This window comes from Rhea americana, unplaced genomic scaffold, assembly GCF_003343005.1.
Source record: "Rhea americana isolate MKP2758 unplaced genomic scaffold, rheAme1 scaffold_9, whole genome shotgun sequence".
Classification (NCBI taxonomy): domain Eukaryota; kingdom Metazoa; phylum Chordata; class Aves; order Rheiformes; family Rheidae; genus Rhea; species Rhea americana.
This window is the reverse complement of record NW_028187088.1, coordinates 9,330,858-9,468,640: the sequence shown is the minus strand read 5'-3', so window position 1 is coordinate 9,468,640 and position 137,783 is coordinate 9,330,858. Positions and strand designations below refer to the sequence as shown.

Sequence of the window (137,783 nt, the reverse complement as noted above, 5' to 3'; positions counted from 1 at the left end):
AGGCCATTTTCTCCTATGAGATAGAGGCCTATCCAGGATAGCAAGGAAAGATGAAGCAGTCACCAAATCAACTTCCACAGGAAGTTTTAAAGGGACTTCTTCTTGTCCCCATCTTTCTCCATCCTCTCAGTRAAGACTGGGAAAGGGAGAAAGTAGTCTGAGGGGAATCTCTCTGACCTCAGGGTCTAGTTTGAATATCTGGCTCTGAATAAGAGTTTTCTGAGTTATGTCCATACTGTTCCATCCAGCGATCCTTGCCTATGATCACCATACTGCACACAGTCTGGTTCCCTCCCTGGTTCATAGCTGTGGTGAGCCAACTGGTTTCCCCTAGAAGGAAGCTAAAGTACAGCTGACATTTACTCCATGCCCCCTCCAGGCAAAGAGATTGGACATGGTCTAGGTGACTCTTGGTTCTCTCTTTCAGCACTCTCGCAGATGATGTGTACTCCCACATGTGCCATGCTGTACGTCGGAATGCACAAGCGGCTTCAGCGTGCTCTGAAGACAACCTGTTGGTGGCTGTGGTACCACTCCCTCATWGTTTGAACTGAAAGCTTACATGTACACATGGCCAACAGTGACCACAGTAGGCCAAGGCCGAGGAGGTGTGCACATAGCCAGCATGCTCCAGAGGCTGCAAGCTGCTGGTCTTCGGCAGCTTGGGTATGAGCTAATCCACCGCACTGCTTCAGGGGCTGCGGTTCTCCTCTCAATGGAGAGTCACAGGCCCCAATTTAGTAAGGCTCCTCTGTCACAAATTTGGCTCAGCTCTCCCAAATAAAAAAGTTGTGATTGGTCTGTGAGTGAGAGTATAAGCCAAAGCCTTATGAGGGAAGAAAAGTAGGAACAAAGACAGAAGTGGAATTGTTGGGTCTGTTACAGTTGCTCAAAAACTGAAGAGAAAAATACTAACATGAGAATCTATAAAACCCTCAGAAAATACAAGCAGCAAGTCAGAAGATGACTGACTTCTTAGAGAGATCAAGGACTAAACGTTCCACAGAGCAATCAACAGAGGCCAACACTTCCCTGTGCAATTGACTTCGGCCTGGTGGCAGACTTGTGAGGGTGAGGAAGGGATGTGTGCATCTCTTACACTTCTCAGCAGTTACTATTGGTCTCAAAAAGAATATTCAGGGGGCTGTATGGTGGCTTACATCTGTATAAGTGCCAGAGATTATTAAAATCTGGACTCCTCACATCATCTTTTCATGTGGTTTTATGCACAGTCAGTTGGTGGCTTTGGTACTCTCTTCTCTGTTTCTACCTCTGTAGTGGATAGTTGTTTAGGAGCAGGGCTCTTTTTAATATTTCTTCCCTTGATTTTGTTTGGAAGTTCTTTTTAAGTTTCAGTCACATACTRGTTCCCTTTGCCCACAGGTAGACTAGACTATGAATCAGAATTTCCATCCCAGAGGAATTGTTGATATTTTATCACTTTTGAAATAGTATTTTGAAAAGTTGAAATGTTTTATTTTAGCATTTTTAATTGAAATAAATTGTTCTAATGTTCCCAAATTAAAACATTTGTTTGGCTGAACTCAGCTGAAACTTTTTACTTGAAGTCAGTTCAAGAAGAACATACCTCTGCCAATGGTGCTGCAGGTCACTGGCTGGCCGCTCGCTCTGAGATGAAGCTATAGTGTGCTAGGTAGGAGAAATACAGGGTCATATAAAAGATCTTGGCCTGTAATGGAGCATGAGAAATACATCACGAATTCAGACATAAAATAATTTTCAGTGTTTAAGTAGAATGTATTTCTGAATAGTGGATCATACCCTATAGCCTCTCTATCTGGCAGATAGGGTCCACTGGCATGACAGATGCAAAGGAAGAGGATATTCCCACCCAGAGGGGAGCAGCGCTGAAAGTCTAACAGTGCTGTCTCCCCAAGGTAAGTTTATGGTCTGCAAGAGAAACTGAAACCAGTGCTGCAAATTATAATGATGGTAAGTCTGCTTTTCAGCTTATGTTATCAGTTCTGAGGCGGAAAAAAAAGACTTGTAGATGGTAAGAGTATCTGATTAGCTATTTCTCCCATCTCCTAATCCTTCTCCAGCTACTGATCATATTGATTCAATGCACCATGCACTGGTGCTGAAGTGTTTCCTTCTACTCCATAAGTCCCTCTCTCTCCCTCCACCCCATTTGGTTACTGCAATCCTACATAGCAATTGAACAGATATATTGGAATGTTTATGATGCTGTAAGCATACAATAGAAAATATTTCAGTTTAGTTAATAAGATAGGCAGTTTATTTAATGGGATGATTTTTATTAAATTGGGAGCAATGAGTTCCTTGTTTATGAAACAGTACTATTTGCCACATATTAAATACAGAAATTTCTACCAAGCATACCTGGAATATGTACAGTAGAGGSATACCTTAAATTATATTTGATTACAACATTCACAGACAGAGCTAGGCAGGAAGAAAAGGTTGAGGTTTCTGGTTGGCAGAAACCTCATAAAAAAACTAAAGAAAGCAACCAAACCAACCCTCTCTTTCTCAATATCTTAACTTCTTTTTATGACTGTGGCTAGTGGTGTCCCCCAGGGCTCAGTACTGGGTCCCATCCTGTTCAACTTTTTTGTCAATGACCTGGATGAGGGAACAGAGTGCCTCCTCAGCAAGTYTGCTGATGATACCAAGCTGGAAGGAGTGGCTGACACACCWGAGGGCTGTGCTGCCATTCAGAGAGACCTGGACATGCTGGAGAGCTGAGCGGAGAGGAACTTCATGAGGTTCAACAAGGGCAAGTGCAGGGTCCTGCACCTAGGGAAAAATAACCCTAGGCACYAGTACAAGCTGGGGACTGACCTTCTGGAGAGCAGCTCTGCAGAGAAGGACCTGGGAGTGCTGSTGGATGACAGATTGACCATGASYCAGCAATGTGCCCTTGTGGCCAAGAAGGCCAATGGTCTTCTGGGATGCATTGGGAAGAGTGTTGCCAGCARGTCGAGGGAGGTGATCCTGCCCCTCTACTCAGCCCTAGGGAGGCCTCATCTCGAGTCCTGTGYCCAGTTCTGGGCTYCCCAGTACAAGAGAGGYATGGAGCTACTGGAGAGAGTCCAGCATAGGGCTACAAAGATGATCAGAGGGTTGGAGCACCTGCCCTATGAGGAATGGCTGCGAGAGCTGGGCCTCTTCAGCCTGGGGAAGAGAAGACTGATGGGGGATCTTATCAATGTGGATAAGTACCTGAAGGGAGGGTGTCAAGGGGACAGGGACAAACTCTTTTCAGTTTTCCCGTGTGACAGGACAAGAGGCAATRGGCAGAAATTGAAGCACAGGAAGTTCTGCCTGAAGGTGAAGGGGGATTTCTTCMCTGTGAGAGTGATGGAGCACTGGACCAGGTTGCCCAGAGAGGTTGTGGAGTCTCCTTCTCTAGAGATCTTCTAGGCCCACCTGGATGCAACCCTGTCTACCATGCTCTAGGTGACCCTGCTGGGCAGGGAGTTTGGACTAGATGACCTCTAGAGGTCCCTTCCAACCTTACTGAGTCTATGAAAATAGACTTTAAAATCTAAGATAGTTCTTTCTTGCTAAATAAAATTAGCTCTGTTTGTTAGGAAAAAATGTCRTTCTTTGGAGTAAAGGAGGGGGAAAATGGAATAAAGTGTGTTTACATAAGGAAAGAGATTAAGGGTATGTGACCACTCTCTAATAGTGACACTGCTATAGGGGTCTGCATTTGCTGTAACAGGGCTACTAAATGTGCATGACTTTGCTTACTAACTTGTCTAGAAGAGCATCAAAGACTTACTATCCCTTGAGACATTCAGATTATTTTTCTCTCATTCCAKAAGGAAAAAATTAATTTCTGAAAGTTCTTGTAGGCATTATTTCTGAATTTTTAATAACTAAGCTGATCCAGGAATTCCAGGCTGTGAAGTTCCTAACCTGGCCACAACTCCTAGAATATCTAAGCTGTCCAGCATCCTGAGCACTGGTACGTAGGAGCTGACATTTTCAGGCTCTGTGGCTCTAAGTTCTAGCATCTATTAGAGTCTCTTTCTATTTTCACTTCTTCCCTGAATTAAAAAACTGTTGCTTTCACAGTAGTAAGCCTAAAGCCTCTGAAAGCCTTGACTCACCCTGGAAGTCAAGGGTAACCCCAAGCCTTCAGGATCCCTGCTGTGGAGCTCAGAGCTGAATAGTGACCAGCACCTCAGCTTCTAGGAGCATCAGTACCAAAAAGAAGGTGAAAGCAGTACCACAGCTTTAAAAACCTATTTCRTAGGTGGAAAACTAAGGCACTTAGCAGTTAGTCTCAGGTCATAGAGAGGAGAAGAGACTTGAATGAAAGCCTATGAAGTAACTGGGGCACTGTAGGCCACTACTTCCTTTCTCTGTAAAAGTTGACTCTCGGCTGTATGTCAAAAACTTCCATACTGTGATTAATTGCTATGTAACGTAATATCACATGGTACAGTAAGAAGATATTCAATGCCTTTGTGCTATATATAATTCTCAAAACTAAAACTAACAGAATCACAGGGAATACAAAACAAGTTTCACCATTCCATTAACAACTTCTAAGTATCAGTCTTATATTATATTGAGATTCTCTCTCTGTCTTTGAAGATCATATGTAAAAGTCTTTTGAAAAATTCAGCAATGATTTTCAGCAATGGCTGGACTATAGGGCACCTTTTAAGTTGGTAGACACATCTGTCAATCACGGCTGGTCATTCCAAGGGACTACTAGGATGAGAGCAGAAATGTTTATGGACACATGCCAATAAAACATTCTTTTCGAATGCCAGCATCTAAGTCACAATGCAGACAAGCAGCACAGGCTAGAGTAAGGTGGCATGAAGAGCATAACAGTATATATCGAATTTGTGCCACTACCAAGGAAAACTGATTGAAGATTTGGTACATTCATCCACAGCATCTAGAAAGTTTGTCCATGACCATACATCATAAGTTTTATTTGTCGGATGGTCCAGAGAGTATGAACTAGAAAGAAACAATTTTTATGGATACTTCAAAAGAGAAACTAAATGACATTACAAATCTATTTTTGTTTAAAAAAAGAAGAAAATCCAATCTTGTCAAGAAAACTATGTATACATCATTGGTAAAAATGTTGAATAACAGCCCCTAGCTTGTCATTAAGCCTGGACTATGTCAAATACATTCTTGCAGATGGGAAATAAGGGATAACTGGTGACATGTAATGTACCAGAAAACAAACAAACAAATAAACAAAAAGAACAGAAATTGACTCAAAATTTTCCAGACAAATTTTGATAAGAAACACCCTTGTCTCTGCTYTTCTCCCTGAGCTCATCATGCATAGTAGAGTCTCACTGGACAGCAGAAATGATTTGTCCTTTCCCTACAAGATGATCACCAAATTAAAGAGCTAATTCCTATAATGTGTCCTTCAAGCAGCACACAGAGAAGTTGAAGCCCACGGAAAGCCTACATTGTGATGGCAAAGACACAGGTCCTCTTAAGGCTGGGAAAGGAAGTGATGGGAAGAGAGCAGGAAGTAAAGAGAGGGGGTAAGTTTCTCTAAGGCAACTAGCTACAACAGTTCAATTAATTATAAACTGAAGAAAGCAATGAATTGCTATAAGGCAAGTTAATCTCCCATATTATTGTAAAATACAAAAGACACGGCTATATGTTTTTTAGCCTGCACTRTACAGATATCGTAAGAAAAGTGTGCCACCTTGTGGGAAAAAACAGAGAATAWCAAACCATTCCTTCACATACTTTACTTAAGGAGTTTCCTCCAGGTCGACATGTTACATGCAAACTTATTTTCAACAGCCATCTTTCCCTGCCTTCACATTCGTGCTTCTTCTGTTGTAGATTGTGCAAAATGAAGGGCAAGAGCCTCACGTACAAATGTTTGAGGGAATATGCAAGATGCCACTATCCAAAGAGGAAATCTGCAGCCTGAGCACAGAAGGATCAAAACCTTCAATAGCCCTGCGTAGCTTTCCGATCCAAAGACATATGCTCTTTCTAGTTCTCAGGTTGAGAAGATACACTGAGCCATGAGATTTACTGCTGAAAAACTCCAGAATGCTATATTTCTCCCAGTCAGCGTGGACTTCTACAGCAGGCTCTCTCTTACCTGAAATAAATCAGCATAGCCTAGCTAACTCAAACAAAACATCCTGGGGCATGTGTTTTTCAATAAAATAATATCCAAGTTGATCAAAAGGAACAGAAAGGAAAATTAAAGGAAAAGGAGAAACTCAGAAATACTTTCAGAACAAAACTTGTATCATCAAGGCCTCAGTCTCTGTGATTTTTGGCAAACCAGGCAAGACTTCATATCCAAAAGAATTTAGTGATAATAGTAGTACAAAATGAAAACTAGACAATAACAAGAAATGTTTTGGTCAGAGATCAGATGCTCTATAGCTAATGTTTGAGTCATTTATATAGATTGAAAAAGTGACTTTTTTTAAGCAGACATTTGGACATCAGTGTAACTGGACTGCAGTTGCTCAAGAGTCCTACTGCTAGAAGCACCGTGAGGCAGAGAAGATAAGAGRAGTGTGGCTGTGTGGGGAGAGGGCATAGGGCTAGAAAATGAAGGCAGGGAGGGAGGTTTATCTAGCAAAGAAGAGAATAGGTAGTAGAAATTAATGGGCGGAAAGGGCATAAGTATCTGAAGGGAGGGTGTCAAGAGGGGATGGGGACAAACTCTTTTCAGTTGTCCCAKGTSAAAGGACAAGAGGCAATGGCAGAAATTGAAGCACAGGAAGTTCCGCCTGAACGTGAGGGGGAACTTCTTCACTGTGAGAGTGATGGAGCTCTGGACCAGGTTGCCCAGAGAGGTTGTGGAGTCTCCTTCTCTGGAGATCTTCAAGGTCCACCTGGMTGCAACCCTGTCTACCATGCTCTAGGTGACCCCGCTGGGCAGGGAGGTTGGACCAGATGATCTCCAGAGGTCCCTTCCAACCTTACTGATTCTATGATTCTATCCTTTTCTCCTGTTTCTCTTGTGGATTTTGTCTCTCCCATGCTGCTGGGGTGACTGCTTTCACCTCTGGCAGAGTCCATCCAGGGCCCTGCTGTCATGGAGCTAGCTCAAATCCACCTCTGTTAGCTTCACTGCTCACAACTACCTCAGTAACTCCTAAAACATGAGGCTAGTGATCTCTTCACAGCCTAGGCCTCTCAAGCTGGACCTTCCCTTTGATAGGAAGAAGTGTTAGGTGTATCTTATTAGCAGCCCTACTTTCCCATAGACATTTAAGTAACACAAAATATGAAAGAAAATTCCTCTGACATGAATATAAAAAAGGAAAACATAGATTAGAACAAAAAGTATAGCATAAAATCCTATTTGGGGCACATATGCTTTAAAYTGAAAAGTGACTGAGGGATGACAGGCAGTGAAATGAAAAAAGATATTACAAAAAAAAAAAAGAATTATTGGAAGTCTTAATAACCAACAAAACATGACCCCTTTTTTACTGTTTGTAAGGTTTGACGACATCTTCCATTGTTATTAACCGTCCCTTCAGATACAACAGCATCAAAGATATCAAATGGAGAATTTTAGGTTTGGTTTGTTATTTATGCATTAAGCCTGTCAGCTACAAAATAAGGAGAATGTTCAGCATCAAAACAAAGAGCGGGTTCGTGATATGTGTCTGAAATGTTTGGCAGAACCTGTTTTGAATGAGATCAGATCCAAGGTGTAGGCCCAGATAGACATTACTGGACTTTAAGTTCAGGTGCTGAAGTATGAAGCTTAATTGCTYTGTCTTCCCTGGAAATCAACAAATCAATCCCTGGATGGGCTCCAGGGAGTGCTCTAGTTCTCACGTACTCCAAACTGCTTTTGAAGGTCATTAGCTCTGCTGACAGACCACAGCTAGTTAGGGACTTCAGTTAAATGCCTGAAGTTAGGCAGGCTGCTTCAGGCCTCTCACACTTCACTGTGGTCTTGCTAACACTGCAGCGTCGGTTTGGAGTAGTAGTATAGTTTGGATCCTCTCTTTGATTCACAGTATACTTTCAGTGCACACGATACACCATTCTGGAGGCCACAAAAGGACATAAGCCAGGGACTGGTCCTTATGAGAACTTCAGTCTACTACATGTCAGGAAAATTCGGTTCAGGAGACCATCCAGTCTCCAGTTCAAAGTTAAACTGCATATAGTATAGATAGAAGGCCCCAGCAACATATTCTTCAACCTATTCACCTGCCCTGATCATATCAGATTGTTTTTTAACTTAGACATTAGCATGTGTTTGCTGCTGCAGCCGYGAAAAGGGGAGAGTAAGCCCAGAGAGAGCACTGAGCAGACACAATTATACTGTCCCCAGGCTGACTCACATGGAGATAGCTCAGCAAATATTTTTTTGCAGAGTGAATGCCAAACATCACACTGTCCCCTCAGTTTTGTCAAAACATGTGTCCAATTTGTCCAATATCATGCCTCGGGCCRTGGAGCCTGGTGTGCAGGGAAAGCTGGACCAGGGCTGGCAACAAGGCTATGCACAGTTGCAGCCTTTATGTTCTGGGCAGATGCCAAGACTCTTGCTGGTGTAGCTTCTAGTAGCATCAAAATTATTGGCAAAGGAATGCAGCAAGGCTTCAATAAAAGAGCAAATGGAGTCACAAAGGTAGGATTTGACATTRCTATTGTGTAGAGAGAGAGAAGTAGAAGAGAATCAAAATCTACACTGTATTGCAAGAGGCTTTTTTTGCACAAAACAGATGTGTTAAATAAGTATATGCTAATCACATCATGTCATTGGTGAGCTTTATTTAAGAAGGCACAAGCACTTTGTTACATTCATTGGAGTTTCCTTTGATGGCAGCATCAACTCCAGTGAAGGAAAGAGGATTGTTTATACTTGAATAAGAGCCTAATTTGGCCAGCAGCAACTTCATATTCCCAGTACTGAATGGCTTCTTTGTCAATTCAGAACAGATATTTCATTGTATCCTGGTTTCTTTTTTATGCACAGCCTAACCAGTGTCTTAAAAAATTGTGATAACATTCTTGTATATTTAGCACAAATTGATCCCTGTTGGTTTTGACTTTTCTAAAAATATAACTCATATTTAAGTTTTGATTAAGAATCAACTTTTTCTTCCTGTAAGCCCTAACTAAACAGGGACTTTGTAGTTATTCACTGACATCAGGGAGTCACTGACAAGCAGTGGCATTGCTGTAGAGCAGATAGAAAGATTTATGGAGAAAARAGGATATTTATACAAAGGGAACCCATCCCTCCTTCTGTTGTCATAGACTATTGTGGGCCAGTAGGCGATGTGCACTGACGATACCACATACCTCGTTTTCCTCTTTGTTTCTCCTGGCAATGGACATTCTACTGGCCCCTTTCCCACTCCAAGCTATTCAACTTGAGACAGCTCCAAGCCACAAAATTGAATCCAATTTGCAAATTTAACAGAGTTTGGGATAAAGTTTTAGTCCCGTATCTAATTAGAAGGCTGCTTCTCATAACAGAATCACTTCTTTCAATAATCTAAAATATAGCTTATGCTGTTGACAAGTCCACATATGAATTAATTTCAATGTTTTTTATTTGTCTTTTCAGTCTAGTTTGGACTTCCAAAGGGAACTGATACATAACTCTACAGATATTTGCCTCCTCTGACTTTCAGCTGGACTTAGTGCWTTATTTCCGCAGGAGCCTTTCCTCAGGAAATTCCCAGCTGGGTGATTTTTGAAGGCTCACTTTCAAAGCAACTCATCTCTTCTCTCTGCTCTATCTCTCTAGGAAATCTCCCTTCAGCTCTTCTCAGTGACAAGCTCCATTTGTGTACCTGGTTGCTTAAAATAAATAAATAAATTAATTAATTAATTAATGCTGTTTCACATGGGATGTGCCATATTCCTTCCTACCTCTTTCCCTCCATGCACAGCCATGCAATGAGGTGGAGGAGGGAGGGTATGCTGGCTTCCYCTGGCTTGCTCTGACACTGCAAGCRGAGCCAATTAAGGTCCCAGACATACATAAAGGTTTGTTAYTAATCGCCTTAGGTCAGTAGGAGCCTTGGGGAACTGCTAGCAGGTGAAGGAAAGAAGCTATTGTACAGCTGAAACCCAGCCCCTAGAGGTTTTAGATCAGAATGACAAAACTCCTGTGCTGGCATTTATTTTCCTTTTTTTTTTCTTCTTTTCCAGAAAGAAAAAGTAGCTGACCTTATTTCAGATCTTAAAAGTTTTCACAAGCCACAGCACATTGTGTAATAAAGATTTTCACTGCTCTTCACTGATGATGGCATCTGTTTTCCTAACCTGGATCTAGCTGGTGCTGGGCYATGTGCTAGGGATGAACCACACAGGCAGTTTTCTGTCTCTGGCCTTTCAACAACGTCATTTTTAAGAAATAGCCCACTGTATTTTCTTTGGCTAACTTTGCCAGACTGTCTTGAGATTTCATTTTTTGCCAGATATTGCAATCAAGAAAAATCATATTCTTCACTGGACTAACTTTCCTCTGTGAAGAAAGCAAGCTCAGGGCCTATGCATTTCTAAGGACTGAATGTTTTGTAGGATTTGTGCTGAAAATATGTGATGGAGTACTTTTTTTTCCTGAGATATGTATGTTATATGGACACTGTTATAATGTCACATATCTACACCCAAACCTCTGCACTATTTATTGTTGTTCTGTGCTATATCCCAGACCACCTCAGAGATCACAGATTATTGTATTTCCCCTATTAAGAGAGAAACTCCTTGCAAAATTTCTTGCCTACTGTTGCTCCTTATTCATTGCTCTTTCCATACTTCCTGATGGTTCAGGTCAGCCTGATTTTATGAGAATAAATGCATTCAGCTATGCTTTTGGTGCCATATTTTCAGCAAAGAGAGAAGAAGTATTATACAAATCCTCTTACTAACTAATGACAAGAGTCAGCTTGACTGAACCTCAATAGCCAGTCCAGATCAGGAGCTAGGGTAAGGGATGAGTCTGACAGAAAGCTGTAAACAAGCACATATTTAAGACATAATTGACTTCAGTGGGAGTCTGACCTAAGGAAGGGCTTCTGGAGTTGGCCACAGCAATTTAAATAATGCAAGATATCCTGGTCGGTTTCCATACTTTCAGTTAAATTTTAGATTTAACCCAACTTTATCAGAAACACTTTCTCTCTACYGAGAAACTTGTTTGGGGGCAATGGGACTGAGAAAAAAATATTCTGTGGGCATCCACTAGTCAAAATGAGCTGTGATCATGATTCTGATCAGCAAATCTCTAAGTTGACAGATTTCTCTAATCATCATTAAACTCTATACCATTTAATCAGATGAAAATAAAATGGGACACTATTCATTTAGGACTGAACTGTATTTCCTCAATGACTAGGACAAAGGAATGTACAAAACACCCTCAGCAAGTTTGCAGATCACATCAATTTGGAAACGGTGAATAATCCATTTGCTGGAGGGCAGAGCTGCCGCCACAAGATGGGAGGATGGGCCAGCAGGTTGCTCATGAAGCTATGCATACTTTGCAAATGCAGTGTTGTCCATCTGAGGTGGAATAACCCTATTGAGTGGTACAGGCTGGGGACTGACTGGCCTAKTAACAACTTTACAGAAAAGGATCTAGCAGTTTGGGTGCATGACAAACTGAAAATGATTCAGCAGTGCATCCTTGCAGCAATGAGGGACAGCTACATACAGAAATGGATTGCAAAAGCATAGCCAGTAAGTGGAAGAAAGTGGTTATTCCCTTCTCAGCACCAGGGGGGGACTTTCAGGGCATCCCAGGACACAAGAGAACAGCAAAATGGAGAGAGTCCAGACCAGGATCAGGGGGCTGGAGCACATGATATAAGGAGAGGCTGAGGGAACTGGGCTCGTTCAGCCTGCAGAAGAGAARGCTAAAAGGACATCTAGTTACTGTCTTCTCCTACRTACAGGGAGGCTGTGGGGAAGATGGAGCCATCCTCCCCTTCAGGATGTGCAACGAATGGCTGCAGAGCCACCACTGCAACATGGGAATTTCCAATCTGACAAAAGGAAATATGCCTTCCCCTGAGAGCAGTGCAGCACAGGAAAGGGTGTACAGAGAGGCTGGGGAATCTCCATCTCTGGAAATAAATGTAGAACTTTACTAGATAAGGCTAGGCTTTGGAACTAGCTTTGAAGTTGTCCCTGYTTTGAGCAGGAGGTTGAAAAAGATGTCCCAAGGTCCCTTCCAACCTTAGTTTTTCTGTGATTCTATGATCTCATCATTTTTAGATGAGGAGGTGCAGAAGTCTAAACAATCAAGTTACTCCTCCGTTTGTCTGACTTCTTAGCTGTCAAAGTGTTGATGAGTCTTTTCTGTTACAGAGGARTCACACGAACACTGAGAAGACCAAATGACTCCATTTCCTAGATAAAATRTCATGCAGAGGAAATGCCTCTTTTACCAAGGTACACTTTGCATAGCTRGAGATTCTCATTGTGTTTTTGAGAAGGTTCCAGTGGCCTCTGGAACATGGGAGATAGATAGCCACAAACACAGGAAATCTCATGAACTGTTTAAAGCCGCTTTCCTCATGACAGCCCGTGATAGCAGTCATAAGGCCTATTGTAAATATAAAAGTTATTAATCATACTCTCCAGCCTAAAATGATTGCCTTTTATTGCAGTCATTGACRGGCTAATAGTGCTACATAGGACTACTGTTTGATGGCAAACCTGTACAACCCTTCCAACAGTGAAGTAGATGCTTTTTTACGGCGCAAAATGACCTTAGTGTTCTGTGTCTGTGCTGATTGTCTTCTAGGGGCAAAAGAAGTGATTCTTGAAAATACAGGGGTGTAGAACATTTTCATCGTTCTCAAAATGAAATGAAGTAGGTTATGATAAAACTTCAAGTGTGGATCTTCTTAAGTGGTGTCTCAGATGCTACAGAATTGGACAAAAAGCTGAGATGTAATAAATTGTTCCATGTGAGACCATTTTTTCCYTATGTTCCTTTTGTGTTCTGAGGATAGTCTGTTGCCTGCCACGTACTGTCATGCTGTTAGTCTAATAATTTTTTTACAGTGATATAAAAGAAACATCTTAAATGTAGAAACAAAAAGGGAATATTCCCATCATTGCCACAGATCATAGYCTGAGATTAAAGTGATTTATTTCTTTTTAAATTAGAGGGCTTATTTGTTGTCATATAAACCTTGAATCGCAGCAAAGTTGAATATTTACTGGTCCACAACATTGAGAGTAAGTTACACATTATAAATAGCTGAGTCAATCTAACAACTCATCTCAGACCAAAACAGGGAGAGGACCATCTTGCTTCCTGCTGCAACTGCTTCCAAGTGAGTGACATTGCCCCCCTTCTTCTGCCACTTCCGGCAATTATTTTTCCACCTTTTGCTGAGCCAAAGGAGGCAAGGTTTTGYTCCTCTGAATACACAACGGGTATGCAAAACTCCACTAGTCAGGGTTGAGAGTGCAGCTGAGACTGGGGTATGCAGCCTAGGAGAGGAGAGGGAAGAGAGACCTTTCCATCTCAGCRGTAGGTAGGTATTAGATCAGCTTAAACCTTACATATAATTTCATCCTTAAAAGCCATGGTTGTTTTATTCTGTAAATCACTTGGAGAAAAATCTTTTATTKTTTTTTGAAGTGATTCAAGCCCCTTGACAATACTGTCATAGAAAGCATTTTAGTGATAAACCTTTACTGACACAAACTCCACAGCAAATGTAGAGCAAAACACAAATGCAGATCAGCAAATAAACCAAAAATGGTCTTTCTCTGGCAGTGAAGTGTCTATTTGTTTCTCACTAGTTTAGTATCCTCTCCAATTCTCCCTCCTTTTTGTGATTTAATGGAAAGCAGCCACCCCTGATCCAGGCCTGTTGCTTTTGTGTTTGATGTGGTAGAATGAAAAAATGTGATTCAAAACAAAATCTTTTTTTTTTTTTTTGATAAGTGATTTCCTATTTTTTCTCCTTTAAGGCTCATCTGCATTCCAGGCCTGTTTGTGCTCACAGATGCTTCCAGAAGGTATGTTTCACACTCCTGGTGTACTGATCATTTTAAAGGACCTTTTATTGAGTTAAAATACAACAGGAAAAAAGATCAGTGTATAAAAGAGCAATATAATAGATTTGTTTTTCTTTATCTATGTAGGTGGCACTGAAAGGAACAATGGCAGTAGGCTTGATAGTGAATGTTTTCAGAAGGAAAGGTCAGGGACAACGATATCAAATTCTCATGAAAGTTCARTTTCAATAAATGAAGTAATAGAATGAAAGAAGAGACTGTATCTGCTGTCCAGCACCCGTAAACCCTGCTGTGACAATATTCAGCACTCCTTGTCTTTAGATCTTGAACTAGCTACCAAAATGTTTACATGTTTTGCCTATCCTCTTCAAACAACACTGAAAAGGAGAGAAGCACAAGGCTTGAAATAACTATTCATTCTTGATTTAAAATAATTATATAAACATAAACACAGTGCAAGTCTGTAGTAATCTTTTTAATGACTTTTACATGGGGAAGTCCAGCATGAGCCTTTTCTGTGTAACGATGTCAAATCTCCACTCTGTGAATGGAAGAATTGAAGCCTAATGTCTGTTGTTGCCTTTTAGTACTTTTAATTTATTTTATACATACATATATATTTAAAATATATACATAAATCTGTGAAAGTACTTAGTCATTTATTTTTTGTAGGCCATTATCAGTGTCTTGTAGTGTGATGCAGACAACTACTCTGAAGTTAATGGGCTGGACGAGCTTTTTTCTTTGCATTGGTTTCTCATGGAGAGCTCATCTTTCTGCAATGTTAATTGATGCTGAACCTCAGCCTTTGCCCCAGCCTATACACAGCGGGGCTGAGCTCAGAGGAGCTCCATCCTAGGACTTGCCCATCTGCTTGTGGATGGGGGSTGACATTCAAATGCTGCTAATACAYCTGTTGGCTGTTAAGGTGAAGTTACAAAATTCACAAAATAGTGAACCCAGTCACTCTTCTGTGTGAAGAACTGTTAAGTAACATTGCTGTRTTTTACCGAGTGGTCACTCCAAATCAAACTAACTTAATTCAAGGGGAGCTAACTAAAGAGCACTAACTCCAACTGTTACCGAACAAACAATTTCTAAATACTCAGTACCTGAAAAACAACAACAAAAAGTATACTGAAAAGATACTTAAATGAGAACTTAACAAGACTGCCTRTTTTGGCTGAGCCAATCAGTCCAGAATACAGAACCCGTAACTGCTCCAAATGAAGAGGCACGGAAGAACAGTATGCATATGTGCCTTGCTGTGGGAGACAGAGAATAGAGGGACTCTTCCAAGASCTGATTTATCTCATAACATTGCAAATGAAACTGAACAACACAAATATTCTCGTTTTCACAACCTGAAGAGAATTCTGCTGGGCATCCCACACAAATGGTACCGATGTAAGAAGAATRTAGCTTCTGGAATTGTACAGGTTACAGAAGCTCTTACCTAAGCAAAGCCATCTCCTAAACAGGAAAAGACTTCTAGTTAACAGACCTGTAAGATTTACTTCTAAAAGTAAATGTATCTAGTTTTACTATGACAGATACAGAGGCACTATGGAATAACCTGAGGGTGGCAATTTTTAACAACGTACCTCATATTTGTTTGATGAAGTTATAAAAGATTGCAACAATTTTTATGAGTATATTGTTCTACCTTAATGGAAGCTGAGAAAGACATAAGCTGGAAAAATGTGATGATACTCCAGGGAGAGAGATGGGAGAGGAATAAGTGCAAAGACTGTTTTCAGGTATCAAACCACAGCAAGACGTCTGCTCTGCCAATGTTGATATCAGTCACCAAAAAGCTGCAAAGCTGAGGAGTCCTGCTGGGAGAAGTGTGAGATGGTCACAAGATTTTAAGCAGTCTGTTGTTACCCAGAATTATCTAAAGGAGATGAGTTCTAAATGCAAGAAATAGCAAGTCTTAGGGTGCCAGGTAAGGACTGACTAGGGTGCCATGTAAGAYTGACTAGTTTCAAGGGGTTTATCCTAAATATTGTGTTTTAGGGAAGCTGTTTGTCTACTGAAGATCTCTCAGAGTTCTTGGAGATAAGAGAAATGCATTGTCGCAGCCTGGCCAGACCTGCTGAGACAACTGCAGCTGGTAAAAAGAGGATTGTAGTACACAGACCTGGCAGAGAGCAGAAGAACGTGGTGCCTCCCTCCGCACACAGGYATTTAGTGGGATGTGATGGCTAGGAATGGTGAGCTGGGAAGGTCAGTGGTAGCAGCCCTGTGTTCATGCTACATTTCACTGATCTACTTAATCCTGAAACAACGTGATTGTATTTAAACTGCAAGCACTTTCACGCATTTATTCTTTTTCACATTTCTCTTCTTACTGCTGGGTTTTCACATCCCTTCCATCTTCAGCYGCAGTTTACAGATACTGGTCTAAACCACAGCAGGACAGGCAGGCTGAGCTTGCTCTACACCTCAAGAAACAGAGCTAACAGCATTTCATTTGTCATCTCTAAGGACCTATGTCCCAGGAGCACCCTGTTCCCAACCTGTTATGCTTCGTGCTTGTTTCTGTACTTCCAGCCTCACCATACAGCAGTGCAGCACTGCCAGAGTGGGCACCGGAGGTGGCTCTGTCCCAGGCAGGGCTCTGGAGCGTGCTGCCATCCACGGGCATGGGGCAATGYACAGGGCAGTCCTCCCACTTTGACTGAGGAAGAGGAACAAGAAAAAATCTTGGTGTAATGGGGCRATAAGCTAGCCCAGGAACCCGCAAGCCTCTGGCACAGATGAGGATGGCACTTAGTATGTGAGTTCTGCCTCCTCCTTCCTTCTCCCCACCCCCCCCCAAAAACAAAAAGAAAAAAGAAAAAGCCCATTTCTCAGCAACCTGTCTTGTAGATACTCACTAATAATAAGTTGGTACTCCTTCCRTTATAGAACCTCACTAACAATTAAAAGAAAAAAAAAACACAAAACCTAACTTCTCTGGCYGTTACAACTGTTCATTAATAAGCCAGTGCCTTTCCCTTTGTATTTGCTGTCTAATGAAGCCCTCCTTTTCTTCACTAAAAGTATCTAAGGTAGGTTCTTCTTAAGGTGGTAGAACTACTTTCCTTTGTATGAGGATTTTAACTCTTTCATTGCCTCATTGATTACGCCTGTGTGGTCCCACTGACCAGGAGCAAGTACAACAGCTCCTCAATTTTCGGGTTTTCTTCTCACTTTTTACTCCTCTTTTCAGCACCTCAACTATACTTCTTATATTATTCAAAGATATATAGGCACCTAGTTCCCACTGAAAGCAATATGAGTAAGGCTGTAAATAATGCAAAGGASCTGACTAAGCTCTCTGAGGCAGGTGTTTCTGGCTCTCTGCCTACAGAGCTTAGGACAATAGAGACCTGATGTTAAGTTTGGATTGCTAACCTGGCTGTAACAGCAAAGATAAAAAACATCCCTTAACATTAGGTGGGGGCTTATCAACTACTACAGTTGTTTTTGTTATGAGCAGAGGCAGGGAGAATTGAAAGGACTTTTAAGAACATTTTAAACAATAGCACTTTTTTCCATGATACTAACCCATGAGAAAATAAACAACTATCCCCTCAGGAACGAAGTACAATATTAACAAAAATACATTTGGTAACATGTTCATAAATAAAGCTACAGACTGAGGACTGCTGATTTATTACATGTGTATCAAAGAGCAATGCCTCTGGGAAAAGCCWGGTCTATTATGTACGAGCTGGGCAACTCTGGGCATGTGTGCAAAGCCCTGTTGRGCCCCATGCACAGGGCCTATACTGCAACACTGGAACACTTCCAGTGCGACTTCTTCTYGCACACGCAGAAGATCTTGGCTTTCCCAGCCAAAAACAAGGGGTGGGCATCAGTATTTTAAGCTGCTAAAAGAAGTAGAAACAGTCCTGGGTGTAGGAACTGGAGCCTTGTCTCTTTGAGCTTCCACGTTGCTGTTAAGGCAAAGTAGACTGGATAGCTACTACTTTATAAAGTAAACGAAAGGTTTCGGCACTCACTCTTTTAAGCAGGACATGTATTTGTACTTCTTCCTAAGTGGATTCAGTGCAGATTCAATGGATTCACTTCCTCCCCTTTCAATCAGCTGAGGAGTCATCTGCTGTCTTTCTCTAGCTCTGTGATAGTTCAGTTACTCCATGCAAAATCATTCCTTCAACAAAAAGGTGACTGATGAGGTGACTAATTCTACCCAGTCAGATTACTCTGTTGGAGCTTCTTCAGGTAGGTAGCAGATGCTGAGCACACAAGTTTTGGACTTAAGCACCTAAATTCCACCTTATATGTCATCATCCTTTTGCAGATTTGGACTTTTAAAAATGTAGGTTCTTGTGCCCACAGAGTAGAAGGRTTTTCAAAAACTTCTTTTGCTCTTTCTCTGCATATTTAGATACCTAAATACCTTTGCAAGTTCAGCCTGAAGTAACCTAAACAGTTCAGGCATTCCTTCTCATTTGTCACACAGCTCATGACTATCTGAAGTCTTTGATCTTCTAGGCAGAATATCCRGCACACTGGCATTAAACTGAAATTGGGGAACTACAAAGTGTAAACATTYATGCAAATTTATATGATCAGGACACTTGTTTAGGGCTTTCTTAGGGTGAGGAGATACAATGTCATCTCTGGAAGAGCAAAATGACTTTTAACACCCTTTGTCTCATTTTTCATGAAAAGGACAGTGGGTTATATCACTAAGCAACAAGGAAATTAATATGATTATAATCTATTTCTTGATATATGACTAAAAAAATACACAGAACAGCTGAAGCCAGGGAGGCCTGTGAGAAGCCTTGGAATAGGACAGTATTCTTTAAACCATATGCTTTAAATTGMCCATATTAGTTAAATTAAAAACTGATTAAGTTAATCTGGTATTTACTCTTCTATACACACAGCCTATTCTTTCATCCCACAGAAGTATGAGTATGTACCTCATGTACCCTGCATCATCTCACTTATTTAATGATTCTCCAGAAATTCTTGAAGTCACACAAGTACTAAAGTCTGGAATAGGCACTGAGATAGTCTAATCTCATATTTTAAAATTTGTGAATAGCATTAAAGGAATGATTAACAGTATGCTAGAGCCTTTTTGCAACACTAGATTCATAGAATCAGAAAAATTAAAGTTAGAAGGGACAAGGGACCTTGGGACATAATCTAGTTCAACTTCCCACTCAAAGTTAGAGCAGGTTACTGAGGGCTTTGTCTAGTAAAGTTTTAAATTTATTTCTAGGGATGGGTAATTCTTCCAGTGCTGCAGCACTTTCAGGAGAAGACATTTTTCCCTTTGTCCTGATGAAAATTCCTGTGCTGCAGTTTGTATCTATGGCTGTTCTTTGGCCATTCGCTGTGCACCCTGAAGGGGAGAATGGTTTCATCTTCCCCAAAACTTCCCTGTATGTAGAGAAGTAACTAGATGTTCTTTTAGCTTTTTCTTTTGCAGGCTGAACGAGCCCAGTTCCCTCAGCCTCTCCTCATATCATGTGCTCCAGCTCCCTGACCCTGGTCTGGWTGCTTTCCATATTGCTGCTCCCTAGTGTCCCAGGATGCCCTGAAGGTGAATACAGTCTTCCAGATGTGTCCCAATGGTGCTGACAAGGGAATAACCACTTTCCTCCACTTGCTGGCTATGCTTTTGCTCATGTTGCCCAATATACACTTCAGTATTCATCCGATGTTTTTGTTTTAAACTAGCTAGATTGGGGATTTTTTTATTTGTCTTGAGGGTTGATAATTCAGTATTTCTTTGCCACGAAAACTGAAGAAACACTGTTGATGATTGGTTTTATTTTCATATTAAGGGAAGCTAAGTTCTCAAGAGAATACCAGTTCACTGCAGTTTAGGGATTAGGGGAAAACATCAAATATTACAGATAAAAATTATGAGAGCTGGCACCAAGAATTGTCCGCTACTCTAGATCCTGTAAAAAGGAAAAGCAAAATGCACTTTGGAAGGAAAATGAAATTGCGTTTGTGTTTTTAAAGGTGCCATTCAGCCACTGTGGATGCCATTTGATCTAAAACAACAGTCTCCCCTAGGATGTTGACCAGTCAAGCTATTCTGTGCAAGGGGAAGAGTGATATTGGCTCCTGACACCAGTTCCATTGCTGGAAAGTCAAAAAACATCAGGAGTCCATAACTGTTAAAATTTGTCTTCACTTATCCTTTGGCCCACAAGTGATATTCCTTTTACTGGAAACTGCATCAAAACATCAATACTCACTACGAAAGAAGGCTAGGAAGAATGAACTAACAAACAAAAGGCCTATCATGAGGTTTGGACTTCAGCCCAGCTCTTCTTATGAATTCAGTGTCCGTTTTTCCTTACTAAAAATGGAATAATCTCTTTTTTAATTCATGTTCATTTATCGCTTCTTAGACGGTATCTGAGAGCCTCAAAGGTGTAGTTTTATAGTGACTCTCATGATACAGATCAATGCTGAAGACATAAAACTGAGATATAAAAGGACTCAGCCTTGTCTTCCTCTAACCTCCCAGCATGCCACCTCTTCCATGCTCTTTCCTGCAAATCTTGATGCTGAGGTGACGTTCATAGTGGTCTTAGCTCTGCTGTGCAGCCCCAGTCTTGCTGAAGAGCCCCAGAATAATGATATATTAAAGACAGTGCAATTTGTCTGAAGTCATATGTATGGTACCAGTCCACTGCGTGCATCATCACAAAATCACCATTCTTTTGCAAACTCGATATGTAATCTTTGTACAGTTTGTTTATATGTGTTAAATGTGAACTTTGTTTACTGAGACTAGTTGCTATCAAGTTTCCTTAAGAAACTGTTTCACTTACTTTCTGTTAATCTTCTTACYTTTTTCTCATTGCAAAACACAAAGTAAATTACCACAGAAGTTCTAATACACCAGAAATGCGTGACAAATTATCTTTCTCTCTTAATGTAGTTAGCAATTACAATGCAACAAGTGAAAAAAAAATACAGGCTATGTATTTTGTGTGTGAGCTACCCAAGTATATGAGCAGCTAATTAACTTGAGAGATTAAACATAAGACATTTACAACTTAGACAGTGTATATAGCAGGGAAAAAAATACAAAGAAGCACCTATGCATGCACCTGATGCTTGCTGCTGTTTCTGTACTCAACTGTTTCTACTCTTAACTTGTCTGTATTTGAGTCAGAGATCAAAGCAAATATTAAAATACTACACAACTAAATTACCAAATAAATGAAGAAGAGTTTGACCTTTCGCTCAGTTGTAGGAGCTTGTAATTAAGACGTAAACCTATAACAATGTCTTCCTGGAACTCTGAAATTGCAAAACAAGCTTTGCTGAACAAGCCAGTTGCCATTATAAGCAGAAACAATACAGTACAAACAGTCCTGGTGTCTTCATTTATCTTTCATCAAAAAGAATGCTCTTTTTAAAAAAGTATGTGATTATTTATGATTTTATTCTTTGCAGAAGTGGCTTTGCATTAAAGCACTGAAGTCTTGATAATGAGACAAAGCTTAATGAGGTGAATTAATCTTGGACTCACTGTCTGAAAGTACCCGAGTGGCAGTTAAGGCCAGGTTTGTTTTGTATAGCTACAAAACATTGTGCAAACATGATGTAAGGTATTATTCATATGCAGTGACAGAGCTTTATATTCGTATATTGCTCATATTGCTCAAAAATCAAGAACAAAGGCAGATTAAGAATTTGTGTGCACCCAGGTGATTTCTATGATATYGAGCTTTATCCTTTTGCTATACTATTAGGAAGGCCACCTTATGTTTGCCTGTATGGTCATAAGACTATGCTCTGAGTCTCAGTGTCCTCCTTATACTTCCATTTCAAAATAACACATGCAGGACTATGTAAGTTCCATTTAAGTAGTGATATTTTTTGTATTTATAAAGGCTGAAAGGTTTTCATAGTGAAATCTGTCCGGCACATGAGTTTAGTTTTGGCCAGGGGTGTTCTGGTAGATGGTATGTTCCTACTGTCTTTAGAGTTGCTTCATTTTGGTGAGAACTTCTGGTTACTTGGAGGATATAAAAGGCAACTATAACAATGAGAACAATTAATTTTGAAACAAATTTAGAAGAGACTTGGTAAATTCACCATAAATTTACATAATTTTACCAGGACAGAATAGCTAAAGATGTAAATCAACCATGAATCAATGGAGTAAACATGGACATCAGTGGATCCAGCTCTGTGACTGATGCTTTGCCATAGCTCGTTTTTTTGTGATTTTTCACATTTCTTTTGATGTTTTAATTGGATTAATACATTTGAAGGTGACCATTTTATTCCTTTTATTTCTAGTCTCTATCCACTCGTGTGTTCTGAGTAGGCTGTCRGTACAGAGGTTCAGGGGAGTGGAAAATAGACTAGTGTTGTTGTGTGGCTGCTTCTGGAGTGTTTACATACTGGCATTCAGTAGATCAGGCTGTACCTATAACACCCTGTACTTTGTTATATAGCAGTGTGAAGGACATACTAGAATATTTAGAATTAAAACAAGGGGCATGTTTGGTCTGAGGGCAAAGTGTCAAGAGTCAGCTGGAAATGCAATACTAGCCAGTTAAAAATGAGAACACTAGTGTATTACTAAAAGTTCAGTTYTCTTTGTAATGACTTGTTTTTCAGCTAGTTTTTAAATTGATTTTGTTATTTCCTTTTGTTTCAGAATGCATTAACTTTTTAAACTTTAAACCATAATCATTTCAAGTTTCAAGTTTTAATTAAGGTATTCCTTGGAAATAAGAGGATCTTCTAAAAAAGTTTTAATATGTTTTCAAAAAGTGTGATGAAATGTGATACCCAAACAGCACTCAAATAATTTTTTCTCTTTTTCTCTCATTTTTCCCCTTCTGGCTTTAAACTGATGGCTTGAAGTTTATTTAAACTTTGAAATAGGAGGAACATATAACTTGTAAAAGCTAAAAAAAGTCTTGATACCAAAACTGAAATAAACTTTAAGGAAGTCCTAAAGTCTATAACTATCTGTAGGTTAAAACCTACTGTGTAATTACATAGTAGATTTTAACCTTCTGTATGTAGTTGTAGTAGATTTTAACCCACATAGTTACAAAATGTAGCATTCAAATGCAATTTAATTCTTAGCTGTATCTGTGCTTAAATGGGAGGTCCAGTCTCTTTATTTTCGTCAGGCTTTGAAATTCCAGAAAACAACAAGAAAAAATGGACAAAAATCCCATTGTTGTTTTCTACATTTTGGGGTAAGTAGAAGTTGGTACAAATTTGCTTTGCTTTACTACTAAATGTTCTACTATTAGGTCTACTATTACAGGTTTGCTTTACTATTTACAGTATATTCCTAGTTAAATTCTACAGCTGAYCGAGTGCCAGGGATCAGTGTGGGCCAGCTGCCTGGAGCTGCAGCAGAGCAGGGACCTCGCTGCCCAGGCCACTGGGCCGTGATGGTGACTGGGCTCAGCCACGGCCCCACGGCCACCAGGGAGCCCCCAGGCCCATCTGAGAGGCCATCCCGTGGCAATGTTACCCATGTCCCATCTCAGATCATGGATATGAGCAGCTGGAGCCCTGGGAGAGTAGTTGCAGAGCCCATGGGTGTGCTCTGACAGAAAGAACAGGATTTCCTGCTCTTCTAGTGTCAGTGAAAGCTCAGACTGAAATCTTGGCCTTCTTAGGTGAAAYTATGTCTAATTAGCTTTGTCCTCAATACTGCCAGGATAGCTTTCTCTGCATCTAGAGAGAACCAGACAGCTTTCCATAAGACAAAAGAGGTTTGCACTTGAGCTCTGATCCTGGGGACRGGATGGTTACATTAGATTTAAGTCTCTGCTGATCAAGCTCAGACATGAAATGTTAGAGGAAGCTACCAAAGATAACATTTACATAGCAACATCAGTAGTTCACCCTTTTTTTGGTAGCAGACATCTTTCCCATTGAGACATGCAGGAAATATTTTTACTGTTCAGTGCATGATCACCTGAGTTACTCTCTTTCTACCATACAATTTAAGACTTGCTTTTATAGATTTTTCACAGTGTAGGTTAGTTCCTTATTTCTTAACCTTTTCCATTTTTTCTCCAATTATTGGTCTTTATACAACAATACTTTAGTTCTGATTATATGTAGCTTTCATATATGGATATTTATGTGACTTTCACCCTGTAGGCATAATTCTAGTCTCACAATCAGTCATATATTGRAACTTTTCTTCCTGGAATGAGGAATTATTTGCCCTCATTTGTTGGACAAAGCATTCTAAATACTGTAATAAATAAAAATCAACAGCTAGGCAAATAATGGACCTCTCAAATGTATTACAGAGGTGTTTTCCTTCTTATGTTTTTGAACATGCAGTCTACATAGAAAAGGCTCCAGGCCCAGGCTAATGGTTATAAGGCTGTAAAGAATATAATATTAATTTTCCTGAGAAAATTTAAACAAAATGTAGCGCATATCAAACACCAACATACCTTCCTAGTTGACACAAACACTAAACATCAATRATCTCATTTGCTCACCACAAATTGCTAATTAAAAAATAATCTATATAATGCTTCCCCATTAAGAACAGACAGTGCATAGGATAGGACTGCTAGCCTTCATGCCAAGTCTGAGGTCTTAAAAATTTGATTTCTCTGTGGGAGGAAGAAGCATGCTTTTTTTCTTGACTAAACACAGCTTTCCCGGTTTTAAAAAGGGAGCTTCTGAGCCACTGTGAGACATCTGTCTGTGGTCTCCTAGATGACCTGCCATGGTGACGGTAAGAACATATGCTGTGTGTTTCCTTTCCAGGTGTCATTGACACTGCAGAGCACCAGTGCACAGCTCACTTCTACAAGGAGTTTCTGCACCTCCTGTCCCCTGTCTTCCCTCCCTGCTAAGGGGGAAGAAACTTCAAAAAGCAGAAAGCAATAGGATAAGAAAGACTGGTATCCAGCATGTCTTTCAGGTCCTTTGGTTCTACCACTGAAGAGCTACACCTGGTAGTGTAAGTAGTAGCCCATGGTCTTACATGTCTGCTATAGCAGAGTATAGCATCTGCAGCTCCTTCCCAGCTAGTTGCAGGAAAACTGTCCTTTTTGGGGATGGGAGTGGAAGGTGAACCGTGGAAAGAGGACTGAAGCTGCGAATGTCCTTCATAGGTGTCTCTTCAGCAAGGAAAGGAGATACCAGCCCAAATYCGAGCACAACTTGGGCTATAACCTCCAGGCTTAGAACACCTCTAATCCAGGTCAGAGGCTACTCTGCCCAGAAGCCTATTTTAACTGTACAGAGAGTGTTCAGGCCAAGACACAGCCACAAGCTAAATAAAAYACATTTTTCCTTTCCCTGTCACAGTGGTGAGCACTAATTTTAAAAGTATGTGTTCACTATAAGCCTGACCAAGAGTCTGTTGGGCGTCTTCCTAATGACTTCAATAATCTTGGGTGGRGTCTTGGACATTTTTAAAATTACCTTCTTCTGCCAAGGGGCCAGCTGCTTCCTCTGTGTGAATGTGTGTGCATGTGGGAGAGCGATGGTAACAGGGAGACATCATTGGCACATACCTCTTCACTATCTATCCTGTAATTCAGTAATGTCTCAGCAGACTGTTTAGTAAGCCACAGTGAACCACAGACAGTAGGCACTTGCAGGTATTCTAATTTTGAGTAAAGTAATGAGACTTGCATTTGAGCAAGGAGGAAGGCACAGTAAACAACTACAAGTAAACAGTTCAAACCCACAAATTTGGCATTCGACACTTGGCTCCCAAGACAGCAATTCACCCCACCCCGTGGCTGATATCAAGACAAAGCATGACACTGGGTCGCTAAAAGAGGAGACTGTAGGACAAGGAGGTAGAAAGAGCTAAAAACAACATGCAGAGCAACGGTAGCTGCTGGAGAGAATTTAAATCCTTCCTGTTTTGTGGCTGCTGGTTGGTGGACACACAGGGAAGCAGTCTCTGCTTTAGCATCTAAATGTCTTATCTCTTTTCTGGCAGTCAGACACCGAACATAAAGTTTCTCCCCATTCATCTATCCATAAAGACATAACAGCTCTCTTGCAAATCCTGTTCTGTGATGAAAGTGGGACTTCTCTTATATGTAAGGGTTCCTTGCCCGAGAGAGTATTTCAGGACCAAGCCCTAGTTTACTAGGAGAAAATTAGAATGACRTCAGAGCTATTATCTCCCTGGGACACATGCTTGAACCCATTTATCTCCTAAATTTCTTTCTGYTTTCCAACTAAAGACAGCAGGACATGGACATCCCCAGAGGGAGGGGGTGGAGGGAATGAAAGAGGTTATTGTCACAGAGGCAGTAACCTGCAAAATCTGTAAAGCTGCCTTCATCTCTCCTTATGCTGTCCAATGCCTCAGATACTTAGCTCAGCTGTTGGTGTTTTCCATTAGGATTACTGTCAAAATAAAAATAAAAAGGGAAGATAGTAGCTGAAAGAGAGGAGGAAAAGAGAAGAGATCAACTATCTTTAATTTATAATTTCAAAAAGGATTATGTTAAATGCCTTTTTTATGCTTCTTCAGTTGCTAACATTTACATTCAAACTCACTTTCATACTTGCCAGCATCTGCTTTAGCATAATCTTCCTCCTTCTCTCTTTCCCCAGTTTTACTAAAATGACACAACTGTTAGAACCAGCTGTTAAAGATACAGTGTCACATTTYTCTTTTCCCTGGATGCTTGCAAATGCCAGTATTATGCCAGCAGACAGCAGGACCCTTTAGAAGAGAAATGTATATCATTTTGTAAACCTCCACACATCCCGGTGCTGCTGTTTTATTTTAATGTTCAAGACATTACCTAGGTCACAAAAGGAGGTTACGCAGTAAWGAACTGAATAGTGATAAACATTGTGCATTCAGAGATTGCTTGGGCACACTCATGGTCTGGGGGGGGGGGAATTGTGTTATGACTTTTCTTCTATTTTTTTTAAGTACTATTAGGTTTCTAAACTGCCTGTGAGCACAGGACGTACACAACACAATTATTATAACTGCAATGGCATCAACCTGTGCTTAGGCAAAAATTGCTTTACATTATTTCTATATCCAACAAGTCCTGCACCCTTAGTGGGCACCTGGCATGAGACCTGTTCCAGAACAGAGTTAGCTCCAGGACAGTGAGTCCAAAAGTTTCCCAGCTGAGCCAGCCTGATCAGCTGAAGAGCCGTGAAAGGAGGCCAGTTAGGAGCCCAGAGATTTAATGAGGATACAGAAATGGAGGAAACCATGCTGRTGAACCTTGTCCTCATCCTCAACCACAGACCACAGGCTTCCCCAAGTATCTGGGGGGAATGGGGATGCTGATGGCCTAGTGAGGCTCCCGGCAAATCTGCTTCTGTAATGGACAGTGGAAATGTCAGGCTGGGAATGAAAAGCAGATTTTTTACACATGTATAATTTGGTGCTGCTATTACTCTGCTTTAAATGGGTGAGTCTTCATTTCTGGTTTTGGCTCAGGCAAATGCTAGGGGTCAGAGTCCAGAGCAAGCACTGAAATGAGATCAGAGAGAGGAGCCCAGAGGTGGGATAGGAAAGATGAGTTTCACTTCATTCAACTTTGGGAATCTCTAAGTATAAAAGTACATATGAGAAAGCCATCTGCATTCCTTCAGTAGTCTGTGAATAGTCACTTTGACTGCGTGAGTCTCTGACCCACAGAAATTTAGTGCAAAGAGTGGCTCCACTGGGCAAGCAAGGTTCAGGACTCCTGTGCTTTGCACTTTATGTTAAAAGAGAATTTCTGGATTTTTTTTTTACTCCAACCACGTTCTTCACTCTGGCTCAAACCCTTTCTTTCATGTTACGAATACACATGCATTGCTAGGAGGTAACATCTTTCTTTTTCCACATTTCCTTTGCTGTGCTCTATTCTTCCTTTTACTATCTGGCCTGCAGCATTGCAGCAGCAGGACTATTCTTTATCTTCCACTGTTACCGAAAACTGGAATAACACCGTTACACCACTGCACACTTTCTTGACCATCGTGCTTCTCCATGAGAGCAGTGTAAGACTTTCCAACCTCTGCTGCAACATTTAGTCTCGCTATGCCAGTAGTGTAGGTCACTTGCCACCAGCCCTGGTGCAAAGGGTGGGTGGAGCTGTGCAAGAAGACACCAGAACTCTGTTGATGGTACCTGGCCTCTAGGCCTGATGCATTTGTTCTTCTTGCACTCTGGATAGCGATACCTCTGCACCCTCTCARTGCTGAGCTCTTCCAGGCAGAAGATATTGTTATAGATATAAAYTCTACTTGAGGAAATCTGAAATATGAAGCCTGGTTTGAAGACAGGATGTCAAAAATGTGTGACCATAAACATATGAAACAGAGATAGGAATTAATTTTGCATTAATTTGTATGTTTCTCCAAAGAAGATATTCATAAAACCTGTATCTATAGATAAAAACTCACTACCACTTTCTGCAGAGCCTAACATAAAAATTTGGCTCCAAGAGAAGCCACATTGGAACCATTTTTTGAACTGTCTGCATAATTCCTATGAGGTTTCTGGGCTCAACTAACAGAAGTATTAAATCCAATCCAATCTTGGTTTGGATTTTAGTACTCAAACATCACTTACTCAAGTTTGTTAAGCTTAGCTTTGCTCATTGTATCTCATGTTATAGGGGCATAATTAATGCTGAGTGGAAACCAGGCTTCTTGCCCTGCAAAACCTTTTCCAGTATCAAAAGTGTTCTGCTTGTGTCAAGACAAATCCAATAACTTTCAGAGAAGGAGATTTTACTTCATTTCTCTTCTTTTGTTAATTGGGTTTCACTCTGTGTAAATAATTATTCATTAGAAGAGTAATGAAGGTGTTATCCACAGATCTAAAGTTCAAATGGGATGTGGAAAAGCCAAGTTTGGGTCCCTGCCTCAATTAATATTAGTTTACTTGTAGAAAGTGGAGTACCAACAGCAGAGGAACCTAAGGAACACGAACTCTCATGTAACYGATAAATAGATACAGCTCTTATCTCAGATGTGAGAGTTATAAAGGTTTGAATCTAGATTTTGCGTATCTTGGAGCAAGGCATTACAAGATTTCATTTATCCATTGAATACTGGATGTTCTCTCAAGCTTGACCAACAGTTCCCTTTGGACTTAGAAATGTTTCCTCCCACAATAGGTACACGTTTTCTTCTCTACCTGTGAAAATTTCCATTTCATCTAACTGATGTTTTGCAGGAAGAAATACATTCATCATATTGTTCTTTGCTATCTCTAAACTCAATCTCATTGATCTTCTTGCTTACAGAAGGGAGACAGTCCTTTCTCCTCTCATAGTAGTACAACAATCTCCATCTGTAAACAATTCTCTTTGTTTTAGCCACAGGTGATGTAAAAAGAACAGTGTCAGTCTGGCCTCCATTACAGTTTTTGCTATTGTGTGCTGCAGAAACAGTTGGGGACAGTTGCGGACGATAATAATGTTTCAAGCTCCACTGAAGTAAAGTAGCTTAGCAATAGGGAGTTGTTCAACTTGCGTCTACGAGCTAAATCTCTCACTGTGGCCAGTACCATTAGTTCATGGGAGATTTTGTGCAAGTCTAGAAATAATTGGACTGTTCTTTTGGTCTGTTGGCACTTGATGACTCAGCCCAAGATGCAAGGAGCAGCTGATACAAATTTTCTTGAATGACAAGTGCAAATATAAGAGATGTAAGATCTCTGCCCCTACAAGATATTCCATATTACCATGCTTTGCAGATATGAAAGACATTTTTCCTTCTCATGGAGGGTACTCCTCTAAGCAATACRCTGTCTTTCTCCATATGTATACACACACACACACATGGATATACACTAATATACACATATACGTAATTCTTCAAGGAAAAAAAAGGAGTTGGGATTTTGCTGTTTTTTCCAATATATTTGCTTTCAAGCTTTTACACCAAACTGAGAAAGGAAGGAAGAAAGAGCACTTCGAAAAGAAAGTAGCCCATGCCTTTCCTAGCACTGTGAAAGGTAATTTGGGTACTTTGTCCCTCATGTAATCTGCAGTACACAGTCAAGAAAGCTTGGCAGATAGAAAGAACCATATGCTATTAATTTTGGCACTTTGTGGATGCTAGGCACAAGAGACGCAGCCAGTTCTCTAACAGGTCAGAGAAACACAGCAGGCTGCTGCAACACAAATTAGATTTTCCCCTGAGGCAACACGTCTGACACCATTTCTCCTGCCTTTGCATGTGAACTGCTCCTGAATGCCTCCCTTGTGCTGGGGCTGGTACTGAGCTAAATGTGGGCCTGGTGCCAATGACTACAGTCCTATTAACTGGAATAAACATTAACTTGAGAGATTATGGACATCTCAAGTGAGGGAATAGCCTACTGTGTGTATCCATTATTTTTCTGGAGAAGGAGAAAGGACTTTGTTGTGCCTATTATTCACTCACAGATTCTGTTTGGTTTTCTTTTACTTCTATTTTTTTTTTCCTTTTTTTTTCTTTAGGAAGCTGTCGTTTTTGAAAACAGCTACATAAACATACTGAGCCAGTTTCATCACCACAGTGTAGCACTTTAGTTTGTGGAGCAGCGTGGTGCTGGTCAGCTGCAGACTGCTGAGGAGAAGGACAAATCCTCAGCATTGAAGGACTCCTCGGGCTGTGCAGAATGGCCAGGAAGTTTCCATCTACATCTCCCCACAGCTCATTTACACACACAAGGAGAGAGGATGTCCTGGGAGCCTGAGTAGAGAAAGGGATCACAGGAGAAAGAAAGCCTCTTGAAAGCTTCAATAGTTTAAAACATTTGTAAGAGCTCTTTTGCCCCCATGAGTTGAAAGTTGTTCTTTCACCATAACTGTCACCATACTGGACAGATTTTTAGTCATATTCATGAGCTGTTAAATCCACAAGCTGTCCTTCCTCTGGGAGCAAAAGATGCAATCTAGGGCCTTAAGGTGCTATTTAGTTTATTACTGTTCATCAATAAAAATCATGGTGCATGCAAAGGAAATAATGTCTTGAACTGTCACTCAGCACTTCATGTGTCATGGTATGTACATGGTATTGATTTCTAGTTTAGTCTGTGCAGCCTGGGCCATTTAATTGGTCCTGACTTTCTTCCCATTTCTAGCCTGCATGTGTTATTTTGTGTCCTGTCAGTARAACTGTGTGTCTCAGTTCTAATCATTATGATCAAGTTGCTGATTTCCAAAAGAGAGCTGAGGAAAAGCCTAGAGAAGCGAGGAGTTAGTACCTGCTGCCTTTCGTCTGTCCTTACACCCTTCCAGACCTGAAACAGATTTCTTGATTTTCAACTTGAAGGATCTGTTTTTTTTCACCCTCTAAGGCTGCTAAACAAATCTGCCTGCTAAATATCCSTGCTGATTAAGTCATTTGACAATGAATTGAGATGTGACCTCCTTGAATAAAATAAAKTAAAAACTCCTTTATCTTTTTTCTWYGGCTTTGTGGCTCACTGCAATCAGAGGCAARGTATGATGGATTGACTGGACACCTGAAGTACCTCAGAATCCCAGCAGAGGTGACAGTTCACATGTATGATATGGCATAGACARTCTCCAGCCAAAAGATTTTATGGTCTAAAGAGATAAACAGAGGAGAAACAAAGGCAGCATTGCCTTCCTTTTTCTACACATAGGGAACCAAGACAGAGAAAAGTCAGTGATTTACTCAAAGTCTACCTTTTGCCTGAGGCCTGCATCCTGCAGAGAGAGAAACTGAAAGGTCCCAGAAATCCTCTCAAAGGCCTTGGCCCCAAAGTTGTTCTCATATTGGAAAACCTTCTACTTCAGAAAATGATTTATTGCTTCTCTGGAGGCCTGACAGCCAAGAACACCAGCAGCATAGAGAAGTAACTATTGCATCCCTGAAGGTCTGCACATGAGCTGTAGTTCTGCAGTGCCAGACACACATCAGGCCTCCCAGCCTTTCGGATTTTTTGACATCCTTCATCCTCCCCACCTGCAAACTGCCACCTTGATTTAAGGGGCTTATTTAGGCAACCAGAAAGGAGAAAGACTTGCTGTGCAGCAGTAATACAGCTGCTTTGTAATTTCTGACTCTGAAGAAGCTTGGTGGGTTTGAGGAAAGATCATATTGCAGTGGGGAATGCTCAGTGTACACATTAGGAGTTTATCTCTAGGTTCCTATTTTGCTTTGCAGGTCACCTGCTGTGCACCTTATTGATTTGYTCTTGTGCCTGCTGGAGGGGAAAGGAAGAGCTGGATTGCTCCACTTTTTCAGCATGGAGAGCAAGGGTTATAGTTGCACTAATGCTAAACTGGAATAAACAAGCAAGAATGTGAGTGTGGTGCAAGCACTGAGCAGAGAAAATTTTCACAGCAGGAAAAGCTGAGAGTGGGTTTGAATTTTATTACGGGTCTTTTATCTTGATCTGCTCTGTGTATCCTGATTTCATAATCTTCTCTGCACCCCTATTTTATCATCCTCTTTATATAATCTAGTCTCATCCCATATATAATCCAACCTCATCCCACTCCCATATCTCTTTACACAATATCACTTCATTACTCTCCACCTCTAACACTGTCGCTACATAATCCATCTTCATTGTGTTTCTGGTCTAATAGTTTACAAATCATTAGCCAGAGCATTTTGTTCACTCTTTTCCTCAGGACATTTCCACAATTTCAACAAATTGTAATGAATCTGGAGCCATGTTCTCAACTAAAACAGAAAATTTGCAGAAAGCTCTGGTCTGACAGTTCTTGGTAATGCCTCATGGTAATGAGTCTGTATTTATCATCTGGTGTTTCTCTCTGCTCCAGAGATGGCACTAGTTATTTTGATTTTTTATTGTCAACCTCTTATTTTTTAACATTTCATGGCTGTATTTCCTGAAGAGGCTTTTTTATGCTGTTCTGAGGAATTAGTTATAAATCACCTCCTGTGAATGTTGACTGCTGTGGTTATTGACTTTATAGGCTGAAAGGCAGGAAATTCTCTGAATAGTTGACCTTATTTTATGATTTTAGCAGTGATTTGTGACACAGAGTTCTTGTCTGCTTCATTTCAGGCCTCGCCCTACAGTAGCACTGCTAACAGCATTTTCTCTTGCTTAACTGCAAGTCATGGCCTTGGTGTTTGCGCTGGCTTCACGCCAGTGGAACTTACACTGAGGGCCAAAATGCTGCAAAGAAGTAGGCTTCCTGGAATCTTTAAAAAGTTTAATTTACCCAGAGGATGGTAATGCCATACTCACTAAGGACTACATCCTCATCGGCTGATGTAAATCGGCATAGCTGCTTYTCTCAAGTGGTGCAACTCTGGTGGTTACATCAGCAACTACCCAGCTGCACAAACGAAAATTGACAGTCTATATTTTATAAGACACAGGGAGAGAAAGAAGTCAGACTCCCATCAGTCACTTTCCATGCTAACTTATGCTGACTGCTGTATCCCCACGCTCCTTCCTCTGCAGGCTGGTGTAAGTACCACCTCCTTGACTGATACTTGAGGAACTGAACTAAAAAAAATATAAATAAAGAAATAGGGCTTGCATTTTCTCTTCAAAATTTTGGGCAAAAAAGAAATTGTAATTCTCAATGTTCGTATAGTGCTACATGCATAGTGTTTTATGAAGACTTGATTCAGGAGCGGCCCTGGGTCAGCTTTGCTATGCTTACTGTGAGCATGCTTGACTTAGCTCCCAAGAGCATTCACAATCCCAGTTTTTGTTTCTAGGCTATCTGTACAGTGCAGAGTCTGATGTCTGAGAATGTGCTTCACATACATGTAGGCTGAAATACAGAAAATATTTAGGCTGGTCAAGAGGAAATACTGAGGAGAAAATGGCATATTAAATTTGGTATCTCTTTGGAGAAGTTATTTGTCTCTGTTCAGGTTCATAAACATGAAGCTTCTCCTAACTTTTGGGCTCTAAAACAGGAGGAGGATTTCTTCTTAGTTAGTTAGCTAGTGTACTTGACTAGGATTCAAAAACTTTTTTCGAATACCTCTTCTTCCTGAGGCAGCTTGAATTTTCGTCTTCCATATATGAGCCAGGTGTCTGTCCTTCTGTTTATTTTCAACCAAATGAATTCTACTTCTAAGTAAAAAAGATGGAATACCAGAGCAAGTGGTAAGGTGTGAGTGCCTCCTGTGTGAGTGCCGTGGCCGAAGAGTCATCTTCACTTTCCTTCCCTCTGCCGCAATGAATATGTAGTTCCCTCCTGTAAGTAGTAATAGACTCAACAACAGAGCTGAAAAGCTCCATCCCAGAAGATGCCGTAATTTAAGGTTTAGAATCTTTTTCTATGATAAATATGCACATCCCCTCAGGCAGAGAAAGGATCTGAACCAAGGTACCTTATAAAGCAGATGAGTTTTCAAACAATCAAATCACAGAGCAAAAGATGTGTGCCCTCTGCTCTCTGACTTATTTTATGCAGAAAAAAACTGAGATGTGCAACATGAGACTTGAGAAGGGACATTTACAGTCATCTAGTTTAGTAAATATTTTGTTTGAAATATGAAATAGGAAGGGAGCTGTTCCATGTTTCTAGGGTAGAGATGATGATACAAACATTTAAGGAATTTCACAGGAAAAGCTGAGGCACACAAGGAATTCAGACACCTGCAAAGCTGCATGGGCAGAATCTAAATATTGAGTTTTTAAATGTAAGCCTGTTAAGAATCCATTCAGCATTCAAGTGCCCTTGTGAGCCCAGGCAGCTAGCTCAAGATAGTGAGAGGACTGTGGGACAGGAAGGCAACTGAAAAACACTTCAAGGTCCCTTCCAACTTACAAATCCAGGGTAGCACTGTATGGCAATGTAARGTTCATACTGTCCTCTTGCAAGGTTCAGTGACACTGTCATCTAAACCACTATTGTAAACTGCAACTGAGAGGCTAGCAAGAGTCCTCACAAATAATGGGATTCAGCTGCCATTAATCTGGTTTTGAAAAAAGCTTCTTCTCTTCCCCCAGAAGCTAGCGTACAGATATTTTGTTTGTTTTGTTTATTTTGTGTTTACGAGGATGGTCTTGCAGCAGATACTTTCTCTTCTTGGTATACAGCACTATTGCTGTATGATCCAGCAAGACCTAGCAGACCTTTGACATTGGATCACCCATTGCCTTGTTTTCCTTATTATCTTTTTAGATCGTAAGTTATTCTACACAATGAACTACTAAAAGATGAAATACAGGGTCTATTCACCTGAAGCTTTAGTCACTCCCCAGCATGTTGTGGGAAATACAGATTTTTACATGCCCAGCCTGCTGGAGAATAGCCAGATGACAAAAGTTGTCTTTTCTGTATGAGAATATCCATGATGGGGAGGAATGACAGCTTCTGAGCACCACCACCAGCTCTCTACTCTCACTGTGCATGGACCACAGAAAGGCAGCTGGAACCTTCCTTGTTCAGCCTTCATCAGCATAGATATTGGTATGGAGGACCAGATAGAAGGCTGCTCCTGCRGAGTGGAGTCATACTGCTGAGAGTCACAATTTCACCTCAAACAAACTGCCAGAGGCAGAAGCTGGTCGCTCCTTTCCCGTGCCTGAAAGATTTCACATGTTTTGGAAAACTCTCAGCACTAATATCTGACTGGCCCAYGTGAATAAATCCTGTAGTTAATTTTCAGTTCTAAATTTCCAAGAATTGGCAAAGCATGGATATTCACCTTCAGATCACTGTGACAGTGTCCATCATTACACTGCTTTAAAACTTGTATATTGACCAGCTTGCAGACAAGCTCTCAGCCTTCTGGCTTCAGTGACATAGTACACTTTCTCAGCATACACCTCTTCAGGATGAATATTTCACCATAAAATTCTTCCGCTTGATACTTTCAAAGTAATTTAGGAGTGTTTAATATTTATGAACAGTGGGAGTTTCTATGCAGTTTCAACCTTCATTATACTTACAGTGATTCAAACCTCTAGCTAAGGCAGAATTTGCCTTGAACTGGAATTGGACTACTATGTAATAAAATACAGTCAGTAGATGAATAGAAGGTGTATAGTGAAGTGCCCTGAGCATATTTGAAAGTTTTATCTCCTGATATCTTCCAGAGTTTTTTRTTTTGTTTTGTTTTTTAACAGGGAGGACTTGACTTTGTGTGCGTGTGCATCCATAGATGGCCATTTACACTTCTTGAGGAGATGTCACAGAGGAAACATTATTTTACATGGGCCTGTTACATATATAGCTGCATTTCCTGTAAGAAAACAGATGTTAGTACATCATTCACAGCTGTGATGTCAAATCTGCTCTGCATTTGGGGTACACACAGAGAGGCAGGCAAAACTAGAATGCTCAAAAGCTGCACTGGGGAGTGGAGCCTTGAACGACAGCTGGGGAGAGTTTCAGGTAACAGAAAAGCTACTAGTGAAGCTCCTGTAACCAGGTTCAGATTATGGAAACATAGGGAAATACAGAAAAAAGTGCCCATAATGTAACTTCAAAGCAGCACCTCCAGGGTCTTAAAAAATGAGAGGTCTGGCATCACTTCATACCCTCATATCCCTTTGACCTTTATGCCCTTCATGGGCAATGTGCTCTTGGTGACCCTACTTGAGCAGGGGGGATTAGGACTAGATGATCTCCAGAGATCCCTTCCAACCCCAACCATTCTGTGATTCTGTCCCTGCTGTTGTCCCTCTGTTGCTCCTGCAGTGCTTGCTCTTGGATGGGAGGTGGATGTGAAGGTTAGGAAGGAAATTCCTGGGTTTCTTCTCCTCTTCCTTTCTAGATGGGAAGTATGGCAAAGAAATGGCAATGATTAAGCAGGGCAATTGTGCTGTTGCACATAGCGAGGAGAGGAGCCGAGCCATCTGGCAGCAGTCTTTCTGCAGAACAGTTTTGACTCTGATTTAGAGGGGGATGGAGCTATTTTGGCCTCCTTCATCGTCACTTATCTGCTGCTCTTTCCTGAGATGTAAATAATGAAGTGATACAGTCTTGCAGAAGATTCCCCTTCTACCCGATAAGCACTACTAAAAATGTGTTCCTTAGTTACCCTGTAGGATTTTGAGTTTTCTTATTATTTCTTTCATTTCTCAAGTCATCAATGCACATTCTAAGCATTGTATTACTTCTGCCTGGTTTGCCTGGCTTTGAAACATCTTCTTCTCAAACCCCTCTGACACTGAAGATCTTCATATGAGAGTAGCTAACTGATGTAGTTAGGATAACAAAGCCACATATATCCACTATGTTGGCTTGCCAGAAGGCTTGCATTAAAGTGGTTTACAAAACTAAAACGTACTCCTCACACCCTACTAGTAGAGGCTTTTCCGGCAAGAGTTTTTTCTTCCAGTTGGCAGACCCTTACCCCCTTATTACTGTGCAGCTTTCACTTCCTCAACACATATATGTCATCTTAGAACTGACCTTCTGACGATTTGATCTACCTCCTCCAGAGAACAACTCATCCCATCCTAAGTGGCGTATCTGAGCAAAGTAGGATTAATAGCTCTCTTATAAGTAGAAGTAAGGGCACTCTCACTTTCTCTCTTGCCCTCCCTAGGAAACTTATAAACTAATTTACTCCAGCTCCATAACTTCTGGACTGATATATTTGAGTGAGATCAGTCCCACTCTAAGTTTTAACCTCGTATTTAGACCCACCCCTATGGTAGCAGAACAAGTGTATAGTTAGAGAGTTAGTTAGCCACCCTGTACTTTAATTATACCTTTTGCCCTCTCGTTGGCATGTAAAGTCCTCTGTCACATTCATGTGCCATTCATATGGGAGTAACCTAAGGCAGTCTGCCTATAGGAAAATCTGTATACATAGGAAAAGAAGCAGAGTCGCCTCAGGCAAGACTACCTTATTTGACCCTTCTCCTTCCTTTACAGCTGGTGTTGCCTGAAGCTGGTATTCAGAAGAATGAAAGGGYTGTAGTGTAGGCCAGAACTTGGCACGAGGCAGACAGGAGCTGAACAGGTTCCTTCCATGCATCACTACTAGTTCCCATTAATCCTGAGCTATAGTGCCCTCTGTCACTCCAGTTCTTCGTCTTTCCTCTCAATTTTGCTATTTATACCTTTTGAGCTGGAGTTTCCTCTCGTATATGCCAATTTTATACCAGTATAAATTCACTGATGCCAGAGGATTTATTTCTGCTCTGCATGTACCTATAGAAGAAGAGAGTTATATTCAGCACAAGTTTCTAGGTACCCAATGGTGTATTCCTTGTCCCTTCATTCTGGTAAATGCTCTTTGTATCCTTATTTTTCATCCATCTGTTCCAACATACAGCTAACTGCCTTTATTCCAATGCACTATTCCCACAAAGCACTCTGTGGTACTCCTCAGCCCTGTCCTGAAATTGCTATCAGAGCTGCACCATGGACCGCACGTACTTGCAGCTCCCTCCAYGCTGGGTTCCTCTTGGATAAGCGATGATAAGCATCATCTTCCTGGGCACAGTGTCAGCGAGGAGATGTTTATCAGTAGCCTTTTTGTTCATGCTCTTCATATTCTGTCTGGGTTTTGTAGATTATCCTTAGGATTGTTTAGTTTTCCCCATATTAGTACTGAAGAGAGCCAGTTAAGGATTTGGACCCTGCTGTGCTCTGCCTGGCCAAATAGAGGAAAAGGCCAGCCCTTGTCTCTCTGAAGAAAGCACATAGAGCTGAAGTCTAAGCGCTGCATTATATGTTCCTAATAAAGGAACGATTATATGAATCACAGTAGCAAAATGTTCTTTCAGTGCATATTCCCCACTCCCTGTCTTAGGCGTCCAAGTGTAGCTGCACATCATTCCAGAGGACACTTTCAGCGTAGACGCAGGTTAATCTGTAGCCCCCTGTGTTACAGAGGTGCAGCCAATGACCCAGTGCTCAAGTGCATCCTCTAATGAAGTTTCTCGTGGCTGTTTATTAGACAAAAATGAATTCCAACTGGCCCATGTAACAAATGAAACTCAACTACAAAAATGTAATGATATTTATTCTCACAGCTGCCAGCAAACTCACATGCACCATGAGTCATTCCAGATGTGGATAAAAACAAAGTCTGTCTGTGAAAGTAAGTTTCCTGATCCCGAGGAGACTTGGTTTGGGAGAGGAGCTGTACTCAGAAGAACAGACAGGTTCCTCTTTCAAAGGGGGAGGGGAAGAGGAAAAGTCATTTATATTCCTGAAAAGAAGAGAGGTAGGAAATAACAGATAGTATATAGTTAGATATACTTATTTTAAAGAGAAGGATGCATTGGAAGACTTTGCTGCTGCTGCTGTTCTATTACAGTGTTCATGCCACTATGACCTACAAATGGAGCAGAGGTAAGATTTAAACGTGAAAACCTATTTAGGGGAAAACTTTGAGTATATAGAATTGGACAGAAACTATATTTCATTATACTTTAATTTGACCCTCCCAAATATGAAATTCTTTTTTTCTATTAAACATGTGCTTAATTAAATAATTGTATAGACAAATAGAAAATATATGTGCATAAATGCATAAAAATAAAATTATAATATCAATATATAGGAAAAAATCCTAAGAATCAAAACTCTATTCTTTTCTCACTTTTTCCTTTCTCATTCCCTCTTTTTTTTTTTCTCTTTGTTAATAAAAATTCCAGGTCATGAAATCTCAAAGTAAAACTCTTTGCCTGTCACAAGTGGCATGATTTTCTGTTCCACCAGGCAGATATCTGTTAATTGTAAATATGACAATACTTAAAGTGTGCAAGGTGCCTAACAATGCCCAAGAATCTACCCTGCTGGATTTGCACACGCCGCATAGAGAAAGCTACTAGGTAATTATCAGGTTTCAGCTGCCAATATGACAACATGTGGTGGTGATATATTTGTATTTGAGTGGGTAGCATCAACCCATGAAAAAGTTTGGGCTATTGGATTGCATAGGAGATGCTTGCTTAAAAGCTAGTGATGATATCTTTTCCCTTTTCTTTTCTTTATTCTATCCTCTAGTATTTGGCACAGGTTCTRTAGCTGCTGGGTAGAGCTTCTGGAAATGGAGAAAGGAAACCTCCCAAAAGATTTCTTTGGGACTAATACAGAAATTCACAGAGTTTCAAAGGAACTGGAGTCTGCTAAATCATCTTCCACACACACAGAGTCTCACATTTCTTACTCATTATGGCTAGTTCCTTTCAAATTTGTGCTTTAGATTTGGTTTGGATTTTGTGAGGGGAGGTAATGACTGAATGGAGTTATGCTGCGRCTGTAATAAAGTTTAATTGTTCTTTATAGTTAGTGGGGGCTTGCTGACAGGGTACTGACCTGAGATGCAGAACAGCAGGCTCTTTTGCTAGTTTTTCCACCAGCTGCTTGGATGATRCTGGATAAGTCACTATACCTGCACATGCTTTATTTTTTGGTGACTATATAATAAGAGTAGTGGCACTAATCACTGTTGTAAAACCCTTCAGTTCTGTAGATAGGAACTTGTCTTCCAGTGATGATACCTAAAAAGGGGAGGAAATYATAACTACATCTGTATGTCTGATACAAATCGTACCTTTTGGGAGAATGAGGACACTTTATAGATAAAGTGGAGAAAACAGAAAGGGTTCTATTTTCATGAAATTATGACCTATTTATTTAAGGATGTTCTTTGTTTTTCCTAAGTTACTCATTTTAATTAAACAACAASACAACCCTAAAAGAAATTCATGTAATTATTAAGGTCCAATTTTAATCACCATGAACATTTAAAGGGAAAATCAGAACTTTATTCTTCCCTTTGAGATAATAAATTAYTTTAAAAATAGAAACTCTAAAGCTTGTTTTAGCGGACTTAGAGGGAGGAGGAGATTCATTCCCTGTTGTGATAAGGAATTCAGTTTCCACAAACATTATGCAGAGAGATTTGCTGAGGAAAGAGCAGAACTTCCTCTCCACAGCTACTTGGACTCTTCAGCTGCTCTTAGATGCATGACTCCTCCAGCAATAGTTACTTCAGAGTACCTCCGCTCCCCTGAAATACCCATGTGCCAGCCCAACCAACCTCATCCTATTCTGCAGCATTTACAGGGCAAACCCTCCATTCTCACTTATGAATTGCTTAGAAACCCAGTAGGAAATTTGAGTTCTGAGGCCCAACATGCTGTTCTGCACACTCAGAGCTCTTCAAGCAAGGGACTTGTGGTTGCATTACAACTCAGCCCATTAAGTCTTATCCAAGTCTTGACCTGAGTTTGGACCTGGAAGAGTAAGGACAAGTCAGCATCTGGTCTGATAGAAATGAAATATAAACCTCCATATCATCTTCATTTTAACTAGTAGTCCATACTGTTTACAAAAAAAAAGTAGGACAAAAGGGCCCATTTTAATTACCGACAATTGTGGTTTGTTTGTTTGTTTTTTAACTGTAGAAATGAACAGTTGACATTGGGTAAAACWGTCTAGATTTTCCCCTTTTCACTAGGGGGCCTCAGGATGGCCTTGACTGTCCAATCCTTGTCAYAAAGTATTTAAGCTTTTGCTAAGARTAAAGTCACACCTGAGGAAAGATGAACATGGACTTGCTGAAYAGTGAGYGGGAACTCCAGTATGCCACCTCCTGTTACCTTTGTGAGCATCAGTAAAYGGATAAAAAAAGTATTTCTAGCAGGAAAAAGAGATACTTCCCTTTTTACCCTTTCCTAATACACAACAGTTTGTGTTAAAAATGACAGGGATTCCTAATCTGCTTAGATCCAGCTGTGGTCATCAATCCAAATGTCATAGATAAAGCTTGGGTCTTAGGAATAGACTTATTCAAAATAACACAGGAAAGATCTTGATTGGTGGTGAAATTATTTTGTTTACCATCTCTGTTTTCCTCAAGCCTCCTGTGGCCTTAACTRCATGGTTTTATCTTCCTGGATTTTGTGAAACAAGTGCCTTTCGAGAAAATATAATGTTAGATGTCTAATGAGTGGCATCTCCATGTGCCATGTTACAGGTGAGGTGATATTTATTCTGAAAGRTCCAAACAGGAATTCCAGACCTTTATAGACATTTGTCCTGTAGAAAACAAGGGAAAAATAYTATTCTTTACCACAAAATAAAAACRAACAATCACTGCTGTGGTAACGTGAACCAATGTCACTGCTTGCCACTCAGTTGCTTTCATCAAGCTACTCTGATGAGCACTGGCTTGATGAAGAGAAAAGTTAGCCTCAGATCCACATTCTAGGAATTGCTTGCTCCSTGTGCAGAAACACTAAAACAAGACTTGTTTAGTGCATTTCTTCTCTGCTGGCTGTAGTTTATTTATGAGCTTCAATATTCTAATAAATAGTACACAGACAAGAGCATGCTTGTTATTTGGCTGCTTGGAGAGTGAATATGCAATATGATTCCTTGTGGCTGCRGCTTCTTGGAAAGCAGAGAAGCAGATGAAATTGTATGTTCACCTGTCAGTGGGAGCTGGAGAAGGAGAGGATGAAAGGCACAAAAGGAGAAGGCAAAACTCTTCTCACCCAGCTGTGAGATAAGTAAGGAGGCAAAAGGTAATGTAGCCACTGTATTAGCACCACCAAGGATTCACACTTTGAGAATGGCTGTACTGGGCCTTTCAGTCCTCCAGTTTTACTGCAATCACATCTAGATCTATCTTGTCCACATACCTTACTTYGTACCTCTTTTCCAGTGCTCAGTGAAAGTCAAGCTGTCATTCCATAATGTCAAGGGAGTATTTAATTTTCTTTAGAGCATTTCTGCAGAAGGAATTCCTTGGATGAACAGGATACTTATTCTCCTTGATTTCCCCACGGAAGCATGAACCTTAAGCATTTGCTCTAATGTTGAGGAAACAGAGCTTGGGAATTTGCTGGAGCAGCTGCTACATGAGCCACAAACTCTGCAGGCTGTTGCTGTTCATAGGCTCAGCTGTAGAAAGCTGATAGCTCTCCAGTGTCAAGGGAAGGGACTATGGACAAGAGAGGAAGTCAGACTGGCTGATGCTGGAAAACCAGTCAATCATTTTATGAGAAACCAGTGTTTAAGATCTGCTATCTCTGATCATTTACTACATGCAGACTGCTGGTGTGGACAAAGGATGAGTTCCTTGGATGTTGGGATATGCACTGCACACCCTCATCTTTTTACATTATTTGTTTCTTTCTTAACTTATCACATATTGCACTGTTACACCCAGGCACTCTCTTCTTTAGCAACTTCTAGGCTTCACTGCTGACAGTATTGCTTACTTAACACTTTCGYTTTGGACCATGTGAGTGAAAGGAGTATGGTCTGAAGACAACATGTAATTACTTCACAAGTGGTCAAACATATACCCACAGCTGACCTCTAGGATACCAAGTCACAGTTCTGGCTTATCTAGGGCATGCTGAGATTTGCAAAGGTCTGACCCAAGAATGAAAACAAATTACACTAGCTGGACCTCGTACAAAAACTTTTTAAAATGCAACATCTATTTAACTTATTTTAATTTCCATAAAGTCATTGTTTTCCAAGTTGTAAAATATGTATTGAACATAAAACTATGAAAGATGTGAAATACTACAAAACAGAGTCAGCTCTGTCTATGCCTGGCTGTGTAAAACATGTTTCTTCTTATGGAGAAAATATAAAGTTTTCCTGCTCGCTGACTCCCACACAATCACTTGGAAAATTACCTCAGCTGCCCTAACTTCCCTGTTTATTGAATCCATTCCACTGGCACCACTGGAGCTGCACCAGCAAAACACTTGATCTGCTCTAGAGGTTGTTCCCATCTTCCTTGACTCTCTTGTGCGCTAGTTCTTGAGAACGCATGTTTGTAGGCTGGAGTCTCCTGGTTTGTAAGCTCATTTGTATGGTACAAATTACTATACTATGTATTACAACAGTACTTGTAAAGAGAAAGAAGCATTGCCTGAAATAGACAGGGATTGAACTCAGGGGTATTAATCTCAGGATGGCCTAAACAAGACAGCTTGTATGCCTATGCTTTCATTTCCTGAATTCCTTTTATAAAGAGCTGTATAAGAGAGGAGAATAAATGTACTTCCTAGACCTAGACAATAATCTCTTAAAAAACAAATTGCCCCCAAACTGTAAGAAGTAGGAAGGAAGGTTTAGAAAAAAATAATAGAACAAAGCAAATAGATTTGTTTTCAGACAAGTCTAGAAAAGAACTGAGAATTAATGAGCTAAGGAAGCAACCAGGATATCTCCATGGCACAACAGAGCGTAGTGCTGAGACGATGCAGCCAGTGCCAAGGCAAGCACAGAGCAGGTCCCAGGCTCTAGCTGAATTCCCAGTAGGGTGACGGTCATGTAAGCATGGTATAAGCCCAAGGGAATAAGTGCTGCCTCTCAGCAGGGCTGAGTTGGCCTGAAGCCACATGGACATGGTCATACAGCTTCTGGTCTGCTACCTCTGCCCTGTGCTTCAATGAGTGGTATAGAAACGGCTGTCCTGCTGCATGTGACAGATCCCTCGGGCATCAGCAGTGGTGGAAGTCTGAAACTATAAAGTTATTGCAGGAAGACTAGGGCAGCAACTGAAGAGAAACTTGAAAACAGATTAAATATTGGTACCTGTTAAAGCTGCTCACTGTCATAAAAGGTAGCTGGAATATCAATATCCTTGAATGCATAAAATAAATACCCAATATGGTAGGGCTGTGATTGTGGTCAAAATCCTTTCTAACATGTCCTGACTCCTCAAATGTGCTTTTAGGGGCATATTTAATCAACTTAATCTGAACAGAGGATGAACCATGAATCAAAATCCACAGTAGATAAGAAAGATATAAAAAGAATATTTTAAAAAATCAAAGTTTGCTGTTTTAAAGGGGAATGGTGGTAAACTGTGACGGGAACAGAGTGGGGACAGACTAGAAGTTCTCTTGTTTCAGTTTAGATCAGAGGTGGAAACTGTACTCTGTAAAAGCAGTCCTGCTGTCAGCAAGAAAGGATCTTAGAGATTCCGAAGCTCTTTTCACAACAGGAAGCAGCAACAAATGGCTAAAGCTAGGAGCCAGCATAGTCATAAATTAGTTGAAAGAATTAAAAATTAAAAGAAAGGGTCTAGATAATTTTCATGAGAGCTGGGAAAGCAACATTAGAAAAAGGGGAAGACATGAGGTAAAACAGTTTTCGATATGCACTAGACTAAATAAAAGTATGAATTGAAAGTCAATTCAGTAGATCCCAGTATCATGAGGACTGGTGATTCAATAAGGTACTCCCTGCTAATCTGGGGTTGTTTCAAAAGCCTGCATACCATAATATCCTTTGTATTTGTCTTAGTCCCAAGCACTGAACTATCCTGGCATCCTGATCAGTTCACACAAGGATACTTATATCCCAACCAAATTCCAACTCAGAAGTACTTCCTGCCGTTCAAATCTCTCCTTGCAGTTTCAAACTGAAATAGTTATCTTCACCTCAGCTTTAATAGCTGACTCACTGCTGCTAACGCATGCTGCTAAACCAGCATTCCCTTCACAAGAGAAGAGGTTCAGTTATGAATAAAATAACTCAAGTGCACATGTAAAGACTATAGAGCACTCTGAGTCCTCCTCTGATTGTCTCTTGCTTGACTGCTGCGTCTAGAGTCCTCACTTGTACCTGGCATTGTACAAACGCACACGGTTAAAAAAAAAAATCTTTCTCTAAAGAACTTTCAGTGTAATTAATGAAAGAAAATATTAACATCCCTTTTCATTGTGGGGCATGGAGTAATTAAGTCATTTGCCTCAGATCTTTTCAGGATGACTGCATATGCGTCATCTCATATGTTCTGTTTCTAAAGTATAAAGTGCTTTTCTTGTTTTTCATAGGGTAGATCATGCCATATTTGGCAGGAGGGTAATGACTTCTCAGGCAGAATGAAATCCTGTCAGAGACACTGAACAGAATAATGTCACTGAAAGGAAAATCAGCAGCTCTTAACGGACATCACTAGACTGCAGAAGCTCTGATTACTGAAATTGTGATGGGCAAGATGTAAATTGCTGAGGTACATCACAGGCCGGTGGAGCAATCAGCTTTGCATGCAGTGCCAGTACTAAGGTTCATGGCAGGGCAGGACCCAAATGCTTGGCTGCAGCAGCAGAGGTGAATATTGGTGCTTGCCTGCATGGACAACCTACATCCACACTGAACAAGGGCTCCTGAAAACCGTGTACTATCCCTTTGCACAGGCCTATAGGAGGGAGCTGAGTCTACCTGAGATGCAAAGAAGCTAGCTGGATGTATAGACTCTGTGTGCAGGAAAACTGGGAGCCTCACACGCACCAGCTGTACAAGTGTCTTCTCCTGGATCTGAAATGTGCAAACCAGCTCTGCTTTTTGCTTAAACTTTGAAAGCACTGAAGCATGCAAACTGGTGCCACTGAGGTTAACAGGAGTTTTGCCGCTCTCTTGAGTGAGGCCAGGATATGAGTTATTCCCTATAACTTAGCTTCCAGTAGTAAACCCGAGTGTCAAATCTTTCAGCCCAGACATCTTATTTGTTGGTAAAGCTGTTTTCCAGTAAGTGGCACTGGTGTGGGTGAAGTTCATGAGGGTCTGGTTTATGGATAGCTGATGATGGGAAGGAGAAGAGAAAATGTATCAGGGCATTTGAAAATGAAAGAAAAAGCAGTTATCCTCAACATCAAGTTGAGGATAAGCTGCAGATAATACTTTTCTGAGGAGATATACAGACAAAAGTCTCCAGGGGGCCAGGCATCTATGGTGTTTTCACTCCCAGCAGAGGGAAAGAAAGTAGATGAAGGGATCTTGTAYGCTTTCATTCGGCCTGTGTCTCTTCTTACCCTGAAATCCTGTTTTATTCAGCTATTGTTATGGCAGCTTTATGGTATGTCCCCCAGAGCATACTTGCTCATTCAGAGACAGTAAGCTAGCCTCAGTCAACATTACATGTCATGGGGCTAGCTTGTCTACTCAWTGACTTAATCTTTAGCAAGTAGCTTTTTCTCTACTCTCTGAAGTTCTCATGGCTGCTGCAATAGTCTTGCTTTTCCTGCCTCGCTATCACTGCACTTGTGTTGGGGAGAGCTCTGTGCTAGACTCGAGACAAAGAAGAATGTCAGGAAGAAAGGAATGGAGCTAAATAAGATCCACTATTCCCAGTTTCCACAAGCATTCCTTTCTTCTGGTAAAAGCATATGTGGGGCCTTTCCTGGCCTGGTTTGCCGATTACGCTTGGCAGCTCACAGTTACCCTGAGATCAGCACACATTCCACTCGTCCTTTGGAAATTCCTCCCTGGCCACAGCAAACCAGCTCACTCGCCAGGAACYGAACTCCAAACTCAATGAGTCTCTCTCAGCACGGGAGGAGCCAGGTAGGTAGCTCAAAAAAATGTTGCTGAGAAAGAGAAAAATAAGCTCTTCAAATTTCAGAGGTTATTTGGGAGGAAATGGGGCACTGGAAAGGAGATTCTGTGCCCCCTTGTTGCAGTATCAGGTTGGAGACGCAAATGCACAAGGTCTTCTGTGATGCCTGCGCTACCCTCACTGCTTGTATTGTGTTGAGGGAGCAGAATTAGATTAGATTTGGCTAGCTGTGAAAAGAGTAAACTGCACCAAACTGGATGTGGAAATCTGTTGAGAGCTAAAACATCAGGATTTCATTGTTACCATCCATTTGGCAGGTGCTGGCATGCCCCAATTGGAGCTGACACTTCCAGTCGCTTCTCTGTCTTGAAAACAATACAATCTTTTCAATCTGGCAGTGCTAATTTGAGCCATAGAGAGGGAAACAAGAGAGGCGAAGGTAAAAGTCAGGGATGCTAAGAAAAAATAGAGGAAAAGCTGGAGGCAAAGATGGCAAACAGAAGCAAGTAGAATGAATGAGGGGAAAAGAGGAAAAGGAAAGTTGAGTGACAGAGATGAAATATGATTAATATGGATGGGAAAGATAAAAGCACACATACGCTTAAGATTAGGGTAGCATTCCTCCCCTTGTTAGTGTGCTATGCATCCCCATCTGAACCTGCTGTTCAGATGTCCATCTGTTAAAGCTGGCCTTCATCCTAGCCATCTGTTTCTGGCTGCATTTCTCTGGAACTGTCAGTGTCAATTCCCACCTATTTCTCATGAAAGCAGGACTCTCTTTTGCTTCATATTTCCACCAGCCTCTCAACACATCAGGATATTGATATACACTAATCTTGGCAATTCACCAATGGTCTCCATGTAAAGTTATTTCCACTGAATCAGAAATTGTCCAGAGTTCTGCTCATCTCTTTTCTTGCTTCCCTATGACTTCTCAAACTTACGCTGGTATGCAAAAAGAATCTTTCCATTCCCTAGGAAACAGCCTTTTTTTTTTTTTTTTTTTTTGTTGCCAGAAAGTAGCACTTTTGCATTGCTATGGGACTACAGTATTCCCCATTAATACCAATCATCCTTTCCTACTATCATCAGCCACTGAATCAGAAATTGTCCAGAGTTCTGCTCATCTCTTTTCTTGCTTCCCTATGACTTCTCAAACTTACGCTGGTATGCAAAAAGAATCTTTCNAATCTTTCCATTCCCTAGGAAACAGCCTTTTTTTTTTTTTTCACTGAAGTTGCCAGAAAGTAGCACTTTTGCATTGCTATGGGACTACAGTATTCCCCATTAATACCAATCATCCTTTCCTACTATCATCAGTCACTGTAGCAGTGCCACAACTGCATGAGTCTCTGTTTTTCCCCAGTTCAGTCCAAGGAGGGGATGGATGAAGTTGTGCAAACCTTCAGTTTTCTCCCTGTTTTTTGTAATGCTCATGGCCATGACATTACATTCCTGTTTATGCCTGACTTTGAAGAGACACAAAGTAATTGTTTCTTGAATTTTGTTTATTTATTAAATACAGATTTTATGTCTGAGAAAACTGTTTCTGTCTTAATCCCCCTTCTAAAATAAAAGGTATTTAATGCATGCTTCATTTTTATTTGCTGATATTGTTCATGACTTGGCAGTGAACAGACTCTATTTCCAGTTAAAAACTACTTGAAGATATCCTAATATGGTACAGCATGTTTTACGTGAAACCATTCATTTATCACAGTTACAGTAATTTCTTTTATTATTATTATTATTATTATTATTATTATTTGGATTGCCATGCCAACTTGGCAGAAAGTTCTGGAAGGCAATAAGTCCAATGATGATAAAAATGTATATACAGTTTGTTTATTTCTTTCTGCCATCAGGGATAGGTTTTTAATAAACAAAGCTGAAAGGGACTAGCTTAGTTTGCTTTCTACTTAGCTTAGCAAGTCTAAAGCACATCTGAGTCCTTACAAAGATGCAAAAGGATAGATTTTTCCCCACTCAGGCGCCCCATAAAGGAATTAGATACGAGTAGTGCTTAGGCTCAAACCACCACAGACAGTAGGTGACTCTCAGGTTAAAGCTTCCAGCAGAAAAAAAAAAAAAAAGAAGATAACATGGGCCTGCTTTCACATAGGCTGTCTGAGAGAATCCAGGGTGAAATAAACACTCAATACAGTGTCCGAGCTCGGCTCAGAGGGTCCCTGTTATGATGAAGGAATCACAGCCACCAGCAAGTCTTCTGCCCACCGTCAAGACCAATGAACAGCCAAAACCTGCTTACAGGCCCAGGTTGGCTGCTCTTGCCTGCCTTTTCTAATCCTCCTGCCTTCTCATGCAAAATCCCTCTCTYTCCCCCTGTGCCCATATCTCCATAAAACCAGCCTTGCTGCGCAGGGGAAGGCAGCAGCTCCTTCACTGAGGTCTGTCAGTGCAACATGAGGTGAAAGGACAGACTCTTCTGGGGACACAAGGAGCACAAATGGCCGCTGAGAGGGACATTTTGGTGTTTATGAATGGGCCTGGAGCAATGAGCCAGTCACAAGCTGGCAATCACATGGGCCAGGGCTTGTCTTGTCCTGGTGTATTTTTCACCTTCACTGCAGGGAAATGTTGTGGGCTMCAAATTTCGAAGAAGTCAGTCTTTAGAGAAGTTGTCTAGTAAATAACTAACATTTATGGATACCCTAAGAAATTATATATATATATATACCATAAGAAATTTCCTTAAAAACACTCTCCTTTTCTAGCCAGAAATTGGTTTTAGGCAGTAGGCTGCTAGAAGTTTGCTAGGAATTTCTGGGTGCCCTTCAGACCCTGAATCACTAGTTGCATGTGTCACAGACCATCAGTCCAGCATGCACCCTTTTATCCTTTATCCTTTTAAGCCCTATTCTTGTATGATAGTCACAGACAGCATGGTCCAGCAGAGATGAGGTCCAAAGCCGAATGACGCATACATATASATCCCCTAAGTGAAAATACAGGAAGCATTGTCAGTATGAATAACTCAGTCTCTACTGCCACAAATTTGTCAGTGAGGTAAATGCAACCCACTGGACATGTTTGTCAAATGCCCTCTTCTCCTCTCCTTTCTGTTTACACCATCAAAATAGATGTATGTATCATGTCCGGCTGGCTTTTCTCTCCGATGACCTATGGTTTTCACTCCTGACTGAGTTCATAGTGCTAAAGAAGATGGAAACTATCACAGAAACAAATACACCTCCCCTAACACTTCTGCATATGAATACTGTTGAACTTCAGGTTGGATTTCAGCACCCAGTGAAAACCTGCTGTGCCTGATGGACTAGAAAAGAGTTAGCTCTTCTAAGCACAATTCAACTGGGAGCAGCTATTTGGATATATTCCATTTTACTTCTCTGTTGTCAAACCCAGTACATTTCCTTATGGGTACTTTTGTTGACAAAATACTGCATACATTATTTAAMAGTAAGAAGTTATAGATCATCTTCTGAATGACCTTCTCACAAAAAGCTACAGCACTCAGGCCAGCATCTTTCTGTAATCCTTTGCATCTGAGAAGCTCAGCCATGACAARCTAGTTTCATTTCTGCTTCACGCTCATTATCTGTGTGATACTGAGGCCAAAATGAGGGTAAGTAGWCCCTACCTCATTCTGTGGTCACACTRATTGTCAGTCTACTCCTAAATATGKTCAGTTRTACAGCTAGGTGATCTCTGTCTACTTTGCTGGAAGATCACCTTTACCATCAAGCTGAGAKAGAAGTGTCATGCAAATTTGTCACACTACGAGGTCTAGTTTTCGCAAATAATATTTTTCTAGGTGCAAGGAAACAGATRCCATATTGACCTAAAGATTTTTCATTAGTAGCCTATAACAACAGCCTGGTGAGTGTATATATACCGGCAAAACCTTGTCTAAGTAAGCGTATTTCACTATAAAAAGTGAAAGGTGTTCAAATTTGTTAGAAGAAAGCTCAAATTCAGGAAAATATATGTTTATTTTACAGTGTGAGTATCACAGCAGCTTATCTAAGGTACTGCTGCACCGTCATAGTGGCATCCTCAGTCCCCACACACAAAGGGGTTAAATTGAAAAATAAAATGCCAGCTGCTTTCAGTCAGCTACATGCCAAAGGTTTTCACTGGAAATGAGGCMTAACTCCCTTTCTCTAAATTCAATTTTCCTAAGTTTAGGAAATGATATCATTAGCATTTTTTCCCTAAACATTTACTTAAGCTGTTTTTCTGGAAGCTGAAATCCATTTTACAATCTCAGCTCAAAAGACTCCAAGAGAGGTGACTGTTTGGAAAGAAAGAACTGTGCTGAACCAAACACACTAGGATGAACTGGCAGAGTCCTTCTGGGCTGCAAGCCGTTGTGAGATGTTATCCACAGAGGATGGGAACCACAGCAACGAAAGATTTTGGGTCTTGCATTTCCATCAATGTCAGTAGCAATTGTCAACATTTCACACTTTTCAGGTTCTGTCCCTTAGGAGACAAAATATTCGAGTTATATTGTTGRCTGAAGATTTTTGAGAAGCCTGAATCTAACCACCTTCTTTTCCCTCTGATCCTGAGCCTACATTTCACAGCAAGGGGATCTCTCTCTGGCAGTCTGCAGAGCAGCATCATGGGGCTGGTCAGGTCATTCGAGGACCTTGTCCACACTATACAACTGAATTTAGCCGTTTGCAATATTCAAAATTCTGGCAGGGCATTCTGTATTTATTGGTGAATCCGGTCATACATCAGTCTCAGTTTTACTTCAGCAGATTGTGAAACCTGAAAGATCTAGGAATATTCAAATTTTAAGAGTGTATGCAATATCAAAGAATAGTGGGAAAAGAACCTTGTAAAATGGAAATCCCATATGTGTGTACAGAGCACAGAGAGGCAGCTGTAAAAATAATTCACTTTATGTTTAACCTCCAGGCAGCTTTGCAAGATTTCTAGCCATATCACAAAGATTGATGAAATTCCTTTGGCCCACAATTACATCTACCTACATCGAAATCCGCCAGTTAAATTTAGTGGACAATTATGTTTTAGTTATGTTAACTTATTAATAACATTTTCATGCAAATGTAGAACCTAACACAATGGGGCCTGTCATTCACTCTGTTTTGACAAAAACTTGGCAGAATAGACATTTTCTTATGGTGATCTTCCTCACCACCACAGGAAGGAGAGAGTGGATCCTTTGTCTCTTACCCAGGGATACAATACGATTTTCTCCTCAGCTGACCAAATAGCTGTACGAATTCAGTTCAGAAATATATCAGAATCCACCTTCAGTTTTTAGTTACTCTCTCAGACTTCTTGCCTTAATCTTCACTACTTGGAAATATACAATGCTTTGAAAAGACATTGCTTCCAGAAATAATTCATTTCCTCACAAAAAGTACTCAGTATCTCCTTTGCTTTTTGATTATTGGACAAGGCTGATTTATATATTTTCTTCATCCAGCACATCTTCATGTCATTAAGAAAATGAGCAGCAGGTGCACCAACATTTGGAACTCACTGAACAGCTGGAAATGCAGCTGGAGTTTCCTTATTTCTGAAGAGCAAGTGAAATCTCAGAGCAGAGGAAGCAGGGGAGTGGGACTTGTGTATTCTCCTCCTACCAATTTATTTGAATTTGGATAGAGATTTGGAAGGAAGGATGTTTTTGGTCCTTCCTAAGCTGAGCAAGAAAAATGAACAATATAGTATTTATCTCTCCTCAGCTTTGAGCTGCAGGTGTTCATATCTAATTAGTTAGAGGAATAGTTTGTCGTTTCCCATGTGTACAGCTATATATGGCTAAGCAGTTCCTACACAATTGAAATARTGTATGGTTTGTTATCAGTTCAATAACAGTTCCTAGATCTACTGGCAAACCCTTTACTTTATTTGCTAGCTGAAACTATTCACAAAAGCCTTAAGCAAATAACATCAGGGCTCCCATCATTTCTTCTGTTTTTCCTGATCTCAGCTAATAACTCCAYAATCTTAGTGGGACGGTTCCCACAGGATAATTTACCACAGGACARTTCAATCAGCAGTAGTAAGAATATTCCGTTATTTCTCATAATCTGCAGGTTTTCTGGCCACAGATTTAAAGTTAGAAAACCCATACATCTTTCAGTTTGGTCCCCTACATAAAATTTCATTCAGTGTCCCTTTGAACAGATCCACTGTGTTTCTCTGATGCATATCTTCTGAAAAGGCACATAGGCTGAACTGGATGATGTCAAGTGATGGAAATCCACTAATTCCCTTGTTAGCAGGTAGTAGGGGCCTGTCACTCCCCCAGGTGAAAATGCAGGGTAATTTCAAAGAGAGCCTCTAAATCTACATACTATTGGTTGTTTGGTTTATGCATATGGTGTAGTTCCTATTCTCTTGAAACTTGTCAACAACAACAGTACGTTTTTGCACTGAAGAATGTGAAATACCAYTTGGAATTTATAAAAGAAAATCCATACTGCTCGCTGCTAGGTCTGTGGTTCAGACTTGACCTTTGATTTATTTCTCAGCATTCAGTCTTAGAATAAATTTTAGATATCCTTCACACCAGTTGAATTTATTCTGTTAGAAGTTCAAGGGGTGCAAACAAAAAATGGAAAGAAATGATTGGCAATGAGGGGTATCTACAGTATATGCTCACCTTTAGCTTCAGGAGGAACCACAGCAGTTCAGGTAGCCAYTTGCAGAAGTGAGACCGTGCACCTGGTGGTTAGGTCAAAGGTTCTGTTACCATGAGAAACGGCTCCAGCTTTTTCCTAACCAGGGCTGCAACCCATCATTATGTCATCCAAGAACTGGAATCGTCACCAAATATCCTAAGAGTAGCTGGACCACATTTGCACAGGGAGTTGTTCATATGGAGGAAGGCTACTGGCATAGTAACTGTAGTGGGGAATGAGGCAGCTGAAATCTACCATGATTTTTTGGTTTGTTTTTTCCCTTCATTCRTGGCCAGTCGATCTCTGGCTTGGCTCACCATACGGTCACACAAAGCAGGGTCAGAGCAAAGGGAAGGATGGAAAGCATGACTGGGGGGCAAGTGTGGGACTGCMCCTTGCAGCTGCAGCTCTGCTTCAACTTCAGCAAATTCCTAGCTACATAGTCACCTTTGTCTGCCAGTAAAGCAAGGAAGCCTGTATGAAAAAGAAAGCACAATRAAATGTAAAAAGATCCTTCTCTCTACTCCATGCTTTTCCTCTGTACTCGCTGTCTCAGCCCTGTATAAACACACACCTGAGAACTGGTGTACGGCTCAAGACCATCCCTTTTTGCTCCCCAAGGGGCAGAGATTTGCTGCTTGCAACTGAATGAGAGCTCTGTGGTGTTAATATAAAAAGGACAGAGAACTGGAAGAAGAGAGTGATTTAGAAGGTTTTCCTTTCAGAGGAGCAATAGTGGGATGCATACAGCTCTCTGAGCTGCTGCAGCTCTGCCCTTTTCCTGTGTAGCTCTAATTTCCATTGTTCCTTCTCCAATGCTCATCAGACTCACCCTCCTAGTTCTGCTTTGCTGGTCCTTCCTATCAGCTTGGTCATGAACCTGTACCAAGACACCAACACCCAGCTTCATTTCTTCCTGCCCTCCTCCCTTCTCTGCTTATTCCTGGGAATAAAAGTGGAAGGAGATTGGATCATCATTATACCCCTTCATTTGCTTGTTTGTAAGAAATATTTTCAGATGTATTTAATTATTTTAAGATAGCTTTGTGTCTTCCAGTGTTAAGAGCTCTCGGAGAGAAGTTTTCACGAGCAATATGACACAGATAGGGAAGGTAGCACTGAAGGCAGGGATCTAAAGTGTTGGTTCAATTCTCACCTCTATGTGAAATTTCCTGTGTTATTAAAATTGCTTAGTACCTCTGTGTTAGATTTGAGGAATAGGATTGCTATTTCCTTTCATTATTGCTGCACTTTTCTCATATAATGACCACTATAGCCTATCTAAAGTTCCTGATAATATGGCATTAAGTTAAAGGACAGCAATATATTTCACTTCTCCTTCTCTTCAGTTTCTCTGTGTTTTTTTTTCTTTCCATATCTGATGCAGCAACTTTACTTCAGCATGTTAAAGCCCTCTCTTGGTAGTCTAAAGTTTTCTGTGAGCATAAATAATTCCAGGTAGGGTTCCCCTCTTTATGGCCAAAGAAGAATAAATAACATAGCACACTTTTCTCCAAACTGGGATGAGGTAAAAATGTTGCATGATGGAAATTTCATGTGACTAATAAATTCTGAGATCATTTTAGTCAGTTGATGCTAATCATATCTTCCCAAACCATTTTATTTAACTATTTTTTTTATGACTAAAGAAGAAACAAGTTCCTATTCTCACTTCTAGCCATCAGTCAAAATAAAGAGAGATCATTTCCACTCTTAATTTTACATTTAGAAGCTCATGTATCAAAGATATGGGGCTAAAAGTAGAAAGAGGCAAATTCTCTTGGTAGCAGATTTTAAAAATGTGCTAGTTCATGTTGCTTTGTAATTAAAATGTCTTTTCCATCTCATTGCTATGTTCTCTTAAAAAGCATTGGGATTTCATCTCCTAGTAATAGAGATTTTAATGTATTAAAGCTGAAATGCACAAGGCTTTGCATAGCATTTGTTGTCATGGGAGCTACTTCCATGAGTAGCTACAGCTCAGTATAAAGGTTGCAGAAGCTARCCTATAACACTGTGATGTTTCTTTTCCTTGTCCTTCTAGATTTTCATACATGCTTCCCTTATTTCTATCCCYCTCGTTCTTCCTCCAGCTTTCCTTCCTTTCCATTTCTTTTGTGCTATGGTAAAGTGTTCAGTGCTTTCAAATATAGCAGTTTTGTTACTGTAGGCAAAGCCTCAGGAAATAAAAAGAAGCTATGGCTGAAGGCAGTCCATTTCAGTGCCTCTGGCAAAGTTCACACCTGGACACGACAGCGGTTGCAACACAGAAGAGTATAAACACTTTGCATGACTGCTGGTCCTCCATCTCTCTGGGGACAAGGCAAGTGCAGGACAGAAAGGAAGAACGGCGGGATTACTATGCATAAACTTTCTCACTCCCTGTTAACACTATACTCTATATGGATTGTGTTACGCCTGCACTGCCCAACATACACTTCTAGGCCAACACCACTCTGCAGGAAGCRGTGCCACAGATACAAAGCAGGTAGTTGTTCAGGGCAGCTAAATTTTAGTGAGTGTAGGACTGGTAAGGACAGGTATTTCACAGTGAGCTGGAGGCAGTAAATTCAGGAATGTGAGTTGTTACTCTAGCAATGGAGCAGCTCAGCAAAAAGATCCACTGAAATGTTCTCTGGCAAAAATAAAGCTCTTTACAAATAATATATTCCTGGTCTGATGATGATAGAAAATTCTCATAAGTAAGGCAATCAAATGGGATATATGAAACAAAAAAACTTTCTCAGGGGTATGCTAGCTCTGAAACTCACATCCTCCTCTCTTCTGCAGTGCATGGTCAGAGAGAAACATAGGGTCTGAGGCCAGAAAAACCCCTCACCTAAGCTAGTAAAGAAAATTCTCTTGTGAATTTTTCTGGCATTTACCCAAAGATCCAACAGCAACAATCACCTTTGGGAACTGCCTGATAGCCTCCTCCACAAAATAGGCTCAACCAGCCTAGATCAGTCATGGTTCTTACGGGGCATTATAATGGCTGCTATATTTGCCTATACAATCACTTAATGGGCAGCGTTCTGTTCGTCTGCTTTGGCAAGTGCTTGACTTCATCTGGAATAAAAAAGGTACTGTTAATAAGAAAATGTAGTAACAGGTTATCAGTTAATGTCTTCTCTTGACAGGATCATTGAGGTGTGCTGAGATCCATTTATTGTAAATCCTAGGTAGTTAGAGGGAGAAATTTCATGACACCAGAAAAATTAAGAGGCTTGTCCCAAAAAGCCAGTAAGATCTAAAGAAAAAATTTTCATTAGTTTCTTCAGAGTCAGGTCATAATCTAAGGCAGTGACACAGCTGGCAGTCTGCAGACTGAATCTGTTTCATAGGACAACTCCAGCTGGCCCACTGCCTTTTCCCTGTCCCAAAAGGCAAAAGTCCTTTGCTCTGCTAGCAGGGAGTCAGGAGTTTATATCTATAAGTCACTCGAGCTCCTCTGTCCTTCCTGTCCTTCATAACAGGGGTCCCACTGAAGTCATGAGACAGCCTTTTTCCATGGCCCTGAAGTGAAACAAAACAATATTTACTGAGTCATGGTTGCAGTTAAATCAAGTTTCTATCCTGAAGCCTCAGGAAGTTGTTGTCACATTCTGATGGCAGAAGTACATACTTTGAAGTGATGGTCAGCACAGGACCTGATTCATGCTCTTGGCTTGATACCTTAGCGTAGGAGAAGAAGGAAAGGGCACTGATGATACACAAATAATTCAGTACTTCTGCAGCTATGCCTGTACTTACTTATTGAGCAAGCAAATTGCAGTCAGCAATTGGGAATTATGCGTCAAGAGCAGAAGCATGGACTGGAAAGCAAAACCAAACATCCATCCCCTCACCAGTGAAACTATACAGAAAATCAGCAAGAACATGACAGACACTTATCATGTGGCTAACGAGGTCCAGAAAATTCTGACTCAGTTCTTCAGAAAGATTAAAATAGCTTTCAAATAAAGCTATTGTCAGCTTCAGAGTTGACATTACATTTAAACAATAAAGCAATTTCTAAGCTGTTTTGAGCTAAATAGTTAGAAGGCCTAAATAGTTAGAAGCAAGCCAAAGTTGGCAAAGGCTACTACAGCTTTTGTTTAAAAAACAACTGGATAGTCCTGAAAGAGAACCAGAAAGGAGTCAGTAGAGGTTTGTGAAAGTGGCCAGGCTCTAGCAGGGAGCAATCCAGCAGTGAGGGAGATAGCTGTATCTTKTATTGTATTTTGAGGGGCACTGATATAAAATGTGGAGCAGAAAGATCTGATCACTATGACAAATAAGAATTGAACTCAGAAAGAGCGTCTGAGTAGAGTTTGTAAGAGCCGCAACAAAGTTGCATATGTTTTGGGAACAAGAYAATGAGTTCAGGGAGTCAGTGCTGGCCTGGTCCCTACAGAGGATGATATAATGATACGCTTCTGACATGCACACAAAGCTCTTTCTCACAATATAGCAACTTGTCTCTTTGAATTCCTTAACCTAATCCCTGCCAATCTGGTAAAAGCTGGATAAGAAAACCCAGCTGCTCTCCAGAGCTGTCACCTGTGATTCAGCAAATGGGTCAGTACTAAGTCAACACTGTAACTTTCAGGGAAGGAGAAATCCTTTGGTGAGGCTTTTCTGGAGAAGCRGTCCAGAAAACTGAATCAGCTGAATCTGAAAACTTCTAGCTCAGCTCAATGGTAGTAATCTGCACCTGACCAAAAACCTAAGAGTGATCGGTGTGATGGCAATAAGCATGACAGAAGTGGTGCAAGACACCACAGATACCCTTTCCATGGCTTAGGGAAGTTTTGCGAGATAAACCATCTGTATATGTTTAGGTACTCTGCACCCTGGGGCTGTTTCTATTGAAAGGGCATCTAAAAGAGATAAAAATGAATCATCATCATTACAAACTGGATTTCTGCCAGCTTCTTAGTAATTAGAGCTTTAATTGCCCAGTAATAAAAATTTAAATTACTCAGCAATTAGTGCTTGAATTTTCAAGTGCTACACATGCCCTCAATTGCATTTCCAACTACCAAGAGCAAAAAATGGAATAGCTCCAGTATGCCTCAGCAAAGCTCTGAGCAAGAGGGATGAACTCTGGTGAAGGAGCAGTAACACAAAACAGAGATGGCCTCTGCTTGCTGGTGACCTGCCATGTTTGTTGGATTGAAACCAGGCTGCAGCAAAGCTGAGTATATCTGAGCAGACAGATGATAGGAAGGTCACTAGAAAGACCGAGGGCGTGAGACAGGGCATGCTGAGAAGTGCCTGTCCCTTTCTTTGATCAGCTCATCCCTCTGGTGGTCCCATGAGCAGCTATTACCTAGGGGCAAATGGACAAGATCTGACTTAACATCGTCATTGATGGTGTGAAGCTAAGCACTCTCAAAGAGAGCCTAGAGGTGACTTGTGACCTTTCCAAACTCACCACCTCCTTAGCTTGGCCAAGATGATCAGATCAGATTGGGCATCAAGCTGGAGAAAAGCTACAGCAGAAAGCAAGTCCTTTTCAACAGCTCAGGTGCTTTACTTGATGAATTCAGTCCTTAAGAGTCCTTCAGACTCTTAGTCACATACCCTGCAAATACTGTTCCATTATTTAAACAATAATTAATTTAAAATCATACGAATCCAACATGAAAAAAACAGCTTTGTAGGTGTCATACCAAAATGCCAGGCACCCATCACTGAAGTACCCATTTGCAGTTAGTAGTATCCAGTTCTAGTATGTATATTGCAATTTAACAAACTATTCTACCTATATTATGTTCCCTAATTAATTCAAGGCCAAAATACCCTTTGCWGGGTCAAGCATGAATTATTTTATACCTGATATTATCACAATTAATTTTCCTTATGCCAAATAGTAAAGTTCCTAATTAACTAAATCTCTTGGGGCCTGGTTTCCTTCTTTTTGCATCACTAGAGGTTAAATATCATTAACAAGTCAAACTTTATTAAAGTCAACAGTTGGCAGTGGCCCAGGAAACAGGACTACATTGAAGCAACAAAGTCTAGAAGGAACTATTTGTTTGTTATCTGCTTGGGTAAACAAAGATAAAAATTTTCTGAGGAACTGTGTGGTCAGGGAGCACAAAATTTGTGCATACCTGACAGAGAGACTTTTAAATGACCTTCAGGTTTTCTACAGGTAATATGAAAAATCTATCACAAGAACTTCAGAAAACCAAAACAAAATTGAACCATTCAGGAATATTTCATGGAAAACCAATCTGGTAGATAAAGCATAGTATGATTTTTTTTTTCAGACATTCAGAAATAACCTACATGTTCAATTAAATGTTACTCATAATCATAGAATTCTAAGTTTTTTCCTCTTTTCAGACTAGTTTCCAAATTTTTGCAATGTTGAACAATAATTAAAGTGGAGAAGAGAAAATGTACCAACAATTGCATAGGCACATTTTTTAAGAAGTTCCTGTTCCCAGGCATTAGGGTGGAAAAAAAGCCCGACTCCAACTAGTTCATATACACATCCAGTTCATATACACATAAGGTCAAACAAAACAGTTTTCTTCTCTGCTCCAAAAGGAATTTAAACCTCCTAAGGAGTAATTATARTAGTTCAAAGCATTTAGATGATCTGTTATGCATCATCAGATGTGTTCTATACTCCTGACTGTGGAGGCCCATGAGTACCACAAATATTCTACATTGCTGAGGTAGCAGTGAAAAATATCTGACCACAGTAGACTGAGCAATATTTAGCTATGAGACCGTGTAGCATTTAAGTCATGATAGACTGGGATTCACCTCAGTTTAGCTGTCTGGCCTAAGCTGGTCACAGATTCACTCGATGTCATTGAAGAGGCATAGGCATCCCCTAAGAGTGAGTCACTCTTTCCAGATCTATATGACCAGGTTAGGTGAGGTGATCTACTCTCTGGAGGAGAGGTCTCTCTATCAGCTARTGAGATCAACTTTTAAACAGCTGCAATTAGGAGAAATGTAGGGTCTTAGAAGTGTAACAATAGCAGAATGGCCTGAAGAACACAGGCTGTATGTAGGGTCAGTACTGGTTTCCCTCGCAGATTTTCTTCCCTGGTCTTGAGTCAGGAGTAAAATGTGCATGTCAGGCTCTCTTGTTATTGCAGCTATAATTATTATTCATTACACTGCGGCTGCACCTCAGRGTCCCAGGCCTGGATTATAGCCTTACTATGTACTATGTAGGTACAGGGCAAACAGCTGATCTCTATCCCTAGCAGATTACTATCAAAGCAGTCCATGTAGTCCATTTTATGTACAAGGAGAAGTCATGTTTTACAGTAAGTTTTTACAGCAGGCAGTTATTTCATTGAGTTACTACTGAAAAGTCCTTCCTGTTTTCAGTGCTGGCCACACTACGAAACTTCTCTTTTCACGTTATTGTTTTCCAGCTATGCTCTTCCCAGCTGCTCAGCGACTGAAGAGGTCCTCAGCCACCTTTCTTAACCCGGTGCTACAAAACTCACTGGAAGACGTGGTCCTGCTTTATGAGGTTCAGTATATGGAAGCAAATGGTACCTCCAGTCCTAACCAAGACCAGGGTTACTGTCTATATTGGGGTTGTCCATTATCTCTTTCCCACTTAGTCTCTTTCATACTTATCCCAGCCATAAACCCATTGCTAAAGACTGGGCATATATATGCCAAACTCACCTCTTTCAGCTCATAAAGCAGGCAGCAGCCTGGCACACTTCGCGTGTGAGCTCCAGCTGATCGACAGGCAAAGTGAAAACTAAAGCCAATGGCTTTGCATTGGAAATAACTTCCTTTCAGAACAATTATGTATTAATAATATAATGCATTTAGTTTGATCTGAATTTCAGTCCCAAATGAATTGACCAAACTATCAAAGCCACCAATATCAGTCATTGCAAAGTAATTTCTAGGACATGAGAGTTTCACTTCAAAATGATTCAGGTCCCTACTTCCATACCAGCAAGTGTATTGCACAGTCTGGAACAGTTTCACATTACTAGCTAAGAAAAGGTGGCCCGTCTGAAGAAGGTACCTGGGCCAAATATATCTATTCTCCACTTTGAGGAGACTGGTATTGGATGTCCAAGCAGGAAATGTCAGCTGAGAAGCCAAAAGCCATCTAGCCTGTGCTCTCACACAGAGCCAGGCCACTGCTGCTGTACCTGAGGGGCGGAGGATGGGGTGGGGCCTTTCCCAACTATGCTGCTATCTCTGGTCTTTCTACTCACCACATAGCAACAAAAGCTATTGCTGCCTGTTTTGGACAACAGAAGCATACTTGCTCTTCCCTCTTCCTCCCCCACCCATAGCCTGTCTCTGATTTTCCCATGTAGGTGACACAAAACTGAGTGCAACGTTTACGTAGAGACTTTCTGCTGTGCCCCACATCTAGTTAGTGCTATGAGAGGTTTGCCTACTTTTGACCTAAAGCAAAAACCTAAGAACATGTTGTGAATTTACATTTAATCTACCCAAACTCTCTTGGAGAAGATAAATAGCTTTCTGTGTTCTGATTTTGTACCAGTTTCTTTTAGCTGAGCTTGACATTGACAAAAGTCAGAGAATCTCCATCAAAGATGAGGAGCTGGCTTCACTGAGGAAGGCTGCTGAATTTGACACCATCTGCAATGAGGTTATCCCAAAGAGCATCACAGAGGTCCGCAGGCTGAGTAGCAGACTGTCCACCTACCCGAGGGTCCTCAAGAAAGAAGACTTTGAAAGGACAGTGCTGACTATGGTCTACACAGCCTACAGGGCTGCTCAGTCCCAGGGGCACCAGAAGGACACTTGGGCTGAATCTTTTGTTAATCTTTACAAGGCCCTGAAGCATGACTTGATGTTCCCATACAACAAAGAGTCATCATAGTGGAAGACTTAATATACCACCAACTCAGCCATCTCTTCTGGTTGATAACATGTGTAACACGTCCACCACTTTATTCTGCAAATAKTTTAATAGCCTGCTTAGTGAAAGATTATTTGTTTTCTAGCTCCCCCTCGTGGAATCCACTTTATAGATACGTGTTAAAAGGGGAAAAAATTATCTTCAGTCTCTAGAATTCATTTATGAACTGGCTAGGAAGTATGTTCTGTGACARGGGGAAGAAGGGTGTCTCATGTATGCACCATATAGATATGCCTTTATTTCATCCCGTGGAATTCCTATAAACACATACATAAGTATATGATGCTGGTATTCCCATACTGATATGTATGTGCTGGAGAATTCTACTTTCCTAGCTGAGAAAAAAAGGTGTCCAGGGGTGTCCAATAAGAGATCGTTATAAACAGTTGAAGAGGCCCTCTGTAAAAGAAAGAGGAGCCATAACTGTCGGTGCTCAGAAATCATGGGAAACATATTCATTCCAAATATTCTTGAAAATAAGTAGTCTGACTCATTTCATAGTCATTTGGCTGAGCCAGTTTTTAATCACAATAACATTTGCAGAAGACAAAGGGCACTGTGAATACCAGCAGCAAACAATTCCCTGCTCCCCAGAAGAGTTCTACCAAACAGTATGTAACGATCCTCTCACTATTTGCACATGACTTTGCTTCTGCTCCTATTTCTTAAAAGGAAAATGGATTTGTCCTCTGTGGAGTCCAAGGCAAGACAAAGGCCCCATTTAATTTAACAATAACAATTTTTTCCTGGTTCTATCACTTGAACCATAGCTCATCTAAGACTGTTCTTCAGAATCCTCTGGAGGCAAAGGAAGAAAGTAAACTATATCATGTCTGGTGCTGAATTTTGCAATGTGGTTCATCTTTAATTGTAAATTGCACTGTGTATGTGTGTGTGTGTGTGTGTGTGTGCGCGTGCGCACGTGCACCTGAGTGCAAGATGAATCCTAAATCATTCAGTCAGGGAGCAACCGTATCACACAGCTTGCTAGAAAAGGCCATTCACCAGTCCAATGGCAGAAACTGTCAATATGGGGGCAGAGAGGAAACTGCTAGTTCATAGCAAAAATTGCTTGTAGAAATAATGCAATAGATTATTATAAATTGTGAAAAAATCGTGGAAGATATGGCCTTAGTGAGCAGAAAAAGGAGATATGTGTTGTCTGACAAGTGACCAGCAACGGAAAAAACAAAATCTTCTAAAGCTAATCTCCTAATTTTTGTGAATGAGTTACATAAATGCTGTTTCTCATTTATGCCAGAGATGTTTTTACTTCCAGAGTGTGGGAAAGCAACTGAATATCTTTTTCTTCTTTTCATGCCAGTACTCTCTGTCTCTCTATTTACATAATATATTAAAGAGACAGACCCAAATCCAAAATCCCGGAGGCTCTAAAGGATGACTGAGGACCCCAGCCCCGATTCTGAGCCACATTTGCCTCCTTCTGTATCACCTGGGCAAAATAAGCAGTAAAATCCCCCATGTTCCTGAACAGAGATGCTCCAAAGACTGGAGCTGGAATAGACGATCCGGCACCCCATGACTGCAGTAAAACCCAAGCAGTGCAAGAGCTCAGAGCGCTGGGCTTTGATGGTTGCCAGTGGGCCTGYGGCAGCTTCCAGGGTAGGCTGGCAATGGCATAAGCAACTGGACAATACCTTTGTAAAAGAAAGTGAATYGTGTATGTCCCTAGCAGTTTCTGCKTGAGTATGCATGGGTGTAACGTGTTTGCATGTATAGGTACGTATGTGCAGGTGCACATTTCTACGCAGAGAATTTTGATGGCCATCTTCAAAGTCTGGTTGACATATGACACAGCAAACTGCAAACCTCACCCACAGAGCTATGAGCAACAAATACCTCCATCTCCTCTGCCTGCATACACAGCTCTGCACCTACAAGGCAGTCTTGCACTGCTGCCTGTGTGCGCTTTGAGCCTTCAGCRTGATCTGTTTGTGTTTTCCTCCCACACACCATGTTTTATTACAGGAACTCAGCAGGAGAAGAAACACCATTGAGCAGGTATCATCTCCCTTTCAGGCTTTGCTTCTTCAAYTCCCTAAAGCACCTCTTGCTGAAGAGCCTGCAACCTGACCAGTTCATAAAACCCTTTACAGCCAGTGATTCCAAATCTGCAAGGATAACAGGAGAGAGCATGACAGCAAGTATTACAAGCRCTCACTGCCCAGAGAAATCCCTTCCCAGCCACCCTCCTCACCCTACAGCAGAACTATCTAGCAGTCAGAGTTTATTCATCAGTACGTATCATAAGCCCCGTAGAAAAGAATTAGAGATAATTTTGAACATCCTATCATTCCCTATGGTACACTGTACCTCACAGATTGATAATTGAAACCTTTATTTCCTCAGCAGCAAATAAATTCTTCTTGAGTTTGTTTTCTTACTCCCATTACTATGTATAAAGTAAGAAAAGAGATTTATTTCTTGGTACTGTGCTTGGACTGCCCAGGTTAATTTAATGGAGAACTGTTAATGTAATAATAAAAACATTCTACAAAAAACTATTTGTTTTTTTTTTCCAGTGTATTGATTTCAGCAGCAGATTTGCTATTTAATGGCTTGCAACATGGATAATAGGATGTCTCAGTCTGTGAAACTATTTGTGGGATCAAGGGTACGGGAGAGAAGGGGGCACAATCTTTCCCTCTCCCGGAGAGGAGGAGGTAATACATAAGAATGAGAAAGTTTCCTTTCCCCAGAGAGCCAGAGTGTGAGGGAGTGCTCTGCCTTAGGGCATTTCTCTGTGCTTAGTGCAGCTTCCTCCCCCCAGAACTGCTCAAAATACAAAGGTAAGTCATCAGCTCCTAAAGGAGAGAGAGACAGATTGCTGGCTCTCCCTAGCTCCATTTGCCTTTCATTACCTCAAACARAGGTAAAGTTTATAGACCGTGCTTCTCTCATGGGATATACAACCATTGCCTCTAAATGGTTTTTACCATGCAGATCATGCAAAAAGCTCTAACTAGACATTATTTTGTTCGTGTCCAAAAAAAGKTTTTTTTTAACTTGTTGAGATTTTATAAACATTCTTTGCCACTTTTCCAGTACTCAGTGTCATAGCAGCATCTCAGCTCAGCCTGGGACGCCCACCTTCTGTCTGATGAGCTGAATGTGGGGACATAATAGGCAGGCTGAGCAGGTTTGAGAGCATGGGAAATCTTAGATGTGTGGCTTCCTACGAGATACAGGGCAAATTGATATTCACAAGCAGTGCCTGCAACAAGGGCCAAGGGATTCAGTCCTAAATCTCCTGTATTTTCTGCCCCACAAAGAGCACGAGTAACAGAAGTGTTGCAGAGGTGTTTTCACACCCACTAGAAGACCAGAGTAGAAGGCCTAAAAATTCTGAATTTGAGTCTGAATCCTGCTGTTACTGATGCCATATGTATCAGTGCAAAGAATAACCTCATGAATAAATAGTTTTCGTGGATCAGGATAGAATGATCATGAGCGAATAATAGATACTGTCTGGAAGTCAATGATTATTTATTTATCATCAACACTGGGACCCTGAAATAATACCAAATTGTTCAGTAACTAAGAAAAAATCTTTTTGTATATTTGTGTATGTGTGTGTCTGTATGTAAGAAAGAGGAGGCTGCTAATTTTCTTAAATGTCCTGACCGGGTTTTGGGTAATGGGTGGAGCGACTACTACTTTCTACATTCCTCATTGGTGATTTGGACTTACATGAAGCTTTTTAACAAGTTTTTATTTAGAGAACAAGTCTAATCTGTGCTGGAATTACTGCCCAGTGAATTCCAAGCTCAGGACAAAAGTAGGGTAAAGGTAGATATTCAAAGTTGAAGTCAAACCTAGAGAAAATCTGAATAGAGCAAAATATAAAGAGCAGGAGATGTTTTAACTTGTTTTAAAGAAGAATATCTGAAGCTTTGTTTGCATTCATTGAACTATAAGTTGCTGATATCAATCATTTTCCAGCAGAAAAGTAATCTTGATTTGAGACTTTCAGACTAGCAAACAGGAAGAAAAGCAACATCAGAAAATACTGGAACCAGCCATAGAAATATTCAACCCGGTTTATGAAAAAAGGAACTAAATTATTGCAAATCAGATGATGGAAGAGAAAAAATCTCCCAAAACATGGGGATGAGAAGGCAATACAGCTACACTTGTGATACTGAATTAAAAACAAAAATTGTCAAAAGATTACTATGCCCCAGCTTGCAGACTTCTACATGTTATGTTGTGATAATCATTTGGATGGGCTGGTGAGCCCTACCTAAACTGAATATATTCTTAATAGAAAAATCAGTAAAGTTCATTTTCAAAACAACTGAAGAATAAAGAAATTAAGAAAGCCATTTTATGTGACTGGTTGGGGAAAGAAAACAAGACGGAGAGAGCCCTTTCAGGGAAATCCAGGCAAACATAAAGAAGAACGTGGAGTGGAATATCTGATGAATTAGAGAAGAAATCTAAGAAGAAAGCAACTAAAGTAAGGGAGAATGGCAATGATAAAGGAAATTCTCAGATCCAGAAATCTCTTGCTGGTTGTTCTCATTCCACTTCTGCTGCTTCCTTTGCCACTCTTATACCCCAGCAGTGTAAGTACCTTTTCATTTTCTTTCTTAACAAAGTCTTTGAGTGTAGTAGGTAGTCATGCTGGGTAAGTCTGGAGTGGGTAAAAAGAAAGGTGAGGACTTAGCTAAACATTGCTTTTAGAAGTATCAAGGACTCAAATCTGAAGAACTATGAAATACAGGTCATAGAGAATTCATAACTGTTATCATCAGAGCTATCTTGAGTCATGGCAGAACTGAAGTTGAAGAACCATGGGGGAAGCAAGAAGCACTATTTTAAGGTAAAGATATGTATCTATTCTTTTCTTGCAATAGTGTGCTTGTGTGAAGGGGAACAGCAAAAACATGCCAAATAAACTTTTTTTTTTTTTTTTTTCCCCGGAAGAGGTATTTAAAAGGAATATGTTAAGTGTTCTTGTTTTTTTATTTATAAGCACGTTTGGAGGGATTTTCAGTTTAGGATGGGTTTAAAGGACAGCAATTCAAGAGAACACAGCAAGGAGCTAGGTCTCAGTAAGAGGCACATAGGACCATACACAGACTCTACTAGTCTAAATCAAGTGTAGACACCTCTCCTGCCACACTGCAGCCCTGGTAGTAGCTAGTAGATGATGGCTCAAAGACACACACAMCAGTACAAAGTGGGAAATAGTTTGTGTTTAACACGTAGACTATGGAATAGGAATGAATGTGATAGTATTCCTGACACTTTTTAGGAGTTTCTTAATATTCTTAACCCTTCTTTATGCCTTTTTTCTGCAGTTGCAAAGCACAAAATAACTGTTTTTCTACGTCATAGAGATGGTGACATTAAACTTGTCAGCATTTGCAAGGTATTAACAATTCTGCTGCTGTGGGTTCCATCGAGCTAGCCATAAATCTGACCAAATGGTGCAGTGATTTCCATCCTTTCTGTACCCTGCTAAAGATTAATTCTTCCTTTCAGCACCAGAGGATTTATGAATACTACTACTTTATCAAATAGAAGTGCAAAGGAGTAGAAATTGTATAGCACTTTTCAAAAACAAAACTGTAGGGTTTTGTTTGGAAAGAGAAACAAGATTCACAGAAAGGAAATGTTCCAACACTAATGAATTTTATGTTCCATTTTAGTGAGTTTTCCTGCCCCGAACTTCACTGCTTATCTCTTGGTTATGCTGTTATAGTAGTTTTCCATTTCTTCTACATTGAGAGGGTTTGAATGACTCTAACAACACAACCTTTAGCAGTCTTGCCAGAATCTGACTTCCATTCTGCCATTTCTTACAGACAGTCATGCTTCTCTCCAGAAACAGCAAGCCCCATCTTTATATAGAAGCATGTTTTTTAAAAAAATCTTTCATCTCCCTATCTCACTGGAAGGGTGGCTTAAGAATAGATTCTTTCTGACATGCATATGGCACTGTAAATAAAGAATGCTCTATATCCCTTGAGATCCTCTCTTAGACAGCATGAGACTCACTAAAGTGTTACTCAGGTTGGCTCCCTACTGGATTCAGAGGAATAGGGTGCAATAAGGAAACCCTTTAATAACCAGGGGAACTGTAATACCATCATATATATTTTGAAACAAAAGTTCAGTGACAGCATTCCTGCAAGAACTGTTATACAGTACACGTTCCTCTGCATTATCACTCTATACTTCATGTTCTTCTTCTACAAAGTGATATAAAAAGTTATCGAATGATATTTTAAATCCACTTTGCATATGTGTAAATGATCACAAGTRGTAAAACATAAACATGAACCTGACCCAGAGTCTTATAAGGAAAGACAAGTATTAGTAATGCCATCAAGAAAATATCTAAAACTAATAAACTCAGTTGACAGGACACTATTCAAGTGTTCTAGTGTAGTATTTACTTTGTTGCAATGCATTGACTATGATTACTTCTTAAACCTGAAGATTAAATTCCTCATCTACTGACTTACTTAAATTTTAATTTACCAGACAATTATATTTAGTTTCCTGTCTTTTAGAGATCAGAATTACCAGGTGGTTAATATGTACATTTCTACAGGGAACCAGCTTGCAGCTTCTTTGATGATATCAGCACAATTCTGGAAATGACAAAGGACAACAGTATGTGCAGTGGCAAAAGCCATCAAAGAGAGTTCATCAATACTGAGGACTCAGTATTACTTGTGGATAAGTCTTACAGGGAAACTGTCCACAGCTTCCTTTCTACTATTTTACAACAATAAATAGTTGGGTTAAAAATGTACTTGAGAGTTTTTGCTTGCTTTCTTCTTCCCTTTCCAAAGTTTGTACCTGAGCTGTGGCTTGTACAGGTGGTTTGGGACACTCAAAAGTACCTTTCAATCCCTGTCACATAAAGAAAAAAAGAAGGCATGCTTTCCAAGTTCTGGGTCCTTATTTCCTCATTGTTAGCAGTGATGGGCAAGCATTTCTACCTCCTTTTTCTTCTTTATCACCCTCTGTGATATCATGTGTGTCATGTGAATTGAGTGATCTATGGACAATCTCTTGAGATGCCAGGTCYTGTGGCCACCCTGAACCCATTTGAAAGTACATAGATGGCTCCTCAAGAGCCAGTAGGAGATGCTGAAAGGTGACAGATACGCAGCATCAGGTGATGCTGATACCTCAACGTGCAATTTCAGCTGGATGGACTCTAAGGCACAGAACATAAACAGCCATGGTTGACATGCTTTAATTCACCTCAGTTTTAATTCAYACAGCCTGAAGGGACAAAATCACAGTGTTATCCCATCTATTCAGAGATAGTAGTCTGCTTGATTCTTTGCACTGATTAACCATATGCCTGCATGCAAGATATGCATAGCACATCTATAACTGGGAATATCTTCAACCCACAGTTTATTCTTCTTTTTAACCACCTTGAGATCCTCAGATGTTTTAGTGACAAAAGTTATACGCATGATCCTCATTGTGGAATATTTTAGCCATGGCTTACTTTCAGCTCCTCTTTTCTTTTCCCCTAAGTGACTGACTGAAGATAGGTTGTAGGTCCTCCAACCATACCATCCTCACTCATTGCACTGTGTTTTCCTATTCCCTGCTTCAGGTCTTTGGGTTAGATTAACAGTCATTTTCAACTGTTCAAGAAGAAGGAAGAAGGGTGAAAATAGTTAATATTATACAGTCAATACTTCAGTCCAGTACTTAGTAGATCTAGTAACTATTAATTAAATATATAAATTCAGTTCAATRGAATAGAAAAGATTAGTATGGTTTCTCCTGGAAACAAAATTGTTTTAAAGAACTTGGAAAATAAATAGCAAAAATTGCTAGACAAGCTGATTATGTTTTTAGCAGAGAGGATCAAACTTTGTTTTCTCAATACTTGCTATCCAATTTTATGCCATTTAAAAATGTATTTTCATTTAGTTTTGTTGATACACTGATCACAGACCAGCGTATAGGATACACAATAACTTGTGCCCATTCCAGTCAGCTTTTGATAGAAATACAACTTTTCCTTTGTCCTATCCCATTACCACTGTTACTCTACTTTATTGCTACATATAGAGGGCAACAGAGAGTAACAGTCTATGCTCGAAGACTTACAGAAAACTGTTAAATGGAAGAAGAAATAGTTTGGGGTTATGCTAGGATGAAATTAATTTCATGCGTTTTGGAAAAATGTTTCTCTTGGATACATTTCTACTCCTTTAAACAAAAATCAGTGTTTTCATTATACACATTTTTTCTCTTTAGACACCTTCCATGTATCATACAGAGTCCACACAAACACTGAAGTTTGTTAGCAGAAACTTATGAGTTAAAGAATAAAAAATGTGTTATATATTTATAAAATGACCCTAATTCTACTCTCTATGGAACGTTAACCATGACATCTAATAAGAGTTTCTAAGCAGGGAGCTGACTAATGTTTTTGAGACAGTAAGCCTGTGATTCTCATTGAAAATAATTTTGTCTTTCTATTGCAGATCATAAAAATAAATCTCTAATCTTTTTAAATGATTTCCATTTTTAATTCAAAATCATTTGTCTGTTTTTACTGAGGGTCACTTGAAGCTGCTATCAACTTAACACCAGTTCTTGGAGTTTCAAACAGTACAGAAATTCCATTTCATAAAATGTTTGCTCCATAATCCATTAATATAAAAAAAGAAGACCCCAAACTCTGGTCTCATCCATTCTAACATAGTCTTTTCTAGCTTGTCCTGCTGGTTTTCCTTGGTAACAATGAAGCTCCAACTACAGTACACTTTTTTAGTGTATTTTGCTAAAGGACTCAATCATAGAGAACTAGTGAAACATGTACCAGGGAGCTTAAAATATAAACAACTCTATCATAAATGTTAAGGAAGAGAAACAAATATGCACATGTTTCTGTGTGGTCTAGAATTTCAGATGTGCTTTTCCAGTCTTGAAGGGGCAAACCAGAGCTTAGTTTGTCTACTTGTTCAATAGCACTTCAGAGACTTGTTACAGTCTCTAAAGTCATTGGAGTCTATCTGATGCAAGAAAGTAATTCTTTTTCACTTATTTTTGTGGGCCTGGTTACTTGAATTAGAAGTGTTTAACATTACACATTTATGAAATAAGGGTCAGACCAGGACCTGGCAGCTAATCTAAACCCAGGCTTCTGAATAAGCCTGGCTACAATTTTCAAGCTAAGAGAGGAAATGACATGCAGAAATCTGTCTTAACCTTTTCCCTGGGCTGTGTTCTGGCTGTTATTATTATAAGCTATACTAAGAAACAGGAACAGCAGAACATGGCCCTTCATTACATGATATAACATAACATTTATAAACGTGAGTTTAGTTAAAAGCTACTGATTCATTCCGATGAATGCAGACCACTGTATAGTCTTAGTTTAGATTTTGCCATCTTGTTTACAAAGCTGATTGTAAACAAATGGAGAGTGACACAGACTCACCGATTTGCACAAGCACGCACTGATTTTGCACAAGGATGTCTTGTTACACAGTTCAAGTAATCATCTATGAATAGCAAGTTTTCTAAACAATTGTGAATTGAAAATCYATAGACTTGCTGTGCTCATATGAAACATCCACTGAATAATGAAGAATAGATAGATGTTTAGCTAGTGTAAATCAGTGTAGATCTGTTGGCTTCCATAGACCTCTCAGTTTACCTCACTAGCAAGAGGAAATATTCCTAGAATTCTAAGCGTAATTAATAAACTGAGCCAAAGGAAAGCTCTACTGAATGCCATAAAGACATACCTATCTGAAACAATGAGACACAAGACTAGACTAGCTGTTTTTTCCTGTAACATACTGTAGCCTATCAAGCAGATACCATCTTTCTCCTTCACCAGYTGGTCCACTATGAATGCTCAGCATGGTGTTGTTAAGGCTGAATGTCCCAGAACCTTGCACAGCAGCAAATTCATTTGATTAACTTGGTGGATTCTAACCTGCGGCCTCTAAGCCCTTTGGGTCCATGAACTTCTCCTAATGTCTTTGTAAATTAATTGAGAAAATAAAATCTAATAACAAACAATTTAGATTTGTATACTGTCTAAAAAGAGCAGCCTCTCAGAGTATTTCTCAAAGCAGCCACTGCACAGATTTATATATGATATGGTGAATGAGAACATCCCCATCTGATCCTGAAAASTCCATGTTCCTGGGCTTGTCCAGTATTAGAGAAAGCTATGTAGAAATAATATCTCCACAGGCTCAATCCAAGGAGTCACAGTTGAATGGTTGGTAAATATTAGATTATAGAAATTAAACAAACTGGACAATGCACTTGGAGACATTATTTTTCTTACAAATAAGTTTATCGTAATGTTTTTCCCTAGCTCATGTGCAAAACCTTTCAGTAACATCATCTTCTTCTGTAACTGGCCTTCAAGATGATAGCCTAGATTTCGGGTCCAGATAACAGCACTTCAGGAGATCCTTACCTGGTCCTTGTCAAGCACTTTTGGTCCTTAGGTGGATCAATTCTGTGAACATATTTACAAAATCTTCAACAACATGTTTATGGTAGTAACATGTAACCTCAACGATTTCTCCCTACAGGAAGCCTCATGTGCCTATGTGCTGATCGTGACAGCTGTGTACTGGGTATCTGAAGCAGTACCTCTTGGTGCAGCAGCTTTGGTTCCTGCTTTCCTATACCCACTTTTTGGAGTCATGAAGTCCAGTGAGGTCTCTCTTTTTTTGTTTTTTACTCTCAGTTAATTATTGGAATAAAACAAATCTTAGTGGGTTAGTAAGACCAAGGAGTCTGAGAAGAAGTATACTTCTTACAAATGCATAACTTGGGCAAACCAGCGCTTTCTTTTACCAAAGAAAGATAGACATAGGAATGGCCATAACAGCCAAGAGGGGTGTCCATCCTGTCAGCTCTTGCATCATCAGCAATTTCCTACACCTATTGTATCAAAAGATTCCACCTTTCCCTGCCTCCWAAACCATGTATACAGCAATTATAAGACAAACTGGGAAGTTCCCTTTCAATTATATTTATTATAGATGATTCATACATGATGCTAGATAATTTTATTGTCCAGATGAAAGTCTAATCATTTTTTCTGCACCTTAAACTTAGCACTGCCTTTGGCCATAAGTTCTAACGTGAAAGGAATAATTGTACATATAAGTTCTGGATTTGCCTACCTCAGTTTTTGTTGAATGTCTTTTTCTTTCAGAATATGTGGAGAAGTTCCTTTGATTCTGTCTACAGATTTTTCCTGCTTTTTTCCCCCTCTTTTTTGGGAGGGGGTGTCAAACTTATTTTATAGGGACTGGAAATGCAGATAAGAACACAGTATAATATATAGCAACTATAAAGTTTTTGTATTTCTAACACAATCTAGCTCAGGCCATGTCCATAAATGAACGGGGTCAAGCAAGAACCAAGAGTTTTATGGCCTTATTCCTGAAAATGATGTAGCAACTGTGTAATATACCTAGTTACATTTCCATAGCAACACACAGTTAAGTATTTTCAGGATTTTATTTCCCTTAACACGAAGGTAAAGTACTTAGGCATTCTCATTACAAAACTCTGCAGTATATTGGAGATGCAAAATTTAGGCRCAGCCTGACAGAAATTCAATGTAATATCAAATTAAATGATATTGGAACAGCTGCAGAGAATGTATTATTTGCTTTAGAAACAGAAATAAAAACTTTTATTTTAAAATAAGCAAGTTTGATGTTGCTGCAGTAYTTCCAGTCTGCTGCTCTGAATGCCATAGAAACCCAGGGTTCTTGCCTTGCAGTTTAAGCCAAACATAACTCACAGGGGCACATGAGTCTGTGTGCTCWGTGTGTGAGTATGTGTGTGCGAGTGTTTATAAGAATATTAGCATTCACTTGTTTCTCCAAAATGATTGTGAAGGGGATAAAGAGAAACAACAGATTCTTTGTGCTGTTGGCTCAAAAGATTCCTTTCATTCAGTTCAGGGTTTGTTTTCTTTCTTTATAACAAGGTAGCAGGAAAATAAAGAAAGTTAATGAAACAGAAACTAGCAGAAGAAAGTCAGAAAATTGATATTTAAAAGTTCTGGCACACAACCATGACAGCCAAGTCTATTTAGGTCACCATGGGGATTACTTAAATAAATATAAGTAAATGCGTAACACTTCCTGCATCATTCACAAAACACCATTAGTGTCATTCTTGCACTTTTATGGAGGTGTTGGGGAATGACTGAGATCAATGGAAGAAATGCTGCTCCTGTTGATTTTAATTGTGTTTATTTGCTAGAGATTACATTTAGTTAGAAAAAATAGTTTTAATTTGAAGAACCAAYGTTTTTGGAAAAATACACCAGAAGCAGCTTGTGAGGAATTTCATTAGAACCAAATACAAAATTCAGTTAGGCTCTGAATGTTTATTTATTACTTTTATTTTCTCCCATTTAGCTTTCTTTCACATAAAAGTGCGTGTGTGTGTGTATGTATGTACATTTTCTTTTTTTTCATTTGTTACTTTTGTAGTCCCTTCACAGGACATCTGTTGATGTCTCAGTAATTCTCATGTTCAGGAACATTACCTTGGAAGACCATGTACAGTCTCTGAATTTTTTTTACCAAGTTGATTTTTTCTCAGTGAGTGGCTTTTCCCCAAGTTGATTTTTTCTCATTCCTTTTAAATTAAAGTTTTCTTTTTTAAAACTCTGCCCTATTTGCCTAGCGTAATGCAAATGGGTTTCCACTGTGAAAAGTTCTGGCACATGGTTTGTGGGTCATCACAGCAATATCCCAGTCTTTCACTACTGGGTTTAGTGAACATGTTCCAAAGGATTTTTTTTTTGGGGGGGGGGAAATAGTAAGTTCTAGAGTAGTCACAATTTGACCCACAGTTGAGCAAGACATAAGACACATAAACAGGATAGGCAATGACATTTCCAGAATGAAAAAGCATATCACTAGCTGCCCTCAGTGCAGTTTCTCTGATTGTTACAGTTTGGGCCTAGCTGGATATGATTAACTCCATGAAATGAATATCCAGCCCAAAGAAATAAGAGCTTACCYAATCTCTTCAAAGCTAAGAAACCCACTAACAAGTGGGTAAAAAACACTGTTATTTGTAAACACAAAATTAAATAGATTAAAGATAGTATTTTGACTAATGGATTCTTCAGCTTCTCCAGCTCCATGTTATTCTTTCTGTAGAGAGAAAAAATCTCACAACACCAGATTTCTACTCAAATAGCAAAATTCTTTTCATTATCCTCTGCGTAGGGTAATTACTGCTGTTTTAATTGATTGTTTCCCACTTGCCCTTAATGCAGGTGGCTGCCGAATATTTTAAGAACACAACATTGCTCCTCATGGGTGTGATCTGTGTGGCAGCTTCTGTAGAAAAATGGAATCTCCAYAAGCGAATAGCCCTACGCATGGTCATGATGGCTGGAGCAAAGCCAGGCATGTGAGTGTCTTTGACTTCAGGGTAGTTTGCGATTGACAGCAGCAACTTAAAAGAGCAAATAATAACTCAAACTTCCCCCTCCATGAGGAAGGGCTGGCTGTGTTTTCAGGCAATTGTTTTGACTCACCACCGCTTTCAGAGTTTGGAAGCTTACACATTTTCTCATCCTCTTTCTGCCACTTCTAACTCATTGGCTTTTTGTCCCATTACTTCTAGTTTTCTGTCGATTCTCTTAGTCTCTCTGCTCCCCCGTTCCCTGTTGTTTAACAAACACAAAAGCATTCTTAAAGTAACGCCGGATGTCCTGAAAATCACTAGTTCTCACCTCACACAATGATTTCCAAGTGGGGGAGCAATGGGTTTCCAATAATGAATTGTCTTGTGCTGGTTCTCAGCACAAGTACATTTTATCTGTAAACAACATAGTATTTTGGCATCCACAGAGAAAAAAGATCCAATGTAGTAATTAGTAGACTAATGGAAATGTTGGGTAAGGAGGCCTCATAAAATTTATGAAAGTGCCTCAAGCAGTTTTCATTGTGTTGTACTCCAGGTTGCTACTTTGCTTTATGTGTTGCACCACGCTGCTATCCATGTGGCTTTCCAACACATCCACCACGGCCATGGTGATGCCAATCATGGAGGCAGTGCTCCAGGAGCTAGTGAATTCAGAGGAGGAGCATGAGGTCATCAGTACTGCAGGCAGCACCATTACTGAAGAAAACAAGCCAATAGGTATTTCCCAATATTGCCCATTATTTTCTCCTTCATTAATCAATGACCAGAATTGTGTATTATTAAAGTTGTACTGAGGTCAGCGCTGTCTGGTTTGTACCGGAAAAGATGCTGATTTGTGCTGTTGCTTTTTCTATAGAAATTTCTTTCGTAGTTTGAAGATGTGATTAGAGAGGTGGAATTGGGAGACTATTTAGATTAAATTAGGACATGCACATTATGACATCATGTGTCATAATTTCTTATGTTGCAGAATTTCTATGGAGTCAGAAGGAGGAGATGTTGTCTGGAGACTAAAGAAGTACTGAGAAATCTCTGGGAAGAAAGAGATAGAAATATAGCAGAGAATAGGCTCCTCTGGATCCTAGAGCTGCCATGGCTATCATGTGCTCAGTTACAATTCCACACATTCYTGCTCTTCTGGGCTGCTCAGTTCAGAGAGGGTACCAAAAAAAAAGTCTCTGGGATAGATAAGATGTCTAGGGTTATTTTTGTTCATTCTAAAAAGAGAGTTTTATGGAGTGCCTCCTCAGCAAGTCTGCTGATGATACCAAACTGGGAGGAGTGGCTGATACCCCAGAAGGCTGTGCTGACATTCAGAGAGACCTGGACAGGCTGGAGACCYGGGTGGAGAGGAACCTCATGAGGTTCAATAAAGACAAGCACAGGGTCCTGCACCTAGGGATGAACAACCCCATGCACCAGTAAAGGTTGGGGGTAGATCTGCTGGAATGTGGAGAAGGATCTGTGAGTCCTGGTGGACAACAAGGTGACCATGAGCTATGACARTGTGCCCTTGTGGCAAAGAAGGCCAAYGGCATCCTGGGCTGCATTAGGAGTAGTGTCCTCAGCAGTTCAAGGGAGGTGATCCACCCCCTCTACTCACCSCTGCTGAGGCCACATCTGGAGTACTGTGTCCAACTCTGGGATCCCCAGTACAGGAGAGACATGGAGCTACTGGACAGAGTCCAGCGTAGGACTATAGACATGATTAGAGGCCTGGAGCACCTCTCCTATGAAGAAAGGCTGAGAGAGCTGGATCTGTTTAGCTTGGAGAAGACTGAGAGGGGATCTTATCAATGTATACAAATGTGTTAAGGGAGGGTGTCAAGAGGATGGGGCCTGACTATTATCAGTGGTGCCCAGCAATAGGACAAGAAGCAACAGGCACAAACTGAAACACAGGAAGTTYCATCTGAATATGAGGACCCACTTCTTTACTGTGAGGGTGACAGGCTATTGAGTCTCCTTCTCTAGAGATATTCAAAACCACCTGGATGTGATCCTGTGCAACATGCTCTAGGTGACCCTGCTTGAGGAGGGAGGTTGGACTAGATGATCTCCAGACATCCCTTCTAACCTCACCCATTCTGTGATTCTGTGATTTCTTCCCAGAAAGGAGGGATTGTGTGTGGGGGGGAGATCTCTCTTTCTTCTTCTTTCTTTTTTATTTCTTTTATTTTTCTTTTCTTTTTTTCAGGCTGAGTAATGATGTTATTTAACCCTGCTGAACTTCTGTCATGTTAGCCTTAGATCATATAGACATGATTGTCTTTTAATTGCCAGAAGAATGTGAACAGGACAATACAGAACAATAAAATGCTGCATGAGGTCACAGAATATCTGAGAATGTTCTTCCTAGCTTTTGTTTGCAGTAACTCTTCCATGTTCAATGGTGTGCCTCTAGACTGAAGCCCAGGGACTCAGCTCAGTTGCCACCTCAAGAGGTGACAACTTCTCTTCTCTCATTGCAGGTCTCAGCGAAAAGCATGGCCAAGCTTCACTGGAGCTTATCTTCATCAATGAGGAGTAAGAATGAATCCTGTACATCACGACTGGAGATTTGAGCCCTACACAGGTTGCAATGAGATGGACACAGGACTAGAGCCAGGAAGGGAAACAGAAGYATACAAATTAATATTTTAGATGTGATTGACAACAAAGGCTTGTATGAGAAATGGGATTAATGTAATGGTTTGGATCTCACTCGAGCTCACCGGTATTCATTTATTTTTTAACACTATGGTCATTTAGAGGGAAGGGAAATGTTTCTCAGGTTTTGAATGACCTTTTAAAAAAATCTGTGTTTGTGCKGTATGAGAGAGTGCTGTCAGCAGATTTTTGTTTCTGTCTCCTGATGAAATAGTGATGGAGAGGATCCAAACAGTGTGGAGTGCCCATGGGACATGTCTCAAGGAAGACAGTTATAGAGGATTCCATAGGAAAGCTTTCAACTACCAAGAGCATTCAAGAGACAGATGTCCAAGCAGAGGGAAAAAAATCTATAAAATATTTCTTTTAGTAATCCAAAGTTCTCTAGAAGTTTGAAACACTAACAGTTTTAACCACTTTTCTATTTTGGGTAAAATCCAGTGGAGAGAAAAGAGRTGATCAAAGAAATGACTAATTAATTTAGAAAATTAACTAGCATTTCAGGATACTTGGGAAAATGTACAAAGCTATTGTCCCCAGACTATTTGACAGGACAATTTCTAGGGAGTACATTGTTACAAGGAGCAAGAATAAATTGCAATCCTTCCCTGAGTGCTTTCTATTTTATTCACAAATACTCAAAATAAAAGAGAAGTAACTTCAGGTTACATACTTTAAAAATTACTTAATAATAAGCCTTATCATCCTAACGGTACATCTTGATGGGTTTAGGTTAACTTGGAAGTTCTGAGTAGTTTTCATATTATCTGGACACTAATGGGTTCTCCTGTAGTCCCTCCGTTGTTACCTCTTTTTAGCCCAGACATATTTTCTGTGCATTATGGAATCAAACTCTCAGTCAGGCATTTTGCCATTAATCACTTTAAGACCTATTAAAAAGTATGTAAGGGATATTTCATAACAGAACCATTATTAAAATAGTATTGCTTGAAAAAGGGCTTGAAATTTGGTGGGGAAAAATAAACTAGCTAATTCTATTTTMTGGAATTAAATATGATTTCAATATCAAAGTAAAGGTTTAATGAATTGTTTGCATGGCCCACAAGCCTCACAGGACAGATTTTAGTGAAAGCTTTAATGTGGTACAGGAAGGTACTCAGAAACAACATTGAAGAGATGGTTGGAAGAAGAACAAGAGTAGAACAACACAGCAGTAGTGTTGCATTGCCTGGTGGTTCAGTACATTGTGAATGCAGTCCAATCTTAGAACGGAGTTTACTATCAGAAATGCATATTTTTGCTTTTGGGGAGGTGGAACYCCCATTGCTACACAGCTAGATCTAGAACTATGTAATATAATGACTCTTCCTATCTAGCCAAGATACTAAGGTATCTTGATACTAAAGGTACTAAGAGGTACTAAAAATGGTGATCTTTTTGCCATTTCAACAGACACTAGTTCTTCCGCAGAAGTTTCACTTACCTGTTGTGTCTGTCTTTTGAGGGAGGAAAAGAGAGGGTGGCTTTATTAAAGCATATTTTCCTTTCTTTGTTTTAGTGCTACCACTACGGATTTCAGCTCCTTGATGCATACTAAGGTATTGTCATAGGTAATACCTGTATCTTCTGCGCTATACTGTTTTGTAAAGCAAGATCAAAATAGCCTACACAGTTCTGCAGCAAATACTGTAGTTCCTTTATTTTAAACAGAAAGTAGTGATTGCTGGCAAAGAGCGTATGTCACAGAACGTCCTACTTTGTGTTTATCCTATCAGCCTGCTTTTGTAGATCAAGATGGGGAACACTGACTCAGTAACGTTTGTTTTATATATTATTGGAAAGCCTGAGATCCAGTCAGTAGATTTACTCTGGGTTAATATAGACTCTAGGTTTCTTGTAAGTTCAGAAATAACTTTTTACTGTCCAAGTATTGCCAGCTTCTGCAGCTGTGACTCATGAGTCAGTCAGAACAACATATACATCTTAAAAATCACAGCTTCTAGTAAAGAGTCTGTTAGATTCTACTATATAGTAGAGAAAGAAGACCTAAATTTACCATAATATAAATTTTAATCCAAATTTAAAATAAAAAACCTATTCTTTTAATTCTTAGTTTTTTCCAGAATAAAGTTTATAACTAAAATTGTAGTAGATCCGTAGAAAACTTACTACCCAGGAGATTTTAAAAGCACAGTCACTTCTAACCTAAGTGTCTCTTGGAACAGAAGAAAGGCTAATCTAAAGGCATTTGCTTCCCCGTAGAATATGAATGGCATGCACATGATAGCCAACCCTATTGGGAMGGTGAAATCCAAAAGCAATGGACAGCACCTACCTCAGGTAAGGAGATATTAAACAGGACAGGTGAGGGAAAGGACAGATGTAAACATCATCTGCTCATCACAGCTTCATATTTTTTCCTTGTAACCTTGAATCATTGTTCATCACCTTAGAACAGTCAAGGCTTGGTCCTGTACCAGTTCTTGTTCCCATTTAGATTCCCCTATCATGGGTATTTTCAGAGGATCCTCTCTCCGTAAGATATTTCCCAAGAACTGGTATAATATTCATTCAGCTTCACATTCAACTATATATTCGTAAGTTTACCCTTCTATTTGACTGTTTTACTCACTCGTTTCTGCAAAGCTTCTCCAGGAAATAAGTCAACACAAAACTAACAACCTCTGGTGCTTAACACCCTACTCAGAATCAAAACAATAGTGGACATAGATAGATCCTTCAACTGTTCAATGAATGGGTTTGACAGTCTCAGTATCCACCTCCTTCCTGTCTTGTCTAATACCCTCAAAATCCCCCAGAACAGCAGTCCTTTGCAATAGTCAGAAAAGACTAGGCTAAAATTAACAAACATGTCTGCATTCATAGTTGAAAAGAATCTAAATTTATAAATCTAAAAAAGGTTTTGCTCATGATATCTAATTTCCTCTTATGCCCAACCTATCTTCCATACACATTCAGTGGTTATTTTGCAGCTAATAAGCTCACTTCACTTTTAGTCTGTGGAGATTTGAGCAGGGATACCATGATGAGGATGATAGACCTACAGCTTCACTGATTTTATCACATAAACCCAAGTCCAAATTAACAAATTGAAAAAAAAAATGTCTACCTCACTTGCTGCCTTACTCCTGATCCTAAATTACAGCCTTGGGTTCTATGTGGTTTTGACCTAAGATGTTGTACCTTTATTTCTAATATAACATGTTGATTTACATTTACCAACATGGATACTTTCTGCTAGGGAAGTTTCTTCAGAGCAACATTTTCTTGCAGCTTTTTCTCTCATCTTCCCACCTCCCAGTCTGTTATCACGCACTTTTCCCATTACTAGCACTCTATTCTTAACTAAAGGCTCTTAGCCAGTACGAGTGCAAAAAGTGCACCAAGCATTTGTTTGGTGGCTGCTCATAAACCTCAAGGATTATGGATTCCTACTGCTGAAATACTGCAATCCCTGCAGCTCACAAAGGCCGTCGTACCCAGCTGAGATTCCAGTGAGAACTGTAGCAGGGTCAAACAGTGATCAAAAGTCTGATTATTGTTTGTCCTACATTTCTGCCACAGATCAAGCAATTTCAGTCGTGCAGGTTTCTAGTTCTGATCCCAGTTAATCCCCACAAAGAAAAAAGCTTGCGCCCTCTTATGCAAACCTCTTGTTTCTCTGGACTCAGTAGTGCCTTGGCATTGGAGCGGGCTGGGCTGTTATACTCTACTGCTTTCTTTGGTGAATATATCTCTTTACAGGCTCAGATACTGGTCCTGCCTCCTAAGCCAACAGAACTGGACTTGACCACTAAATACCAGTATCAATCCAGACATGACCATATGGTCTGTAAATGCCTTTCACTAAGTATCTCCTATGCTGCAACCATTGGAGGACTGACAACCATCATAGGGACATCCACTAGCCTCATATTCTTAGAGCATTTCAACAAGTAAGTGATATTGTGCATGTGTGAGGATAGCAACTGGGTCACTACCACTTCTGTGGCTTTCTCAGTGGTTTATTACCCTAGGGACCTCTTGTAAGCTAGTCTATTTGAAGGGAAATTTTCTTTCTTCTCTAAAGTATTACTATGGGCTAATGACTGAAATTGGAAGCTTTAGTTCCTACATACCCATGTCCTTCTCCCATTCCTCAGTATGTGATAACATTTTCGTTTTTTCAGCAATTACTTTTGATACTGCTAATTGAATAACATGAAGGGAGCAGGTATTCCAGAAAATTAAACACTAACTAAAATCATGCAAACATAATGAAGAAGACAAAGAGAAATGCATGTGAAGAAGAAATGTCACAAAATCAACCTTAAAGTGTTCTAGGCATTCTTAGAAAGCCAGCTCTGATGATGAACCTGGGGCACAATTAGCGCTACTTGGGCTGCTTCAACAAGTAGTGAAAAAATAAATAAATTWAGAAACATGGCCTTGAACCTTTGCTTCAGAAAAGATGGGAAGCAACTCTATGATCAGCTAAATATTTTCTTTATCCTGTGTGCCTGGCACTCTGAAGGACAGGAATTCCACCTCCTTCAGAAGAGGTAAAGAGTGAACTAGTGGTGTATCTTCTCATGCACAGATAGGCAGCCAAGTTCAGATCTACTTCTCATATTCTGTTGCTGCCACTGCTGCCATTATGCCCTGGATTTCTCTCTCTGAAATGGTGGTAACAAAGGAAACTGAATTTGGAATCCGTCTTCAGCCCAAACATTTGAATTTCACAGCATTTCCAAAGAAGATCTTGCTATTATGACACTTCGATGAATCGCACATCAGACATCTTTGTTAGAGCCCAGTATAGTCATTATTTGTGTGGTGCATGGTAAGATATACAGAGATTATGGGCAAAATCATTCTCAGCTCTACAGACAATAAAAAGAGTTTTAATGATAACCTTAGGTAGGCCAGGATTTAATTTCTGGTAACTCTGAAGGCTTTTTAAGCTGGTTAGACAATCCAGGCCATCTGGTYTTAAGGATGTGAAGTGCTATATGGCTCATCTCTTGGTCACGCATGGTCAGATGATGCATATTCTTCAGAAAGGGGTTTCACTATGCACGTGCAATGCAGCAGCCAGTCATAAATACATTCTGATACAACCTTTTTACTGTACCATGACAGATTTATATACATACACTTATATACATACATAACTAAGTGCATATATGTGTGTGTGTCTATGCATGTTGAAGGTGTCTGTTCTTTTACCCTTCCAATTTCTTATGCAACTTTTGTTTCCTTTACAGTCACTATCCAAATGCTGATGTGGTGAATTTTGGGACCTGGTTTTTATTCAGCTTCCCCATCTCCCTCATCATGTTGGTCCTGACTTGGTTCTGGATGCATTGGCTGTTCTTGGGTTGCAAGTGAGTGCAAGTTACTAAAAATATGTGGATTACAAAAGCAGAACACTGTGTGGCTCTATTAGAACACGTCTCATAATGGTGCTCCCTGTCACAAATCACAAAAACAAAAGCATAACTTTCTTCTCTGTGCCAGAACTATTACAGGAGACCATCCTGTTCCTTATCAGAGCTGTATAGGCAACATAATACAGTGATGTGAGTAGAACATCTAGATATTCCTGATAGAAATCCTTACCACATATTTCACTGACTTTTTGACTCATAACAGTAGCCCTGTGTGGACCAAAAATCTTGTTAAAAGTCTTTTTGGAAAAGTGCAGCTGAAAAGATCAGTGGAAGAATAAGTGGAAGAGAGTAAGTTATTTCTCAGATTTCTTCCCAGCTCTACAAAGCAAATGTAAAACCACTTAAAAATAAACAACTTCACATATATTTTTCTTTAAAGTGGAAAGGACTCATGGCCTAAGAGACAAATACCTTTTGATATTACCAAGTGAAGAAAATAAGAACAAGGTTCTGTCTCCTAGTTCATTTATACCATGTCTTCTCTTTGCAGAGACACTCAGCAAAGTTAATGAAAATTGACTAAATGTGTGCATTCAGAGTGGATTAGCTAATCTGCATTAAACTGTGGTGCAGGTACWCTTATTCAGAATTAAAGTGGTCTTAATTTGATTTAGTTTACTCTAAAAAGTAAGGTGATCTGACATCACTAATTTATATCACTTAAGAAAATGTATAAGTTGATAATGACTTCTGCTTGCTGCTGACCTTCACTAGATTTGAAGGGGTAATTTAGAGGTGAATATCTGTGTCCYCTCAGTCAGTTCCCTGAGTCTTGTAGTTCCAAATTAAAGGAGCAAGTAAATTAGGCTTTCTTTTTCTTAATCTTGAGAGGAAACAGGTTCTAACATGATCCTCAATTTTTTTTTTAATTATAATGATTGAAATTCCACATTGCATCCAAGACCTCATGCTGATTAATGTTTTTCTAAAGAATACCAGAGACTGCAGCATTATTGACTTCTTGAGAAGTGCTTTTTGATTCCAAGACTCTTTAATCTCTGGCTCCTGTTCACTGCAGTTCATTAAAGAATATATTATGTCGGGAGCTTGACTACAGTGTTTTGCCTTCACATCTTCCCAAGCCAAGCAATATGGATAAAATGTTRAAACAGCAACCTAATTCCTGTGTATAAATGTTTATTGAATTCCAGTAATGTTCATGGTGCATATTCTTTTCCTAGAAAGCACAGTGTAATCACTYTGCTGTTATTTGACCCACCGGAACAATATCTCAGACTTGCTTTTTAGGCTAGAAAGCCTTATGGCAGGCTCTAGACTAGATCAAAGGAGAAGGGAAACAGGCCTACCAAATAGTTAATTCCAGGAAAGCAAAGTGAAGGCTAGAGTCACCCCTTTAGAACTGACCATTAAAACCTTGTATAGCTCTTCACTTCCAGTAGTGTTACTGCTGGTGGGTTTTACTGGAGTCTAATAGGAAAGTTTGCAAGGATATTTAAGTAGTTGGACATGCAGGACAATGCTTAGTGTGATAAAAACAACAGTGTAGATAGATGCCCGGTTACAACAGAAATGAAAAGCCTACTTAAGACATTTTGTAGATCAGACAGAGTCTATCTGCATCTTTAACTGCACAAATCCCTTTGAAAATCTGGCCTGAACCAGACAGATGGATGGAGATATCAGTCCTCTAGTTCACTAGTCACATAGCATGGAACTCTTGTGGGGTAACAAATGATATATTAAAATAGCAGGAACTTTAAAAACAGGCTGTTCTGCTTCCAATGTATTTTTGTCACTGAAGTCCAGCTGCTGCATCCTATTTCAGAACAGTTTAAACTGCAGAGGTTTCCCAAACTACACCACACTCCTCTGCGTGACAGATGGTATAGCAGAAAAGCAGAGCGCTGTGGCTCAAAGTACAGCTAGAGGACACTATTGGAAAGAGTAAAAGGAACAAGCTAAAGTGAGCTCTCAAGCTTCTTCATTTCAATCAGAAGTGTCTCAGCTTTGTTATAGTTTAGCAWTCTGTATAAGCTGAGGTCTTCATGTAATTTGCATATAAATATAATGCAAGTTTAAATGTATTCAACTTTAAAAGAGGCTTGTCCTTCTATTTCCCTGATAGAAGTACACACATTTTTCACCACGACAAAACACTATGCTGATTGTCTTGGCATCTCTGGCAGAGACAGTGCATTCCTGCACTGACTGTGTCTGATTTAGAAACTGCTAGAAATACTGAAAGTAGCCTTGTCAGTCCCACAGCCAACTCGCAGAAGTTACTGGGATTTCCAGGAGAGCTCTCACCCACCGCTCAGTGTGAATCCCAAATATTCAAGACAAACATAAACTCAGAAGCCAGACTGGGCCTCATATGTGTTGAATACCCTTGTCCCGAATGGAAAGTGTACAGCTCTCCCACAAGAAAATCTATTCATAGATGACCTGTGTCACAGTTTTTCTATGGGATGGTGCAAACTAGCCATAGCCTTTGAAGATTTCTGGCACCGGAAAGATCTGGCCTCCCCAGGCAGTGTGAGGAGGCCTAGGGAAAGGGCACCTAGCCACAGCTCTGGGCAGCTCTGCAATACCAGTCAGCATGAGTCAGAGCATCTCAGGGACACACAGCCTTCACACTGCCTCTGGCAGGGTGTCTCACAAGTCTTGGAAACCAAACTGCACAAAGATTACACGCAATAACTTCCCTTCCCATTACTGTCAGCTCTTGCCAAAATCACACCTTCTCCCAACAGCCCTTGGCAACTAAAATTTTTATTTTGCTGTGTTGATGTTACTTTRTAGAACATCTTCTTTTCATTTGACTGCCTTCTCTAATCTTACTGTGCTATTTACTTCAGTTTTAAAGAGACATGTTCTGTGAGCAAGAAGAAGAAGACCAAACGAGAAGAAATGTCAGAGAGAAGAATTCAGGAAGAATATGAGAAACTGGGAAATGTTAGGTAAAACAGATCTTCCTTCTTCAAGAATTTGCCTCTCTGGTAGAACCATCGTTTCATTTTGTCCTCTGCATTGCTTTTGGCTCATGTAGATTATATTTAAACTGTCAGTATTGTGTCAATTCAATCACATATTTATTTTGATGGAGAGAAGTTCACTATTAGCAAAGGCTTATCTCCCATCATGAGAAGTTYTGTCTTCCCAGTTGGTGATGATCCTTACTGGTGATAGCAAGAAATCTTTGTTAAAAAACTTATTTTGCAGGAACTTCATTTTACAAAGGGATGATACCTGATAACATCAGCCCTTATCAAAAGATTTTTGTGCTGTTTAGCTGAAATTTTAGCAGATGAACTCACTGAATTTTAGCATAATCAACTCTGAATCTAGATCTTTGCTCACACTGTCTCTAAACATGAAACTATGAAACCAAACTTAATTTAAATCTATCATATATTAAAACTCAGTGCCCTCAAGCCACCTTTAATCTTGTACTCATTCCACAAGTTCAAAATATTTGTGCTGATTTAATTGCCACCTGCTGCTTTCTACAGGCTTCTAAAAAATGCAATAGAATAGTTTACAATGCAACAGCAACATGAGCTACCTTGTTGCAGTATTTCATCTGATAGTGATGCAAATACATAAAAAGCTCATATAAATATCTTTCTTTAGGAATTGGCCATGAACAACTGAACAACTGAACAACTGAAGTACAAGTACAGATAATGGCATATTTAGCTTTATTCTTTACTGGGTGTAGTAGGTTATCAGCTGGCACCCAGATGTAGAATTCTGTAGTTCAAACTATTCTTCCTTTCTATTTTCCTTATAGATTTTTTCCCCCTTTGTTGGAACTAATTTCTAATTCCTCAGTTCTGTAATTTGCTCTTGGGTTTTCAAATTGACCTTGAATTTGATTCCTTTTTTTTGCTGTTGTTTTTTTTTTTTTTTTTTTTTTTTTTTTTTTTTTAATTATTATTTTGTTTCTAGCTATCCTGAGATGGTGACTGGGTTTTTCTTCATTCTGATGACCTTGCTTTGGTTCACTCGTGAGCCTGGCTTTGTACCAGGATGGTCATCCTTTTTTAAGAAGTAAGTGAAGTTCCTTAAGTAGCAGTAAAGGAATATGGTCTTGGATGTGCTGACTTTCTGCAATTACTTTTGGCTATCAAATATCATTAGCAACTTTTAACAAGGTGGTAAAAAAACAAATCTTCTTTCAAAATTAAGGATTTTTGCTTTTAAAACTACAGTTCTTCACACAGCAGCAAACTGTATTCTTCTTTCTTAGCAAGGCAAAGTAAACTAATTACAGACGGTAAAATAAACATAATTCTAAGATAATAAATGAGAGGCTCATATTCTGAAGTTAAAAGCAAATAACATTTTAATGCATTCATGGAATAGCTGCCACTAGGATTCTTTTTGGAATAGATTACTGTTATAATTCAAATTAAAACCTCATGGGATTTTTTTTAATGTCATTTTGAGGGAACGATTTTTGACAAAAAACGCATTTTTGTAAAAATAAGGTTTATCAGAAACATTTTTATTTCAATTAAATATTAGACAGAAAAGTGACAATTATACCTTTTTTCAAATAATGTTCAAATAACTTATATTAAGAGTAACTACAGTAAACAATACCTATCAATGTCTACATGAATAGAAGYGAAAATTTCTTTCCACTTCTACTATATAAAATTATTTTAATCTTTCATTCTAATTCAGATAGAAAAGCAATATCTAATATTGAGATTGTTTGATGCTTTTTGGAGTTTAGCACACCTCAAAGTACTTTTTCAGACTGCACTTTGAAAATAACTATTTAAAAGTAATATTCAGAATCAATCTCCAATTAGTTTATACAAGATTACTTGGGCTTTTCCCCAGAATGTGTTTACTGTTTATTCCTTCTAGTAAACATAATATTTTTCTATAACTAGAACTTTTATAGAAATCAAACTTTTGGTTTCTATAAACCAAAAGTGATCTTTTTGTCACTGCAATGTTAATAACTGCTGAACAGAGACAATTTAATAAATGGAAAAAAAGAAATRCAACTCCACTTGTAACTATTTGCTTGCAGCCATGTCCCTTTTTGGGGAATGTCTCTTGTTAGTGCCTTTTTATGACAACACACTGTTTCTTTCCTAGAAAAGGCTACCGGACTGATGCCACTGTCTCTGTATTTCTTGGTTTTCTCCTTTTCCTGATTCCAGCAAAGAAGCCATGTTTTGGAAAAAGGGAAAAAGGTGAGAAGGATGTGGCAAGAACGAGATATGACACATTTTCTAGTGTCTTTAAGGATATTTTTCTGCTGTCTGTTAAATGGCCCAAGAACAGATTTTATATTGTGGAAGGTCAAGGTTCACTTTATCCTCTGATACCATTCCTWCCTGCATCAAACACCCTTTTTGGTGCCTTAGTTCATGTATTCTCATCCAGCAGATTACAAACAGATCTTGCATTTATGGCCACCATCTCTTCTGTSTCTACACTGAGTTATCAAAACCTAGGACAGAGGTTTATGAAAGGTTGAAATGCAGTTCCATATTAAGAACTGTAATGGAGAGGTTTGAAAAATTGACTGAAGAGAAACACTAGTAAATATTTTGATCATTACTTGTATAGAAGAACTCACTGGTAATCTAATCAAGAAGATGTAAAAGAGATCAGTAGATGTCAGTAGACTGAAAAGCTCAAATTTTTGCCAGTGTAGCTGTCACAGTCTTCTTGGTGATAATAATTACTCTTATTTCATATTCACATTTTGGTAGCTCTCTGAGGTATCAATCAGTTTGCTGTGTCAGAGTTTAAACAGCCATGCATGAAAATAGAGCTTCCTGCCGTTAGTCTTTTGTAGAGATTATAAATGTATATAGATATGTTTATTTCTTATACTGAGATGCCTGCAGCAGTTAGGTAAAAAAAACCCTCTAAATCCTACTTCAAAAAGAAAACTCARGTATCTAAAAATAATACCCTCAGATAAAATCTGGCAACATAAATGAGCTTTATCAAGCATTATGGGTTACTGGAGAGAGAAAATATCTTTATTTGAGTAAAAAAAAGAAACATTGTAACTCCATCTTTCTAGTCTACAGATAGTTAGGACACAAGTGTATGTAACAGAAGACAGTCCTTCAAATACCTATACTATAAAACATAGAGCTTTATCTGCATCAACGGAGCAGCCAAGGGAAAGTCAGAGCATTTGGAATCAATATGCTACACTTCCTGAGGCTGAGCTAACCAGAGAAATAGGTTACTATCATCTTCCTTATCTATTTCTCAAGATAAATCCCACAGATTTTTACATTATTATTATTAGTGTGAAGYATGCAAAGATCTCTACAAAAATGCCAGTGTGATATTGGTTACACACTTGTTTTATTTTGATATAGAAGAAAGCGAAAGGTCAACAGACATTAATACGTTTGATCCGATCATTACCTGGAAGGACTTCCAGAAGACCATGCCCTGGGAGATTGTAGTGTTGGTTGGAGGTGGTTATGCCTTAGCAGCTGGATGTAAGGTACTGAGCTAGATTTTATCTCACCTTATAAAAAAAAAAAAGATAAATCTGGATTTTTAGTACTCTAGTTCRTATGCTGAAGTAAAAGGTAGGCTCACACTTTGTGCCTATTCAGTTCTGATTTTCTGCCCATCGACAATGCCTATCAACAGCTTGTGCCATTTATTACCAAAAGACACATTTGTGTGTCTTTTATGTTATGAATAACAATTTGTTAGGCACTGGACTGAAATCTAGTTTAGTCATCAAAAGGGAATGCAAAGAGTATTGACCTAAACATTGTTTATTTGCTGGTAGGATTCTCTGCTACAAGAGAATCATCTTCCGTAGAGAAGAATTTGGTTTAAAAATATCCAATGTATTTAATAATTCTTGCACTTCTGTCCTTTCCCCAGACCTCTGGCCTCTCCACATGGATTGGACGCCAAATGTTGTCCTTGAGCAGCCTTCCCTACTGGGCTGTAACACTGCTAGCCTGCATTTTGGTGTCCCTGGTAACGGAGTTTGTTAGCAATCCTGCAACCATAACTATCTTTCTGCCTATTTTATGCAGCATGGTGAGTAAAAACAATGATACTTTTAGACTGTTGTTTCCTGACAGGCTTGTGGAAATGCTTCGGGAGGTTAGGTATTGGCTCTCTGAGAGCATGGAGCCCAGTATCTGTTCCCAAGCTGTTGTTCTGCTGTCTTGGGTTTAGGAGAATTAATGAACTCTGCCAGCCAAAAGGCCTGAAAGCATATATTAGCACAGGGAAATGTATTCAGCACCTCTCAGGAGAGGTAAAAATACAGCTCCTGCCCTAAGGGGTGCATAATGTAAACATGAGGGAAGTTGAAGACGAGAACTTCAGCAAGATATTTGGTGAAACTCATAAAAAGCTTGAGGGTTGGGATACTCTTCAAAATATTATTTTAAATGTGTTTTTCATTGGTTAGTAGTCACCTACTCACTACTTTTAAGAGAAGGCTGTAAAAGTGAATTTTATATCAGATTGAAACGTGTTCAAAGATGAGGCCTGGTAAGTATGCTGGCATCCAACATGAGAAGCAAACAGAGATGCTTGTAAGGGACAGAAAAAATCAGGGGACTGATGACATAGGCAGAGGAAAGAAATACAAGTTACATTCTGTACTGGAATAGCAGTCACAGAAATCTGTCTTAATTTCTTTTCTTTTATGTAATACGAAACTTTACTTATTAGGAATGCAGGTAATGAATCATGTTTCCCTGTTAAAATAATTGTATTGAGTAGTCCCAGAGTATGCTACAGTGAACAGCTCTGGGGTAATATGAAGATACAGTCAGATGAAAATAAGTAATTACATTAGAATGGCTTATGAGCTCAAATTCACCCCTGCTGAGCTCAGAAAGAGATCTTCTTAAGGCAGTCTCTCTTTTTTGACTGCAAAAGAAGCCTACAGACATTTCCCTCTCTGAAAAGAAGCTAGCATTCCCTTTCATTGCAATATAAACCTAATCCATGGCACTGCAAACTAAAATGCAAAATTTAACAACCACTGAAGGCTGTAGTGGAAGAACAATTCTTTGGACTATTCTAAAGAATATTCTAACATTATCAGCTCCTCACAATCTGAATTGGACCACAAACACCTAATTTTTCTATTCACAGTTCAGAAGGACTTTAGAGAAAGTTTTCAGTATCTTCCACAGCTGAAAGAAGTTTCTCATGTCAGTTTGTTGTGATCTCTCTTGGATGAAGACAGAAAGCAGGATCACTGATTAGAACAAGAAGAAACAACACAGTGACATGGAGAACAAGTGGGAGAAAGAACAAGGAAGATCTAACAGAAGTAACGTCCACCACCTTCCAGTGTGAAATGGCTCAACAAAAACCCATGGAGAGTTACCAGCTTCAAATCCTACCACTACCCAATTCTAAAATACAAGAAAAATATTGAGTCTCAGGTTTAGATATGGGAACTGAGATTTGTAGAATCTTGTTATCATCACATAAAGCAGAGAAGGTCCTTTTATCCTAATTATAAGCAGTGGCCTTTAACGGTTAAGTGAAACTTCTCCCCTCCTCTCTCCTTCCAGTCAGAAACTCTGCTTATCAACCCTTTATATACTCTGATTCCTGTCACCATGTGTATCTCCTTTGCGGTGATGCTGCCAGTGGGTAATCCTCCAAATGCCATTGTCTTCAGTTATGGGCACTGCCAGATCAAAGATATGGTGAGTCTTGAAATCAGGTATATCCTCTCATGCTTTATGCAACCTCAACATCTTGTCCCCACATCCAGCAGCCAATAATAATAACATTATCYGTGTTAGTATAAAGTCATATTGATCTGCACTGCTGTTATTTTATAGGAGCTGTCAGATTAAGAACATCTACATTAGGATATACAYATTTTTCACCTTTTTTTTTCAAATTAATATAATAGCCTAAAGAGCAGAGTGCTTGAGGAAGTTGAGAGATTACAAAAAATGAGATTTGCCACAGAGTTCCATATTTAATCATGCAGTCACCCTGCTATGTGTGGTTAAAATCCCCATTCTGACAGTGTGATTGAGATATCCAAGTAACAAACTAAGAGTCTTCTGATGAGCTGCATATACCTCTGAYTAGCACTCCTGAAGTCTCCCACAATATATGTTCTGATACACAATGTTCATTGGGCTTTTTATGGCTCTAGAAATCAGTATACATACTTTATCACTATACATAGAAACCAACAGACACACATACTTTATGTAAATATATTCTACAAAAAACAAAAAGTGCTTGGGCATGCCCTTTCTTCACCGTGCACCCTTTGCCTTCTTTCTTCCACATTGACTATTCTTGATCAAATTATCATTGGTCATGCTCTGTTGTGTTTTGTTTTTTGCAGGTGAAAGCTGGCCTGGGTGTAAATCTGATTGGTCTAGTTGTAGTCATGGTGGCAATTAACACATGGGGAATTAGACTCTTCCAGCTGAATACATTTCCAGAATGGGCAGTGGTCAGTAACATCACTAGCCAAACATAATTTGTAATGAAAACAAAACAAAACAAAACAAAACAAAACAAAAAAAACATGCAAGACCAAAGTGACTTGGGACAAAATATTTAATCTAAATTGCACATCTGAAAGAAAGGAGAAAACTTATGTATATAAGGAATCTGGATCCTGGGCCAAACCATGAAGAAAATCATCTGCATCAAGTTTTTGCATAAGCTTTTAAGTTCTGAAAATCAACATGAGATTAAAATAGATTAGCATTGATGTATTGTTGCTTTTCCTGTGATACCAAAATTCTGAAAATAACCTCTCCTCCAGATTMTCAGTCTATAGTTTTTTCAAGCTCTAGAATAATTACATAGGACTTATAAAATGGGTGATATAAGACTCCAGTGACAGAAAAAAAAGCAAATACAYGCCAGTGCACTCAATAAAAAGATATTCATTCCCACCATTCTGACTCCTGCAGTAAATGATGGGTGATATTGCTAAACCCACAGTTTTCTAAGCCTACTTAGAAAAGTAGATTATTTTCTTTTTCCGAGGTGAGACATCACTATATTGGAAAGCCAACTTTCCCAGCTAATCCATATGGCCTAGAAAGAGACACAGTAACCAACTACCAGCAATACCAATTGAAAGGGACAGTAGACACTACCAAACAGACAGAAAATACAACTCTTCTGGGAAGGAGAATTGGAGTTTTTCCATAGCACTAGTACAAAGCTTCCCATATAGCAGTATTTGCATTCTCTGCTTTGGAAAGAAGAACTTCAGAATTAGATGGAAAGTTTTGGTCAGTACCTTCTTTCCATATTATTGTACTGATGTGGGAGGTTTTTTCAGCAGAGGAAACCATGACCAGTAAAACTATATGTGGCCAACAGACCCATTGCACTCCTCTCTCTTTGGTTGCTGCTTAGGTATAGACCTCTCATTCCCCTGACAGGGCAGTTCCATCCCTTCCAAGAGAGTACACCATGCTGCTCCATCAGTAAGACGGGAGAGGGCTGAAATGGAGTGGCACTGGCCTGCCTCCTCACCATGCATACTCTGTTTAACATTATATCCACCTGCTTTCCAGCAGCCCTGAGAACACCAACTTCAAATACAGCAAGCTGTGAAATAAGGTAGATAAGTRAAAAACAAAAGGTCAATCTCTTTATCATCTGCAAAGTGAATGCTCTGCTTTTATGACTGGATTCCTGCAATATGCAGACAACCTTCTCTTATAACACCCATTGTTTTTAATCATTTCTTTAATGTCAATGTCTTTAAGCTGTATATTAGGATAATTGGATCATGTTATCAAACTCTTGATATAYGTACTTTAATGAATTCTTATACTTCCCACTTATAATCTAGGGTCTCTAAATGTTAGTGTAAATGCCTATCTGCATAATAAGATATTAATAAAATTATCATCACCACATATTCTTGTGCTCTGTAAGAATATAAACATGATGCTTCCCAACTCATAACCACTAAGCCCTGCTGAGACGGTAGGAGGTGTTGGTTTTCTGCTTCTGTCAAAAGAGAGTGATCTCACAGATTGCTTTGCAAATAAACAGATACAGTAAGAGGTCATAGGCTGGTAGGGGGGCAGCAAAACAGGGGGAAATCACACAACACTTCTTAGCCTTTTTACCAAAAGCAGGAGGCAGCATCTTTTGGTAAAGCAATTTCTATTCAGAATATGCACTGTAAATTCAGTTTTGAAAAAATTTTTCTGTAAATCAGCAGTTCAGTGTATCAGCAGCCCTCCTGTTCCACAAAACAAGACCCCAGCCCCACTTTTTCAATCCTTTTCAACATCTAGATTCCTGTATTTCTTCATCCCGAGCCTATTTCTCTTCTGTATCCCAATATACAAAAACTGTTGGTGTCCAGATCTTTCTCACAACTTTGGCTCATGAATATCTGGGTGGCTTCCTGTTCCCCTACAAGCACCTGCCGCAAAGCACAGAGTCCTGCATGGTGCTAAAAGCATAGACACCTTGGCTTCCCTCCCAGCATCAGCTGCACCCAGTACCAAAGCCACTGAGGCAGAAGAGAGGGGCTGCAATGCTTATGCACCAATAGTGGGAAACTTCCCTCTGCAGCCAGCACTTCAGTGGGTGGGGGATGTCTACAGTATGAATAGTCCTGTTCCCATGGGTAACAAACAAGACCCTTTCTTTGTTCATAATCCCCTATAGGCACTTTCGACCATTCCCCTCTGTCAAGAAATTCTTTCTGGTTTGCTTTCTTCCCTAGGCTTTAGTCACACTGAGTTTTTTACTGTGCAATCATATTCARTCCTTTTCACTTCATGCTTCATTCACCATCATCATCAAACTGCCTAGCTGTTTGTTTACAAATCACTCTCCACACTCCTAATACCTCTTTCTCAGTTTAGCTTCAACTTCCATCAGGCTTTGCTATCTTGGTCCCAYATGGTAGCCAGGGGACATGAACATGGAATATTCTTATCTGTGACACAGGTAGCTGATGTGCCAGCAGCTTTAGGGAGACCAAGAATTATTTACGAATGAAACCCACTAGCCACCAACACTCTTTGGTACAGCAATAGGTAAATGGAAATCATTTGTTACTGTGCTGCACATCCAAAGCAAAATTCCATTTCTGCAGTAGTATTTCCATGAGTTTCTAGCAGAATTTGGATCTCCCAAGACTGGTGAAGAGACATCTGGAGTGAACTCCAGCAAGGAGTTTCCCTAGCTACCTTCCCTCCTGTATCAGTGCTCTCAGCACATTTTGATGTCCACATATGTTGGCATTTGTCACTGACATGTTCCATCAGATGTTCACAAAAGGATGATGTGCTATACCAGCCCTTTTTTCTTGTTAGGCTAGTGCATGCACAACAGGCAAATTTTGCCCTTAGATATACACATATGATTCTCTTCATTTCATTGAAGACATAAGAAAGTACACGAGGAAGTATTTAACAGAAGAATTTGGGTCTCAGAAAGAAAAATAGAAGCATATCARTTGTAAGCTTAGAGTCAGGAAAACTGCACAACTCGTAGTACACCAAAAATGGGTGCCGATAGCACCATGGAATTTATTTATTTATTTACTTTTTTTTTGAAATGAGAATAAATGACAAGGGGACAAAGAAGTACGAAACGTTCACTGATAATTTATGACACACTATTATTGAATTTCAGATTTGTCTTTACTAATGACCAAAACTGAAGTCTTTTCTTCAGAGGGGAAATAAGACTGATATTAAATTAAGGGATTTTGTAGATGCTTTGAACATTCAGTACATAGATCAATCCCTTAAAATAAAAAGCGTTTTTCAGACTCAGTTTTAATGTTCAAGATTCCTATCCAAAAAGTACTATCACATTAACTAGCAGCAGTATACTATTTTATCTTTCAGTTTTATATTACCTTTTACTAGAATCCTATTAGGATTTCCTACATATTTTTTCACAATGATATAAAACCAGAATAATTTCACTGCAGTAAACTGAGGTGATTTATACTGAGCAATTTTTCATTCTGTCACTGATGGAGTAATATTTTATTGCCCAGGAAAAAAAGCAAAGCATGGTAGCTGTTTTTAATACTTGTATAGGGGTGGTTTGATTCTGTCTGACTTGTAGAAAAAGTGAATAATAGAATTTAAAACAGTCCCTCATATTTTTTGACACATCATTGATTAGTATCTTACTTTCTGTGTTGCACCTTTGAATTCAAAGATGCAGTTTCTAGAGAAAGCCTCTAATCAAAGTAAGACAAGGCTGCATAATTCCTATTTTTGCAGTATGTTCCACTTTAGCATTTGGGCTCAGAAGTGAACCATCTCTGGGAGCCTGGGGAAGGGATAGGCTAGAATAACAAACTTCCTTCAGCTTGAGGCAATCTGCATAAGTGAGAAGGAATCCATGCAGCATCTCATTCTTAGCAATTGCCCTCAGGCTGAATGATCTTGTTTGGTTATTTTTCACTAGGATCATCTCCATGTTAAAAGTTTACCAAAACTCTCAGAACACAGAAAAATAGCACTATGATAAATATGCCATCTAAGTCAGGGAAAGGGTAGGAAGGTTACTAGTGTAGATAACGTTTCCATCAGTGATCTACAGGAGGRGGTATTTAGTATTTAGGTATTTTCCAGAAGTATTAAAGACTAACACTAGACTTAAGTTGTTGAGGGCATCTATTTTGAAAGTAATTTAAGAGATTTACTTTATTTGTCAAGCAACTAAATTTGACTGTGATTAATGCATGTTTCAGGTGAGAGAGCAAATAAAATCCACAGCTATTTTATCTCAGTACAAATTCAATAAAAAGGGCCTTCTGCTGGGACTTCGTAAAGTAAAGGTTAGCAGATACCACTGAGAAGTTCAACAGATAGAATTAAGTATCTGCTTGCTATCCCTGAGGCAAAAATCAAAAAAGCTGTATTAGAAATTTGTCTCTGTAGCGTAATAGTACTGTCTACACTGCAATATATGCCATCACTTTCTAATCTCAAAAGTAGCTGTGCCTCACATACAGCAGATATTAAATTTTACATATAACTACCAATTCCCAGCCATCTTTTTTATGAATATAAATATAATCTAGGCTTGTAAAATCATCTCTGTCAATTTTGAAAATACTAATYTCTTTCTCTCCAATGAGGAGAGGCAGAGAGAGTTGGTACTGRTTAGCCTGGTAAAGCAAATGTTTGGAGGGTTCTTATTCCTATGTATAAACACTTAACGAGGGGAACAGTAGAGAAGACGGATCCAAGTGCTTTTCAGTGGCAYCCACTTAAAGTATTAGAGGCAATTGGCACAAACTGAAATACATGAAATTCCATTTGAATGTATTAAAACTTCTTTACTGTGAGGGTGATCAGACACTGCGGTAGTTTGCTCACAGAGGTTGTGGAGACTCCACCACTGAAGATACTCAAAAGCTGACTGGACATGGTCCTGAGCAAGCTGCTATAGCTGACTCTGCCTTGAGCAGAGCGGGGGTGGACCAGAGACATCCAGAGGTCTCTTCCAATCCCAGTGGTTCTGTGACATAAAATGGCACAACTGAGTATTCACTTTAGCAAAGTTCTCTGAGTGCCAAAATTTCTCTCTAAAAATTCATCTCTCTTATTTGAGCTCTGCAGCCTGGTAAGCTAATAACTAGCTTTTTTATCTAGCATTTTGTGTATTTTCAGTATTAACCCCTGACTATATTTAATGAAAGATTGTCCACAAGAGCCTAAGGGTAGGATGAACCAKCATCCTCCATTACAAGGTAACAGCCTCAATTCGGTTTAAATAATTTAATATTCTGTTAGTAGTTTGGATATTCCTTTCCTCCTCTTCTTTTCCAAACCTTCAGCTCTTAGGAAATGCCATGAAAAAATCAGCACTAGAAAATGTATATAGGTGCATTTATCCTAAGAGCTTTTAGCAAAGAAAACTAGATTACATCTAGCTGGTGATTCCAGCTATCTACACAGGCATTTTTAAATAGATACAAATAAACAGAACTGATGGTAAGTAGGAAACTTGTTCCTGGGTGTCTTGAAGATTTATTCATCCCATCTGTGTGTCTTGCTATGACACCACTGCATCTAACAGTCGCTCTGAGCCCTCATGGATAASATGTGCATCAAGCAGTTATTATCCATGTGTACTTCCTGTTATTTAAAATACAACATAAGGCTAACCTTTCACATGATCTGGGTTGGCCTCAGGCTGAATTAGTTAGGTTAAATACATTATATGGCAGTTGCAAAGTTGACAAGAACTGAGTTGTAATATGTTATCAAACTCTCTRGCCTGCTATACGGGCCAAAAAAGTCTGAACTAAAATTGGAAGTGTTGCAAAAATTTTGGAGTGCTTAAGAAGTCCTGTCTTTTATTATTAAAGTACATATATTGTTTCCACAGTACTACAGCTGTGGCTGGTTCACTTCATAATCTAATAGAGAAAAAAAATCATGACATCTGCTTGGTATGCTCAGTTGAAAGTTTCAGTGCCAATTTGCACTTTTAGAACCACACAGATCTTGAATAYTATTTCCCTTCTCATCTCTGTGTGAAGTATAAGAAGAGCATGAAGCATGTCTGAGAGAAGAACTRATTTCAACATTAAATGCTGATGTAATTTTGTACGAGAACTAAAGAAAGTTACAGTCAATATTTTTCAATATTTGGTTCAAGAACAGAAAAGAAAGAATAGTAAAAATACAGAAGCTGGGAGAAATTAATTTCATAGTATTCACAGAAGTATTAAAACAACAGTAGGCTAGCTAACATAGTGCAGTCTCATTCTGGAAAAAAAACTGTCTGGAACACAAATTTCTTTCAGTCTGACTTAAAGCCCGTGAAAGTTAATGGAAATCACTTTCAAAGACTGGGCTATGCTAGTATTTCAATAACAGTTAAACATAGGTGTTCTTTATTTGTGAACTCCCTTCACCAATCACTATCTTGAAATCTTGAAGACTTACTGCCATGATAAGTTTTATGATACCTAATGTTTAGGTAGTCAAAAGTATTTCTCCATCTTTGAGTTGTTAAGTGTTTACTATAGYTGGTATTAGAGCTACTAAGACCATCTGACAATTCCTACTTGAGGTGGCTTCTAATCTTACCAAATACTCATTTGTAAAGACTGAAAGTAGAGAGCTTTTATCTCAGTTACACATTTCATGGCAGATGGCGAAAGAAAGCAGAGGAAAGATGGGAAAAATGAGTGCAGTGAAAAGATGTAGCAGTTTGCRCAGCAATTCATACAGAAAGTTGCAAGAAGGCACCTTCATTTCCAACTAGTATTGTACACTTCCTCAGATATGGTCATGACATACCACAGAGCACATTCCCCAGTACTTGTTGGAATTGCTGCATCAACTGTGTCAGAGGCTTCAACCCAGATAGCCCCTCTCACAGCAGATGCAGCTCTACAGGTCTCAGGCTGTTGGGAGTGCTTGGGCTGACAGTGAAGCCTATGTGAGGCTTAGGCTGACAGTCAGCTCTCCTGCAGACGGTTTGCTGTTATTGACAAGTTGTGTTGTCAGGTAAAGGAGTTATGGGAGGAATTTAGTAGGCTGTGTCACATCCAAGAAGATGAGCATGAGATAGACTGGRTATTCTTGGAAACCATACAGATCCAGGAGTCCCTCATCTCACAGTATTGGAGTTGCCAGAGGGCTCTGTGCAGAGGAGAAAGGCTCTTACTTCTCCWGAAGACTTGCAATTGACAAATAGGTTTAGTGCTCTGCAGGCTCAGGAGGAGGTGGGCATGGCTTCAAGAGAAGCAGTTGAGCTGACAAACCCTGTGCCACACAGGAACACTAGGAAGAAGTGGCGAGTGATTGTTGTGGGTGACTCCCTGCTGCAGGGTACAGAGGTAYCTATCTGCTGACCTGACCTCTTGTCTAGAGAGGTTTGCTGCCTGTCAGGGGCTCAAATATGAGATGTCATTGAAAAACTACCAAGGCTTGTCCACACATCGGACTATTATCCTCTGCTGCTCTTCCATGTGGGCACTAATGATACCAAGGGCAAATTGAAAACCATCAAACAGGATTTCAGATCTCTGGAGGTGGTGGTCAAGGGTCTGGGAGCCTAGGTCATTTTCCCCTCAATCCTGCCAGTGAGGGGGAAGGATGGAGWAGATGGATTTTCMAAGTTAACAACTGGCTTCGTGCTGGTGGTGGCAACACCTGGTTTCTATGACCATGGGACCTGGCTGAAAATCAACAACTGATGGGGAAARATGAGATCGACCTCGCTAAGCAGGTCACTTGTGTCTGCCAACAGGTTGGCCAGCCTGGTAAGGAGGGCTTTAAACTAGGAAAGATGGGTGAAGAGGAGAGTTATAGAGACAGATAGCCAGCAAATGTGGCTCAAGTCAGGATGCCTCCAGTGCGTGCATGCAGCTGGGGAAGTGTGCATGGAACATGACTATGGAGGATACTCTTGCACTTCTGGGAAATCTGCATGCTTAAGTACCTCTATGAAATGCCTCTACGTCAATGCATGCAGCACTGGGAATAAATAGGAAGAATTAAAGATCTGTGTGTGCTCACAAGGCCATGATCTCACTGCAATTACAGAGACATGGTGGGATAGTTCGCATGACTGGAATGCTGTCATGGATAGCTATGTGCTTTTTAAGAAAGACAGGCCAAGAAGGCAGGGTAGTGGAGTTGCTATTTATGTGAGAGAACAACTGRTATGTATCAAGCTCTGCCTAGGGGTAAATGAAGAGCAAGTCAAGAGCTTGTGGGTAAGGATTACAGAGCAGGCTAATATGGGCGACGCTGTTGTGGGTGTTTACTACAGGTGACCTGATCAGGAAGAGGAAGTCGAGGAGGCCTTCTACAGACAGCTGGAAGTAGCCTCACGATCACAGGCCCTGGTTCTCAAGGCGGACTTCAATCACCATGATATCTGCTGGAAAGACAACACAGCTAAGCACAAACMGTCCAGAAGGCTCCTGCAGCATATCARTGATAACTTTTTGACATAGGTGGTGGAGGAGCCAACGAGAAGACATATGCTGCTGGACCTTGTAGGAACAAAGAAGGAGTGGTTGGAGATGTGAAGGTTAGGGGCAGCCTTGGCTGCAATGACCATGAGATGGCAAAGTTGAGGATCCTGCGAGAAAGCAGCAGGGCAATAAGTAGGATYGCAACCCTGGACTTCAGGAGAGCAAACTTTGGCCTCTTCAGAGACCTACTTGGAGGAATCCCATGGRTTAGGGCACTAGAAAGAAGGGAGATCCAAGAGAGCTAGTTAATATTCAAGCATCCCTTCCTCCAAGTTCAAGATTAGTGCATCTWTCTGAGTAAGAAGTCAAGCAAAGCAGGCAGGAGACCTGTGTGGATGAGCAAGGAGCTCCTGGAAAAACTCAAACAGGAGAAGTAAGTATAGAGAATGTGGAAAAAGGGACAGGCCACTTGGAAGGAATATAGGAATGTTGTCAGAGTATGCAGGGATGTGATGAGGAAGACTAAGGCCCATTTGAATTAAATCTGGTAAGGGATGTCAAGGACAAGRAGGGCTTCAAATACATCAGTAGCAAAAGGAAGACTAGGGAAAATCTGGGCCCGCTGCTGAATGGGGTGGGGGCCCCRGTGACGAATACAGAAAAGGCAGTTAGTGAATGCCTTCTCGGCTTCAGTCTTTACTGCTAAGGGCAGCCTTCAGGAATCCCAGAGCCTGGAGACAAGAGAGGGAGTCTGAAGAAAGGAAGGCTTTTCCTAGGTCAAGGAGGATCAAGTTAGAGATCATTCAGGCAAACCTGACATGCACAAATCCATGGGCCTTGATGGGATGCACCCATGAGTGCTGAGGGAAGTGGTGGATGTTATTGCTAGGCTGCTCTCCATCATCTTTGAAAGGTTGTAGAGAGCAGGAGAGGTGCCTGAGGACTGGAAGAAAATCAGTGTCACTCCAGTCTTCAAAAAGGGCAAGAAGGAGGATCCAGGCAACTACAGGCCAGTCAGCCTCACCTCCATCCCTGGAAAGGTGATGGAACAGCTCATTCTAGATGTCATCTCTAAGCATGTGGAGGAAAAGAAGGTGATCAGGAGTAGTCAGCATGGACTCACCAAAGGGAAATTGTGCTTAACCAATCTGATAGCCTTCTATGGTGCAATGACTGGCTGGGTAGATGAGGGGAGAACAGTGGATGTTGTCTAYCTTGACTTCCGCAAGGCTTTCAACACTGCCTCCCATAATATCCTCATAGTTAAGCTCAGGAAGTGTGGGTTAGATGAGTGGGCAGTGAGGTGAACTGAGAACTGCCTGAATGGTGGAGATGAGCCAGCAATGTGCCCTTGTGGCAAAGAAKGCCAAYGGCATCCTGGGCTGCATTAGGAGTTGTGTYGTTAGCAGTTCAAGGGAGGTGATCTCTACTCACCCCTGCTGAGGCCACATCTGGAGTACTGTGTCCAAYTCTGGRATCCCCAGTACAGGAGAGACATGGAGCTACTGGACAGAGTCCAGCGTAGGACTATAGACATGATTAGAGGCCTGGAGCACCTCTCCTATGAAGAAAGGCTGAGAGAGCTGGACCTGTTTAAGCTTGGAGAAGACTGAGAGGGGATCTTATCAACGTATACAAATACGTTAAGGGAGGGTGTCAAGAGGATGGGGCCTGACTATTATCAGTGGTGCCCAGCAATAGGACAAGAAGCAACAGGCACAAACTGAAACACAGGAAGTTTCATCTGAATATGAATAAAAGCTTCTTTACTGTGAGGGTGACAYAGCAGGGGAACAGGTTGCCCAGAGAGCTTGTGGAGTTTCCTTCTCTAAAGATATTCAAAATTGCCTGGATGTGATCCTGTGCAACGTGCCCTAGGTGACTCTGCTTGAGCAGGGAGGTTGAACTAGATGATCTCCAGACATCCCTTCTAACCTCACCCATTCTGTGATTCTGTGAAACTGCAAGTAAAATATATCTTGACCTACCTATCTTTAAGCAGAAGAATTAAGATTAGAAATTATGTTTTCCTTAATGGTAGGACTGTATTGTAGAGGATCACCAAACCTTGAAAAAGGAAGTTTGCTGTAATACAGTTCTGTAAATGTGTCTTTTGCTGACTCTGTGAGAACTCCTGGACTTGGAATCACCTAGACTTGCCCAAGTTAAAGGCTTTGAGGTAGGGAGTCCTRTACTTAAAAACTTTAAAATTGTGTTTAGCTTAATAAGTAGTGCTGTCCAGTGAGTTTACAGAGCAAAATGGTTAGTGCAGATGGCCCACCATTTGTGATCTTTTACCTCTAAATATTTCTAGTCCGGCCCCATAGACTGAATGCCCATTAGAGATCAAAGCGTATCTTTCACTTTAGTCTTTTCCAAAAGGAATCCAGTCCATGTGGCTCTACAGTTGTCTCATGATAAGGAWGAGGGAGATTCACTTTGAAAGCACGCTTCTTAACCTAACTAAAACATTAATGTAGATATGCTTTAATTATTCTTTAACCTATACCRTGATGAAGTAGAGGTGGTCATTCTTTGCATTTGTTCCTCTTATTTGCCAGTAAAGGCTAGCTTACCAGGCACTGTAACTAAGAGCAAGGAAAACATCTTTCTGGTCCATTTTTCTAAGTTAGTGATGAATAGAGAAAGAGAGCACCTCAATTTCAGCACAGCAGATGAAAGCAAAGTCCATAGTAATTGTACTGTGATTAGTGTATTTAGTACTGAAAGTAGGACTAATTATCTATCACTTCCTACTGCAGCCCTTCAAGTCCACAGAAGACTGTTAAGGGGACTCAGCGATTGCACTCATTACAGAGTTGAAGGTATTCTTCTGTTTTATAGTARAAAAAGATCTAAGTTAATATTATTAATTCAATAGTTCATCAAACAAAACGCTTAGATCTATATAAATTCTTAATTACTACAGTATTCTCCTAGGAATTTACAATAGAATCTGGGTAAAGCAATGGTTCCCAAAGGCAGATTTTGCTTTCAGGAAGAAGAGGACAGCACTGTAGCATGATATATATTTTTTGTATACATATAAAATTTTAGTGGATGAAAAGGGTAAAGAACACGTCAAACAGAAAATAAGGGGCACAGCAAAAAGAATGGTTCTAAACCTAAAAAAAAAAAAACACGCATGGTAGGCAAATGAGCACAATGCAAAGGTAATGGGCTGAAGACCATGCAGAAGWAGTACAGCGAAATACCAAACATATTTGGTAGAAATACTTAGCACCAACCCTTGCTCCATATGAGGAGGCAGTAAAAAAGCATATTTAGAATAAGTACCTGAACTGGAACACTAACCAGAAGGAGTAAGTGGCTTGGATTCATACTGTAATTGCARATCTTCTCATGACCTGGTTACCACATCTGGAAGATGACTCTGCTTTCTCCCATCCTATCTCTCACCATTCCAAGAGACATCTTCAAGTGAYCAATGAGAAAAGAGAAGAGAGGAAGAGACAGTAACAGATATAAAAATGAACTTGAAATGCTAGTTAAAGATGATTGTCTTTTGCACTTTTCTGAACCTGACATGTTTGTATTAAAATTTACACTGGTGGAAGTGACTACTTAACATAATGAAAAAAGAAGCACAAGCTCCTTGTTCCACCTCTCTTTTTATGGCTCCCAGGGAGTTCCCATCTCCAATAACGGAACGCAGATTTTGAGGACAGTGAAGTCGTGCAGCTTATAACAAATGACAAGAAACCCAGAAAGTTACCTCTTGATGCATTTAATTTATTTTGTGATGTTTTAAAATTATGGTACTACAAAGTGTGAGGTATGGATAGTAACAGGACTTACACCATTCTCCAGTTGGATCAGGTAAAAATGAGTTACAAATATTAGGAAAAGCAATAACAAAAAATACAAACAATATTTTCCAGTCACACATAGCTGCAAATCCAAAATACTGAAACCTCTTAAAATTAGTCCTAGGAAAAGTTCATGATTGTTCTTTTAAAACAAATATATTCCAGTTCTCGGAGACTAAATGTGGAAGAACCTCCCAGGCCAAAGTGCTGCTTGGCTTTTGCTGCCTGAAGGGTAAACTGCATCCATGACACTTGCACAGAGGTGATCTGGTAACACTCTCTCAGGATTTGTCATTGGGAGGTTTCTTCTTAGCTTCCACATCCTTCTTAAAGTCTTCAAGCTTCTTTGCAAGGTTAGGAATCTTAAAAAAAGAAAAGAAAGAAAAAAGAAAGGAAGAAAAAAAATCAAACCAAAACCACCTAAGACACATGAGCTTCAGCATGCAAGACCATACCACAAACACAGAGGCAAATTCTACAGTTTAAAGTGGTTTCTAAAAGATGCTCGCTTCCAGGACTTTGCAYAAAGGTCAAAAACAAGTAACACTAAGAAAATAACAGTGGAAAGAATGTCACAGGAGGCTTCAAGAAATATTTTGGAATAGGCAGATATTTAAGACTAAATAAAGTCAGTGTTGCCAGGAACATAAAGGAGAAAAATCTCACTGCTTCAACTAAAACTAGGAAGCGGCAGCATATAATTTCACAAGCTACTTGACTAAATGAGGGCAAAAAAATAGTTCTCATTGGTATTTGTGAAGAAAGTCATGGATATATACTTTAGCTGTACTCTAGTCATAGAGCAGAAGGAGAGTAAATTCAAAAGACTGCAGTCCTCYGACTGGATGGTTTGACATTGATAGCACAGGAAATACCAGAAGTTTCTTCTTCCCTTCACAAGTCAAGCTCCTTTYGAGAAAGTGAAATTAAGAACCGAGCCTGTAACACACCTCACATTTAAACTAAAGCAAGAGAAGTCCACTACTGTGAACAAAATTCTTCATGTATTTATAGTTAAACATACAGTTGAAGGATTAGGACGTAACTATGACAAGTCATCTTAGATGTCATTTAAGACAAATCATCTCAGATACCAGCAATAAAAATACCAGGTTCATACTACAAGTCAGTGTTATATTACCAAGGAAACATTTCCTCCAAATCAAAAGCAGAAGTCCCCCTCTTGTGGCAATATATTATTATAATAGCATTGCCAGAAAAGCACTGTACTATGCTTACCACATGCATTGATACATCCAAATAGGTTCTCATGACTATGTTTTCCTAACTTTTAAAAACAAATAGTGATAGCACTACTATTAATCCTGTTACTGGAGTGACTGGACAGGAAGTATCACAGAAGTTTGCCAGTGTGCAAGAAGCAAAAAATAAGAATTCAGCTAGCAAGATGACTTAAATGTCCAAGGAAAATAAAAATAGTATCAGAGAGAGAGATGCATCAGCATCTCTATTTTTTAAAAAAAWTTGGGCTAGTATAAATTGCAAAAGAAAAGAAATAACTGTATGTTACATTTACTTCCCCAGCCTGTAAACAGCTAAGCGGCACTGCTCTTACATGGAATCCTGCTGGCTCTGCAGAACTTAAAAGCTCATATTGAAAATAGCTCCAAATCTTCTTCTTCTACTCTAACTTTCACCAGGAAAAGTCTCAGTCCACAAAGAAAATAAAGATCACAGGTTAATATACTGTTCCCAGGCAGCAGATATTGAACTCTCTCAAATAGCTGGCAAAACTCATTTTCAYCACTGGTACAGCAGACAGAGATTTCAGAAGCCTTGAAAGACTTTTAAGTAACAAATGGTTGTACTGACYGGGTATCACCATAAGCAGAGTATCGGTGTCAAGAAATCAGTATTTTATYGATGGTACAATCCATGAGCAACTGTCAGACCAGCTCAATTTCTCCCGTTTCTGTATCTCTCTTTATAACYTTTGTACTCATGGGTTGCACTATGTGGATGCCTAGTTAAAATACTTGTACTCTAGGGGTCCAATACCAGCTGAATATCTAAGCATTACTGTATCATAGACAAGAAGTCAAACAGGTAGCAGTTTTGGTTCCACTTAAATTTGAATTCAACTGTAACTAAAGTTAGCATAATTTGCATCTTAGCCAAATCCAAAAAAATCTCATCAAAATAAAGACTAATTCAATTCTGACYGAGGGAAAACAGCTTTGTATTTTCATTCAGGCTTAGATTAAATTTCCAGAACATAAGACTACTTACATCATAATTCTGAGCTAGATAGATCCCAACCACATTGCCAAGAGTAAAGCCAACCTAAAAATGAAGGAAAAAAAATATAGTTTACATCTCTTCATAAAAAGTATTCCGATTAAATTTTTTTAAAAAAGAGTAAGTCGTGAGAAAACTAAAAAGTTTCAAATTTATACTTAATTTTGCACCCTTCTTCCCAAAGAGGGATACATTTTACTCAACTTCATCACCAGGAAAACTTTACCATCATTTCCAAAATATAGCACAGCTGTCTTTTAAGTATACATCCCCAAAAATATTTGGATCAGGCATGATCATCTTTGCCAGTAAAATTCTTTGCACATCCACAAAGGCAGTAATTCYGATAAAAGTAGGGGAATAGAACTGTACAACAACAGGGATCTACAGGTGACAGGGGTGTTGGTCTGCGAATGAAAAGCCTGAAGCAGTATGTCGCTAAAACAACACATGGTACTAGGGAAGCACATTACATAAGAGATGCAACACAATAACACACAGTAATAAAAAGGATCACAAGTTTGAATCTTTAATCAGAGGCCTGACTGCCAAAAGATCTATCTCCCTTTAGGAGGTTTAAGAGTACAGCTCTMCTACCTAGCCAAACTGATGTAAAGCTGCACTCTCACTGAGAGGCAGCTCCTCCCTCTCCCCCACTCTGTACTTCTGCTGCTTCTTTGTGCAAGGACTAACAATTAAGTATCTTCCAAATCCCTCAGTCCCCAAAAGATTAGTTTTCAGTCAAATCTACTCCGATCTAGGGGCTCTTCTAAGAAAGACAGGATAAACACCGCTGGTTAGAAACAGGGCACAATTTCTTTTGACAACAGTGCAAACTTGTATTTGCTGAAAGCTGTCTGTGAAACTGCACACTGCAAGTAGAGCAAAACACAAGCGTAGTTTGTCCCATACCCTGCTTGCGGGATGCAGAAAATCTTTAAGTGTCATGTCACTTGGGGAGGGAAAGAAATCCCTCTCTTCAAACATAAATGATACAATTTCTACTCGGCAGTTCCCCAAAACCCTACATTATTTTTACTGTTATATTCATAAGTCTACACATATTATGCAAGCTCATCTGACTGTTTTGGAAGGGGAGACTACTAATACCGTGCCTTCATTCACTGTCACTGGACAAATCACTCCATATGGTAGCCAAGGCCRGTTCTAAGAAAACTGTAGCCAGTGATGGCAGAATATTTTATTAAAATAAAAAACCACTCTCCACAATAAGAAATTTGCCACTAGACATTTTTTCCATGCCCAAAGCAGAATACAGTACAGCTCATCCTTTCAGTGATTCAGACTCCACAAGTACCACTGGTGAAAAAAACGTGTTTGTCTGGTAATTATGGAAAACTAAAATTGGTTGAATGCTGCCACATGAACCACAACTGCAAGTAACTGAGAATTCACTTGAAAAGACAGACTAGCTCCTTGTTTACTAGCAGTTTTCTAGTTTCTTTGCCCAGAAAAAAATTCCATTTCCAAAGATGGACAACTTCTTATACTCCACTGTTGTAAACCTTTTTCTGTACAGCTAAAGGACTAACACAAGTACTCCTTTTGAGTACGCTCCTTTATTGAGAAGACTATCACTCCATTCAAGATCAGTCAGTAGACAATTCAAGACAACTGAAAAGTCTCACTGTTTAGACTCCAATTATTTGGACAGCAGAAAATACAGGATGTTAAAAGGCACATGTTAATTAAGGAAAACAAGGGCTGACAAGAGTTCAGCATTTTCCAACTGCTACCCAGCATTTCAAGTTCTGTTTTAAACATCACATAAACACTTGTTTAACTCTGGACAGCAAAAATACAAGGTTTGCAAGATTATCCCTTTATCTCTCTCCTACAGCCCAAACAAGGRAGAACACCCTCCCTCCACCCAAAAAGGAAGAAAACCCAGAATCAATATGCCCTTTCTTCAACTTTTAGACATTAAACAAAGGTCTTAATTAAGAAGTGATTTGATGTAGTAATTGCAACCAAATGCTATTAGCTGCAAGCAGCTGAGTTGAGAAACATAGGAACTTAGAGAGTGACCAAGTGTTTTCAGTGGAGTGAAAGATTATAATGAGACAGCTACAGAAATGACCGAGACTTTGATATTCATTTATTATTACATTGTGGTTTTAAGTTGGGGTAAGAGAATAAAACTTATTTAGTAATTTTATAAAAACATGCAAGGCTTTCCCAACTTAAAAAAGGTCATCTTATCTGGCTCCCTACCAACACTTATTATGAAACGTTAGCTAGCTAACTTATTTTTCCCCCAACAAAACAGAAGATTAAAGGATAGCACATATTGTTTGTAGGTACTGGAGCATATCTGAACACAAGTAAAAACCAAGAGTATTCCTCAAAGATTTACACAGAGGTATGAGAAAACAGGAGACTGTTGCCATGCTTTGCTACAGGACAGGATCATTTCAGCTGGGCAATTTATTTCACATCCAGTAGTACAAATAGCAGTGCCAATAAAGTATTCAACCAGAGTAGTCAGGCATCTTAACTTCAAACATCCAGATGAGTTTGTGGGAACACACAGAAGGGAAAACAGAAAATGAGAGAAGTATAAAAACCTTTCATCTACTGGTTTTCAGCACAAGGGTTGGCAAAGAGGTTTCAAGAATTATGAAGGGTAGTAATGAAACAGTAACACTTGCTTTTATGTATATATGCATAAACATACATGAATTCTGGTCTCCAGGGGTAAGTTTTGGGGGTGTGCAAAAGGCCAAAACTACTGTTCTTACAAAAAGAGGCAGGTGCATATGCCCAGTGCAGGCTACCCCCTCGACACCAAAGCAGCACCAGCCTGTGGTGGCTTCACAGGTTTCGGCCAGCTGCGTTTCCCCCCCAGCAAGCACCCAGCACCCGAGGAGAGACCCGACGGGCGGCTGAGCCACGCCGCGGGGGGCGAGCAGCCAAAGGGGCCCGGCGGCAGCGGCTGGTTTCTGAGGCACTAGGCACAGCCCGGATCGCAGCCAACGCCGAGCCGCCCCCCTAGGCCTAGCCGGAGCCCGGCGGTGTTATGAAAAAAGAAAAAATAAAAGAAAAGGGCTGTTTCGGTTAAAGAGGGTGTTCAGAGAGGCGGGGGGAAGCCGGCGGCTTCGCGGGGCTGGGCGTCCGCGGAGGGTCGCGGCCCAAACCGCGGGGGGTCTCTCGGCGCCATGACACCGCCACGGCCCCGTCTCACCCCGCCGCGAAATGGCGGCGCCGCCGCCGCCGCGCGGAGCCTTACCAAGAACTGCAGCATGGCGCCTGCCTGCTTCCCTGCCTGCCTACCGGGGAAGTCAGGCGGGCGGCGGCGGCTCCTCTTCCGGCTCCCGGCCCGCCCTCGCCGCCGCGGAGGGGCGGGCAGAGCGCGGGCCGCCTGAGGCAGCCGGGCGGCCSTGAGGCATCACCGCCGCCTCCCCTCTGCGGGGTGGCCAGGGGACGGCTGGCTGGGGAGGCTGTCAGCAAAGGGGTGACCCCAAAAAACACCACAGTCTGAGCTCAGAGATGACCCTGCTTTGAGGAGGAGGTTGGACCAGAGACATCCTGAGCCCTTTCCAACCCAAGTTCTTTACTGATCCTATGAGCACTTCCAATAAGCCTGTGTTTCTCTTTTTTCTTTTTTACCAACACAATTAGAAAATGAAGAGCAGCTGTTCTTTATGAAACACTCTCRGTTTAATTTCTTGTAATAACTGCACTCAATTAACAGATTTGGGTACTAAATGTCAATTAGAGACATTGTTCRTGCTGTAAGTCAATAAACTCTCCAACCTTTTATTGCAATATATTTGAAATTTTGTTTTCACATCCCATTTCAGCTGAAAAAGACATGGCTGTTATGGAACTGTTGGGCAACTCTGTCCTGAAATCAAGTTTAACTCAGATGCGAGCATCGGTTCCCACGTAGCTCAAAAAAATCCATCTAAGCAGAATACGTACACCTAGCTACCTGCCCCTTCCCGGGCTGCTTGGTGAGGCAAAGAAGCATCTCCTACTCAATTTATGAAAGGGAGTAGAAAGAGATACTAAATGGCTCTCTTTTATGATCATGGTGATACTGTAGCGAGGAGCTGGAGGTGGAACTGCTTTCTCCTACATTTCAGTCTGGCACTGTTCTTCCCTGCCTAGGCCAAAGCTAACATCTGGAAATGGCAAGCTGGGACTCATTCTGATACGGCACCAGAGTTGGGGTTATGATTTCTTACTTCCCTGAAACATTTCTTGCCTGCCTTCCAGAATGCCACTCCTAAAAATGTTAGAAATTACTTTTGTTCTGAAAATAGAAGGAATCATCTGGTAATAAATATTTTCCTAATGTTGAGGCCTTCTACATATGTACAGTCAGGAAATATTACAGACTCCAGCCTGAGCAAATGACAGGAACCAGAAGGAGCAGACAGGTCCCCTTTTAATAACAATAATGCCTCCACAGTATTACCAACAGGAGATAGGATCTTCTTGTTTTCTGCTCTTTAAAACATGTTGTTATTACACTCAGACTATAATGAGCACAACATCTGTTAGACAGCATTGGCTCAATAGTGCTGTACATAGTTGTTTTCCTACATGCCATGATTTTCCTCTGTGACATTTAATGGGTAGCCAAAAGTCATTTTTTCCTTTAAAGTAAATCCATTGCATTTACATCAGCCAACGCTGAATCATTTTGAGTTAGAGACTGTAGAGGGTGGGTATGGTGGATGGCATATGTTATTGGAAGAAACTCAGTCTGGTTTTGACAACTATAAATGCAACTGTGAGGCTTTTGTAGCTGGAAAAAAAATAATAAAAAAAGGCAAAGCTTATTTTTTTGAGCTTCCCCCACATTTGCCTTCACCTCAGACCAGAGAGTCTCACAAGCAGGCAGCACTCACTGCAGTCTTGACACTGGCTGTAACTTGGTCTCAGAGAATGTTTATTTAATCTTGGAGAAGGAAAGGAATCAGAAGGAGGTGCATGAGACCCTTTCCCCAACACCACTGATGCTATTTGGGCAGCATTCCCATAAAGTATGGAAGGCGCCCATTATATTGTCAGACACCAGACTGTTTATTTCCCCTGCTCAGGGATGGGTCAGTTAACATGGCCTGCTTTTTGTTCACTTCCCATGTTTCATTTCCTGCCTGTCCAGGCAGAGGATGATACAAGCCACAATCCTTCATCCTTCTCAGGCTTGAAGTTCAAACATCTTTCTTTTTTCTTTTCTTTTCTCTTTTCTTTTCTTTTCTTTTCTTTTCTTTTCTTTTCTTTTCTTTTCTTTTCTTTTCTTTTCTTTTCTTTTCTTTTCTTTTNTTTTCTTTTCTTTTCTTTTCTTTTCTTTTCTTTTCTTTTCTTTTCTTTTCTTTTCTTTTCTTTTTTAAGGCAGCTGGTGTAGCTTCCTTTCTTGTAGCTACCAGCTGTTCCCATAAGGACTAGTAACAGTGATATGGAGAGTAAGGAGGGGATGAGGGGCAGCAGTCTGAATAGAAGTACATTGAGCTGGTATGATACAGAGCTTATGAGCTTACTACACGCAGCTGACTACTGCAGGGAAACCGGGAACCAGTGAGACTGATAGCTGACTTGCAGCATCTTTCTTTTACCTCCTTCCACCTTGCCACACATGAAATGGAGTCTTGTGTGCAAGAAGATAGTTGGTCCAAATCCATAAATGGCAATATCTGCAATGTAGACAAGAGCATAAGAGTCAGGGAGCAGAAGTGAGATCCTGGGAGCTATTGCATGTGTTCAGACACAACTAAATCTGAAATGCTGAATATCAAGCACAGTGAGTTCGTCAGTCAGCTGCASACAAGACATGCAGACAGTCTGATAATTTTGAATGATACATATGCACAGGCAAATTGTAATGGCCGCAGTAATACATGGCCCATACATGTAGTGAACAATATCTTACTTTTAGAACAACYCCTGGGAATCCTGAGAAGTAAGCTACCCTAAATGAGAAGGTTGGAAAACCCAACTTTTAAAGTAAGATAGGAACAAAAAAATGCATGATTTTAAATACATTTGTTACTGAGTAAGACATTCTCAGTGTTATCTACTTTACCCAGGTGCTCTAGGAGTATAGGCAAACACACAAGATATCCAAAAAGCTTGTTTGTGAAGAAGTGCTGGCTACTTTATTCTTAATTGCAAAATCATATTTAAAAGTGCATTCATACTGATTTAATGTTGCTTTTTACATGCATGTGCTTGTATATATAGCCCACTCTATGAAATGTGTTTSTGAATCCCTTTCCTAGAAGGACAGYAATTAATTTACCCTCTTTTAAAAATAAATTTGCTAGTAGAGCACATACCAGGACAAGACAATTATATATGTTAGATGCAGAAGAAAAAGGCAGTGTTATGCCAATATATTTTGAGAAATTCTAATAAAGAAGAGTTTACATTCAGTGATTTATGTCCCAGACTCTATGGCTAATTTCTCCACCAACATCTGACACAATTTGTAGTCAAACAGTGGTCTTGTCACTCTTCCTTCCAATATGCTTTTGCGGTACAGTCAGTAAATATGATACTATCTGACCTGAAAGCAATCTCAATAAAGATTTTATGTGAATTCTTGTGCTAATTGTATTTCAAGTGTTTGGGCATTCATTTAAATAAAGCAGCARCATTGATGATTTAGCCATGATAAGGATGTAAGTGAGACAAGTTTGATACAGAGGAATATTATTTTGGCAGTCTAACTGACATCGTGAGGAWAAATGATAAACTATTGGCCACAGAAGCCCTTTGTCAGATCTGAATATGATTTAAGTTATAGGATATAAAGACCAAAAAAAGTATTCTTTATGTATCTTCACTGTAGCTTATACACAATTGTGACTACAAGACATCAGAATACATAAATCTGAGAGTCTTAAATAACCAGTTTTCACTTCCAATCTACAGCTGAAAAAGAGAGTGGAAATCAATTTCCTTGTACTAGAAATTCTGTGAATAAACACCAGATGGAGCCAGATAACCATATGTTAAAACTTGTTTACATTTTGTTGTGTTTAATTCTTAGATTTTATTTTCAGTTCTATTTCATTGCCTTGGGAAAATATCTTTTATATGATCTGTGATGTGCTTGGACAGGCCTTGAGGAACTCTACTTATCCAGAGATTTGTCTTCTGTCTTTATTTTTTAGTATATAATGTAGTATACTGTACACATTTTAGTGTGTGTGTGTGTGTGTGTATGTGTATATACACACAAATATATTCATATATATATGAACTAAGGAATTAGGATTACAGGGCAATCAGCTTATCAAAAACTGATCAGAACCTCCTAGCTTTAAATATACCAAGTAGAATTGCCTGTGTCACTGTGAAAGAATAGTTTTATCTTTCAGTTTGTAGTTCCTCAAATCTTTTCCAAAGGAGGCTTCATCTAGAGTTAAGTTAACTTAAACCTGTTGAAAATTTGTTTTGCATAATAACATCTGCTATGTCCTCTCTCTTCTTACATGTCATCCACAGATTCTCCAGAGTTCACAGATCATTGGCCTTGGAAATTTTTCATGCACACAGAAAAATAGAAGATATCAGTGACTCACTATGTGAGTTTGAAGTTATTTACAGCCAAATTTTCAAGTACAATTACTAACTATAAGGGGTAATTTTTTTATGGTGGCTTATATTGACTCTTGTAAGGCCTWATTTTTGCACAGAGTACTATGAGATACAAAGAAAATTCCTGACACCACAAAATCCAGACAATTGGCCTAATTCAATACACAATCCAAATACTTAAAACAAATATATATAAAAAAATTTTTAAAGTGTCAGACCATTTACTTTACTTATTTTTTTAAAAGAAAAAATGTAATTTTCTTTATAATGGATGTGAAAGTGCTGAAGTCTGATTTAAGTTAACACTACACCTGAATCTCCTAAAACCTGAATAAATAAATTCTAATAGGTGGAAAGAGAAGTGTAGTTCCAATGAGTCCACACAAAACCTGCAAGTGGAAGGTCTCTGAGCAGGAGCAGAAGGGCAGCATGACTCCCAGGTGGGAGCTGAGAGACCTGCTTCAGTCCTAGGGGTGATATAGCTACCAAGGAGTGGAGCCTAGCTTTGATGAAGATTGACTGTTTCTTCATTTTCCATTAAAATAGAAATTGYTCCTTAGTCTGGTAACATGGTCCTGATTCAATCTATGAACCTAAAAGCCTAGGACTTGCCCCTCTTTAGAGCAATCCCAAGTYGCTTGGCCCAAAGGAGGACAGAGGGACTTCGGAAGTAGCTTGACTAAACCAAAATACTGTCTCTTCTTTATATCATACTAATAATAATCAGATGCTTCTAAAACAAWCACATAAATTTCAAAGAAATACTTGRGAGTGGAGAGAAAAAAGAGAGTTCRAAGTTGCCTCTTTTCTTCTGTAGATACATCAAGATGCATTTCCTGTCAGTTCTGCCATTAATTCTATCCTACTATTGTCATTTACTTTTGCCTTCTGATAAAAATAAGAAAAAAATCTTCAAGCTCTATTTATGAATTTATCATATATCCTCAGATTACATTACCCACTAATATATCCTTATCCCAGCCTGCAGATTATTTTAGCTCACCTAGCTAACATCTGACTTTTCACTTCACTGGTTTTGTCTTTCCTCAGGTAATGGACTTTACCTTATCCCTTTCTTCCCATTCCTTCTAAACAGATGTATGTACAAGTAACTTACGTACTGACTTAGCTTTCAACTGTTTCACCATGAGGATAGTCATGCACTGTCATGGGTTGTCTGGAGATTCTGTTCTGTTTCCATCCTTGGAGATTTTYAAGACCCAACTGTATAAAGTCCTGGGCAACCTAATCTGAGCTCAARGTTGCTGCTTTGAATTGGAGGTTAGGCAAGAGACCTCCTGAGATCCAGCCTGAGTTATCTTATCCAGTGATTCAGCTATGTRCTTAGCTTTCTGTTTAGATCCAGCCACTCCTTTCTTCTTCCTGTTAATGGAGGAAGCAGATTTTTCAGTCTCACCAAAGCTTGCATCTAAATATCCTGAAATAACCCTCTGCCTTACCAGGCAAAGTAGAAACTTCTCACCCCAATAAAAACCCTATGTGGTTTTTTTTTAACCCCCCCAAGCTTTCCCCCCAAAAAGAAGACTGATAACTTTGTGACATGTGCTCCCAAGATCTGGAATTTAAGAACATTAGAGGCTGAGTCAAGCRGTTAATTATTGAATATTGATACCTTTTGGCTCTGCCTACTGGCCTATGGCCCGAGAAGGACAGCAGTATGAGAAGGACCTCAATTCTTCTCTGGTCAGAGATGTTTAATTGCATGAGCTGATAATAAATATGTGTCATGATTTCCAGTCTGAGCTGGACCTGCAGAAGGCAGCAGTGCCAGCACCAAGATTTAGGTCTTAAGTTTCAAGCAATGGCTTTTAAGTAGCGGTGGGAGCTCCTAGTTCAGCTGGGTTTAGAAACAATTGTCACAATTACATCAGGTGCAAGACAGTGCAGAAACAATCCTGTAACTCATAGTATGACAGTAATCACCAGGACACCAATTTTCTGGAATTGCTTTTCAGAATAGTACTAGAACTTTTTAACAATTCAASTTCTACAGAATGCACAGGATATTAAGTAAAGAAGCAAAACATTATTTACAACTCTGTTTCTACTGTCTGCACTCTGAGTGCACCAAGAGGCTATGCAATCTCTACTGCCATCTGCCCAGCCCCTGAGGTTTGCCTGCCTGTGCTCAAGGTCAAATCATATGTTGCATTTGTGACCTTGGGTTAGACTACTTCGAAAAAAGCCAGCCAGAGCTGGGAGAAGCCTCCCTGGGGGATTCTGTGCCTTGTCTCATGGACTACACTAGTTCTCCAGCCGTCAATCCCTACTGGAGCAAGGTTTCAGTTGTACCAGCACCTGACCTCCCACCTCGCAGAGCTACAGCTGAACCTGGTCCCTGTCACGGCCTGGTGCCCTGGTCTGTGAGGTCTCTACCCTGTGACCGCCAAGCTGGCACCCTTAGTGTCCAAGGTCCACCCTGTGCCGCCTGGAAAGATGTCCCCCGCTACTCCCTGACAGTTACCTTGTTCTGACTAGCCAGAATGCAATAGTTTCTTCTTAAGCGAGAGAGAAAAAAAGCACCTTACCTGAGCAACCTTTGCAGAAGAAAAGTCAGTGCATTCAGAGCAGCTATTAAAAGCAGACATGTGATGCAATTAAAAGAATATAATTAGAATGTGTCTGGCAGAACACCTGACTAATAACCTGTGATTTAAATACAGCTATGTCTTCTGGGTGTAACTTGGGAGGATGTTTATGGCATTGCATGAATGTTGCTCTCACAGGTGAATACTTCTCAATGTGACATTCTTTGTCGCAGCTGGTTCTCTGTCAGAAAAACAAGTTCAAAAAAAGCTATGGAGGTGAACTCAAGAACTTGCTATTCTCTTTAGTGTAGAAGAACTGTACACTTTTAAGACCGTATTAAATGGATACTTTAATTTGGCGTAAATCTGTGCTCAGGCTGAGAAAGGCAGTCTTTATTCTCTCCCCCTTGGGCCAGCTGAAAAACAGATCCTGCTTAAAAAACAACTTTTCACATTCCTAARTTAGCTCTTCGCATGGCTGAACGATTGCTTTTGCCAGCAAGAAGCAGGCATCTGTAACAAGCAATTGTACTAGGAAAATGGGACCATCCTTTTGGTGGTAACATGGGTTTATTAATATGACCATAGTTTCTGAAGTTCTTATGCTGCTTTCCACAGGTAAGGTATTGTTGGTTTTGTTAAGCAAAACATTACAATGATGTTAGCTAGTAGCTGGAGAGAGGTAGTCTTTCTTAAGCATGTGTTCCAGAGTTGTCCAAACCTTCTGCAGTAAGGATTATGGTGTTTTATATAAGTAAAATCCTAATAAATGAAAACATTATATTGAGATTTCACAGTGATGATCAGTAGATGGTGCTGTTTTCCTAAGTGAGAACTTAAGTATTTTCGAAGTATGAAAAATATTGCCTCTTTCAATCTTTTTATCCCACAATAAGATAACATATATTAAAAACAAGATTTTTGACACATTTTACTTTCCAAAAGCCACTCTGGATTTTCACTATATTTCATAACAGACAGAGAGACTCCAGTTTAACTGTGCCATTTCATTAAACTTGGTGGAATAATCTAATTATGGTATTGAACTTTGCCAAGGAGCTTTTCAGAAAGAATGAGATTATTTGTCCAGCCTTTAATTAGCTCTCCACTTTCTATCACAATGTTGTTTTTTTATTTTTTTTTTCCAAAAAAAAGGAAACAAGAAGAAAGGGAAAAAAAGTATTATCTAGTGTTGTTTTCTTAGCCATTCCTTCCGTTTATTAAAATCATCTGAATGAATGTGGAGAGCAATTGTAGGGTCAGAACATTTTACTACCTGTTCTCCTTACAGTAGCAATATCTCRAAGAGGAGTTTTCTCAAAGTGCTCTCAAAGTCCAAAAGTAAATCACAAGCTCTTGTCCTAGAAAGGCCTCTACTGGGAGAGGTTCAGGTGACTTTGCAGAACAAGTCACAGAACTCATGCCTTCACAGGACTGTGATCCTAGATATTTAATCCATTTCTGATGCGAAAAGATCAATAGTTATACCTTTTACTGACCCTGCTTGTATCTCTTTTTAGTTTTCAGTGGAAAAGAAAAATATGCACACATTGCTTACTTGATTACAATTATTTGATATTCACTTTCTCTGATGACTATAATACTCACTGGCACGCAATCAGAGTTCTAATGCTTCCAGATACCAAGTTACCAACAAATTTTGTGCTTGTGCTTCCTGAATTTCCCTTGCTGAATATGACAATCCAAATGCCCTAATCTAGGAAGCAGAACTTCTCGGTGATCTTTGCCAGCTGACCTTCTGCTGCTGTTGGAGGCAGGACTCAAAGCCCCAGAGCCCTGCAGCACAGGGAGGCCAGCCCCACAGAGGCTCAGACCTTCTCTTGGCTTTGGGATTTGGGCTAAGTATTTTAACAGAGCCTAATGAAGATTTTTGCTAGTAAAACACAAATGAGTTCAGATGTCTGTCTCAGGTCCTGATCTTAATTGAAGAAAGGCTTGAGTATTTAGTATAACAGCTAATCTCATCACTAGAGTATCTGAGAGAGACACTGTCTGAGGCAAGGAAAAAGAGAGAAGGAAAAACTTCTCCAAATATAAAAATCAGATACTTCTTAAATCCCACTGCAAGAAAAATTTTTTTTTTTCCTGTTAGATTATAATGTTTGACTGATAATCTTTATCCCATGGGATCTTCAAAAGCAACCTAACTATAAGGACAACCTGACCTCTCTTCTGCAGCTTCCATTGTGTGCCAGGTCCATTGTGACAGCCACCTTTATAGCAGGAAAAACTTACAACAATTTCATAAAAATAATACAAGAAGTCTGAAACATACTTAGTACACCATTTCCCCTGCAATGATTTTTTTTTTCTAATCTTTTCAATGGTTCTTCTGCTTAGCCCAATGTAATGTTGCAGGGAGTATATAAATGACTGTGATTTCAGACAGCTGAAGTCAGGGATATGGTAGGAAACAGATAGATAGAGATAGGAGGCTCTAGCTTAAACAAAAATATTTCTTCTTTTGGCAAATTGATTGATGGAAGATCAATTCAGTACTCTATACTGGTCTGCAATGTGTCATTTGGAACAGGTATTCTAATCCTGTTTTAGTAACTGAATGTTCCCATTTTCATAGACTCARATGTGAAGAATGAGATCCTTTGCTTCTGCAACATATCTTTTTTTAAGATGGTCTAACAGATCTGTCTCTGTTATGCTTGAGAGCATTGAGGCTACATATGTTGTAAACTCTATGGCTAAGGAAATGCAATAGAACTGCCAAATTTTGAAGTATCTTGAAAGCYTAATTCCAAATCTTGAAAATCATTGGGCATTTAGGGCCAAATTTATAAACAGAATGATGTTATGCCTTGTCTTCTGAAAGGTAACTGAACTAACAAACTGAAGCGATCTGGGTGACTCTAACTTCTTCCTGATACTGTTCCAAGAAGTAGCAAGGCGACTCATASTTTACAGGAACAAACATTGTTAGGCAGACTGTCATATATGTGCACTATTAAAATAACATGCCACGTTCTATACATGAAAAAATATGTTTTGATGATTCTGAATGAAAAGACTTCAGAATTTTCACACTCAAGGAAACATTTAAAATATTTTTATTTGTTTATTTCAGTTTGAGTGTCTGTTGCTGCTAATATTTAATTTCAGAATGGGAGATGAATGAATGAACTAAGGGATGAATTCCTTTGCGTATTTGATTCTGTGTTTTTGTGGGAGGCTAGATAAAGTTGTCTTAAGAACTTTGTGAAGTGCTATTATATTGTACAATGTATACTGGTTCTTGCAAATRCTTATCGTAATGTTCCCGACCTCTGCAAACTATTGTAGGCCAACACTGTAGTGTATATTTTCTGAACATATTATTCTAATTTGTCACAGGAGAAAAAAAATTGGAAGACAAAAGTATCTTGGCTTCACTTAAAACACCTAACATTGGTCTTTTATAGTATGTACAGTCAGATACCCTTAGTAATCTGCATGGTAATTAGATCCTGTATGGTAATTCTTACATATTGGTACTTAGCATATAAGTGGGTATTTGGCCTAGCTTTCTGTCGATTTCATGCTACTGATTTCAGTAGAAGATGTGACCCCCATGATGATAAGTCCTGCTGTTTTCTTCAAACAGTTCCCTTCAGAATTCTGTTTACAAATACTTTTTTGATATTTTATTACATGGAAGCAAAAGTTGTTCCCGAGATACAAAGACTGTGCTTCTTAAGAAACGTTTTAATATGTGGCTAGCCGTTGTGAGCTCTTTTCACATTAATTCATGTCTTGCTACTTAGGTCAAAACAAAGAGGTTCTGGCAACATCCATTTTACAGTGAATATTAATAAACAATGTGATAGTTAATGAGGATGAGGATATCGACTTGAATAACAGGTATTGAATGCATGCTCCTGTTGCCTTAGTAACCATTCGTTCCCCACTGAGGATTTAACTTAACTCAATAGTCAATGTAAATTTAACCCTCAACTATTCAGCTACTTCTTTATATTATAGCAAATAGAAACATTCCTTAGAGCCTGAATAAAAGTAYAGGAAGAAATTGTGTCTAATTTGTGCCGTTTTATCAGATCTTTGGCTCAGTTCACTGTTCACTTGTTAAATATCCTAGGGACAGGACACTTTGCTCTATCCTTTTTGTTTAAGAATCCTGCATACAACCCTGTACACTAAAAATCAGTTTTTATCTGAGGCTGAGCTTCTGTGAGAGCTCATGAGTAAACAAATATTTTTCTAAGGCTGTGAAACATTCTAGTAAAAAATAGCAAAAGTGTTCAGAAAAAGCAAAGGTAAGATTCTTCTCCCCTGCCTGTCTCTTACTTACAGTGAGTGGCTGACTTACGCATAAAATCAACTTGCTCATCRTGAAGAAGGATGGCTAAATATAACCCTCTTCCACTTTTTAGGATCTTCATTCAGTGCAACCTTCAGCAAATACTAGCTATCTATAGAAGAACAGAAGATTACAGATCACAACTGGCAATGAGCAAAGGCAGTCTTAGTGTTAGGGAAGACCCAACAAGAAAGTTATACATGGGTCCCTTTCCCCTTTCTTCTGACATATCTGTATTGCAACGGTGGAACCTGGGATATTTTTCAGTTTATACAATAGTCGTTCCTCTCATTCTCTTCTCAACAGCCTCAAGCCAGAAAGAATCATGCCACATCTGTGAGGCTGCTGGTCCAAGGCTCTTTTTATACTACAGAGCACCTAGTCCCTCAGAGCTGACAGACTAAGACAAGTTAGTGGCTGTTTCTCCATACATACGGTACCCAGGCAATTATCCTTGCAACTTATTCCAAAAGTTTGCTTTTATTATTATAGTTCACATCAGCTGAACAATGAAGAGAATTAAATCAAAGGTTAAAGTAAGAAACAAGCAAAAGAAGTGTTAAGCTGGAGCCTTCTGTACTTCARAAGTTTTTCATACTACACTGCAAGTCATATTTTAAAGATAAAATGGGATTTGGAGTTAAAATTCTCCCCTCTCACATGTCTTCTTGCACTAGATATCAGGCCAAATCACTGAGAAGTTCCACAGAAGTCAAGTTTACACTACAAATTGTTGCCTGCATTGCTCAGGGATATGAAGAGGTGTGATCTCTGAGTGACATAGCAGTGCTAGCAGAAATCCCTAGGACAGAAGCAGTTATAGACAGCAAAACTGCACTTCAATGAGTTGCAGGTTGCAGTGGTTGGGTGCATAGTTTGAAGCTGTGAAGCTGTGTTCCCAATTAGAGCACTTTGCATTCCTGTATACCTGCATCAGTGAAGCCTCACTAAGCACATTGACCTGTTATTTAAGTTATATCACATCTGTATCTTTTTTTCSTTATGGAGTCTTGTTTTGGAGTTTCAAGAGTTTCATTTTCCTTCTGTATAAAACATTCAGAAGAGCACAGCTGTGTAGTCCCATATGGCTCTGCTAAATCTGTTGATATGAAGCAACATACAAAACAAGTTCATTTTGAATGGTCTATTGAGTTGATAGCCTGAACTCCAGGCAGAAATGCTTAAGCACAGTCTTCAGAGAGCCTTGAGCTGTCTTTATAGGAACAAGGGTGCTTGCTGAGAAAAACAGTATGCAAGCATGAAATAAAAACTAATGTGACTATTCCAAAGCAGAATTACACAAAGGAAGGAAGTAAGATTGAAAGGGCCTCTTTAATCCTAGTACTCCCCAGTTCTTCAGTGTAAGATGTAATTATTTTGCATTTGGTGTATTATTTGTGATGTGAAAGCTTCAGGAGAAGCTAAGTGATTTTTAGACATCATCCCATTCCATCTCAAATGAAAAGGCTCACAGACATCACAGCAAAAGAAGAAAAAGTGTTATTTGCAGAAACTTTGTTGTTGTTGTTGTTCATAAATTATCTTTGACTCTCATTCCAGTAAAGCACTTCTCTTCCATCATTATCTCCATTCCCTCTGCCTGAGAACCTTGGACAATTTGCCCTGGCTTTTCTATTCCAATGTTTCCACCTGCTTTATTCCCTGGCATAGGTTATGACCTAAAATAAAACTTAAAAGCCCTGAGAGGAGTCTTCGCTGAAAAACCCAGGTTGCAGACTATGCAAAACAAGCCTATTCTTCTCTAGTGCTTGAATATGTTTCTTCAAACAAAGGCAGCAAACTAAATACAGGCAAAGTGCCTTTGCAATGCTTTCTTCCCACAGATGGCAGCAATGGCTGTGATACTTTTGCTCTTTTTGTGGTTCTTCAGTTCTTTCTTCAAGTAGACCCATGTGACATTACTTAAAGAGGATCCCATAGAGTTGCAGTCATGAGCATGACAGTCTGGCAAAGCTCCTCAACACACACTTTAGGATGAAGRCTCAAAAAATTGTTGCAATTAGGGGTCACTTCCCAGTAGCCTATGAATTACTTGGGAAATGGGAGTAAGGAAGTTGAATAGTTTCCTTTGGAAAGAGTGCTTATGTGTGGTTTCCTTTACAGTACTAAAGGAAATAGGAACAGTTTAGGGGTGCTATGTCTTATCTAAGCCTCAGGTTTGCACCTCTTCCTTTGCATTGGTATTGTTATTCTTTTGGTGCTGCAGTGAACTGGTTCAGAAACTGAACTGGGCAAAAAGAAATCAAGCTTTCCTTTTAGGGTTAGTTTTCGTTCCCTGAGCTGGGTCATCAGAGGATCAAAAGGGGGAAGCGTGCAACCAGGAGGAAGACAGAGATGGTGCCACATTATGAAGGTTAAAACTACTGCAGAACTTCACTGTTAGGTACAGTTACTCTTACCTTTAACAGAAAGAAGATCAATTGCCTCTTGTTTCTTGATTCTTTGATAATGCAAAGGGATAAAGTGAGCGTAAAAACTACTAAATCAGACTGCTGAGTTCCATCACCCCTCTGCCACACAACTGCAAAGTTTAACTGATTACTGGAAATAAAAGGCTTTCCATTTCTTGGAAAATTTGAGTGCTGAAGAGAAGCTCCATTTCATGCATATATTCCCACTCTGTTCTCTTTTCGTACCTTGTAACAAAGAGAAGTTGTGCTGTTGTTAGGTTGTTGGTAATTGCTGGTAATAGAATTTCAAAATGGCTTTGTGTCTACAGACTGCMCATCTGTTAGCTGCCAGGTATTATTTGGATTCATTTGTGTTTCAAGAGAGAGAGATGGCAACATTTTAAAAAGGTGCCAGAGAACCATCCAGCAATAAGAGCTTATGATGAGCATGACCATCGTCAGGCCAGGCAGGCACAGAGCTATCCAGGGCCTACCAGAGTGGGAGTGTGAAGAGGTGTCAGTAAATAAGCTCTTACTGGAGAGGGAAAGCTTTTCTTTTTTGTTTTTATTTCCCCTTGTAACTCTGGGCCTCGGAGAAAAATACACTAACAGCATGAAAGTTAGCAATACTGTGAATGTTGCAGAGAAAGCGGTGCTGAAGGGTACAAATACAGTTGACATGAATGCATTGAAAACTCCCATTACAGATTCTCAAGTTCTTTGGGGCAATGAAACCTTTCTGTGTGCCGTGTGTGAGTGCTGTGACCTGATAAGACTTCTAAATTGTAACACAACGTCAATGGAAAGAAAAGATAACTGCAGTGAAAAGCAGCATGCTGACTAGGAGGTAAAAACATTGCCATTGACAGATACTTTTCTTTTGAAAATAAGCTTCTGACTRTAATTTTAACTGACTCATTTTAATGAAAAATAGCTGTAAATGATTTTTAGTTTATTTGCATTGAATATTTTTCATCAGCAGATGTCAATGTACTTTATGCATTGACATGCATGATCAGTACGATTAGCATCATTTTGCAAATGGGGAAACTGAGGCCTGGAGAACTAACAAAATTTGATTCAAGGTCATTCATCTGTCTGATAGTACAACAGCAAACTCAATCCAGAAATCTAGGCATTCAAGGCAACGTTTTCTGCAATATTAGAGCATGTGTCTCAAATAAAGAACATGTGTCTGTGTGAGTATACATATGTACATGTACATACGCACATATATATACAAACACATATATTAGCAGTATTTTCGAGATGTTTGAAAGTATAATTTTATACTGTTCACACAGCTCTCWTAATCACCTTCTCAGGAACACACTGAATAGCACAAATTCTCCTTATCAAAGAGGATTCAGAATGATCTTGTCTCTAATCACTTTCACCTTTGTAATACATTAGAAAACACATCTATGCTGCGCCTTCTGTCTCTTTTTTTTCAAGAGACCCTACTGATCTGACATTTATAGATCTGAGCTTGTCTTCCAAATTGCTAGTTTGTTTATAAGCTCCTAAATAACTCTAARTGGGGCTCTGTCAGGATTCTTGTAGCATCTGAAATAGGCTTTTTTTGATAAATGAACATGCAACTTGTATAATTTTTATAATAATATTTGATTATTGACCATCATGTTTTTACAAAATACTTTAAGATAGCAGAGGACAACACTAGCCTGTGGGTACACTGGCTACTTTTGTAAATGTAACTTATTCTTTCAGTAAATCCATTTAGGTTGAAGGTTAGTTTGCCTAAAATTATCCCAAAAGGAAAACGTAATCTGTTTTTCTTCTCCTGCTTCTTCCTCTTCTTCTTGTTCTTCTTCTTCTCTAAAGGTTCATTTCCATTATCACAGGCCTTGGAAATTAAAGTTGTATTGGCTATTATAAAGACATAATGACTTTGGAAAGTGCTGAACGCAAGTTACTGGGTTACTTTTTTCTTCAAGGCTAACACATCTGTTCAGTCACACAGGAATACATTTAAGTATGAAATGATGGGAGAGAAGGAGGCAGGGATGATGCAATGCGACCAAGTGTTTTGTGCCAGCACTATAAACTTGCTTATTGATTTGGAGACTAACAAATCAGTTTTGTTCTAGTTTTCCTGCTATACTTCTCAGCTACTTAATTTGTTGTCACACTGTTCTGATCCTCTGTTATTTCAACAGGCAGAACTGATTAGAAATTTGCTAGCAGTACTTCCACTTGAAATCACTTTTAGAGGATGATTGTTTAAGATTTTGTTAGGAATGGCAGCATAATGGTTCCATACTACTGTGGAAAGTCAGGTACAGCATAACTTCTCAGAGACTTTTTTAATTTTTCCTGGGGAGATCACTTTTTGTCTCTGAGGGACTCCTCTAGATGAAATATTACCCCCCCCCCAAAAAAAAATGCACTGAAATGAAATGTTCAGAGGATAAATTTGATCCCAACATCTAATGGGGACAGTGCAAAGATATAACTCAGTTACCAACAGAAACTCATTTTAAAAGCTACCATTGGACTATCAGAGGCAGCCTGGGACTTTCAGCCAAGTAAACACCATAGGCTGATGGTGGTAGAGGATCTGTGGGTGGGATTCTCCGTCCTGCGTCAAAAGACTGAGTCAGTCTGGGGTGGACTGACCCACTCAAAGTCATTCAATTTTTTTCCAGTTTGGCATAGTGTTGTCCTTAGGGCTCTGCCTAATCCCTGCTCAGTTCATTACAGTTGCTTGATGGTACTCCCAAGACAAAAACACCTTCTTTCATTTCCTTTCTGAAACAGTCACTTTTGCATTCTCATTCGCTGGCTGGCTACAACCCATTTCAATGGCCTTATTACCAACTAGTGGTCAATGCAAAAGAGTTTTCATCTAAGTGAGATGTAGCCATGCTTCTAATTCAGAAAACCTCTAAAAAAATGGCCTAACTTCACTGAAAAAAATGAATGTTTTACCAGCGACATAATGAGACCAGAAATGCAGCTCTCAGCCATGCCATCTTTGCATCTGATTTATCATCTCACCATTTTATCTCTTTGTAACACATTTTATTGTTACTCCCTGGAGTGTGTCCTGGATGTTTCAAAGGCATAAGGGGAGAGACAGAAAACTTGTTAACCATATAAGTAAAATTCTCTTACAAAGAGAGCAGTGTTTTCTAGTCAAGAAAACACTTGAGCAGTGAAAACACCAAGGAGCAGAAATGTTCTCCTTCTCTTTTATACACTACAAGAGCTGCATTCCTGAGATCTGGAGAGGAAGGCAAGTCTCTGCAGCACCTGGGCACAGCAGAAAATGTTCACAGGCTCCTATATCTTACAGCATTGGCTTTGTGAAAGGAATTCACACAGTGTAAGATATGACATGTTTGAAGTATATATGAAAATTTATGAGATGAGATAATTATGATATTCATGAAATTCTTACATTTATGAAAATCTTTTAAAAAAACTTAAAAAAAATCTCACACTATAGTCTATCACATAGTTATTGATTATGAGCTAGAAAACAAATTCCSTAAGTCTCTCATCATGAAAAGAAAAGGAAAAATAGGAATACAATCATGAAGCTTTTTCTCATTTGCCAACAACTCACAATGCCTCCAGTAATTGTAGTAATGCAAAACACATCTCAGTCTCAGGAAAACAGAGAACAGTAATGTATGCTTATTAACCATTTCAATGTGACAGACTGATTCTTTATTGATTTTGCTATAGTCAAAATCAAAATTATCTTGACGCTGCTTCATTTGTGTTTATTACAGACAATCTCAGTATTTGCTGAGGCTCTTGAGTGTCCAGTTGAGTGCATACGTGCTTGCTTATATCCTGCCGATAATGTTTCATCTATAAAACATACATCGCTAGCAAATGGATAAAAGCAGCCAGAGCCAAGAGCTTTGACCACACAAGAGTTTTCCTCATTACAACTAAACTGGTTGAATCCCCATAATAATTTCATCCATTACAAGTCTCCCTAGTGCAGGCAGACTCTAACTTTATTTTATCAACTTTTGTTGATCCATTCAGCAGAGAAGCTAGAAAGAGTTYTGCAGTAGTAGCTATCTTGCACTTTTCATTTAGAGTGTTTATTTTGTTTCATGYTTTTCCTCCAGGTTTTCTCTTAAGACACAGTTAAAAGGCACATTTCAATCAACTGAGTTGATGTTGTCAAGCTCATGACTGAATTCCCTTGGGAGGAAGAAAGAACAAAACTTTCTATTGAAAAGGGAAAGACAAAGCTTTCCACTCCAATTATGTTAATCAGGAWTCTATCTGGAGGATGGGAGTAAAGGACTGGGTAGAATTAATGGAGGAGAAARAAAAATCAATTATTTATATTTGAATCAAACATTAAAAAAGATCTGACATCTTGGGCTCCAGGGACCTTACTGTCCATAGAAGTATAACTCCAAGCACTGCTAAAGAAACTGTACAGCAACATCTCCATTTTCATATATAGAACCAGGAGGCAGCAAATATATTTAAAAAAAAAATCATCAGAATTATACATGTATACACATTATACAGTCTTAAAAAATAGGCCTGGAAGGGACCTCAGTTAATCATCAGGATCATGTTGTCATTTCATACCCAAAATATTCCTGACAGATATCTGGAAGACCTTCAGCAATGTGATCCCACAGCCTTTTGGTGCTATCTATTCACTGTCCCTGTTAATAATATCTCTCTGATGCAAAAGCACATACTTTTTTTTACCTGATGCCCTGTCTCAGGTCTACTCAAAAATAGACATTTTCAGAGCAACTAGAAGCTACCGTAGATCATGATATGCAGGAAAAAATCTGGAGTTAGTCCTCTCAGTCACTCTCTCTCTTTTGTATGTAAGATAAAACTAGTCATATATGCCAGCTGATAGCTGCCTCTAAGGCAGGGTGGCCTGAACATATATCTTAGATATTTGTTTCTGCTACATCTAGATACTGTCCATTCAGAAGTGTGTGTGAGAAAGGGAGGAACAAAAAATGAAGTTGAAATAGGAGGAAATCTGGCATCTGTAAGACATTAGTGTGGCCTTGTATTTTCTGCATAAGCTCTGCCAATTTTTTTCTGAGTTCTGTGGCAAGGCTGATGACAAGCACTCAGAAGTGGCATGAGAGTAAATATATTGGATTGAGTGTCATAGGGCATGAAGCACTGTTAAATCAGAAAGTAGGTTAAATGCTTTCTTTCCCCTCCTTCACAACAGAGAGGCAGTCATTGCCATGCACCCTGACCCCCAGGAAGAAAGGGATAGAAAGAAGTAGGACTGGACAAGCTCTTAAGTCAGATTTGCCAGGATGTATAGGGCTATGGTTGCACTCTGAGCAATTTGTTTTCAAACATATTCTGAAATAGGTGGATTTTTTTTAACTCTGATTTCCATTACCTACAGAGCACCCAGTCAAGTAATAGAACATACTTCATATCACACTGATTCCTCCATTTCAGCTGGTACCTAGAGCTTCGTAGAAACATGCTGCACAAATACAGACAATCTCCTTTTGAAGCTCAGTTTCATATCATATTGAAAAAATTTCCACTAAAATTAAACAGCTAGCAGCCTCTGGCATGTAAGTTTGATTTTCACAATGAAAGTACTTTCCTAATTTTGTTCTTGAAAATATATCTAACATTTATTTTTAACACAAATTTATTTTCAATGAAAAGCAGTTTAAAATATTTTACTGYGGAATTAAGATAATGATGTGGTAGATTTCTATTGAAAATAAACCTATTTTTATTTTAGATGTTGTAGGCTTTTCAGAGAACTGATYTCTTTTCATAATGAATAAATAATGCTGGAAAAAACCTACCATTTTACGAAACTGAAAATTCAGCCACAACTGCTTTGTAAAATAATTAAGAATTCCATTCCTGGATAGTGTGTAGCAGGAAACAATCACCTCCACTCAGTCTGTTTGCTTGTCTTAGTAGACAGAGAGTGTTAAAAATGACATTGGCTTCTGTGACCACAGAATCCCATGAAGATCCAGTGCAYTTCTATACGTAATCTCATCTCAGCAAACACGCCCTGTGGTGAAGACCCATCTCMTATCAAAATCACCAGGCAAGTCACAGTACAGCCCTAGCATCATGATAAGGATGCAGGGTTTTGTTCTCTTTGTTTAGGTAAAATTTCCATGAGGGCAAAAGTGTTTTGGTTGCGAGCTCTTTCTGCTTTGCACGGTGGTAGGTTTACCAGGGAAGGGAAGGGATTAAGCCTGCTATGAGCACTGCTCTGTGCAGGATGAAAGCAATAGTTTTCTCTGTGCCCTTGTGCCCACCTTCCTCACTCCTGCCCCCGCTCCTCTACGGGTCAGCTGAAGCTGGCTTTATTACCCAGCAAGATCCATCGTCTGGGATGGTGACGCCAACACAACGGGTAAGACAATAATAGGTAGAATCAGCAGGCTGAAGGGAGGGAGAACGTTCCCCYTCCTCTTTAAAGAGCACCCACAGCTCTCACCTCATCCTTGGCCAGCATGAAAACATCTCTCCTCCTGTTCCAATCTACTTTTAAACATAGTTCATCAGTCAGGGGGAGTTTGGCCTCTTTAAGCGACAGARTGGGTAGAGAAGTGTCCATTACCGAAACAATCTTTCTCACTTGGAGGGTGTAGGATGTGGTCTGAGGCAAGCTGGAGAGGGAAGAGGATTTTAGACAACACACTCACTAGGGTAATATATTTATATATTTATTATTTTAGGCCTTGTTGATAAACAAACATGCTGGCTATATCTGTAAATATTTTAAATGCTTCTGTTGGCGGTCAGCATGGGAAGGGGATCCAAACAAGGATTCTAGGCGTTTTCCTAGCTATTCCTTCTGATATGTCAGTTCAGAGCAGTTGGTAACATAGCGACAAGCTGCAGCACTTCATTATCATCACAATCTGCTACCTTTTTAATATAGTATCTGACATTTCAGTCAGACAGGGCTTTGTTCTTAAGCTGGCGGGGACTTTACGCCTTGCACTCAAGAACATCACTATGCTGGGTGTATGGACCAGACAGGGCACACACTATCTGTGTTTATGGAGATATGTCAAACTGACATTCAGATGAAAGGCAAAAATATATACATACACATGTATGAAGTAAAATTATGAACAAGAATCAAGCCATCCTTTCGGGGTCTGGCCAAATGRTTTCTTAGCTACGCAGTTTCCAAAGAGAGATCATGCAAGTATCTTATTAGAAAGAAGAAAATCCAGAGCTCACCTGAACTTTTGTACCAGAACTAAGGTACCCACTCAGTAAGGCATTACCCAAGCTGTGAGGTGGTAGGGGAGGAAGGTGCTGACACCGAAAAACACAATTTCTGTGTACAGCTACACAGTCCCAGGGCTGTGACTGTGTTAATGAGGGAGGAGGCACAGACAGGAGTGTACTTTCAGGACTGTAGTGTAGGGAAAAAGTGCTTGGGAAAGTCTGACTTAAAGCAAATATCTCCATGCCTGAGTCTTTTCCTTAGRTAAATTAGAAATTTATGATTTCAGGAGCTTGTCCTCTTTGTGTAGCTTGAAGAAGACCACCCAGTTCATTTTTCTATTCCATTTGCWGTGTCTACTTGCCCTTATTGGGAATCAGAAATTAGAAAACTAAATGGAAAAATGGGAAAATGTRATAACAACTCATTTTTATTTGAATCTTTGCCTCTCAAGATCTCTAAGTTTTATCAAAATTTTAATATCACCAGACCTAGGATGTAGATGTTACTGATATTACTTTTCCAGATGGGTAAACTGAGGCATGAGCTGTTACTAGCCATGTACAGGCTTTCCTACCTTTACTGGGTAGCAGTGTATTTCCCAAGAAGTCTGTAAAATCTTTGGTATTGTGTGAACAAGAGTGTTCTACATGCACAAAAGTGACAGGATTTGGATCCAAACAAATAGCCTAATTTTTAGATCAAAAAGGTCTCATTTTGTTGGACTTTGCTTTTCCCCTTTAACAMCAATGTCAAGGTTGATGTTTCCTGTTGGAGTCAGCTGAGATTTCAGTCTGGGTTACCAGCATGACTAAGAGAAGAAATCTAGCCTTTCTTATGTTAAATGTTATTCAGCAGGACGAATGCCATTTTAACCCAAGAAGTAGCTGCACAGCTGTACTGAGTTGAATCCTCATTGTTTGGGATGCCTTCTGTGCTATCTAGCTTGAAAGGCTAAGTATGRTTTTGTTAATATTTCAGCAAAAATATCTTAGCAGAAACAAATCTTTGATCAAAGCMTAAAATCACCTTATCTGGTCTAAGCTGACTTAACAGATGAAGTTGAATAAGAGGATGATTTCCAGTACTGCTTTGATTTATCTTGGCTGAAATATTTTCCCTCAATAATTCATGTACTATAAGGTCCATAATCTTTCTTTTATAAAAGCTAGACTATTTACTTTAATGCTAGGTTTAAAATGCCACCTAGGGCAACTCTAGGGGGTCTGTGAACTGAATTATTGACAATATTTTCCTCCTTTATAAGTCACTTAAACCACAGGTTGACTGTGAGAATAAAAATCTGTAGCCTGTAAGTTGCACTGATACATGATTTTTATAGCAATGAAGGAACAAAGGAGGAAGAAAAATCTTATTTTTATCAAGGAGAAGCAAACATGTTAAATAATATTGATCTGATACGTGCATAATTTTCGAAGACAGTGATTTAGGGGAAACTTTCTAAAGGTGCCCCAGCAATTTGGGAGCACATGCCTTAATTTTAAAAAATCTCAAGACATTTTCATTGCAAATCAATGGGACTTGGACACCTAAGTCACTCAGGACTTTTGAAAACTATCATCAAATACTCAGGAGCCTGTATTTTCCTCCAAAATTCTTAGCTGAAGTCCAGGATTTTAAAATATTTATTAAATATCTTAATACCCCTTGTGGGCAAGACTCTTTCAATCTGTCTTTTGAACTGTGAAGTGGGTATATGTGGGAAATGTATGGCTTTCTGTGTTATACCAAAATACTTTGAATTTATTGGAACTTTGACAACCTGCAAAATTTAGACAATAGAAGTGGTTTGCTGTAAAAAAGAGGTCAGTGACATGCAGCAACRGGTACCAAGCAGTACTTACGAGATCTCAGCCCTGTGCATATGCCTTTACCACTCTGCCTGATCGTCTGTCTTCAAACGAGGTGATAAAATGCCAGACGAGTTAACTGCATGCCATGCTGCAACACTATGCGGCTAGTGTTACTGGGTTTTTTTAGGCATATCTTTGCACAATGCAGGTATATCCTCTAGGTCTGCCAGCACCACTGAGAACTCACATAGAGGCCTCAAGGCAGCCCAGAACACTGAGGCAGGGAGTTTATCCCTTCTCCTTCCTGTTTCCAGTCCTGTCCTGTTTCTGGAGCAGAAAAGATGACAAATTGGGTTACTGAGACAGGGTACCTGGCTAAGCAATCAGTCATCTCTTAAAAGCCTAAACTGAGGGCTTTGCGAGGCGATGATATATCCCCCCCCAAAATAATACTGTAGTCCAACAAAATATCTGATTACCTATTAAAGAATCACTAGTTTTTAACCACAATTTAAGGAATGACTSTGGTGATTTGTATTGAACTTGTTTTCCCTTCTCTGAGGAATACCTGGTGTTAAGGATATGTAGCTGTGCATATTAACAGCAAGCTGACTGATCACTGATCACCTTAAAGCAATGCTATATAGGTCAAGCCCAAGCAGAACTATGAARGTTAAGGCTTACTTTTAGTATTGTACAGTAGTGCTCCTGAATTGGTAAACGGTAGGCTTATTGCAGCTGTAACGTCACGCTGATCCGATCACTAAACAGGATCATCATGCATCTTATGGACAAGAGCTAACTTGTTAACTTGGGTTTTCTGTTTGACAGTGAATGGTGGAGTAAAGGGTTATTCAAAAGAGGCAGTTGACCATGTGTTGAYAAAGTCATCACACCTCTCATCCAGTGGAGGACAAGCCTATAGACAACACCTGTAGTCTAATGACAGTTGGGGAACAGGCGTTACACGGTGAGGATGTGTGTGGGAATCACCCTAATACAGCCTATAGATGTGCTGAACATGCTTCTCATAGCGATCGGGAGTTAGGTGTTTTAGTGTGCTGGTGAAGTCTGCAATCAGTTAGGAAATGGATAGGAGATATGAGATGGAAGGCAACAAGAAGCCATTGTATTTATAGCTCTTGGTCACTGGAGCTGCAAGACAGCTTGAGTCTGCTGTGTAAAAACACTGTTTTATCTATTCATTAGGAAAAACAATATAAAGGAACTTAGTCGACAAATAGCACTGCAGGATATGAAACAAACACTCTGTGCTTAAGAAATTGAGCAACTTCAGTGATAAAGCTTTTTTCCCACAAATTTGGCTTCTTCGTTATGAGGTGAAGGGGATTCTTCACTATTATTACTGAACAGATTGTGCGATACTTTGTTGAGACACTCTGGTCTTTGCCTCTCATTTTGTAACAGCAATTTCCCTGTCAATAAGTGTTTGCTGAAGAGGTCTGTATCTAAAAATAGTGTTCCTAATGGGGGAAAAGGATGGGGTCTGAATGAGGGATTTGTTTTAATGCATTATATTGATGTCTCAGCMAAAGACAGGTTTCTGACAGCACTTCTTCTCCTTCAGTTCTGTAAAACATTACTTCCATTATATTAACAATGACTGAAAGAAATAATTACATTCACTTTTTCTGAGGCAGCAGTTTCTCCTTCTGAAGTCCTTATAACAAATCACTATTCTCTCTTCTTCTCCCAAACCAATTTGTTCATAATCACTACCTTTGAAAAAGAGCATGTTTGAAGATTCTCTTCTATTTTAAATTTCTAGGCCAGGTCTTTAAAACAGTGAGGCAAAACAACTGAGTACACCAGCTCACAAGTTCTGCTGCTTTTTTAGAAGAAATAAGAACTAAAATGACAGAATAGACCAATGGTTCATGGAGTCTGGAAACTTCCTTGACAATTGCTTTTACTGAGTGATACAAAAACAACCAGAAATTTTCCATCAGGAATCTGCCTAATTGTACATTATGCTACCTCATAAAGAAAGAGCTGCTGTCTAACTCCAAGTACTGATAATTTGTATTCTGTAGGGGAAAAGAAAAAAGATCTGTGTATCTCATAATTCCTTATCTGAGAAAATACAGCCTGTCAGTTAAAGCAAAGGAAACTGCTGTAGGTCATTTCAGGTCTATTGCCGAGTCTATCATTGATTCACAGCACAACGTTGAACAAGGCACTTGATCCCTTTGCTGTCCAGTTTATATAACTATTTAAAAGATATAATGATTTCTGCCTCACAAGGATTTTTTAAGCCTTGCTGTTTATAAGATATCAGTATAGGACTGACCACTGAGGGATCTCAAAATATTATCCTAGGAGTACTAGAGAGCTTAGTGCTTAGGAGAAACTTAAGCAATTAACTCCATAGGCTTGGTTCCAAGTGCCTAAATCCCCAAATTTCAATTTATCAAACACTACTGAGTAGTTCCATGCCATAGTTGCACATAAAATATATAAATATAAATGCAAATGCAAATACAAATACAAATACAAAGCAAACTCCCTTGTTTTGTGTTCCAAGCTAAATCCAAGCCAATGGATAAAAATAAATACTCTCCTTTCAGGGTAAAGGAACAATCAACCATTTGGGTAGGCAAAGAGAGGTGCAGTTCCACCCTAAAGGGAGGTGCTGTGCAACCATCTCACGTGACTGAAGACAGCACGTGCTGGAGCAGYTGTCATAAATGGGCCTGGGGACCCAAAACTCATCCAGTCCTGTGTAAATTTGCATTCGGTCGTTCAGCTGGTGCAGTAGAGACCACTGGCAGAAGCACTGGGAAGCATAAGGCTGAGCAGAAGGTGAACAATATGGATGAGGAGGTCTTTGGGGACTGGCAGCCCAAACCGGCACTGGAATATTAATGGATTGTGGAAGGCTGTGAGCATGTTTGTGCATGGCAAAAATATGAGTAGCAAGTGTTAACGTCACTTTGAGAGAAAGCCAAAGTAGGGTTTTCTTTCTAAACAAAAATATTCTATTTGTTTCCAGGAAGATTGGATTTAGGGCATATTGTAGGCAATATATAATAAACTTACTTTAACCAGTTCATCCTTCTGTCGGTGGTATCACCTTAAAGTTTAAAAGCTGTGTAGCTGTAACTTGATACAAGTTAATACAAGAGTTTCTTGCCCTTCCWGGAAAGATTTATTTTAAAAATTTTCCGTTGGACAAAGATTATGCTAATATTTGTATGAATAAGAAACTGAGCATTTCTCCTTTTTTCCCTTTGCAGTTCAGGAACTTAACGATGAATTAAGTCTTCTGAATAAAATGAAGCACGTTGCATTATATTGACAGTACTCTGAAGAATAAATACCAGATTGTCTTGAAAATCTTGGCTTTTTAGAAAGTGCATAGCTTACAAGCACTTCAATTCACATTGTCTTAATGTTCAGGTCTTTTCTTAAAATGTACCCACTACAAGGGGTCACAGATCAGTTTCCAAATGGAATGAATCCATGGAACAGTTATGATGTTTGTTAGGATCACCACTGAGACCCCCACTGCTTACCCTTACAGCTCTCACTGAGAGAGCTCAGGGCAGAGGAACTGTCCAGGTATTTAGTAGGAGAAAAACAACAATTATACTCACACGCTGGAAACYTGTAATGCACAAAACAACTAGATGCAATGCAGCATTTACCTTGACTTTTYCAAAGAAGTCATCCCATGCTCGAGCTC

At 39.7% G+C, this 137,783-nt stretch overlaps 3 protein-coding genes across 4 annotated transcripts; 2 read left to right on the top strand and 1 right to left on the bottom strand.

Moving 5' to 3' along the window:
* Positions 1 to 38,961: 38,961 nt before the first annotated feature.
* FAM180A (family with sequence similarity 180 member A) lies at positions 38,962 to 65,184 on the top strand. Its single transcript, XM_085324068.1, has 3 exons — positions 38,962 to 39,206; positions 61,214 to 61,314; positions 62,323 to 65,184. The coding sequence occupies exons 1-3, from the start codon at positions 39,131 to 39,133 to the stop codon at positions 62,662 to 62,664; spliced, it is 519 nt and encodes a 172-aa protein (XP_085180194.1). The 5' UTR covers positions 38,962 to 39,130; the 3' UTR covers positions 62,665 to 65,184.
* A 2,009-nt stretch (positions 65,185 to 67,193) lies between these two features.
* On the top strand, positions 67,194 to 93,746 carry SLC13A4 (solute carrier family 13 member 4). Of its 2 annotated transcripts, none has more exons than XM_085323957.1 (16): positions 67,194 to 67,292; positions 73,281 to 73,409; positions 76,007 to 76,143; positions 76,697 to 76,878; positions 78,633 to 78,687; positions 80,330 to 80,369; positions 81,034 to 81,111; positions 82,537 to 82,727; positions 84,039 to 84,158; positions 87,044 to 87,145; positions 88,137 to 88,238; positions 89,304 to 89,401; positions 90,554 to 90,684; positions 91,080 to 91,241; positions 92,744 to 92,881; positions 93,544 to 93,746. In XM_085323957.1, the coding sequence occupies exons 1-16, from the start codon at positions 67,194 to 67,196 to the stop codon at positions 93,679 to 93,681; spliced, it is 1,902 nt and encodes a 633-aa protein (XP_085180083.1). In that variant the 3' UTR covers positions 93,682 to 93,746. The 2 variants fall into 2 exon arrangements, with proteins under 2 accessions (XP_085180083.1, XP_085180082.1); XM_085323956.1 differs by having other exon boundaries at positions 89,304 to 89,443.
* Positions 93,747 to 105,831: 12,085 nt separating this feature from the next.
* Positions 105,832 to 111,581, bottom strand: STMP1 (short transmembrane mitochondrial protein 1). Its single transcript, XM_085324076.1, has 3 exons — positions 111,439 to 111,581; positions 108,180 to 108,233; positions 105,832 to 106,291 (listed from the first exon to the last, which is right to left on the bottom strand). Exons 1-3 carry the CDS (start codon positions 111,451 to 111,453, stop codon positions 106,211 to 106,213), a joined length of 150 nt encoding a protein of 49 aa, XP_085180202.1. The 5' UTR covers positions 111,454 to 111,581; the 3' UTR covers positions 105,832 to 106,210.
* Between the last annotated feature and the right edge of the window lie 26,202 nt (positions 111,582 to 137,783).

Bases quoted from the DNA above. Each gene is read 5' to 3' on its own strand.
- STMP1 (XM_085324076.1), bottom strand. The intron at 106,292-108,179 runs GTAAGTAGTCTT...TCTTTTTTTAAG, and splicing joins ATCTAGCTCAGAATTATGAT to ATTCCTAACCTTGCAAAGAA.
- FAM180A (XM_085324068.1), top strand. From the start codon at position 39,131: ATGCATTGGAAGACTTTGCTGCTGCTGCTGTTCTATTACAGTGTTCAT. The intron at 39,207-61,213 runs GTAAGATTTAAA...ATTGTTTTCCAG, and splicing joins GACCTACAAATGGAGCAGAG to CTATGCTCTTCCCAGCTGCT. The intron at 61,315-62,322 runs GTTCAGTATATG...ATTTTGTACCAG, and splicing joins ACGTGGTCCTGCTTTATGAG to TTTCTTTTAGCTGAGCTTGA.